Source organism: Vipera berus (genome assembly GCF_964194415.1).
Source record: "Vipera berus genome assembly, chromosome: 1".
NCBI lineage: Eukaryota > Metazoa > Chordata > Lepidosauria > Squamata > Viperidae > Vipera > Vipera berus.
The window spans coordinates 111,112,904-111,257,082 of NC_138202.1; the positions used below are offsets into that span (position 1 = coordinate 111,112,904).

General features: G+C 39.9%; 3 protein-coding genes across 3 annotated transcripts in view; 1 reads left to right on the forward strand and 2 right to left on the reverse strand.

Annotated features, from left to right (window-relative positions):
- Positions 1–1,038: 1,038 nt before the first annotated feature.
- EPS8L2 (EPS8 signaling adaptor L2) lies at positions 1,039–90,646 on the reverse strand. Its single transcript, XM_081323503.1, has 21 exons — positions 90,424–90,646; positions 61,085–61,148; positions 59,309–59,364; positions 38,779–38,843; positions 35,673–35,834; positions 33,873–34,022; positions 31,508–31,587; positions 28,803–28,939; positions 26,019–26,098; positions 25,513–25,639; positions 23,452–23,540; positions 21,223–21,297; positions 19,908–20,056; positions 17,927–18,053; positions 16,485–16,594; positions 14,680–14,791; positions 13,655–13,771; positions 12,107–12,242; positions 10,650–10,833; positions 8,144–8,276; positions 1,039–3,843 (listed from the first exon to the last, which is right to left on the reverse strand). The coding sequence occupies exons 2-21, from the start codon at positions 61,126–61,128 to the stop codon at positions 3,772–3,774; spliced, it is 2,205 nt and encodes a 734-aa protein (XP_081179629.1). The 5' UTR covers positions 61,129–61,148; positions 90,424–90,646; the 3' UTR covers positions 1,039–3,771.
- Positions 90,647–95,927: 5,281 nt separating this feature from the next.
- Positions 95,928–110,953, reverse strand: TMEM80 (transmembrane protein 80). Its single transcript, XM_081313182.1, has 5 exons — positions 110,905–110,953; positions 105,122–105,138; positions 98,765–98,858; positions 98,571–98,663; positions 95,928–96,573 (listed from the first exon to the last, which is right to left on the reverse strand). Exons 1-5 carry the CDS (start codon positions 110,921–110,923, stop codon positions 96,368–96,370), a joined length of 429 nt encoding a protein of 142 aa, XP_081169308.1. The 5' UTR covers positions 110,924–110,953; the 3' UTR covers positions 95,928–96,367.
- A 580-nt stretch (positions 110,954–111,533) lies between these two features.
- The window catches only part of DEAF1 (DEAF1 transcription factor), a 38,913-nt gene continuing 6,267 nt past the window's right edge, over positions 111,534–144,179 (forward strand). Inside the window, exons 1-10 of the mRNA XM_081313171.1 lie at positions 111,534–111,826; positions 112,686–112,783; positions 121,849–121,978; positions 123,488–123,634; positions 128,247–128,386; positions 130,190–130,255; positions 132,242–132,368; positions 132,951–133,079; positions 137,022–137,153; positions 140,169–140,419. Coding sequence (XP_081169297.1) covers positions 111,544–111,826; positions 112,686–112,783; positions 121,849–121,978; positions 123,488–123,634; positions 128,247–128,386; positions 130,190–130,255; positions 132,242–132,368; positions 132,951–133,079; positions 137,022–137,153; positions 140,169–140,419 — 1,503 coding nt within the window. The 5' untranslated portion in view covers positions 111,534–111,543. The remainder of the gene's footprint in view (positions 111,827–112,685; positions 112,784–121,848; positions 121,979–123,487; positions 123,635–128,246; positions 128,387–130,189; positions 130,256–132,241; positions 132,369–132,950; positions 133,080–137,021; positions 137,154–140,168; positions 140,420–144,179) is intronic.

Genomic DNA, 144,179 nt, shown 5'->3' on the forward strand with positions numbered 1-144,179 from the left:
TGAAATCATGCAAATTGTGCAATAAATGAAGCATAGGTACAGTTAAGCAAAGCATTAACATCTCCATTTATATTTTACATAAGGATACATTTTAAAATTAATATTTTCAACCAACTTGCCATTTCATTTATAGTACATATAGACAATTCAGCAACACTAATGAAAGCATCTTTGGTTAGCCATATCTTCAGAGATAAGTATATACTCGATTTGATATGCTTCAAATACTTCCAAATAAATCAAGACAAAGATTAGTTTCTCTACCACAGTTTTCTGGGGCTGATGATGCAATTAGGATTGTGGTTGCTCCATTAATGTAATATAAGAGAGTCTTGCAACTACATCTGCCAGAGTATGTCTGGCGGTCCTTCTCCAATGCCAGAGACGAAAGTGATTGCTCCAAATAGGAGAAAAATCAGTCTCCCATACTTCCTATTGACTACTCCAGAAAAGTATTATTTATATTCGAATGCCTTCATGTAGAGAAAAGTCAAACATGCCAGGACGGGCTGTGGATTTAGAGGATCCAAACCCCTTCTGTTCTGACATATCAGTGGAAAATAAGAGCCACAGAAATTATTTCTCTTCAGTTAAGAGAAAAGATGTTTCCAGAATTGTAAAAAGTCAAATGAAAGATGGGATAATGTCACTTCAGTCCTACCACATACGTACTGGTAGGCAATACACTTGGGAAAAAGTAGCTTTTTTACTTTGATTTCTTCCTCTCTCCTGGAATTGTTCCTTAATGGTGATAATCATGTATATTTAGTGAATTTAAATCTACAGTTATTAATGTACATTTAAAAGTGAAAACATCGCCATTTATTAGTTCTCAATATCTATATTAATTTCTTTGGCTTTATTATTAATATTCCATATGATAAGCAGATAGTTAATTTTGCCTGCTCTATATCTGGTTTATAAGTAAGTGCATCTGCTGCTTCTTATATATTTGTCAGCTTCATATATAATATATATTTTTTCTGATTTTAAAGTGAGATTAAATTATCTCTGCACCGCTACCTTTAAAATACTTAATGTGAGCATATTTTTATTTTGCAATATCTCCACAAAAGCTTTTTGTTTCACCTTTGTTAAGAACCTTGTCTACATAGTTATGTACAGATAAGCCATTGTGGCTAATGTACAAATAATAGTAGATAGAGGAACATCAAGCAACAAAGTATGCATTCTTTAAAGTCTTGGTTTTGCAGATTTTTCCAGACATGCAGAATAATACACATTTGTTGGAATAAGTGATATATACCAGACACAGTCCATGTTTACCAGTTTCTTCAAGATTTATATATTTTCAGACCCAAAATGTATGCAAATGAAGTTTTAGCAGCTAATGTCATATATACTGATTTGCAGTTTGAATGGAGTTGTGTTTACCAACACTGACTATAGCAATTGTCGTCAGTCTGTAGTCCCACTTCAACTGCATATTTTTTTAATTTTGAGTAAGTAGCTTTCCACTGAGGGTGTAAGCAGCCAATTACATAATTTACACAGAAAAAAAAAGCAGCTGAGAATCATGACTGGTTTTGGATTTTGGCTTATGCCTAAGCAGAGGACACTTTGCAAAAGGATAGGGGACATAGCAGCACCTAAACCTTCGTATGAACCTACTGAAAACTTAGCCACCAAATATAAGTTTTGAACCAACATGTTCTGGAATTTAAAAATTATAAAAAGATAATTAACGGTGTCTTGAGCACATAAGGTGCCATGTGCATATAGCTCCATATAGCTCACAAATTTAGCTTTTATGAAAGTTTATATTCATTAGAGGATTTCCTGAAATCAAAATAAATTGTCTCATGCACCACATACTGGGTATCCTTCCGCAGATTAAATAGTTTGAATGGATTTGGAATGTTAACAATCCCATCAGATTGGAATTATATGTTGGATTTTTCCTTGTATTTTGATTAAACATTATTAATTGGGTGATCCTAAAGCTTCCTATGAGTCAAAGAGCGCCCAAACAAAAAAAGGCTAATTTTGACCTATCTCTAGGATTAAAAAGATTAAGAAAAAGATCCTAAGGCCATGCCAATCAGCAAAAGTGATTATATTTATTTGGCTTTCAGTCTACCTTTTCCTTGAAGAAATTGCCATGTTACTGAGAATAGTTCCAGCCCTTCATTTTGAAGTTTGGTCTGAATACAGGTTAGTGATAATGGATTAAAACAAAGAAACACACATTGATTTCTAAATGGTATTTCTTTGGATTACTCCCTTGGAAGAGTATTTGGGAGACTTCTTGAATTTCCCTCTGGAGTGGAGAGCTTTAATCTTGGCCAACCTCTGTAAAAAATGTGAAAGATGGCTTGTTAACACCTGAAGTCCAGTGTTGGGTGAAATGGAAGCAGGGAACATCCTGAAAACATGCAGGCTTTGTGGGGGGGGGGGGGCGCCTGACATGCCTGAAACCTAATCTTGATCTACATCAATTTTGCAGATGGTGGAGAACAATTGCCTCCCTTTGGCTTAAAAGAGAGCAGGCATAAAAGAAAATGGGTCCGGGGAAGAGAAACAAATGAAATGTTCTTCTCTCGTCCACCTTGCTGAAGAGAGAACAGATCTGTACTTGCAGATCTGCCAGAGAATCCACTGTCAGAGCCATCTGAGTATACTTCCCGTTAGGCTCTGGTTCTAAACACATGAATAAATATGTACAGGCTTGGACCGTAGAACTCCAGGTATTTTCCTTATACTAATAAATGAGAAATATGTTTTTTATAGACGTGGCTATGGGACAGTTCCATTATGCACTCTTTTATATGCCTTGACATTTTTTTCCCTACAAGACAATATGAATATTGTAACTACATTTGCTGTTGAAATATCAGGGATGCCTCATGCGATCACTTCAGGATCAGAATAATGGTATGTGGGGTCAAGCCTGGGCAAGAGCTGAGCATTCAAGTTGATTCAAGTCTTGGGTGTGGCTGTGCACACGTGTGTGTATGTCTCTGTGTGTCTGTCTGCAAAGTCCATACAAAAACATATACAAAGAAAGGAGTGTTCTTGCAAGCAAAGAATGCTATCACTTTCAGTATGAATGAAGCAGCTAATCAATCTGGCATTGGATAAACCTGACTTACTACAGTGCAAAGACCCTTTTTGGTTGCATGGATTTTTTTTTAAAGCAGCTGGTGGGGGAATAGCTGTAGGAAAAAAAACAGGCAAACTTAAACATCTTGGCTGCTAATGATAAGCTTTTGTATGTAACAAAAGTGATGCAGAAGATTCCCCACTACATGCTGGACACAGATTGTACTGAGTTGCATACAAAACTAGCAGAAAATTTAGAAGCATGCAGGCTTCAAAGCACATGGCTTTGCTGGCTTATGACTAATGGTATTTCCAGCCAGTTCTGGATGCATTGATGGGCCACAGAGAAAACGTGCTGCATAGATTGACTGGGTTGTTTTGCTTCAATCCAACCTTTGCTTAGAGCAGAATTTTGGTCGTCCTCATGCTCTGAAATCATAGACGTAACATCATGTATAAAATATAGCAATATAAAAATATAATACTTCATTCAATACTACAGCTTCTTTCCCAATGCATTGTCAAATTAGTGAGGGAGTTTAGTGTCCCCTTTGTCAACACTGCTGAAGGAACAGTTGGTCTGAATGGCAATGTACATTGATAGTCCCAACAGTCTGACTTGTAGACGTACTCCGTTCTATTCTTCCTCTTTTCCCTTTTTCGTGCAAGTAAAGATATATGAGTAGAGTTGAAATAAACCAAAATAACTTAAATAGAAGAATCAATCCTCTCTTGGCGTTGCTTCATGATTTGCTCAAGTTCTGACTTCTCTCTATTTTTCTGTAAGACAAAAAAAGACAATGAATTTTATTTTTAAAAAAATTACATAAGACAAATCACTTTAGCAATTTAGCATTTTCAAGAGTGAGTTCACCGCTATGGTTTCTTCTCTCAGATTTCTCAGAAGCAATTTGAGATGACCTGCAATTTTCTTCTCTTGTGAGCAAGAGAATCTTCCAATTTTAAACAAAGAATTATTGTCATGCTCTGATTTGGCAGAGATTCAAAGCTATGTCCTGAGCTGCTGCAGTTCCTACAGAAACTAAAATCTTACTCCTGTTTCTGCAAAAATGAAATAAATGTTGCACCCAACCACTGCAAAACCTTGATTCAAGGTGAGCATTTGTCTAAAAGTACACACACATATAATATCCTGGTGGATCCTATGAAGGAGAACTAAGAAAGGTGCAAGCCGTATTATTACTTAAAAGTTAGACCTGCAGTTTTATTACAGAATTTTTTTTATTGATTTGACAATCCATGACAAAAGCATATGAACTATAAGAACTGCATATATAGAAAGTCAATAATTGAGATTCAAAATAAACATAAAGGGAAAATAAATTATCAGGATCACTAGACAACTAAATATCTAGCAGAAATAACCATTGCAACAATTTAGCAGCCCACCTGGAGAAAATTTGTAATCTGTCAATTAAGATGAGGAAAATAATTTCCCCCTTTGATTAGCTTGGTTGTAATTAAGAGAGGTGCTATTAATTCAGCACTATGACATATAAAAAGGCATTGCCAGGGGATATATAAAATTGTTTCCTCTAATAAACTTGGACAAAGTTGCTTTTGCAGAGAAATCTGTAATCTTTTTCCTAACAAGTGGCAATTTTAGGCAAAGGTAAGGGATCTTTTGTGGGCCAGGCAAAGAATGCTTGCTAATCCTTTTAGCGTAAGAGAGCACAAGCCTGCAAAATATGTTGTTGGAGGATGGTTTAATCCTGTAAAATGACACTGCTGAGGAGCCGCTGTTTCAATTCCAACTAAGTTCTCTGAGCCAAACAAAATAAAGACCAGATAGGCCAGAGCCTTTCACAACAATTCCAGTCTTTTGTGTGAACATGTAGTTATCCTGGAAAAAAAAACCTGGAGTGCTATCAAAGAAGCGTAAATTGGTCCAATATTTCAACCAGTGGTTTCATTTGGTCTCCAAAGAAATTAGCTTAAATTCTACTCTCAGCATGGGGTATGATAAAACAATGAGTTACTTGAAGCAAAGATGTAAGAAATTTGGATTTGATTATCTTCATGGAGCTGGTACAAGAGAGTAACATCCACGCATCATACAGTAGATGATTAATGAACTTTGCTCTGAAACTCTTAATGGCACTACACATACTTATTATCTTAATAATAAGTGTGCTGCAGCTACCAAAAAAGCCAACACAGTGCTAGGCTGCATCAACAGAGCGATAGAATCAAGATCACGTGAAGTATTAATACCACTTTACAGTGCCTTGGTAAGGCCACACTTGGAATACTGCATCCAGTTTTGGTCACCATGATGTAAAAAAAGATGTAAAAAAAATGCTGAGACTCTAGAAAGAGTGCAAAGAAGAGCAACAAAGATGATTGGGGGACTGGAGGCTAAAACATATAAGGAACGGTTGCTGGAATTGGGTATGTCTAGTTTAATGAAGAGAAGGACGAGGGGGGACATGATAGCAGTGTTCCAATATCTCAGGTGTTGCCACAGAGAAGAGGGAGTCAAGTGATTCTCCAAAGTGCCGGAAGGCAGGACAAGAAGCAATGAGTGGAAACTAACCAAAGAGAGAAGCAACCTAGAACTAAGGAGAAATTTCCTGACAGAACAATTAATCAGTGGAACAACCTGCCTCCAGAAGCTGTGAATGCTCCAACACTGGAAATTTTTAAGAAGAGACTGAACAGCTATTTGTCTGAAACGGTATAGGGTTTCCTGCCTGAGCAGGGGGTTGGACTAGATCAGGGCTTTTCAACCTTTTCACCATTTGTACCACTTTTAGGATATGGCAATATTCAAGTACCACCAGTTGCCCTAGCAAGGTGTCAAAAACTTGATGACCAATAAAAGGGAAAAAAGTGATAAAGTACAGGTAGTCCTCAACTTACAACAGTTTGCTTAGTGACTGTTCAAAGTTACAATGGCACTGAAAAAAGTGACTTATGGCCATTTTTCACACTTATGACTGTTGCAGCATCCCAGGGTCAATCTACATTTAGATTCTTGGCAACTGATTCATATTTTTTATGGTCACAATGTCCCAGGATCATGCGATCCCCTTTTGCAACCTTCTGACAAACAAAGTCAATGGAGAAACCAGATTCACCTCTCCTTTTATATCTTCTCTTCTCTCCTCCCTTCTTTTATATCCTCTCTTCTCTTCCCTTTTTATCTCTTCTCTCCCTTCTTATATCCTCTTCCCTTCCCTTCTTTTGTATCCTTTTCTCCCTTCTTATATGATCTTCTCTTCCCTTCTTATGTATCCTTCTCTTCCCTTTTTTATATGCTCTCTTCTCTCCTCCTTTATATCCTCTTCCCTTCTTTTATATCCTCTCTTCTCTTCCCCACCTTTTATGTCCTCTCTTCTCTTTATATCTTCTCTTCTATCCCCCCTCCTCCTTTTCTATTCCATGCACCTCTAGCTGATTCCTCTCAAGGCCGCGCTTCTCCATCTCTCTTTTGCAGCCCCCTTCTCTTCCCCCCCCGTTGTCTTTTTTCACTCTCCCTCTCCTGCCGAAACCTCGTTTAATAGCCTCTCCTCTCTCCCCGCTCCTTTTCTGTTTGCGCCGGAAGCACTGATCCCGGGGCTTCTGTCTCGCCCCCCCCATAGCCCTGCAGAAGTGCCCACCGATCCTGGGACTTCTGTCTTGCCCCCATAGCCCTGCAGAAGTGCGCGCCGATCCTGGGGCTTCTGGCTCAATCCTATAGCCCCGCAGAAGAGTGCGCAGATCCTGGGTTCCTGCCCCATCCCCATAGCCCTGCAGAAGCGTGCACCAATCCTGGGGCTTCTATCTAGCCCTCATAGCCCTACAGAAGTGCATGCCGATCCTGAGCTTCTGCCCAGCCCACATAGCCCTGCAGAAGTGCTCGCCGATCCTGGGGCTTCTGTCTCGCCCCAATAGCCCTGCAGAAGCGTGCGCTGATCCTGGGCTCCTGCCTAGCCCTCATAGCCCTGCAGAAGCACCTATCAGCTGTAACTGTGCACACCAATCCTGAGGCTTCTGCTGAGCCCCGACAGCCCTGCAGCTCCAGCTGTCTCTGCCTCAGACTTGTGCGGTGCTGCCGCTGCTTCAACGTATTCCCCTCCCCCGCTACACTTGTCTAGGATGGTCACGTACCACCTGCCAGGTGCAAAGTGGTAACCACACGTACCACTGTTTGAAAAGCCCTGGATTAGATGACCGCCAAAGTTCCTTCCATCATCATTATCATCATCATTATTATTATTGGCAAAATGAAGGATGGTATTTGAAAGTTTTGGGGCTCTGCAGGTTAGCCGTTCCTTGTTTTGTTCCAGCTTATCAAGGCTTGGAAGGAGACATTTAGGTATCCAAATGCTCATCTGATTAATGTTAATTTTCCATGAAGAGTGGTGCGTAACAATTAATTTGGAGAAAATGACTAGTTTTAAACACAATGCATCTGAGCTGGAAATAATTGACTTAGCTATTGAACACTGTTGAGATCATGGGATCATAAAGGTCCAGAGCTGCTTTCAAAGTGGCACAGAGCCTTGGGGGGAAAGGCCTACTAAAGTTTAAAAAAAGGGGGGGGAACCAGAATAAAATATAGGGATTATTGTTACATTACTTTTATTAACCCTATAAAAATGCATTTCATTTAGAAGATATATTCAGTTCTTAAAGGTTACAAATTAATTTCTGCTCTGGCTGAAAGTATATAAACAATAAACTACCTCAATGGTCCTCAACTATTTCTCCACCACAGATGCCTTTTAAAGACCTTTTGTGGCCACAGACCATGGCCACGGGACCTCCAAAACTTATGGTAACTCAAGATTTAAATCATAACATTTCTTCAAACCTTTGTAGATCCCCTGTGATGACATCATGGACCTTCAGGGGTCCATGGACCACAGGTTGAGAACCACTGAACTATCTTATTACCACAGCAGTAAAACCTACTAGTCCATCTGTAACACTTTAAAGCAGCATCTTTTCCCAGGATCTTGAGATTTCCCTCAAAGTATTAACAGTCTTAAAAGATTAGGACTACAGTACGTTACTACCCATCCTTTAAATTATGGATGTGATCATCAAAGGGTTGCTATTTTAGGAACCTTACCTCAAGAAAAGACTTTCGCACTGTGATTTTGCTAAATACCCGGGCACCTTCTTCTCCGCATACTTTTTTCAATTCTTCTTTGTTCAAGGAGAAAAGCTGTGCTCCTGTCAGTATGCCAAGATGCTCCACGGTTCTAAAAAAAGTTAAGGAAGAAGCACTATTTAAATATGTACAAGGCCTTAGACATTTGACACTTTTCATAGGCCAACAGTTTCTGAGGGAGGAAGGTATCCTAAATTTACAGAAGATTGCAATTAGTTCTGTATCCTTGACAACTGCTTCAAAGGTTTCTAAAAAGATGCCATGATCTCTTCACTGGGAAAGATCTGCATTCAGTCTTCATGAAATATAAGAAATTTGAAAAGTGGATCAGTTTCTTAAAATTGAAGTGGAATTGGAACTATAAACTAAACTAAACTAAACTAAACTAAACACTAAACATTAAACAGCACTAACCCTAAACCTAAACTACAATAATACATTTTTTAAACCTCTTTCAGAACTGGCTGTTTCTGCCCACTCCTCCTCTACCATTCTGCACAAGTATAAAAGATCCTTTACTGACATACATAAGTAGTGGACAAACTACTCAAAAGACCTAATCATCCCTGTCATAGTTATGTAAACTTTAATCTAGGAGCAGTTATGAGGATAACAGAACAGCCACCTGATATGCTTTAGCTAGGAAAGAACTAAGCACAATAAAACTATCCCTCAGTGATCTGCAGATAGTTTTTACATTATGATTCCCTGGAAATCCTGCACTAATCAGTAGAACATCCAAATGTTTCGTTGTAAGTAGGGATTATTCTGGCTATTCTAAATTAAAAGTATATTTATATAATGCCCTTTACAGAAGAAAGTTCCCTTAAAACTGAAGAAGATGGTGTGCCCAGCAGCAGTAACACACTTTTTTAAAAACAACAACAACACACATTTGCATCTCCAGATGTCTTTACAATTATTCCTTAACATCTTTCTCAGGAGGGTAAACTTTAAGCACTGATTATATGTGCTAGTCCCCTGAGGGTAAGCAATATTATGCAGACCACAGAAAAGGAGCTAAGAACTAGCAAGCACCTCAGAAAAAGCAAAGGAAATACAAGTAAAATTACACAAACACCCTTCATCATACCTCTCTTTATCATTTGGTTCCTACAAATCTACTACAGGTTTCCTACACTGGTTTTCATTTATTTAAATGAAATCAGGATCACATCAACTTTTTCAGCCTTTCTCTTCCTCTCAATCCAATTACTCTTCCTTCATCTATTCCATTGGCTTCGTAATTTGATCCTGGAAGGTCATACTATCTATATAGGATCAAATCACCTCAATGTACTTTCTTCATGCTAGTCATCTAACTTTGTATTCCATCCACATTCGTTAAATTCCATATAATCCTGAGCTCATCACTTGTTTTATCACACACATTCCATCTCACCACATTCAGCTTAACTTTTATATTTATCCTGACATATCCAGACTTCACTGTCAAATAAAAAAGTTAGCAGAAACACACACATATGCACAGCTATAGTCACTTCTTTTGACAAACGTTCTTTTTAATAGGATACATACTGCCCATCCATTTCCTAGTCTTTGAGAAACATTTAACTATGGTAGCTGCCAAACACAACATTTGTGGTCTTCAATATAGTTATATCCAGATCTATAGCCCTGTTGCATCAAGACACGTTAAAAGATCTGTGGGTAGCTCTGCACTGCAAGTCAGTATAATTATTGCCTGGTATGTGCAAGTGAAACGTGTCTCCTCTGAATTAGAAACAGGAACAACAAAGCTGCTCCATGAAAAGAAAAGAGCCAAAATCCAGTTGTGCAATATCATTATTAGGACCAACTAAAAAGTCAGAATGTGCGCAAACTTTTCTATTTTTTAGATATCGTCAGGCTAAAAGAAAGGAAAAAAGTAGGGTGGACTTTATGTCTGCACTGTTTCCATCCTGTGTCACCTCAAGGCAAGATCTTACTGACAGCTGAGTTTTATTGGGGGCTCAATCAGGGCTTCATTATCCCTGTAATCTAATACCTCATGGCAAACCGTGATAATTTGGGAGATATTTTTTTTCTCTTTTCCTTCCTCATCTCTTGGTTTTAAAGAATCTGAGAGGATGCTGGCTCATTGTTATGACATTTAACTTACCCTGTTAAAAATGTTGACAATATTTAAATTTTTGATCTTTTAAATTTTGTTTCAAGAGCTAAGGAAGATTTGAGGGACATATAATATGAAATGCAAATATGTTTTTATGCGTTTTCTCCTGTCCTCTGTTACGGAAGAAACCTAACCTAACCTTTTTTTCAATCCTGCTATCCCCATCACTTCACATTATCTGAAACGAAAATGAATCTGTTGCCCTGTAGATGCATTAGACTTACTTCCATTATTATCCTTAGCCTACAGCTACAGGGAAGGGAAGGGAGAATTGCAAGAAATTAAGGAAGAAAGCATCTGGGGAAGCGTTGAAAAAGAAGAGCCACTAACCCTTTGCTGAATGAATTTGCTTCCAGCCAAACTCTGACTTCCTCAGCATTGGATTCAAAGGTTAAGGGCACAAGAACCTGCTGGGACTTCTCTATTCTGAAATTCCTTTGAGGTTGCTGGATTTTTATATTGGTGATCTTTTTCAGCAATTCATCATTGACCTCGTCCATGTGATGGATTAATTCTAAAAAAAAAGAAATTGAGGAAAAATTATGCAAGTTCAGAACAGGCATCAGGGCTATCAATCATTTCAGTCAATTTTTGTTACGGAAAGTCTCTCCCTCAATTATTTGATTATATTTAAGTTATATATAAAAGCACATTTAAAGATGTTTGTTTCCAGCTACAGGTAGTCTTCGACTTACAATCATTCATTTAGTGACTATTCAAAGTTACAACGGCACTGGAAAAAAAGTGACTTATGACTGTTTTTCACACTTATGACCACTACAGCATTGCCATGCTCATTTGATCAAACTTCAGTCACTGGGCAACTTGCATGTATTTATGTCGGTTTGACTGTCCTGGGGACATCTGATCACCTTTTGCGACTTTCTGATCATCAAAGTCAATGGGGAGCCAGATTCACTTAACAATTGTGTTACTGACTGATTCACTTAACAACTGTGGCAAGAAAGGTCATAAAATGGGGGAAAACTCGCTTAACAACTGTCTCTCTTAGCAACATGAACTTTGGTCTCAATTGTCCTAAATGGAGGGCACAGCCCAAAATTTTCTTCCAAAGAGAAGTGTGCTCTTAAGTCTCTTCCAGGCAACTTGCATTTCCCATGAAAACCTTTAAAGTTAATTGTCAACCACTGAATCTAAAAGCATCAAATTGAAATCTTATTTTATACTTACTGTATGTATTTGGGAGTAAGCCTTCAAAGTGATTGGAATATATTTCCAGGTAGAAATACAGCACATTGAATTTTATTCCACGTGCATTAAATTTGCAAGCCTACTATTGAGAACATTAAAATATGGCAGAGAAATAGATGAACTGTCCTTCCTACCTTGGGAACAAGTAACTACAGCAGACATGTCAAACTCGCGACATCACGTGACGTCACGCAATGTATCGGGAGAGTTTTGCCATTGCCAATTGGGTGGGTGCGGCTTCCGGAGGACGCGTCCGGCCCTCGGGCCAGCAATTTGACACCCCTGATACTACAGCATGAAGATAATTCAAAGCAAAATATAATACCAAGAGGTATTACAAGGCGATGGATTGTCCACCAGTAATGCTATGAGATCATTTCAATGAAGATTCGAGATTGAGATGGCTTCTCGAGATTGCTTCATTATTTATTTAAGATCAGTTCTTAGTTCAAAGGTTCTTGGTACTGATCTTTCAACTGATATGAGTCAAAAGATCAGTAATTTTTGGCCAGTGTAATAATGTACCTTTCTTTTAAAATGTTAATTATATGAGTTCAGACTGCATGGGTACTTACGTTCTTTGGCTTCTGAAGAATTGTGGGCTGCCATTTCACTTCCCCATTTTTCTCCAGCATAGCTAGGAGGTAACTTATGGGAAGGGCTGGAAGATCCAGATGCTCTTGGACTCAGGTCTCGGTATTTCTGATTACCCTACAAAATGTCCAATGCGTAAAATCAGATTTCTATTATCATTCATTCTTTATTGCTTGATAAGAATAGTTAACTGATGTAAATCCTTGATTTATTGTTTTGTCCAATTATAAAATTCCTACCATTGTTCTGAGTTTATTAGAGATAAAGCTGCTTAGGACATCTGCTTTTACTGGCATTTGGCTGAGATTTTGACATGCTGGAACATTATGAACATTATGATGGAGATTAATATCCATGTATATAGGCAGATATCTCTGTGGATAACAGAACAGTGTCTTTGATTCTCTACGAAAATGTATCATTAAGGACCTCCACAGAAATGAGTACTTCTTTCAGTATAGATAGTCCTCGACATACAACAGTTCGCTTAGTGACCGAAGTTACAACGGTACTGAAAAAAGTGACTTATGACCATTTTTCACACTTATGACCATTGCAGCATCCCCAGGGTCACGTGATTTACATTTGGATGCTTGACAACTGACTCACATTTATGATGGTTGCAATGTTCTGGGGGCCATGTGATCACCTTTTACAACATTCTGACAAATGAAGTCAATGGGGAAACCAGATTCATTTCACAACCGTGTTACTAATTCAACAACTGCAGTGATTCACTTAACTGTGGCAAGAAAAGTTGTAAAGTGGGGCAAAATATGTCTTTTAACAAATTTCTCACTTAGCAGCATAAATTTTGGGCTCGATTGTGGTTGTAAGTTGAGGACTACCTGTAAGTATGGTTTGTTTTATTGTATGTGACCCAAAATCATATTTGTGAGATGGGTGGCTATATAAATAGAATTTATTTATTTACTGAATTAATAGTCTGCGCCATTGCACAAAACTCATGCTTTTTGTGCCCAGGTGGCATCCTAATTCTTTAGGAAAATTTTTATCCTTTAAAACTACTTTTGTAAAGAATATTCACCAGGAACTGTGTCTGATATATTGGCACACAGCTACCTAATGAAATATAACGTGGTGCAATTAGAAGATTGCATTATTAATCTTCCCTCAGACTTGAAGGGTTAGAAGGTCAATTTAGGGTCAATGAGTATTTTTGCCTGCCCTAGCTCACAGGATTGTTTTGAGGAGAAAGGGAGGGAGGAAGAGACATATCTATGCCATTCCGCTGTTGTTTTAATAAAGAAAGAGAATTGTTAAAGAAAGACAATTATGAAGAGGGAGTGTGTGTGAGTATGAGAGGGAGGGAGGGGGAGGGAGAGGGGGAGAGGGAGGGGCAGGGAGAGGAGAGAGAGAGAGAGTGTGTGTGTAAAATATGATTTCTTTGTTGTTAAGAAAAATTAATAGCCAGAATCACTTAGGGAAGCATATCTACCAAAGTCACCTATGCAATTTTGTATTTATTTTAAAGAACTACGGTTTCTAATTTAAGAGCTAAATCAGACCTGCACCATTGCTGCAAAATCCTCCGGGGACACCAGATCTAAGATATTATATGGAACATAACCAGCCTGTCCACTTCGGTTTTTCAGCTTCCACCACTGTTTGTTATCTTCCAACACCTGTGAATAAAAAAACCAAAACAATTTATCCGCTATGAAAGATTACATTCTATGGTTTGTTTAAACATCTCCACTGGAATCTTTACCTTACAGGTAGACTTACTTGACTTACAACCATTCATTAGCAACTGACTTAGGACTATGCCCTCCCATTGACAACCATTGTAGGATCCCTACAGTCATGTGATCACACTTGGCAATCAGCATGCATTTATAATGTTCGCAGCATCTTGAGTCATGTGATCATCATTTGCAACTTTCCCAGCTGGCTTCTGACCAACAAAATGAATGGGGAAGGCTGGATTTGCTTAATAACCATGTGATTCACTTCTCTACAGCGATTGCACTTGGCAAAAAAAGATCACAAAATCAGGCACAATTCACTTAACACCCGCCTTACTTAGTGATGGAAATTTTGGACGTAATTCGAGGACTATCCGTATATTCCTTGCACAATTAAACCAATAAGTCGCTCTACATTCTTGAGCACACAGTTATTTCTGTTCTGTAAATACCCTGGCATATTTTTCCCTGCCAAGAATATGTCATCATGTTCAGACAATTTACAGAAAAACTTTACTAGCAAACAACTGAATTTCCAGCCTATCTTGTTTCTTAATCTTCTTTCCCCAAGGTCGAGTGCCTCCTGCCCCCTTGCCCATTTGGCTTTGAGAATGACTATAGTCAACTCGAAAGCTTCCGCACAGGTGCCTTCTCCATCGCACACCAGTTAGTGCTGCACAGCATTGAAGTGCAGCTTTCCTTCTCCCTCCTCCCTGCCCTGAAATATCTCATGTGGAATATTGGTTGTGGAAGGTTGAAGGATCCTTTCAAAGCTCGTGTGATCACGCCTGCCTCTTGCCTCCCTTTTCCAGGCACTTGCAAGGATCTGGGGTTCGTTCTTTTACCTCCAGAATTTCATCTTTCAGCACGGACAGTTCAGTTGCATTTCGAGCAGTGAAATCATAAAGAATTTTGGCGTATCTCTTTGACTGAGCCATCCCTTGCGCCTCAAAATTCCTGCAAGAAAGATATTGTAGAGGGAGAGCCAGGTTAGTTTATTGTGGCCAAAAAAAAAATGTTGGCAGCACGTTTCTCAATTAACCAATGTCTAGTCAGAATTCAATTCACATTTTAACAAAATTGGTTAGTTGAAAAGGATGACAATGCCTGCTGACTTTATTTTTTTTTTTTGCAAGAAAGATATAATAGCACTATCACATTGCTAGTCAGAGTGACTCACGGCCTAATTTAAAATACCATATTGAAGTTAAATGATGCACCAGTATATTTTTGTCAGCTTTCTTTATTAGCTCATGTGCTTATATAGTTCCTGCAAAAAATTAAACTACACATTATATCAACAAAATAAAGTAATTAAACAAAGTCTGCCTGTAAAAGTAACTAAAACAATAATCCTTCGGAACATAGTTTTAATTCATATTACAAAATACTTTTTCTTAAGCAAGCCAGGCCTTGGACAAGACATTGTAAGATAATAACTGCAACCTCAGTTCTGCCAAGAGTTGAGATGAAATTTGGCAGCATACGAATGTGTGAAATATCAAACTAAGTTAACAAGTAGAAGACAGCAGCTGGATTCCCTGTTTCCCTCTTTGTATTACATTGGAATAGATAAAAGAGAAAATATTAGCTTTCATGGATTGAGGTTTGAAACCAAGACGGGGAACAGCATTTAACCAGGAGAAAAGGTAGTAATCTTTTCCAGAAGTGCCTCCCAACATGAGAAACACAGGGAGGCACAAATAGGAAAAGGAGAACAATGTTTAAGTGGGTGTAAAGAGAATCAGTCACTTGAAAGAATGGTGGAGACTAGGAGAATGGTTTCATTGGATCAGTGACATTGAAATCTGTTCAAGAATACTATGAATTACTCTGAATCCTACTGTGAAGGCCACTTGTCATCGTATATTCATTTATGCTAACAATATTATTAATATTTTTTCTTCATCCGTATAAATGTCATTTTGATATAGTACTAAACATGGATATTTAAGCCTATTTAAGATGTTAAGATCACACGTTTATTGGGTATTCTGAACTTTCCCTTCCTTCCTTCCTTCCTTCCTTCCTTCCTTCCTTCCTTCCTTCCTTCCTTCCTTCCTTCCTTCCTTCCTTCCTTCCTTCCTTCCTCCCTCCCTCTCTCCCTTTCTCTCTCTCCTGCTTTTGATATTTTCTCTGGTTTCTTCGTTAGTTTTTAAAACTATGTAATCCTTTTTGTCTTGTTTCATGTCTTCAGTTAAAAAGATAAAGAGAAAAAAAAACACTTGAGGGCAATTATGTCAGACTTCCACAGTTACACAGTTAAACCCCACTAAGGCTTTTGTGTACAATCTGAGGTCCCAGGGTGGCTGCAATCACTCAAATTATTAGCTACATACTTCATAGAATCCCAGCATGATTACCATTGAATTGTTTAATATGACAGAAAAAGAAAACTATTCAAGAGTACGGTAATCACATTAAATTAACTTCATTTAAATAAAATACTAAATTAAATTAAGTGTACAGTAGTTTTTGCCCTGGTGTCATCCAATTGCAGGAATGCAGCTCCCAGCTTGGCCCTCAACCTAAAGTTGTGTTATTTCTGAAAAGACAGATCCCCACCTTAATAAAGTGGGAGAAAAAAATGGTGTGACATCAGTCGCTCACATTTTTTAATCCCACAAATAAAACAATGAAAGGAAAATACCTATGGACATGTTGAGTAACATGCTGAGCAAAGGCGTCTGCTCCTTGCTTTTGGTCTGAAGTCTGGACTGGCTTCAAGTGACGATTGGGACACCCATTGGATGATGACAGCTTCCAAGGAGGAGAGGAGGAGGAGAAAGAGACCAGAATATTATTAATAAGGGAAATGCACATGCCCCAAAGAAAGTTCCTCATTTTTAATCAATCAAAATCATAATATGAAAGGTACTTTCACTAATATCAGTTTCCAGGAGATCATACACACACATGTATAAATAAAAAACTATCATTCCTATTGCATGAACAAGGTATTAAATGAAGTGGTATTAAATCATGTTATCAGTTTGAAACTAGCTAGAACCTCTGTGGTTTCTAACCATGGATGTAGGCTTCGGTTTTGACTAAAAGGAGGAGAGGAGGCGGTAGTTTCTAAGAACTACCTATGGACAGATATCAGACACAAAATGAGTGAGGAAGAGAGAAATACTTCTGGAGCAACTAAAATCTCATTCCCTTCCCCATTCCGCACATATTAAAAAAATCAGTATCTCCCCCTCCCCCGAAATATGTCAAAGATCTGTCTGTCAAAAATCCCCAAGCAGATTGATTTACATCCTGGTTAATTCAATGAGGAGCAGAGGGGGGACACTGAAATAGCTCAAGTTAATTTCATCCTGGTTTCTTGCTTGGGCTGCTGTGCTCTTGAAATTTGCATAGGTCTGCAGATTTGAAACAATGCAAATCAATCTTCACTGCCTTTTAAAGTGGTATGAGCAAGGTAACTTGGATTTGGTCATATACAAAAATATCTAAGTGGTTATTATAAAGAAGGTTGGTTATCTTTCCCTTTTATGGGTGGGAGAGTAGAACGTTATGTTAGCTGAAGCCCAGCCATTGGGAGGTGAAATGAGGCAAGATTTTCACCAGCAGAAAAACAGATACTCGTAACGTTTTGAGAATTTCACTGCTGGAAACAAAAATGTTTTTTTTTCTGGTTTGGCAAGTCACAAATAAATCAGTTCAGTTGCTATACATAACAATGACATGGGAATGCAAAGATGCAGATTGATTCTGGAACAGTGCAAATAAATCACACGAGTGTGCCTCGAGAGTGCTTAGCTAGATCCCTGCAAGTTAGCTAAGTATCAAAAATGTTCAACATGCTTTGAATGATCAAGTCACCTTCCTAATTTTTTTTTAAAAAAAAATTAATATGAACCATTCATAGATTTATCTATCTACTTCAACAACAGTATTGTATTTGGCTCACAATTTGAGTAAATAAAGTTAAAAAGGAAGGAAGGAAGGAAGGAAGGAAGGAAGGAAGGAAGGAAGGAGGGAGGGAGGGAGGGAGGGAGGGAGGAAGGAAGGAAGGAAGGAAGGAAGGAAGGAAGGAAGGAAGGAAGGAAGGAAGGAAGGAAGGGACTTTAGTCCGCAAAGTACCTCTTCTTGCAGATGGCCAATATCCATTTCCCATGGAGCCCCACGAAAGATTTCCAGGGGTGGCTCCCATCCGTTGTGAAACTTTGGAACATATCTTGGGATGTTGGCATCTCTTGGCCATTCAGGTCTTGGAACACATATTAAAAATAAGCTTATTTTATAGGGAGCAAGAACATATGATACCCTTTCCCATTTTAGACTAGGATTATTATATCTCAAAGCTGAGCATATTTTTGGAAAATCAGCATTCTGATTGCTTAGCTCACATACAAATGCTATCAATGAGCTTACAAAGCTAGACACAAAACAACCATTGCTCATACCAGTAGCATTCTATTTTCTGTCTGTAGTCCACAAGTGCTTTTGGTATCTCTATGGTTTTAAATTCATGAAGAGAGAAACTAGTGGGGAAGAAATGCCAATGTGTGCTCCATTGCTAAAACTATGGGCCTCACTTTCTAAATCGGGGAAATCTTTTCTTCCACATTATTGTTGTTCAGATGGCATTTTAGGGAATTTTGCCTTTCACCAACTTCAGCCAAGGAAGACATGAGACTTCCTCTGGGCACCATGATGAGCTGATGTCCTGCTAGTAACAGGATCACATTTGCAAGGAGAATCATGGCTAAATGCAGGATCCAGGTGGCAAAATTTCTGGAGGGAGGGGAGATTGTTGAGATTATCCGCATGACTCTGATCAACCACTCCTTGTGAGTATAGCATGGAAACCACTGTTTTGCACTTGGCTTATGAGTTGAATACCTAGGACCCAGCGTTCCATCCAACTCACCCTCGCAACAGAGCTTTCTATGGACATTGAGCTTAACTGGGCCTTATTTCCTAATCACTTTTTGGATATATTATTTTTGTACTGTACTGGAGAGATTAAGACTCTTTGGACCAGCAATATTTAGCTCTATTCATCAGATGACTTCACTTCTCTTTGGAGGAAAATAATATAAATTTGATTTTAAAAGTCTTTGAAATATTGTTTTGGTTTTGTTATATGCCACCCAAAGTTACTTGTGAGATGGGTGACCATACAAATTACATAAATAAAAATGAATACATGCACATTTTTTCCAATTATGCATTAAAAGTCTATTTCGAATATGGATTTTGGAAAGTTAACAACGGATTAAGGGTCCACAGAAATTTTGGAATATTTCTCTGCCAAACATTTTGATAAAATAGGTAAACGTTGATGAGATGGACAGAGGATGTTGTAATGATAATAGGTAAACGTTGATGAGATGGACAGAGGATGTTGTAATGATGCTAGAGAACAAGTTGCAACAGATAATTTTGAAATTATTTTGAAGGGGGACTTAATTACGATAAGAACCAAGAAGAATATAGAGGAAGATATGGAGATACAAATGGAACTGATGGATGACATATTCACTAAAGGATATATGTAACTTTTGAACCAGGAAATGGACTTCAATAACTTTTTCTTACTAGACATACAAAAAAACTCTATTAAGGTCTTGTAGGATTCTATTGGAGGAGACAAACAAAAGGACAAATATTATTTATTGGATATATAAAAGAAATCTGCTAAAGTTCTGAAAGAATTGCAGTTCCAACAAAAATAGAAAACTAGCTCTGGGACTCTTTTTGAAGGGACTAAAAATGAGATTCTTAAAAACTTAGGGAAGTTTACAAAACTAGCTTATTCACCCAGAACTAAAAGAGAAAAAAAATGTATCTGGTTTCCCTTACTGGAGTTTTGCTGGCAAATAACAATCAAAGAATTTGGATTTTGGTTTTTATTTACAAGATGAGCTACAGAACGATTGGTGGGATGATGGGGAAAGTTAATCCCTTTTTTCTTTTTTCACACTTTTTTCTATTTGTATTTTACTGTTTGTATTTTTAATAGTTTGTATTTGCTTTTGAGTTTATTGTTTTCAATCATAAAATTGGTCTGGAAGAATCCTTCTCTGGGTTCCTCTTTTGCTTGGCTTTATTTACATACCTTGACCTTGTCCAAGTCTCTCCTAAGGATTCCCACAATGCCATTTCCTTTGGTGTTAGATGGCCTTTCAGGAAATCTGTAGTATCCTTTGAAAGAAGTGGATTGAGGACAGATCTTGCAAATTCAGGGCCTCCACAGCTGTTAACAATCTGGATTACAAACAAGAAATCACAAATGAGAATTTCCAATAATCTTACATGGGTAAAGCGTTTGGAAGATAAATTTTTAGGCCTTTACAGGTAGTTCTTGACTTAAGACCATAATTCAGCCCAACATTTCTGTTGCTAAGCAAGACAAACAGATTAAGTGAATTTGCCCCCATTTTATGACCACAATTGTTAAATGAATCCCTACGGTTGTTAAGTGAATCTGGATTCCCCATTGACTGCTTGGCAAAAGGCGATCACATGACCCCGGGACAATGCAACTGTCATAAATATGAGTCAGTTGCTAAGCATTTGGATTTTTATCACATGACCATGATGGGGATGCTGCAACAGTTGTGTGAAAAATGGTCATAAGTCACTTTTTTCCAGTGTTGTAACTTTGAACAGTCACTAAATGAACTGTTGTAAGTCAAGGACTACCTGTACTGTATAAGTGTCAAGATTTTGTATCTATCCCAGACTACCATTAAAGATACCTTCCTATTACAGGACTTGACAACTACATATTTTGTTATTTTTTTCCATCATTGCCGTTAATAATGAATGACTATGACTGGATTGTGATTCCCCCAAATGTTTTGCAACAATTCATGTTATACTTTAAGGTATTGTTAAGAGTCCTACTTTTGCTGGGAAAAACTAAGTCAGCTACTTTTTGGAAATTGTAAAAATCTCTGCATCTATCACAAATTTATTTTTTTTAAGAAAGAGCATTCTGGTTTTTTTGTTTTTTTTTTTGGTGTTATGTAAAATAGTCATGTGCTTGTCCAGAGTAAGAAATTCATGAGTTGACTCATTAGATATGATAGCTTTGCTATTTCCATACAAAGATATTTTGGGGAAACTGAAATAAATCCTCTCTATTTGCCATGAGCTTTTCAAGCTCCCAGGTTAACTCCTTGGAATATTGCAAATCAGTCCCTAATATGGAATAGATGAATATTTAAACAGGCTAGAAAAATGTAATATGCGTCAAAAATCTGCATATTGCTGGTTTTAGTTCTACTTCTCAAACCTACTTCCAGATATTGCATGCATGCAATATGGCCAGTTAGAATTCAGGGAATCAGAGGTCAACATATCTGGATGCCAGTAGATGAGAAACTCTGGATTAAAATTCATTGAATAAGGGAGAATGTAATTTATACCAGTTCCAGTGGTCCAAACAGGAAATGGACTAATTCTGAAGCACTTGGATTCTGAATATGTTTTTTCAGTTTGGCCTGTGAAGAGAAGAAAAACAAGTTAAATCTAAATCTATTTTATAACTGTTTGAAAATAAAATGCAAACAGCAAAAATGTTTAGCAACTCCAAGAAATGCCCAAGAAAATATCCAGCATATTTCAATATCCAGATGCTGTAAACTATTTCTCTCTAAAGTAACATAAATCATGTATCCAGGTTCTTCTACAAAGTCAAATTAGGCACTGTATTATGACTGTACCTTATTCCCATGATCAGGTGGGCAGTTGGCTCTTGGCATTAGATCAACTATTGCAGGAATTACTAAGGGCTAGATTAAGTTGATCCCACTTAATCCAGAAGAGTTCTTTTGAGGTTTTTAAGGAACATACAATTGTATCGTTAGTCAAACATTATGCTTTATTAGCAAGAGCTTGTTTAAATTATACAATGGGTTTGTTTTAATGCAACTGCATTAATTGCAGTCCGCTGGGCAGGCCAAGCTTGAATCTTCTGCAATGTAGCATCTGACAGAGGCTAAATTATAAAGGAAACCCCAGGAAAGGGATTTATAAGAATGGTAAATGTGGTTATTGATATGGAAGAAAAACATATCCATTCTTTTTAGTGGTAAGGATTTGCTACCTTATTGCTATTTTCACAACAAGGGTCAAACAATAGATAGAAGCAACTTGGCAACTGCTTGTAGCCTTGACACTTCTCCCATCCTGCAAGAATCAGCATAACATTATTGCACAGTGTCACTTTCCGTGATATGGGTAATCATATACATTTAATTAATAGATAAACAAATATAGTAAAATCATTCATCCATTTGTCTATCTACTCATCTACTTGTGGGTTATTTCCTCCGAGTGGGCAAGACGTTTTACAAAGCACTCCTCCACCCACCTCCTTTTCCCACATAACATCCTTGTGAGGTAGGGCTTGTTAAGAAAGAAGGGATTTCTAGGACTGAAGGTAAATTTGAACCTGCCTTGCCAAGTTCCATACCAATGCCTGAACCGTCATATCATACTACCTCTTATATGACACACTTGTTAAGGCAGCCTCAAGACTTGCACTGGTACCGAACTAGCCTATTAACCCTGTTCTGCCAGCAATGCAACATTTGCCAAAAAGGTAATGACGTTGCACACGATCCCCGTGAAGATATGCTTACTCGGTTTTGTACAGTTTTCACCTCTCTGAGTTCATTTTTAGACAAATGCTGCAGAGGGGAAAGCTTTTTTCCCCTCAAGTATAACAAGAACACACTGTCAGAAAAATCTTGGAAAGGGTTCATGCATTTTTTTCTTCTGTATTACAGTCCAATGTATCTGCTAAACAGCATAGTTAAGTATTTCAACAATGAACATGCAGCATAAATAGTTTTCAAACCAATAAATAGAACTCTCATTGTCAGTAGTTAGCACTTGGCTGGGAATGATGTGAATTGTAATCCAACACATCTAAGAGCTCAGGGTTTGGCAAGGCTGCGGTAGAGACACTGAGAACAATCAGTTTGAGGATCACCATTTTGGACTTGAGCTATCTATCCAGAACAAACTAGATCTTCTTACAAATAGCCCAGTTTTTTATAAAGGTTTTAGGGTTCACATTTAAGAATTTGACTGCATGATTGATGGGAGAAAGTTTAAAAATTTTCTCTACAAACAATTGTTGTATTCAGAATTTCTGCTTCTCGCTTTTCATGGACAAGTAGAAGTAGAAATTAGACTTCATTATATGACATGATATGTAACATGTATACAAGTTAATCCAATTACCAGTGCAAAAGAGTATTTGTCCTACATGCTGATATTTTGTGAAGGGGTATTTTTGGATCTTCCTATAATACTACTCTTGACAGTCACAGTCTCCAGCAATCATTTTCCAGTAGTAAGTGTACGTATAGTGTCTCTTTTAGGATAATACTCAATGCATCTTATGAAATGGGTGACATAATGCTTGAATTTGTTACTTTTTAAAGTGTCAGCTGCAATACATCACCATGTGCTTTTTTTTTTGCAACTTTGTAAAATTGTTTACTACCTACTCAGATTCTGAGCTCTTTGGCTATACAAACATAATACTTGGTTGATTCCCAATAACAGCATGAGGCAAGCAAATAAGCCATTACCTATCCAATTGAGACAAGAGAAAATTATACACAATACCCTTTGCTTCTTACCAGGAGATTTAGTGCCAGCTTGATTTTCTGAAAGCAGTCAAGAAACTCAGTTTCATGTGGAGGTTTGGCGCGCAGAGTCAAAACTCCCTCTTTAGACCAAAAGATAATAAACAATTTTTTTTAAAAAAGTCACTCCTATGCATAAAGAAACATTAATGGGGAAACAGCTCTTTGTGACATGCTGACCACAAAATCTACATTCCTTGAGGGCACTTTGTGTTTGAAATACCAGTCTCACCCAACTGGATGCCCTTCAGTGCAATGGGCTGTAACTTCCATCATTCCATAGCCAGCACAGCCAGTGGGGATGGCCAGAAGACATGTTATCTGTCAATGGCAGGATCTGAAGTCGTATATGTTTAGAGTCTCCATATGAGAAAAGGTGGAAGCAGTCTACAAAGAAACAGCCACCTAACTCTATCAAGCATAGTTAAAAGCTACCTCTATAAACACTGGTGGTCAAAATACCACTATATTTTTCCTTCATGTTCCAGGCCGATCAGAAACAGAACTATGTGGGTTGGGGGTTGCTTGGTTCTCGACGGCCTTATAGACAAAACTAAATATTGTCCCGGTCACTTGGAGAACACTGAGAGATGGATTTTTCTCATTGGAGACATTTGAGGTCTGTAACAATGCCTTTTATTACATCTCTATGCGCTTTGGTTATTGTTTCCTAATTAAAAGGTCATCACTGTTTATTCTACGGGAAGAAATGAATCATTGCACTTGGACCCAAGGTCACAATGGTGGTGGTGGTGGGGAAACAGGCCCATCCCGACCCCAAATGGCCAGTGTTCCTACCCTCTGCCTCAAAACCTAAAATGACAAAACTAAGAAACAGCTAGAAGTAAAAAAGAGGAGTCTTATTTATCTTGGTCCAGTGGCTTTATTTTTGAACAGGAGGAGAGAAATGGAGCAAGGAAAGAGGTGAATGGGTTTCAGAACTGGCTTGGAAGTCAGTATTTGAACTGGATCCTTCAAGCCTGATGGGATAGGGTATATATGAAGTAGGCATCAGTTAACCGTACTAACTTAATAATAATAAACTACATCAGGTGGTGCAATGGAATCATCATTAAAAAGCAAACGTGGCTCTTGAAAGAGTCCTTGAGACTGATGTTTGTTGCTTCTTTCACTTCCTTGATGTGCATAAACAAAGTAAACATGAAATCTCATTTTCCATTCAGCTAAGATTTTCAGAAAAAAACCCCATACTTGCGTTTATTTTGTTTAAAAGTTGCTAGGGCCGCCAAGGCAAAACAGAATTATTGAGGAGTGGCTGGGTGCTTCTAGCCCCTGGACTGTGTGCCTATTTGCTTATAAATTATTTGTAAAATAATTTATTGTCCAATTCCACAAAGGAAGGCCTCAAGAAAATTGACAAGGAATAACAAAGCCACAAAGCAACTAAAAATGAAATCTACTCTACTATTGACCCATCTGTTATGGGTCCTCTCTCTTAAGGAGGTGCATCCAATGGGGCCAAGAAGCAAAATCTTCTCAGTGATGGCTCCCTCCTTGTGAAACATCATCCTTACAGAGATACGTTTGGCCCCCACTTTGACATTCTTTTCCAAGGGGCCCTGAAGACATGTTCTACCAGCAGGCTTGGGGACCCAAAAGTGATTTGGAGTGGCTGATCTGATTGTTGTCACTAGGGGAATAAGTTTTGGGTTGGGTTTTGTACTGAGGTTTTATCTTTGTAAGCCACCCAGAGTCATCGTGAGAGAGTTGGGAAGTCATATAACTTTTTAAACAAAGGCAGCCCTTATGCCATTATCACCCCTAAGCAGAACCAAAACACGTTCAAGTCGTTCTGGAAATTAAGGAAAAAAACTGCACAGGGTGAGCTAAGTCAAAGTAGAAAGGCTGCCCCATAGGCCACTATCCCTTTATCTCACGTACATTTTTCCAAACCTGTGTCATGCCGTTTTGGATATAAACTAAGGATGCTTTCTTATCCCTTTTGAAGGAGAAAACCCCCTGAATCTAACACTACACCGTCTAAAGAGTGTTTTATTCAGTTTCTCCTACAGCCAATAATTTAGCTGTTGATACCTGCTGGCCCTTTCTTCTTGTTCTTCTTTCCCTTCTTCCTTTGGTTCAGTTGCCTGAATGCTTCTGCTGCTTTCTGAAGCTTGGCAACGAAAAGCTCAATATCATCGAGGGTGCAATTCAATATTTGCTGCAAACACACAAATGAGAGAACTTAAAGCAAAACCAACAGCCAGAAGCAATCCATGTTCACATGAACTTACTCTGCATCTCCCTGATTAAGAGTCAAAATGATCATTGCAGCTTTAATCATGAGCATTCAGTGTGATCAACAAGTACATTTTGATTTAAATAATCACCACTAGGAAATTGGGGCCGCCTCCAGGCAAGGTGCAGAGAAATACTTGGACAAATGCGTCTTTTCCCTGCTGTGTTCTTATTTACATTTCAAAAAAACATTTTCTTTGGAAACATATGGACAATCGACAATTGTTATTAAAATGGATTTTATCATCAAGTGGTTACTTCATCTTCTTCCATATATACATTTTTTAATTACTATCACTAACCGTTTCTTTTTCAATCTTCTGTGCTAAAACTGCACGAGACTCCTCATAATCCTGAGAGCTACTACTTCGTCGATCATATTCTGTCAAAAAATACAAAAAACAAATATCATCAATGGAAAGAAGTCAAAACAGGAGTGGAATTAAATTATTTGGTTAAAAACATTCCCTGTATCAAGCTATCCTATTTCTTTGATGTGAATATTAAGGATATGGATACCGTATATCGATTGTGTCAAAGGAAATAGAAGGAGTGATTTGGGAACTAAAAGTATTTATTAAAAACTCAGTAGGTGGAAACATCCCACATTAATTTATTTTGCTGCTCTGGATGTAACAACCATGCATCTAAGAAAATTGGCAGAACTTCATCAATTTGCCTAATTCCACATTCTGTTTTTCAGAAAGAGCTGTGTGGGCCTCATGCCAAGGATTTGTCAGATAAGAGCTGCAGTGAAATTGTTCTTGAACACAACCCCCATAAGCCTTTAAAATGTGTCCTTTTTTAGCCATCCCTGCAGCAAAACTGAGTTTGACTTGTTTTCAAACAGTCTTTTTGGGAAGAAAAGAATCAGAGTACCAAGTTTTGAAAGTAAATACACTGTAGTACTCGCCTACTGTATATCTAACACAGTCCAGAATCCAGGTGTTCTCAACTGATAAGTTCATCTGACATTACAAAATGTCTCTACAAACATTGTTTTAAATCATCTTGCAATATACAGATATACATTGAGGTGGGAAGCTGGCTGATAGTCAAGTTCAACTTTTGGGATACATGAATGATTAATCGTAATGCAAATGCATAACTTGCTTTAAAAAGCATACACAAAGGACATCTCCCTTTATGGATATTATTTCTCTTTTGCAAAACTAAATTTTAAAATAGGACTATAGTTCTCAGGATCAAGGTATAGCTCTGTTAAAAAGTCCAAACAAAAAAATCCACAGAGTTTAAAGCATCTTAAACCTTCAATTAAACACGTTTTTTCAGTGTCAAGATGACACGTAGGTTATAGTTCCTTGTGCTTGAGGGCATCAAGGCAGGAAAAGCTGCCATGTTCAATAAAAGTTCCCTTCAGAGAAAAACTCAAGCTTTGTCATTTTTGACTCTCTGAAGAAAATCAGCAGATGAAGCTTTTCTCTGTGTTCTATCACCAGATTGGCTAAAAGTTTATCTCTTAGTGTGCTATCTTATCATGAAATTATAAAGTTGCAACAATCTCCCATAATTAAAAAAGGCAGCGGCTCTGTTCTGGTCCTTCTGGTTTCTTCAGCAGGAAATCTGCATGCCCACCCATTTTGCATAAATTGCTGTAAAGTAGCAGACAGGTTAGCATCCTTTATTTCTTCTTGCAATGCTTGTGCTCTTGATGGAGCTACAGCACCCTTTTTCGCTTAGCTTTGGGCATGGGAATTAGCTGCTAATTCCCATGCCAAAAATCTCTGCTGTTCTTTGAAAAACCCAACATATGCAGGGAGAGGTTCTTTTTGCTGTAATCAGTCCCATCATCCACTGCCTCCTACTCACTGGGGCAAATACATTCTTGTGCTGTTCCCCAGGAGAAGGCAATGGATTGGAGGAGAAAAAGAAACTAGGACTTTGTGATTGCTGGAGGAACCAATGATCAGAGAGGGAGAGTCCCTAGACCAGGGGTAGGCAACCTCGGCTCTTTTATGACTCATGGACTTCAACTCCCAGAATCCCTGAGTCAGCATAGCTATGCTGACTCAGGGATTCTGGGAGTTGAAGTCCATGAGTCATAAAAGAGCCGAGGTTGCCTACCCCTGCCCTAGACAAACACCTGAAAATGTTAGAAAATTAGTATCAGTTAATCAGTAGCTAGTACCAGCTGGAAGTGTGCACAAGGTTTGTTAGATGGAAAATAGACTATGGATTGAGTTCGTAGCTCTAAATTCAGCAATAGATTTCTGGTTGATTTGTAACAGACTGGCAAGAATCTCTAACACCCTAATTGTTTAATAGCAACAGCACCAAAGACTCCTACGTCACCTCTGTTCTGATCAGCAAGAATCAAGTCAATTCTGAGGGCCTATCTATTTTTGTACATATGCAGCTTTTTGCATGAGGTTCCAGTAAAAGCCCAAGGGTTCTATTAAAAGCAGAAATGTTGCAAAGTTGAAGCCTGCCGTCCCCATCTATTGATGCACAATCCACCTGCCGTCACCTTTTTAAATCTGTTATTCTGTGGGACTACTGTTCCCAGAACTAAAGAGGTTTTGAAGACGTTGAAGGAGGAGGCTCTGGTACAGTGAAGACATTTAGGTATAATTCAGACTGTTCAAAGGCCAAGGGAAAGGGGATTTAAGCATGCCATATCATATGGTAATATTCATAAATGCCTCGTTTCCTTGAGCCTTTAAGACATGCCTTGATTTTTCCATTGGCCTTGTTAGTGTGGCAATGAGAGGCTCCTGCAAATGCTGCCAGAACTGGCCCTCAGGTCCAGTTGCTTGGCTTGGTGCTCAGTCTGAAGTGCTCAGGGATGTGGTGGAATGTAGTCTGGATTCCCAGGAGGGAGGGGCTGCATTCTAGAGGTCAAAGAGGCAGCAAAGCATGGAAAGTTTGCTTGGGAGAAAAAGGGTTAAGAAGGCTCCTCCCTAGCAATTCTCATAGTGATGCCAAGAATCAATAAACTCATTTATTTTGGCAAGATTTTTTTTCCCCCTGTAGCTGAGGAGCAATAAAGGAAACCACTCAGAAATAATTCCACTTTGAATTTTTTGGTTCTTGGGGCCTGACAGAGCAGTGACTATTCCTGTTACCTGACTGGGAAGGAGGGGCCACACGATACTGGTTGTTCTTTTGGAAGCCTCTGCTTTCATCCTGGAAAGGGATCGGTGCAGGCCCTTGAGGTGGGGGAAGGATGGATTGCCTCTGCTTGATCTTCTCTTGGTTCACTCTGCAGAAGGAAAATAGGAATGGTTTTGATAACTAAAAGATGTACTATTCACTCAAATGGCAGGAAGAGAGCAAACGAATTTGAGCCTGTGTTTATTAATTTGGGTTTTATTGGATTAAGAGCAATGTTTAATTATGGAGGGGGAGGAGTACAAAACATTTCCTATTATAGACATCAATTATGGATGACCTAACAGTGCAAAGCCTTTCACTCACATCCACTATGCAGATTAAGCTGATCTGCATATCTTGATCATTGTAGAAATCCTACTAAATTCAGCTAGATTGAACGCTAAATAAACAAGTGTGCATAAAACCACCATTCTACTTTGCTTCTCTCAGTAAGCAAGGAGTCAGTAGAGGTATCAGTTGAACATTTTCTTCAGATACTTCTCGGGTTTCTATAAAGTTCCACAGGCACAACGACATACTTGCTCCCTTGCTGAGAGGGACATTTTTATCTTCCTTTTGCCCAGGCTTAGTACTTTTGTTTTTACATTGTTTATTATTGTGGCTTTTACATGTTTATCTATTTTTATTGGCTGTTTTGTTATTGTAGTGCACCCTCCCTTTTGGGGGAGATGGGCAGCTATATAAATTGGATAAATAAATACTTTCAAGATTATCTCTGATTTATGTAAAATTTCTAAGCACGATCAGTCCTTTTACATCCTGTGGTTGTTTGTTTTCCCCCCTGCTCGCCAAGGGTCATGAAATGCACACAGCAGCTCTATGGACAATAGAGACCAGTATGGATGAATGTTTTTTTAATGACCAAGCCTTCTAGGTACTGAGAAACAGCAAACTAGTGGGCATCATAAGGCATAAGTCCAATTGATGAGAACTTTCAGGTAAATTTCCACAGCAACTAGGACATGACGCTTTTGTACAAATTCAAAATCCGTTCCAGATTTATCTTATTTATTTTTATCCCACCTTTATTATTTTCTTTTATAAATAACTCAAGGTGGCAAACATAGCCAATGTTCCTTCCTCTATTTTCCTCACAACAATAATTCTGTGGGGGTGGTACTGAGAGAGAGTGTGCGCAATGGGCCCAAGGTCACCCAGCTGGCTTTCATGCCTGAAGGGAACTCACAGATTCTGGTTTCTAGTCTGGTGCCTTTAACCACTAGACCAGGGGTAGGCAACCTCGGCTCTTTTATGACTCGTGGAATTCTGGGAGTTGAAGTCCACGAGTCATAAAAGAGCCGAGGTTGCCTACCCCTGCACTAGACCAAACTGGTTCACATCTCTGTCTGATCTCATAGCATCAGTTGGTTTGGGAACCTGAGTCAATTTATTTCTAGCTCTGTGGTAGTTTATTTGAAGTCAGAGCATTGGTGATTTTTTCCTGAACTTGTGGCTCTGCAGAGTTTGTGGTTGATTTCATTTTCACTGATGAAAAGAAATGCATCATCTTGTCTTCTGGAACCAAAGAGGCCACTGTTTTCTCTCACCAACTTACCTAGCATACCATTTACCTTCCTACTACTTGCCTTGTTCCCAATAATTACCTACAAGCATTGCACTGCGGTTAATATGTAATCAAGATTGCAAGTAGGAGGATAAAATGCCTGATTATAAAGTTGCTGACATACTAGCATTTCACCATCAGGGAAAAAAAAAAGCAAGGGCCTTTTAAACGTGCAATAGTTGTCAGCTGTGGAGCCAATTAAGTATCTCCTCAAAGCAGCTGCTTTGACATGTTTGTTAAAATGGCTGAATAAATGGACACATTGTGCACTGAAAAGGTAGTAGTGGTTTCTTCTATTTCTCTTTTATATGAAATGGGAAAGAGGGGATTGAGTAACCCCAGTGCAACAACTGTTCCAGACAAGGCTCCAACTGGATAGTATCCTTCGGTGAATTGGAAGGGAGATGGATGAACATGGATGGACTCATATTATTGGTATACAATCCCCACATTTCGAGGTTCAAATTATTTCTATGGGAACTGAAGGTAGTATGCAACTATCTCTAATCCTAGCAACTTTATAATATTTTTTTTCATTTGCAAATGCATTAAGCAGGGCTCCATCTGTGCCCTATTAAGTTCCAGCAAGATATATTTAGGCACTTGCACAAAGTCACTGCTTTCATTTCCCAGTCCTAGAAACTGATTCACAGTGATCTGCGATTAGTCTCCAGCTGTTGAAAAAAAATCCTGAACAATGAAATTTAGCAGAATGGTTTCTGAACAATTGTGCTGAAATGTGATAGCATTAAGAAGTGAATTTCCACTTGTCTTTTTTGGCTATTTCCTCTCTGTTACTGAAACCTGTCTGAAAGACTCTCATCCAATTCTCATTCATTAGATTTGGGTTTCAGGACGTCTTTCTTCCTGAGAGAAAGAGCAATTTTGCTGCCAGAGATAATTCTATCCTCCATTTTCATGGGAAATGGGTAAAATTCCTCAAGGTTTTGCTACTCAAAGTGAGCTCCCACCACTCATTTTCAAACTGCAACAACTCAAATTTGGAGAGGAAACTTGCAACCCCGCCATAGTCCAAGAAATGCATTCTCTGGGCTCCCTGCTAGAGTTTGTCCATGTACAGAAGCCACTTACTTGAGGGTCTGTGGCCGTATCTTCTTTCCAAACTTATGGTCAGCTAGTGCACTTTCTATGTCCTCATGAACCATCTCTGCCTAAAACACAGAATCAGAAATAGATTGGGGAAGGAAAGATGCAATGGAAAAACGCAGACAACCTGTTTTGACAGGCAAGCATTAATCGACTGCCCTAAACCTAGATTTTGTTGGTGATGAATCCCTTCAGTTTAAAAACAAAGTGCGAAAGGAAATATACAGGCGCAGGGCATCAAGGGATTATTTTATGGGGCTGTGGAATTTCACAGAGAGCTTATTCAGATTTGAAGCAAAGGTCTCCTTCAATCCTCAAGTACAGCTACGTTCTGGGAAGTTTCAAAATGCAGCCAACAAATATATTGCTGTGTGAATCATGGAGGGTGTTTTGCTGCTGTGTAAACGCATCCTCTTTTAAGGGGAGCTTTGCAAAACCCTCCCATTGCTGAAAACAGTTCCTTGCTTGCATTTGTTTTGGCAGAGAACTCCAATGTGGAGCTTCTGCTGACATGGAACTCTTGGTAGGGCTTCATCCTCCCTTCTCCAAGCCATGAGATAATTTTGAAAGGTTAAATATTCAGGGGGGGGTTTCCCAAAAGAAGGGGAAGTTGAAGGGGACCCAGACATCCAGGTATCCGGACCAGTGGCGTAGCGTGGGTTGTCAGCACCCGGGGCAAGGCAAGTAATTTGCGCCCCCTAACCCGTGAAAATACTGATGTAATTAAAGTAAAATGCATCTAATGCGCCCCCCCAATGTTGTGCCCGGTGCGGCCGCCCCCCCCTGCACCCCCCACACTACGCCACTGATCCGGACACCCTCATGTATAATTTCAAAACGACTGATGTTTTCCCCCCAGTTAACTTATAAGGTAAAGAAAAAGACTCACAAGGCATCCTGTTACATAAATCAATTGTTCATGGAGTTTCTACCACAGATAGACCTCTATCAACAGAAATTACAATGCTGGCATGAACTAGGCCAGGGGTAGGTAACCTTGGCTCTTTTATGATTCGTGGACTTCAACTCCCAGAATTCATGAGCCAGCCATTCTGGCTCAGGAATTCTGGGAGTTGAAGTCCATGAGTCATAGAAGAACCAAGGTTGCCTCCCCTGAACTAGGTTCATAACCACCAAGTGTTTGTTGTGACTACTCCTAGATTAACTAACCAACCAACAACCAAGGGCACTTCCATGTAAGGTCTTCAGGCCAGTTCAGAATCAGCTTCAGACTTGTCAAGCTAATGATACTATGTCCAGGAATTGAGGTATTACTAGCTCAGTTGCAGTGTACTGCAGTAAGTGTACAAGATTCCATGCTTGAAGCCTTGATGCTCTGAACAGCTGCTGTCCTTTTGGCAGGCAATCTTGCTTCATGTAGTTCCTGGATCCTTTCTCTCCCCTTCCCGCCTCCCCCCAGCTGCAGTAGCCTCATTCTCAGGATTTCAGGGACAACATCAATGAAAACGTTCAGAAGTTGGCTTCAAGCTGCTCTGAGGAATTAGTGAGTAGAATGTGATGGTGTTGGCCAAGACATCCGTCCAGAAAATGGCCACTACTTGATCCCATCCCTGTATCATTCATCATCTACCATGCACGCTCCCCAAAGGAAATTAATCAGTGTGGATGATGCATAAAGTAGCAGAGGATTCTGCACTCAGAATCAGAAAAGGACCACAGCCATCTTACAAAATGACCTCAAAACCATGTCCAGTTATTTCTATTTACCTCAAAGAATCACACAGCAAAAAGCACCAAATACAGCCCCACAGTCTTCAGGCAATGGTTCTTGATCATCCCAAGTTCTAGGCCAGCATGTAGTTGCCACTGCAAGCAGAGTTCTGCCCACGTGCCACAGAATTGCCTCTCTCTAGGAATATCTAGGTCCCTTTTCTGAAATCTTGCTATCTATTTTAACCGGGGAAGTGTGCCTTTCCCATAGCTGCCCCTAACTTGTGGGACGCCCTCCCCTCAGCAAACTGGAAAACTCTGCACTTTTAGTCTTCTGGATGGCCATCAAGGCTTTGCTTTTTATCCAGGTACTGGGATAATGTGAGGCTGTTTTGGGTTGGTTGTTGGGGCATCCCAAGGGAATGACTGAGGCGCCAAGTTGTGTTTTATGGTTTTTATAGCTCAGGATTTAATTGCTTTTGTGAGCTTCCCAGAGTTGTGTTTTAAGATGGACAGCCATATAAATCTTAAAAATAATAAAATAATAAAATAAAATTTAAAAACTCCGAGATCTGGAACAACCTTTCATTCGGCGGATTGGTTGGGACTGTAACTCTACCGAGTTCCCTTAAGCCCATTTAGCTCCCTCGTCAAAAAGGACCGAAGAACTACCACTTACCTCCACTTCATCACAGTTAAAGAAGTGAATGTCAGGTTTGTGCTGTTCGGAGTCTTGACACACCAGCAGGAGGATGGAGGGATATCGCATCTGATTCAGGACAGTCTGGCAGTGCTGGACTGTTGGCAGAAGGAAATCTTCAAGCTCTTCCTGAAAAACAACACCAAAGAGAATGTGCTCCAAATATACAGGAAGGGATGGTCAACTAGAGGCTGCATTTGCACATTGAAATGGCTCTTTCCAAAAGGAGACCACGAACACAGGACCGTTTTGAGTTGCCCCTAGGACTTTAAATCCATTAGCAGCTACGTTCTCAGCGTCAGAGTGGCAAAGCTATTGCTGACGCACATTATTCAGCAGGGACTGAAAGAAAGGCAGCGTAACTATTGGCACTTGTGATAAATTGGGACATGTTGAAAAAAGCTGATGACGGTACATAACTCTTTTGTAACCATCTGTTTATATCTTGCCTTAATAATGGATTCTCTCAATGCCAACCAGAAAAATTACCCGTAACCCCTCAGAGGTAGTTCTTTCAGTTTATACATTTGACTAAGAGTGGATTGTGAGCATTATTTATTCAAATAAAATCCCTCTGGGCTTTCTAAAAGGTAGGCATGACTCTTCGTATTTAGTTTAACTTGACAGAAGTTCAGTATTTTTATTCTGAGCACTACTATAGAGTTTCTTCATTTCTGATTTGGAAAATAACGGTCTGTTGTGGAAATTAGTTTCATTCACACATCATATGTGCTATATCATATGATGTCATATCTGTGAGGACATGCTGGCCACATGACTTTAGAATCTCTTCAGACAGCTCTGGCTGAACAGGCCTTGAAGCGGAGATGAGCACCGCCCCCCGCCCTCATAGTCAGCAATGAGGAGCAGAGTAAAATCTCCAGGACTCCTTACCTTACATATCAAGTACCATACCTTACCATAACTAGACCTAGTTTGTAATAAGATAGTCATATTTTTTAAATCTGCTCCAAATTTCTTTTCCTATAATTTTTCTTAGGGATAGAAGCATGTGCAAAAGACAAAAACAAATCACGGTGATGCAGATGATCACAAATAAACCATGCTTCCCCACTCATACATCATGTAAACCACAATTGCAATTGACAAGACATTTATTATCTCCAAAGAAAACATGGTTTGTTTACCTGTCTTGTTTGCACCTAATGCTAACCCAGTAACAAATAAATCACTCTGTGGCTAAGTGCAATCTGAAGGCCAGGTCTTTACCATTTTGATGCCCCTGTAAATGCATTTATCTCATTAGATTAGATCCATCCACAATATGGGAAATATAGTCCAACCAACATGGAGGGTGCTAGATCAGGGAAGGCTGCCTTGTGTTATTATGTTTCTATTTACCAGCACAGCTCCTAATCAAGACCATTTATTCTAAATGTAATGTGAATAACCTCTCTTGTCCAACACCCAATGGTTTGGCAGAACAGAAAGCATTTCCATTAAAGTGCAATTCATCACTCTGCTCAGTCAGCTTGATTAGATCAGTCCTATCCTACTGGAATAGAGGCACACAGAGAACAAGGTGCTTGCTATGCACGTAGGCTATGCACGTAGAAATTGGGCAGAGTGTTGACTTTTTGTTATGGTTGGTTTGAGCATGAATTCCATCCAGTTTAATATTCTTGGAGAAGCCTGTGGCAATTTATCAACCCATTGAGGAAATAATATGCAACACGTTTATGTAAATCTTAAATATTCTAATGTACATTTGGCATTTTGCCTCCCCATCACCCTCCAAAAGAGGTTGTTTCTGCTCACCTGAGTTCCACAATCCAACAGTCGAATAGATTTGTCGTTCACCTGCAGCAGCATTTCCTGGGCCCAGATCTTCTCTTTGGAGTTCAGCTGTTTGAGCTTCCTGACAGCATCTTCCACTGTTACAATGGCCTCACTTTTATCCATGATGAAGGTAGCCAGGTGCTGGAAAGAGGGGGGGGGGAAACACCCCATAAGGTCAAACAGGGGTGATAAACAATTTAACTCCAGAGCTTGATTGCATTCATGGAGTACATGCGGGTTCATAGAGACAGCTAACTCCGGTTTTTGCAAGTGATAACAGCAGAAATAACATTTTTTTGAATTTGATTTATTAGATTTTTTTATCCCACCTTTCTTACTTTAGAGGTAAGTCAAGATGGCCAACATGCCTAATACTCCTTCCTTCTCCTATTTTCCCCACAAGAACAACCCTGGGGTGGGGGTGGGGGCTGAAAGAGAGAGAAATGGTCCAAGGCCACCCAGCTGGCTTTCAGGGCTTAGATAGGCTAGAATTCACAGTCTCCTGGTTTCTATCCCGGTGTCTTAACACTAAACCAAACTAGCTCTCTGATTTTGGCTCTCCCCCCAATTCTATGATGCAAATACTGCCAGTGTATATAAAAAAAATCACTGCTATAGATTTGATGGTTTTGTTTATCAACAGGCTCTCAATCTTGCTTTATAGAAGATATTTTGCAAAAGAGCTATGTGAACTGACAAGGACCTGCAGCCAAATTCTAGGTCCTGTTTTGAAGAACTGTTAAGTACTATATATTTGAACACACATGGCAGTTCTTAGTTAGTTCTCTCTCCCAAGTGCAGAGTCCTTTAGAGTAGGCATTCAGCTTTCTGGAAGCGATAAAAAAACAAAAAAAAACAGCCAGGCATGATTGGACTTGTAATCGTTTGACCTCTGCTCAAAACCTGTTGTCCTAGTTTGAAGGGGGAAAAGCCCTACTTGGCTCAACACCCTCCAACAGTTTGCTTTCTAGATGTGAGGATTTGCATAAATGGGCTATTTTTGTGCAGGCCCTACTGATAATAATGCCAGGAGCAAGCAGCATTGTTGTCAAACAGTGCAATCAAACACACTGGAAGGGAGGCTTTTTCCTAATCTCCATCTGCCTGCTGTTGTCGACTGATGAAAAGAAGGTGTTTCTTCCTTGGCTCAGGAAAAATCGCACAGTCAGTGGTGGGATTCAAATATGTGAACAACTGGTTCTCTGTGTGGATGCCGCTCCATTCTGGGCTACCCGTTCTGCTGAACTGGTGCGAACTGGCTGAATCCCACCACTGCGCACAATGCTCTCACTCTGGCTTTATCATCCAGCAGAGGGAAGTGTAAAGACCCTTCAAAATTACATTCATCCATTAATCCATTCTCCTAGAAAACTCAGTTAGATCATAATACTAGCAAACTTCTTAGATTAGAAGTTTGACCAGTGTGGACCTTCTTATGCTGGTGCTGCACTTGACCTCCTTCTTATAATCCAGCAAGCGAGACACACGTTCACTTAATTTTGCACTTTGCTGGCTTGAAAAAAAACACCTCAACGGTATTGTATCTTTTGACAACACTTGCTGCTGCCAGGGTAAGTTGAATTCCCCACTCATACTTGCCAAATTCTGTCCATCTGAAAAGGAGCTGTAAGATTTTTTTTTCCTGGGAGGTTGAAAACCTTTTTTAGCTTCCTCAATCTCTTTTTGAAAGCAAAGCTAAGAAACCGGGTTGGTTAATAAGTTTGGGCCACGTTTGCAACTGGAGAATTGGCAAAAGACGTGGCAGCTTTTTTCCTTTAATTCCCTCACTGCTGCAAAGGACCTATTCCCACTGAGGCTTTGCAATGGAGGAGGACGTGCTAAAATGGCACTTCAACTGGTAAAGCATCAGAGAGACCTGGACCTTTACTCTGGCAATAACATGGGCATTTTGGTAGCCCTTGGAGGAATGATTTGCAAGCATCAAAATTGCTTCCAGGCTTGAAATGCTCTAGTATGGTGTTTCTCAAATTTGGCAACTTTAAAGTTGTGTGGACCTCAACTCCCGGAATTCCCTAGCCAGCATGCAACAAAACTTTTGCTAAGAAGTGTAGAATTATAGAAACTGTATCTACATTGATATGTGACCACTCTAATGAAGACGAATCTACTTATGAGGACTTGGTGTACTGCCAATCATATTTTCTTTGATTAGAGTTCAGGATGAAAGATCACTTTATGCCTGAACAAACATGAGAAGGAGAAACATATATTCTGGGTACTGAAAGATCAAAGGCCTCACTCCTGTGGAAATGACCACAGTCATCTTATTGCTTATTTCCAAAAGGAATCACCAGAAATTAAGTTCTATGCACAGTTCCAACTTCAGCCTTCTGAGAGCTGAAATACCTTAAATATGGCACAAATGAAGATTTGCTTATTTTAGACAAAGTTGCATTTGAATATGTAATCCCAGCCTTTTATAGGAAGCCCACAGCATGCATGCAGTCACAATGAACATGCAACTGGAAAGCACTATTCCTCATGCTGGCCCTCCGTTCATCCATCCACTGAATGAACCAAGGCTACACCAGCAGCAGGGAATCTGGCTTTTGGCCTGTTGGGACCAGCAGAGTCTTCACCTCCAACCCAATGCTTTCCATTTATCTACCCATCAAGAGCAATTCTCTTTTACAAAGGCACCAATACAAGTTTTACTTTTAAATTTATTTTTAAAAAGCCTCACTGGTGCACTGGGAACTATTTCTAAATGATGGGAACATAGGTGGCATGGGGGAAAATCTAGCTTTTCCCTTTTTAAGAACTGATTTAAACCAGCTACCTCTCACCCCCCCCCATTAGTAATCTTGCAGGGAAAAGTGGGGGGAATTAAGCAAATGGAAGGATTTTTCACTGCCGCCTTCTTTTGCTTGCTCACAGTGAACCTGCTAAGCTGCCAGGGCCGTATTATTAGTGTTAACTTTAAAGAATTTATTTGTTTTCTTTATTAGATTTATTAGCTGACCATCTCCCTCCTGTGATTTATTCCTGTTGTGATCGCAGTTGTACAAGGAGATGGTTTATTGATTCAGTTCTGTTATCCACTGCTAAGTAGTTTTCAACTCACCTGGACATGGTATTGAGATGTTTCGTGCATGATGATGTTTGAGTTGGAGTATTTCTTCCTTTGTTCTGTGGGAGAAAAAAAAAGATAACAATTGATCCAGGACTTGGCTACCTTTTAGACTGCTTTCTTCCAAAAATGATTCTAGTGTTATCCCAGCAGAATGACAGCAACATTATAGCATGTATGAGTATTATTTATTTATTTTTATTTATTTTATTTTAATCCCATTTATATCCCGCCCTTCTCCAAAGACTCAGGGCGGCTTACAATCTAAGCACAAATTAAATGTGCTTAGCAATTTAGTTACATAAGTTCCAAAGCAGGTATTTTCTTAGCAAACATAGTCTGACTTCTTCATTATCCTGAAAGACAGAGAGGCTATCACTCAATGCCAAAGACAATTTCCCCTCTTTGGCTCTTTTAAAGAGTCCTGATACAGTTTTCCCATACTTAGTGCTCACTAGATGTGGTAAGAATGTAACTCTCACATCCTCTCCTTCAACGTAGAACCATCACATTCTGATAGCAGACATTCAGTATGAGAATATTGATTGGGGAATTCTAAGAATTGAAGTTCAAAGATCAGAGACTATCTAATTAATGAATTTTAAAAATTCATTTTTGGAGATGAAATGAGAGGGGAGGGGAGGGAGAAGGAGAGGTGAGAGGAGAGGAGAGAAGAGGATCCTACACATGTGGAAGGGAAACATAGAAGACTAAGCTTTGATTTCAGGCCAATAAGATTCTACTGGCCAATGCTACATATCAAAAATTCAAAATCAGCCATCCACAAATGTTTATTTATTTATTGTTTAAAAACTGCCATTCAACCATAAGAAATGTTACACATAGAACATTATACATATTGCAAAAACCACTTGAATATTATATAACAATAAAATTACAAATTACTTAGCATTAAACACATTTTCCATCAATCAACCAACCAGTTAGTTTTAAAAACAATTTTTTAAAATACCTGGTGAAAAAGAAACATTGTTATTTGGTGTCATATAAAAGCAAAGTCAGTGCTCATCCATTGCCTGCGGAGCTGTGGATGGCCCCCGACCTTCGGTCCTTTTGCCGTGACCTGAAGACATGGATGTTTCAACAATCGGGCCTGGACTGACTATGGTTTTAAATTTGGTTTTATGGGGTTAAATTACTATGTATTGAACATATCTACTGTTTACTTCTTTTTTAATTTTTGTATTTTCATGTTCTTTTTTAGTTTTTATTGTTGTGAGCCGCCCTGAATCCTTAGGGAGAAGGGCGGCATATAAATATAATAAATCAAATCAAATCAAATCATCTTCCTAGAAAGGGCATTTAAAAGTTGGGACACCATCACCAAGATGTATTATGGAATTGCATAATTGCATAATTGGAATTATAAAAGCATTGTCAGTGATGCTTTGGGGAATAGAGCCTTTTCTGAAAAACTAATACAGAAGTAAGATTATATCACTGGTGCTTTTTTCTAATATTTCAGCTCCAGTCCATTTTAGGACTTTATAGGTTGAATTAGGAGGATTCTGTTACTGTAGTTTTATATTAGAGTAGAATTAGTTCATCTGATCAAGTTTCTGGTCTGGTCTACCTGGGAAAGCTAACATCAATCTTGCAAATCTGCTGTCTCTTTTTTTTTTTAACTTGAGAAGTTAAGAAGGCTCCTTTCTGAGTTTCTTTTCTCATTATGCAACTGTGTACTATGCCCTCTCTTATCTGATTGTTCCCTAGATAGCATCTCTCCCCTCCACACACACACAAACACCCAAGGTCATTCCCACATTTCATTGCAATTCTTCACTTCCGGTGATATGAACAGTATACTTTTATTGATGCAGCCTAAAATGACAATCACTTTTTTTTTCATAGTCACATTTTTAAAAACAGAATGGACAACCATTTGTCTGAAATGGTGTAGGGTTTCCTGCTTGAGCATGGGGTTGGACTAGAAGACCTCCAAGGTCCCTTCCAACTCTTGTTATTCTGTTATTCTACTGACTCGTTCTCAGTTTTTAATCACTACTATTCCAAAATCTTTTTGCATTACTACAGTTAGCATGTCAGGTGTAATAACTGTGCAATTTACATTTGTTTTGTAAATAAAGAACTCTGCATTTGCCTCTGTTAAATGTCATTCCATTACTTTTGCAGAAAAGGCACTAGATGTGAAAAGGTTTTGCTTAAGAAATAACTTACAGCTTCCTGCTAAAAATAATCTGGTTTACTGCTTCCTTTGGGTCATTTCCACACTATTTTTATGTTTTAGTTTAAAAGGCGTCTAGCTAAATATTGTTTTCACTCCTATTGATTTGAATATTGAGGCCCGTAGTATCTTCTTCCAGCTGATCAATACCAGAGTGCAAAAACTGGCATTGAAGCATTCCCTATTTTAAGTTCATGTTGTGTTATTTCTTTCTGCTCAATAACCCGAGCAGCTGTGATAAGGACAGGCTGCAAGCCACCAAGTTCTATCCCTTATATATATATATTATACATGCATATATAGAAGATAAAGGTAAAGGTAAAGGTTCCCCCGCACATGTGTGCTAGTCGTTTCCGACTCTAGGGGCCGGTGCTCATCTCCGTTTCAAAGCCGAAGAGCCAGCGCTTGTCCGAGGACGTCTCTGTGGTCATGTGGCCGGCATGACTAGACGCCAAAGGCGCATGGAACGCTGTTACCTTCCCACCGTAGTGGTCCCTATTTTTCTACTTGCATTTTTACGTGCTTTCGAACTGCCAGGTTGGCAGAAGCTGGGACGAGTAACAGGCGCTCACTCTGCTACGCGGCACTCGGGATTCGACCCGCCAAACTGCCAACCTTCTGATCGACAAGCTCAGCGTCCTAACCCACTGAACCACCGCGTCCCTTATATAGAAGATAGAAATACTTTATTGGCCAAATGTGACTAGACCCACAAGGAATTCCGGTGCAGAAGCTCTCAGTGTACATGCAAAACAACAAAATAATAATCATAGTAACAAAATAATAATCATAATAACGATATTAATAAGAGAAGGTAGTGGAACAGATGAGAAGATAATAATAATACAGCCATCTACATAAGTAAATATACCTATACATAAGATAGTACTGTGGGAATTAAGCGTTCAGCAGAGTGATGACATGTGTCTAGTTCAGGGGTAGGCAACCTCGGCTCTTTTATGACTCATGGACTTCAACTCCCAGAATTCCTGAGCCACCATAGCTGGCTGAGGAATTCTGGGAGTTGAAGTCCATGAGTCATAAAAGAGCCGAGGTTGCCTACCCCTGGTCTAGTTGGCATGCAATGCCCTATAGCAGGGAGGAGTTGAAACAGTTTATGTCCAGGATGTGAGGGATCTGTAGATATTTCAATATAAGTACTAGAAAAATATGTGAAGTACAATGATTGGCCCATAACAGAAGGAAAAAAAGAGCAGGGGATATTCTCATTCTTTCTTAAGATTTCTATTTCCCAAAACAGATGAGAAAAAAAAACAATAATAAGGAGCAGCAACTGTTTCTCTTATTGTTCTGAAGAGCTTTCTGCTTTCTTGCTTTCTCCAAAATACAAAATAAATAAAAGCTCCAGGGGAAAAATAAACATGCTCGTGGGCATCCTTCTTGCCAGTTGGCATGGGACACCCTTGTCCTGACAAACCTGAAAAGAGATTCATAGATGTCTGCGTGAGAAATCTACTTGACAATGATTATATAAACTTGCAAATAAGATGTTGTTTAGTCGTCTGTGTTGAATAAGAGACATCCAGATGACCAGACTGGAGAGACTTACAACATTCTTTTCTTCTCCAGCTACATCTGGCTGATTTAGTCATCAGTAAGCTGGAAATAATTTACAATAATTTAATAATAATATGTATGAATTAATTTGATGGGTTATCGTAACAGGTTAGAAAATATTATTTTGGTATGCTTTTCTAAAGTTTAAAAACATCCTGTGCTTTGTACAACCTAAATATGCAAAATGCAACTAAAAAAATAGATGAAAAGCACAAGCAAGAATAAAATGATTGCTAAGAGACTAAAGACAAAACATACTATAAAAGAATCCCAGGGAAATAATGTTACTGACATAAATAGGAAAGTTATGTACTGTACATCAGGGCTGTACAGTACACCTGTGATACATTGGCACCTGGCAGGTGGTAATAATAATAATAATAATAATAATAATAATAATAATAATAACAACAACAACAACAACAACAACAACAACAACAATAACAATAACAATAACAATAACAATAATAATAATAATAATAATAATAATAATAATAATAATAATAATAATAATAATAATAATAATAACAATAATAGTTTAATTTCTATACCGCCCTTCTCCCGAAGGACTCAGGGCGGTGTACAGGGCAATAAATACAATAAAAAATACAGTATACAAAAGTTAAGATAGAATTAAATATTAAGCCCAATTACAATAAAATTAATTAAAATTAATATTAAAATTCCCAAACCCGTCAGACCAGGCCAGCTGATTCAAATAAATAAGTTTTTAGATCACGGCGGAAAGAGCAAAGGTCAGGAGCCGTCCGGAGCTCAACCGGTAAACAGTTCCAAAGGTCTGGCGCGCCCACAGAGAACGCCCTCCCCCTGGGGGTCGTCATTCGACACTCTCTGACCGACGGCACCCTGAGGAGGCCCTCTCTGTGGGAGCGCACTGGACAAAGGGAAGTTGATGCCGGCAGCAGGTGCTCCCGTAAGTAAACCGGACCCATGCCATTTAGAGCTTTATAGGTCATCACCAGCACCTTGAATCTCACCCGGAGGGCAACCGGAAGCCAATGCAGCTCACGGAGTAGAGGTGTTACATGGGAGTATCGGGAGACCCCCAACACCACTCGCGCGGCTGCATTCTGCACCAGCTGAAGCCTCCGAGTGGTCCTCAAGGGCAGCCCCATGTAGAGAGCATTGCAGTAGTCTAAACGAGAGGTCACAAGCGCATGAGTGACCGTACGCAAGGCATCCCGGTCCAGATAGGGCCGCAACTGGCGCACCAGGCGAACCTGGGCAAAGGCCCCCCTAGTCACAGCTCCTATATGATCTTCCAAGGAGAGCTGTGAATCTAGGAGGACACCCAAGTTGTGAGCCCTATCTACGGGGGGTAATAGCTCACCCCCCATACTTAGAGGTGGAATAATGTGAATTTCCCGAGATGCCGACACGCACAACCACTCAGTCTTGTCGGGATTGAGCCGAAGCCTGTTCCTCCCCATCCAGACCCTAACCGCCTCCAGGCAACGGGACATCACATCGAGGGCATCACTGGGGTGGTTTGGGGTGGAGATGAAGAGCTGGGTATCATCAGCATACTGATGATACCCAACCCCCAAACCACGAATGAGCTCACCCAGTGGCTTCATATAGATGTTGAACAGGAGAGGCGAGACGACCGACTCCTGAGGAACTCCACAAACGAGAGGCCTCGAGGCCGACCTCTGCCCTCCTGCCAACACCGATTGCGAACGTTGCAGGAGGTAGGAGAACCACTGCAAGACAGTGCCTCCCACTCCCAACCCCCAGAGATGCTGCAGTAAGATATTTATTTATTTATTTATTTATTTATTTATTTATTTATTTATTTATTTAATTTATTTAATTTATTTATTTATTTATTTAATTTATATACCGCCCTTCTCCCGAAGGACTCAGGGCGGTGAACAGGGCAATACATGTTAAAAGACAAAATACAAAAATTAAAAGAGATTAAACAAAATGCCCACAGCTCTTACAATAGGTTAAAACACATTAAAAGTAATAAAAAACCCAACCCATCCCATCAGGCCAGGCCAGCTTGTTCGAAGAGATACGTCTTTAGATCACGCCGGAAGGAGCGCAGGTCGGGCGCCATCCGGAGCTCAACCGGAAGATGGTTCCATAAATCCGGCGCGCCCACAGAGAACGCCCTCCCCCTGGGGGCCACCAGTCGGCATTCTTTGACCGGTGGCACCCTGAGGAGGCCCTCTCTGTGGGAGCGTACTGGGCGGAGAGAAGTTGATGCTGGCTGCACGTGCTCCCCAAGGTATTCCAGACCCATGCCATGTAGGGCTTTGTAGGTCAATACCAGCACCTTGAACCTCACCAAGACACCAACAACCCCTGTCCCGAGTCCGCCAGAGATCATTCACCAGCGCGACCAATGCCGTCTCCGTGCTGTACCCAGGCCTGAAGCCCGATTGGTACGGGTCCAGATAATCAGTTTCCTCCAGGAACAAAGGGAGCTGATGCGCCACCACGCTCTCAACAACCTTCGCAAGAAAGCAAAGGTTGGAGACCGGACGATAGTTGTTTAAAACAGCTGGGTCCAGGGCAGGCTTCTTGAGGAGGGGTCTCACCACCGCCTCCTTCAAGGCGGTGGGAAAAATACCCTCACTCAAAGAAGCAGTTATCACTGCCTGGAGCCAGCCTCATGTCCCCTCCCAAGCTGCATAGACCAGCCAGGAGGGGCACGGGTCCAATAAACACGTGGTGGACCTCAGCTTCCCCATGATCCTGTCCACATCTTCCAGAGTCACAGGATCGAACTCCTCCCAGATAACATCAACAAGACCACCCATGTCCTCACCGTCAGACTCTGTATGCGACCATCCTAGAAAAGTGGTAGTGGGGGAGGGGAATGAGCTGAACCGGTGGTAGCACCGCACAAGCCTGAGCAAGAGATGGCTGGAGCTGCAGGGCTGTCAGGGCTCAGCGGAAGTGCTAGGATCAGCGCCAGGCTCCAGCTGGAGCTCGGCGCTCATCCTGGCACTTCTGCTGAGCCCAGAAGAAGCACCAATCAGCTGGAATGTTGCAGCATCTCCAGGGTCTTTTGATTTACATTCAGATGCTTGGCAACTGATTCATATTTATGATGGTCACAGTGTCCCAGGGTCATGTGAAGTGACTAAAACCTGCTGCAACCACCCAGAAGATGGGGGAGGGGGAATAAAACCAAACTTCCCCCCACCCCACCCCCGCTGCCAATCCTCAACAGAAATGCTCACAACAATGAAAACCTCGGACAGGAGAAAGAGTGCCACCCAGCGGGCAGGCAGGTTTCTTGCTCGGCTGTGGCTTGGGGGGCACTTTTTTCAGTGCCATTGTGACTTCAGACAGTCACTAAGCAAACTGTTGTAAGTTGAGGACTACCTGTACTTCATCAATTTTTTTTTTGGTCATCAAGTTTTTGACACCTTGCTAGGTGACTGGTGGTACTCGGATGTTCCCATATCCTAAAAGTGGTACAAGGTTGAAAAGCCCTGCTGTACATCATAATATGACAGCCAGAGTGTTAAGGGAGTAAAAAGCTGGAATATTAGCACAACAGAAGACAAACAAAAAGAATATTTATACTCAGCAATTCCTCCTGGAAGGAATGATGTTTAAAAAAATATTCTGGTTTTATAGAACAACCAGGTGGTTTCATGAAAGAGTTTAAGTAGGTTGAGTGGATTTAGCCAATTCAATTGCCCAAATCTTGATCTGAGCCAGCCAGGTGAAGATCCAAATAACTATATACTAGCTAACTATAAACAAGCAACATTTGAGCTAGCATTCTGAATATAAATATGGGATTAAGAAAAGTAAAGTCTTTGCTCTTCAAAGGAAAATGTTTAAAAAAATCTTATTTGGTGTAAGATTCCCTCAGATCATGTATAAAGAAGTCTTTGAATTCCAAATTGTTAATTTAAATTTAATATTCATTCAAGGAATCTGATATTGAAATGTTTCTTTTTCAATATTTGTTATTGAAAAAATAAAAAATTAAGACATAATTCACACAAAATGGCAAGGATAAGGAGGTGAGCAGAAATTCCTTGATCTTTAAGGGCACAAAACACCTACTTAAGTAACAAAGATGGAAGAAGAGGTTTTGGGGCTCAGGAGGTGGGGGAGAGGCTACAATTCAGCCAAGACAATTCTGCATCTAGTTTTTTGTTTCCATTGTTTATAACTGAATAATGTGGCATGCAATTAGAGACATGGGAAGGAAATGACAGATTCTCCTCTCTTTGCTATCCATCACTGAAATAATAGCAAGTCACATATAGTAAGTCATTGTGATACAAGAGGCCTATGTTTCTAGATCCAAGATAAGTCTATAAAGAGGGGTTAGTCAGAAAAGGTCTTCAGAACAGGACAAAGATTTGTTGTCCGTGTCTTGTTCTGAAGAGGTCTGTATAAATCCTACACTTGTGAAGAAGGGGATGGAGCAAGTTCTCCCCCACAAAAGATAAGTCAGGCCCTAAGGAAAACTTCCATTACAGTGATATTCTTTGTTTCCTTCATTAACTGCAGGTCAGTCTTCCTTTCCTGAGCTTTTGGAGGACACAATTTCTGGCATCATAAGTCTATTCTGTCACATTATGTGCTACTGCTCAGCATAAAGAATGAAGACTCACCAATGCTCCACTTTTCTATCTTTCTGACAATCAAGTCAGCTTACAACAGTAAACCCAAACAGAAAAATGTAAGCAGCATCAATATAATTCAAGTTCAAATAAGAATCAAGCATTCAAGTACATTCATTAGGAATAAAAATCTTGGTAGCAAGCATGTGCTTTTATCAGCTTTTACAGGGCCAAATGCTCTCTCTAGGACAGGGGTGGACAACTCAACCTGTGTACTTCAACTCCTGAGTAAGCCATGCTCCAAGTCCACAGATTCTAACTGGCTCAGGAATTCTGGGAGATGAAGTCCACAGATCATAAAGGGGTCATAATTGCCCACCCCTGCTCTAGGAAGTGCTTTCCACCTCCTAGGAGCCATACCTTCTTCCCTTTCTATACCTCCAGAGAAGTATGGCTCCCAGGAGGTAGAAGGTGGGGTATCTTCAGAAGGGACTTCTCTGCTAATCAAGGGGGATTAACCAAGCGACTTTAGGAGATTCCACAGATCATCTGAACTTAAGCCATTTAAGGGGCAAAACAAATGAATCCTTATTGTTGTGGTCCAAAAGCAATTTACATACTGGTTTAAAGACTGAACTAAGACTGCAATAGGGCAAGACCAGCATAGAGCAAACTAGAACACAACTACTAAAAGTGAAAATATAAAAGTATATAGAAGAGGGAAAAATACAATTAAAGCAATTAAAAATAGTCAAGGGCTTAAAATCCTGAACCATGAAATAGCTAAAATTAGCCCTGAATCTGCGGAAGGGTGGTCACTAATAAATACAAAGAGCAATCTAATTTAAAAATAGAGATTAGCATTCAGAGGTTGAAAATTGGAGTTAAACATTTGGGGAATAAACAGAGCTGTTTCAAATCATCTGGGTACATCATTCCAGACTTCAGCTTTGGATATGCCCCTTTGGCAACCCAGAGATCATTGTAGAATCTAAGTATAATGACATGGAGTATCACAGGCTGAGTTTTTGCTGAAGCAGATGCTACCACATTTTTACTCCAACAAAATAGTATTCTGGTCAAAGAAACTTAGACTATAGAGCATATTACATTTGATGTTTACCTGGCAGGCCACCAGCAACTGGAGACAAACCTTACATGCCTAGAAAAACACTACAATCTCACAAGAAGCCTAGCTATTCAGTCTTATGAATCACATTCATTGAAAGAAAGAAAAAAGGGAATTGCCTTACAGAATATCAAACTGGATGTGTGTACTGTGTAACACACTGTTTGTCAATAAATTCATTAGAGTGGATTCTTGCTGACTGCGTCCTGAAACTAATTTCTTCAATATAGAAGGAATGTGCAGCTTTTTGGGCCCTATAAATTTCACAAATTTCTGCCACCTTCTTTGTCAACTGAGAAGTCCATTACAAACAAAGCAGGGTAAGTCTACACATGCTGTAGTGCAAAATATCTCAGAAGATAGCCTATAGCAGTTGTGACCCATCTAGGTCTCCCATGCCAGACAGGGTCAGACATTGAATGAATCAACATTCAGTCTGACTGAAGGATGCTTTCTTTAGCCTGTAAAGAGCACTCTTTAATGTAAAAAGAGCACTCAACCCCCTGCCTTTCTGCTGGAGAGAAAAAAGGGTTTTGTTCATTTAACTTCAAGCCACAATTTGGGTAGGGAAGCTTGGGGGGGGGGGAGAGAACATTTATTGCTTTTCTAAAACTCAGAATTATGCTTCTTATTTACGATAGTCTGAAAAAAAATATCCAGAAAAAGCAAAGCCAACAGGAATTATTTGCTGCAAGGATCCTTGGTCTCTAAAGCACTGGTAAATATTTAGCGATAAATCAGTGAATAGATCTTTTGATTCACTTTGAAGTGTGCACAGTACTTAAAATCATTACTGTCTCAACAATTTTTTTGTCTCTAATGCTTATTTTATATACATAGGATTTCTGTATGTCATGTAAGTTTTCCTCTAAATTAGAAGCATATCAATATTATCTACTCAGAACCTTTATCTTCCTTTTATTATAAATATTTATATTCCTTTGTAGTTTTCTTTTGAAGATCCTTTTAAAAATCACTGCCTGTAGTTTTGAGTAGTCCTATATTTTATGCCTTTGCTACAGAATGTTTTACATATGACTACTTAAAAGTTAAAATGGCCTTCTAATATTCTCTCCTTTCTTCTTAAATTAATCTAACATTAATTTAAATTTAAGTCTGACAGATGTGGTGAGATAAGAACAATTTCTCCTTCAAATAATTTATATGTGGGCCCTATGATATGAATAGTAAGAGTTAAGTTGACAGTGGCTACTTAGAGGTAAGCCTGGCTGAATTTACCTCTTTAAAGATAACTGATAGTAGGACTGATAGTAGGACTGGATTGTAAAGTATAGGTAGTCCTCGACTTACTACCATTCATTTAATGACCATTCAAAGTTACAAATGCAGCTTTTCTTTGCTTTTAATATTCCTGTGGTCTTTTTCCCCACACATTCAAAGCAATACGCTTTGGATTTAATAGAATCTTAGAAAACCAATTTCTTGCCTGTCAGCCCATTAAGCACGTGACTGGAATTTACAGTGTATAGTTAGTACAATAAAGGATTTAACCAGTAATTTGGTAAACATGGCCTTCAGCAAACATTCAACCAATATCTAGGGGTAACATTGGAATGAAAGTAAATAAGTACTTAAATGATGGGTCAGTGAAGAAAATGAAGTTTCGCACATATGCCATACTCAGCTATAGATGTACAATTTAAGCAGCCTCATGTTTATTAATATTAGCACTTTAGAAATTATAGTTAATGCAATCTTTTTATTAATACTGGAAAAATACCACTGTATCCAAATAAAATAACGTATTATTTGTACCTTATAATAATACAATGTTTTTTAAAAAGAGATTTGGTAAATCAAACACTTCTTATTGCCCTGTATCAAGAATTGTGCATTTGCCGGTTTTTCCTTTCCTTTCCAATTAAGAAGAAATTGGCTGACAGAGAGAAACTAGTCTCTTGTAAAAATAAAATAAAAGTCTGAAAACCACAAAAGACTGCCACATCAAATGTACAACAACATATAACATTCACATTTTAAGAGATCATTTACTCTGAGGGTTTGGCTTTCATTATTTCTTCTGGCAGCAAAGCAGAAATACCCGGTAAATGTCATATAAAATTATTATACTATATGTTAAGTATTGACTAAAGGATGTTTATGGAGAAATAATTCTGTTTCTTCCATATCTAAATTTCCTAATATGTGATGGCGTGGTCTGTTATAAGACAAAAGAAGGAAAAAAGAACATAATTCTATGATATTTTTCTTAACTGTGGTAAAGTCCTGTGCCCAAAACCACCATCACTGGTATTTTAAAAACTGATTATTATTATTATTTTTTAAAAAGACAAACTCATTTGCATCACCAACTACCTAAATCAGAGGTGGGGAACTATGGCCCCTTTAGGACTTGTGGACTTCAACTCCCAGAATTCCTGAGCCAGCACGTTCACAAGTCACAAAGGGACCATAGTTCCCCACCCCCGGCTTAAATGAATCAAGGTCTTACGTACAGTACAAATCTTTGGAGAAAGAATACAAACATGTAAGATGCACAACTGCCCAGATGTACCTGAGACACTGCTTGCCAACAGAAATGTGCTTCTCACATGTTTGGTGATAGCAAATCATTATCAGTGGCTACAAACTGTTGCAGCTTTTCTGTTATGGATCCTGTTACAGGACACGCTGGATCAGGTGTTCTTAATTATGACATGTACTGTTTTATTAGCACAAGTTCAGAGAGAAGGAAGGGAAATTAGGACACCAGAGAAAGCTATATTTAATTACTCTTATAATGCAAGTACCCAACCTAATTGTAATTACACACCTTAAAGCTTTTCAAATGTTACATAAGTGAGGCAAGTGGAATGATGCAAAAGCAAAGAAGAGCAAATACATTATATATTATATATATTATTCATTAAACTTTAAGGATGAAGCATTGAGGAAATGTTATTAGCCACTATTATACAAATATCTCATACACTCCCAGTTTTAGACTAGGCTTACTTCTAATCATACCCTTGCTCTGTGAAAAAGTCAAAATTTGTCTTGAATTATGTTTAGAACCACAATAGCTGGGCTATAACAATTCAGACAATCACCACCAAAACTCATAGAATGGATTCAGATGTAGGTATCATAGATAATATTTGGGAAACAGGAAATATCCTGAGAAAATTCAGCACAAAATTTTACATATATTACCTGAGAAGCAAATTTATTTCAGCAGTAACTCCTTTGTTCAGTGCCTGATCATGGATGTAGTACTATGTCAAAATGTGTTTGATCTGGAGTAGCATGTTGTATCAAGTTAATCTTAGTAGTTTGGAAGCCCTAACATTGAGTGTGAATCTAGGCAACATGGCTTATTCACTGTAGAAGGAAGTCTTACATCAGGGTAAGTTTCAGGTAAGAGAAATACAACTTGTAGAAAGAATACAAGTCATGCCGGCCACATGACCACGGAGACGTCCTCGGACAAGCGCTGGCTCTTCGGCTTTGAAACGGAGATGAGCACCGGCCTCTAGAGTCAGAAACGACTAGCACGCATGCGCGGGGGAACCTTTACCTTTACACACTTGAAGCCAGCTGAAGCAGCTCACTTGGCAAGCCACTATTAAGACCCTAGTGATGATGATATGGTGATCACACACACTATGATTTCAGTGAAAATTGCCTTATATTCTGTAATGACTACACAAATAGCAGTCCGTTGCTTTCTTGATACTGGGCTGGCAGGCCTCTCAGCCAAATTCCTTTCCATCATGTTTAATGTTTACCTTGAATTTTGTGTAAAGTGCCTGCATTCCTTTGTTTATTAGCTAATGTGATAAAGCAAGCAAAGAAAGCAAACACTGATGCAGCCAACACTTCCTCCTTCTTGAGAGAAGTCTCCATGTGATGAAAACACCACATCAACGATAGCGTGTCAAAACATGCAACTTCAACCGCAAGCATTTGTACAGCGCTTTCTAGAGTAAGAATGTTTTATGAACATTATTCTTGTAACTAGTCTTGGGTAAATCAGCGCTATTTTTCATATTGCAGACAGGAAAACTGAAAAGAGCATATTGTGGCAGAGATATGATTTCACTTGGGAACTTCCCCTCCTAGTCTCAGTCTTCCTGGCATCCTGAAATTTCAAACGTTGCAAGTTTCCTTGTTTTTCCCTAGTAACACTGAAACAAATGTTTTGCTTTTCCTGCAGTGCAAGTTGTAAAGCTGGTTAAGGAATCACAACAGACCTCCAACTGTGAAGTTCTTGGTGCGAAGCTTGGTTGTGTGCCTGCAGACATTTCATAACTCAGCTAGGTAACGTTGCCTCCTTTCGTAATGAAACATTTGCAAGTAAACAACCAAAAGCAGCAAGAATTCGACAGTTCAACAGATACTGAGCTACAGCTTCTTTTCTATTGGAGCATGTCAATTTGTAACAAGAGTAGCATAGGTTGGCACAATGATTGTGCAAGCATGGAACAGTAGAGTATTGCTCAAAGCTGTGATTTGGCTACTATTTGGTGGGCAATTTAATTACTAGTATATATTAGGGACGCGGTGGCTCAGTGGGTTAGGACGCTGAGCTTGTTGATCAGAAGGTTGGCAGTTTGGCGGGTCGAATCCCGAGTGCCGTGTAACAGAGTGAGCGCCTGTTACTCGTCCCAGCTTCTGTCAACCTAGCAGTTTGAAAGCACGTAAAAATGCAAGTAGGAAAATAGGGACCACCACGGTGGGAAGGTAACAGCGTTCCGTGCGCCTTTGGCGTCTAGTCATGTCGGCCACATGACCACGGAGACGTCCTCGGACAAGCGCTGGCTCTTCAGCTTTGAAACGGAGATGAGCACCGGCCCCTAGAGTCGGAAACGACTAGCACGCATGTGCGGGGGAACCTTTACCTTTACCTACCTTGAAAATCAACTTTTAGAATAGGACTGCAGCTGGCCAAATAAAACTCAACAAGAACAGCATGCTATTACAACTATAAGATTATGCAGGGTGCCACATTCTTAGGTATGGCTTCATTCCTGCAAAACAGGAGACATAACTCTTGATACCTTACACAAAGGCACCCAAACCTCTGTAATGGAGCTCTTTCTGCTCTCTGAGCTTGGTTGTTTGCTTGCAAATGTTTCATTGCCCAACTAGAAGCACGATGGATCACGAGGTTAGGACGCTGAGCTGATTATGGACAGGCTTGCGTTCAAGACCCAGTTGCTGCCATGGGAGGGGTGAGCTCCTGTCACACATTCCAGCTCCTGCCAAACCAGCAGTTCGCAAATGGGTGACTGCAAGTAGATAAACGGGTACCACTTCAGTGGGCAATTTAATGGAGATGTGAAAGGAGCCCCCAACTGGGCATTCTTCCAGGCAACAATGATGTCACCGTTCATTCCTTCCAGCCTGGAAGGGCTTCGGCGCTCCTGACATGACTGTAGTAGTAGTATTAGTATTACCCAATTGGGTGATGTTGCCTAGTTGAGTGATGAAATATCTGCAAGCACACAACCAAGCTTAGCAACAAGAACTTCACAGTTGGACATCTGTTGCGATTCCACATTAAATTTACAATTTGCACTGCAGGAAAAGCAAAAATGATGTTATGGTGTTACTGGGGGAAAACATGGAAATTTGCAACATTTAGAATATAATAATTCAAATACTTGCAACCTGAAGAGGGCATGACATAATAGTAATTGTATTAATTCACAATTACAGATGTCAGACGAGTATAAAAGCAAAAATGTGGGTTTGTCCAAGGGAATGAATGTCTAATAACCGAGAATGAGAACAATTTAAAGGGAGGATTGTGTTTCTAAAATTCACATCCAGGCCTATTTGCTATGGCCTCTTTCACTAAGTGATATATTAGCAATGATAAGCAAGCAGCAACATTATTTTTAATGCTTTCAGACAATTACTTTTCCTCTTTGCATTCATTTTCAACCAAATACAAAATTAGGAGAAATAAATCTAGGATTTACATTATTCTCTTGCGAAAATGGTGTGGAAGAAAAAAACAACATTAAACAAGATTAGGGAGCCAAATGCTGTATCAGAAAAGAGCTGAGACTCATTTGATGCTGTTATCTACAATGGGGGGAAAAATTGAAAGGAGAAACTGAAATAGTAATACTGCCTTGGAATAAACAGTAGAGTTTGTTTATTTGATTATTTATATTCTACCTTTATTATTTTTACAAATAACCCAAGGTGACGAACATATCCAACACACCTTCCTCCTCCTATTTTCCTCACAACAACAACCCTGTAAGGTAGGTTGGGATGAGAGAGTGACTGGACCAAGATCACCCAGCAGGCTTTTGTAGCTAAGGTGCAACTTGAACTCACAGTCTCTTGTTTTTTAGCCTGATACTTTAACTGCTAGACTAAACTGGCTCAATTTAAAATTGTTCAAGGAAAAGGGGAAGGAGATCTGAACAGATCCATTCAATTAAATTTACTCTACTGAGTCTTCTCAGAGAACATGCAGGAGTGCACACACACACACACACACTAATAGAAGAACAAGAGAATCCTGTAATACTAGACTGTTGTTGTCATATAATATATGTGGGTATACGCATAATTCTGTATTTATTTATTTTTGTCATATTTATGCAGTGTATATTGGAGGTAGTGACCCTTTGAGAGCTGAATGCAACGAAATTTCATTTTAATGTATGCCAATTAGTGTACATTCAAAGTGCCAATAAAGTTAAAATTATTAAAGTTATTAAATACCTTAAAGACTACCAACCCAGCTTTTTGCGGTTTAAGATCTCCTTTTCCTTCCCTATGCAAAATTACTTCTGTGAAAAGCATTTTCATTGCAACCACAAGAGTTCATCTGCTCCTTTCATTTATCTTAAAAGATAAATACAATGCCAAATGCTAACAATTAAGACAGATTACTAAACAAGCATCTTCACAGGCTTCTTCAACAAGCTATTAGAAATGAGTTCTTTCTGAGTTCACCTAACTCAAGGAGTGTTTGCTGTTGCTTCAGAAAAAGGAACAGTTTGTCCAGTCTGTTCTCGGTAGCCATAGCCATCCACGCCTACAATTTTTTGTACCTATCCGTGGTCACATGGTTTCATTTATGGAAATAAAGCCTATGGAGATATTAAACAAATCTTGGTTTTAAATGCTAAGGTTATAAAAATGTCTGACTAGCTGGTAGACAAATTCCTATGTGCTTGAGAGCTGGACTAGCTAACATTCCATGATTTGGGGGCCTCCACAGATTCTCAGGAAGCTACTTAAAATTCTCAGGAAGTTACTAAAATCCATAGCCAGACACACTTTTCTCTCTATTGCCGAGACAAAAAAGTTCATTATTTCAAAGTACGGAAAAGTAAGTGCATTCAGAAAAGATCTCTTGTGATCTTGACTAAACACATGGGCAATAACTCCTGGCTTCATACTATGTATGTATGTATGTATGTATGTATGTATGTATGTATGTATTTATTTATTTATTTATTTTAATTCCATTTATATCCCGCCCTTCTCCGAAGACTCAGGGCGGCTTACAAGCTTAGCCTATTAGTGTACTGTTTCTGTATCCAACTCATTCTTGAATTACATATAATTTCTTATGACAAGTGACATGCCTTGAATATTCCATCATCGCTTGGCAACTATTAGCAATATTACATGAACATTCTTAGAGGACTGGCATCCAATTCGCAATGGATATTTTCAGTTCTATGAGCAGCAAGACAAATGGTAGCACCTCACCATTATTCTTTATGCCACGTTTCTCTAACGTTAGGCCTTTAGGATGCATTGCATGGCTACTGCCACAGCCCAAAACTATGTTATGAGAGTTGAAAGCCAATGTAACCAAAGGACAGCGTTGTGAAGAAGATCCTAGTTTGCTAAAAGATATCATCATTCCACCTTTCTGTCCACAAACACAGGGACAAAGTATGCCTAATACTTCCTTATTTTATGTTGTAAAATACTAATAGCTAATAGGGAATGGGTCCATTTTCAGGCTTCTATCCAGACAGTGAATTCTTTGAATTAAAGCATCTCAAAGAAAATGATCTCACCACATCTTTCTATTAATTTTTCTTTATCTTGGAGGGCTGATTGGTATTTTAGGGTAGATTTCACACTGCTAATTTTGTGTGCCAGCAGTTATAACATCCCGTTTTAAGACTTCTGCAACAGTACGGCCATACTGAGCATGCTTCGGGTTTTTTTTCTTTGTGTGATTTCTGCTACAAAAGTCATAAGGAGAAAGAAGGGAGAAGGGCTAGCAAATGGCTTTCTGTTTGGCATCCCTAGATGTGAGGACCGTTGTGTAAAGTTAATTGATTATTTGCTATTAAGTCATTTTAACTCTCAGCAACCAGACAGATAGATTTCCTCTGTGATAATTAATGCCTAATCTGGTCTTCCAGATCTTCCAAACTGCCACCGTAACTGAGCCCATCCACCTTGCTACTGGTTGATCTTCTCTTTCTTTCAACCTTTCCCAACATTATAGACGTCTCAAGAGAGTTGGTCTTCACATAATGTGTCCAAAGTAATATAATTTGAACTTGGTTGTTTGTGCCTCAAGTGAGAACTTCGGATTGATTCGCTTGATGGTCCATTTGTATGAGCAATAGCATCTAATGTCATAGCAAGCGCATCACCTGATAAGGTTCTGGGCGCCACTTTGACCACGAGGATTGACTGTATCTCCAAATGGAATCTCCAGAATGGAATGGATTGCTTACATATAAAAATAAATCCAGAGATCTGGACTTATCCCCCTTCTAGAAGAATCCAAAAGGCAAAACAATCAGGAGGTACAATACTACTACTTTAGCCTTGCTAAAAATTTACTTTAAGTTCAGGGAAGGGGGAGGGATATTGCTAATATGACAGAAAAAGCAACATTGGGCTTCTCGTACAAACTTCTAGTTATTCTGAAATATTTCTCCCCAGACTTAAACTTGCCAATAATATAATGGATTTCCCTTCAATGCCCTTTCATGTTGGTTCAAAACAGAAGCCAGTAAGCAGAGAAGTCACTTTATTTATTCATGGTCTACATTAACATTTATTCAGCTGGCAGCTGTGTACTGAATGAAGCAGAAACCTGAGATCTGCCTGCTGGATCTCTAAGCCTACGGATCTTTCAGCAAGTAGGTGGAGAATCTTTTAGAATATGGGGCTTAACACATGAGACGTTTGGGTGTTCGTTGCCAAAGGCAAAGAGCACTTGGTACCCTAATGACCTCAAGGGAAGACAAGGAACATTTGTGGCAGGCAAAGGAAATTCATTCATTTGTGCAAATAGGAAGAAGGGTCATTCATCGGCTCCTGTTACTACTATGGGAGCAGCTACTGAAGAGGTGTGTTATTATATTTCTACATCCTGAAGTGAACTTCAATAAATAGCCATGAAGCTTCTGAGACCATACTTAATTAGCAAGTTCGATGCAGTAGAGGTGAATTTTGAATCGGGAGACTCCTGATTCACAACTGAGTCTCTTGGGGCTCATCTACAGAGCAACAGCTATATGTTTTCCTCCCATCCTTGAGGCGGGAGGACAATATGCCAACAATATGTTCTCTCCACAGCCTATCTTTCATTGCACCTTAGCAATGAGCTGGCAGTGTCTACATATAGTTCAGTGCAAGGTAATTTTAGGACAGTTGGTGTGCTTTCCATCAAACATGTGCCACCAGCAAACGATACACAGAAGAAAACACCACAAGAGAGACTAGAGGATGCGAAGAGAGGGAAGATTAAGTTTGTGCATTACACACGCTAGAAGAATCCATCAAATTCCTGCAACCCGTGCATGTGGGGAGAGAGTTGAAAGTGCCAGATGTCAGGCACTAAAAGCCAGACTGGGTTGATAGAACAGAGATACAAATTGCTGCAATGAAAAAGGTTGGAAACATTTGCCTAGTTGCCCCAGCAAAAGACATGCTCCTGCAGAAGCAAAAGTAAGGAGTCTACTTATAAAGCCTGGTCAGACCAACTATCTGGAAGAAATTCAGTCTTACAAACTATACCAGGAGAAGTATATTAGCAGTGGGCTAATGCCTCCTTAAGTAACACCAGCTGCCTGCAATTATTGCAGGTTCGCATCCCACCAGGCTCAAGGTTGACTCAGTCTTCCATCCTTCCGAGGTAGGTAAAATGAGGACCCAGATTGTTGGGGGCAATTAAGCTGACTTTGTAATAATGCCACTTGGGGGGGGGGGGCGAAAGCCCTAATAAGCAGGCATATACATAGAATGAAGGCTATTGCTAAGCACATTAATTTGTCCTTTAAAATTGTAAGCCGCCCTGAGTCTTCGAAGAAGGGCGGGATATAAATGGGATTAAAAATAAAAAAAAGTCTGGCCATACTAACTCTCAACACAAGATCTGCTTAGAAAACCTTAAGAATTCATGGCACACTTTCTCCAAGAACCGCCCCCTAGAAGGCTAACACTTGCAAATTATTAGTTTTTTACATATTTAAAAAGTTTGATTAAACTAATTTTCTGGAAACTCTTTTTTATAATTCTTGTTGCTGTACATGACAGATTAAATTAGTCTTCTGCTACATGGTGTTGTTTTCCAGGCATCCTGCAACCAACAGAATTCCTAGCAAGCAAAGAGGCTTATACCAAATAAATCACAGATAGTTACATTAACTGCTTGCACTAGCAGGAGGAGCCAAGTGAGAGTGGCTGAACTGCACTTCATTCTGGAGAGCAGTACAAACTGCTCATTAACCTAGTGTACACATAGCAATGCAATATAAGTTTAATATAAGAATGTTATATTATTCCTTAAATTTCCCTGAGTTTCAGAAATAGTCATTGATGATTAGAGATTTTTAGAGATGGTTGTTCTTACTAGCCTGACCTTTGCAGTCCTGTGGATTAGGGGTTAATTGGCTGAATGACCCCATATCGAAAATAGAAAGGCAATTTTCTTCAAACAGTCAATAATTTTCTTTAAAATGCCAACAAATGGTCATTTTTCATCATTTTGTAAGTTACCTCTTGTTAGATACAAAGTTGGATCTAACCTTCCATCCTTGAACAAGCTTTATTAAGCATGAAATATGGACTTACCATATAAATCTTTTGCACTCATTTTGCCAGCACCATCTCCTTTACCCATGCTGCCACTGGAAAAAGAGAAAGCAGTAAGATGAAACAAGGGTACTTTAATTTGTCTTTGAGAAAATTCACCATTTGTTTCCACTGTGCTGATGACAGTTTAACTTCCTGCGCGGGAAAACAGGACATAGAATCCTAAGCAAGTTTTGGCGGCAAAGTCCTCCATTTTTTGCATATCATGAGATTAAAAACAGCATTTTTGATTTTTCTTTCCCGATTCTCACTCCTCAGATTGTAATTTGCTGGTTTCAAATAGAGCAAAGACTCTGCAACAGATCTGGCTCTTTGTCACTTACTATGTACTCATAGTTACCAACCTTTTTTAATGTTATTATAATGTATTTTCTATTTTTGTTTGCTTTTATTGTACACTGCCTAGAGTCAGGAATCAGGCGCTGTCTAAATTGAATACCTTACATTAAATTCCCTGCTGATGTCATAGTAAAAGAATAAAAGGGAACAAACAAGCCATTTCTCTTCAGGAGCTGTAATCCCTAAAGTGACATAAATCAGCCATAGTCTGGTTTCAGGCTACAGGACTTGCTGTGTCTTTCACTAGAGCCTCGAAGTCCCCATCCTGAACCTGAACCTGAAAAGAGGTCAAGGCATGTCTTCTGCAATTTAAGAACTCAGGACATGAAATAATACATTTAAGTTACAGGAAAGCAGATTGGATATTATATATATATATAAAATCCCAACAGAGTAGTTAACACTGGAACCAATTACTTAGAGAAGCACTGCACTCCCTTTTAGTGGATGAGTTGAAGCAGAGGCTAGGCCAGCATCGCTGGCTCAGGAATTCTTTTATTCCATGAGTCATAAAAGAGCCAAGGTTGTCTACCCCTGGGCTAGGCTGTCCTATGTGGGTATATTTTAATCTGGATTCCTCCACTGAATGGGGTGTTGACTATATTTATTTATTTGCTGCCCATCTCGCAGTCAAGGCTACTAAATGGTTCCTTCCAAATCTATGGTTCTACATACAAGAACTATTGAGGGGTTTGTATGCCAGAAGTGAATGGAGATTGCACTCCTTCCACACAGAATCCAATGCTCTCCACTCTCACACAAAGAGTTCCTCTCAGGAGAATGAAACATGTGCCACAAATAACATGACTTGCATAAGAATTTGTGTCAGTCGTCAGAAACAGGATTTGTGTCACAAATAATAATCATTTTGGCAGACATTTTGTTTCCTACAAATCCCATATTTAATTGTAAAATTTTAGAGCAGTGGTCTCCAAACTCTGAGCCACGGACCAGTAGCGGACCATGGCCCATTGGGGCTACGCAAGTGGCAGGTGAGCACAGGAAGTTTTATTTGTGCATGTGTGAGATTAGGTTGTGCACACTCAACCATCCCTTCCCCACCCCCCTGCCACCATTACTGCCAGTCTGTGGACCGAAAAAGGTTGGGAACACTGTTTTAGGGGACAGAAAAACAATTGAGTTGTTCCTATCATTATACAATGGGAATTAGAAATATAAACTGCACATAATCCAGAGACCCAGCAGGGGATTTCATGTCTACCCAATCTAGCCAGAAATTAAAAAGTAGAAATATTATTTACACAAGACACAATTCTACTTTTCAGCATCTGCAAACTTGCCCTCTACATATCCTCAGTGTACTTATGGTGACAATCCAGATTGTAGAACTCTGAACCTCTCCAGTTGCTTTCTCCTTCCCCCACAGTTTGTTTGTTTAAACATTAGATTCCTTACTTTGCAGAGCCAGGGTGGCTGCTTGTGGATCCTTTCTGGCTCATACTGCTTTCAGGATATTCACCTGCAACAGAACAACATGGATTACTTAAGAGGCTACCATGCTTACATTGTAATCATTGATTTGCTTAGTCATATAGCTTTTACCAAACAAATTATAACAGTGTAGTTGCAACGGGCTGGCAAAGGGATCAGGATGGTGCTCAGTCTAGACCAGGGGTAGGCAACCTTGGCTCTTTTATGACTCGTGGACTTCAACTCCCAGAATTCCTGAGCCAGCTCAGGAATTCTGGGAGTTGAAGTCCACGAGTCATAAAAGAGCCAAGGTTGCCTACCCCTGGTCTAGACTATGGTCACCATAAGACCTTCTCCCTTATGGTACCATTGTAGCCCTGTTGATTGCAAAAGGGAACATATTGTTCTTTCAAAGAAGGTGCCCACTGGGGGATTTAAAAGTGGAAAGGAAGATGAATTGCTAGGTTCACTGAGAGCAATGATTTAACAGGGCATCATCTATTCCTGTATTCAAAAAAGATTGAGGGGACCATGCTAACAATGGGCCAAGCAGGAAGTGTGGATCTGCCTGTAGACTTCCTCCACGCTCTAAGAAGCTCCTTCACAACAGCCTTGTGATCCTCTTGGGGATGCGGTGCATCTTTGATTAACCCTCTTTGCTGAGTGGTGAAGACTGATTTCTGCTTTTAATGTGTCTCTTGGGGCAGTTTTTTAAATTGCTGATCATTTCAATTCATTTTTAATATCCTTGGTTTTAACGAAATACCTTTTTATCCTGAACTGCCAAGAGATTGAATAGCCAGTAATGCATCAAATTTAATCCAACAAACCAACCAATAAATATACATTTAAATTAAATACATAACTGAATAACCGATTTGGAAGACGTTCAGTTGCAGATAAAATGCAAGCTAAAATTAATTTGCATATTGTACTACATTAAAACCCTCCTAACATTCAGAGTGTAAAAAAAATCAAAACTAGCTAATCTGTAATTTATGCCAAAGCCAGATGTTAAACTACCGCCGCCTGCAAAATACAACCAATGTCACTTTTAGAAGCTTATTAATGAATTCAGATTTGAGGGGGAAAAATTTCATGTTGGATTCAGTTAATTATTCCTTTTTAAAAAAACCCTACCCGAAACAATTTTTAAGCCATAAATATCAAATATGTTTTGAAATGCTGGATATCTTCTAGAGGTAAATCAGTTCACAACACAAATTAATACAGTAACATATAATATAAAGGAAAGTATATTCCAAAAAACCCAAAGCCCCCATTCTTTCTACTTTTAGAATTTCTTTCTGACGGAATAGAAACTATCACCTGCAAATTCTTCAGGGTGGCCATTTATATATATATATATATATATATATATATATATATATATATATATATATATATATATATATATATATATATATATATATATATATATATATATATATATATATATATATATATATATATATATATATATATATATATATATATATAAAAATGATCTCCTTATCATTACAATGAAACCTATTTTTAAAGCATAAACTCCTGATTTACAGTGGGATAGAAGAGTGTTGAATTTTTAAAAATCCTGTTTGCTTTTGATTGTGTGTGTGAGACATTCTCTTTCTCCTAAAGTTCCATATTTTATCTCTATCTTTCCTTAACTACCCGTATCAATCTATTTTTATGATCTGTGTCATAGTTCTTCCGAATCTCCATGTGGGTCTTTGTGTTCAGACTGTTTGCAGCTCTTCAGCTTTTCATCTCCCTCCTTTCCTTCCTTTTTTAATTCACTCTATTCTCAATGAAGGAGAATATTTGCAGCTCAGGGTTAAAATGAGGGGTCCGTGGTGCTCTCTGAACTAGACTATTTTCTTGCAGACATTTCATTAGCCTAACTAGGCAACATCATCAGTGCTACTAGTTTGGGTAATGAACCGTCTGCCAGAAAACAGTCTAGCTCAGGGAGCACCAAGGGACTACTCCCTCTATTCTTCCCATCATTCTTTTTTTAAAAAAATCTTATTTTCTTTCCGATACTTATCATTTCCTGGAGTGAATTAAGTCCTTGTCATTGTTTGAATAGGTCTGAGATGGTGTGTTTACTGTTCACTGGATATGCTAATTCCTTTTATCGGAATGCAGTTAAATAAAATATCTCAAACATTTTTATTAAAGGTTGGGGAGGAAGCACATATTAATAATTCCCAGAAGAGGTTAATCTTGCCCATCAACCATGTCAAAAACCTGCCTGGCCAGAATAACTACTATTCATAGAACAGTAAACTTTTCAATTTTTTAAAGCAGCTTTTGAACATTTTTGTTGTTAATTGGAATAGGACTCTCTCTGCACTGGTTCATGACATCTTCTGTACAGGCTCTTTGATGGACTATTTGCAAATGGCTATTGATTTTTCTTCAGCCCTCATATTTCTGCCTTAAAAGAAATACATGGGGGATATTTCAAAACTTTACTGTAGTGAAACTCTTTAAATTATCTGGCTGAAATTTTGTAGGCTAATATATCACTGTTTTTTTTCCCTTCCCATTCTGCCAAAAATTGAAGCAGACATCATACCATTCCATTACAATTTATAATTATTTACCAAATCTCAGTTCTCAAAATAATGCACATGGAATATTGTTAGAGTCTGAATTTCAAATGCAAACCAAATCTGAAACAGAAATCAAATCTTACCTAGTACTAATAACCCTACTTATTCATATTTTATCTATGTGTATCTATAAACACAAAGTAAAATCACAGTAATAAGTGACAATAAAAAAACTGAATCAGTTCAGGATTTTATTTATTTTTCTTGACTTACTCAAAGAGGAGGCACTAAACCTCAAAATAAACTAGAACAACTTTCGGTTGCATTGCAATGACTAACATAAAGAAGATCTGAAAAAACAAGACTATTCTTAATACCAAATACAGAATAGTCAAAGCTATAGTTTTCCTATAAATTATATATATTTGTGACAGATGGACAATAAAAAGCAGAAGAAAACTAAACTCCTTATGAGCTTGAAAACAGGTACTATGTACAGCTTGGAGAACAAAAGTAAACGATCAAGCACATTTTAGATTGCATCAATCCAGACTGGAATATAAGCTGCTTTATTTTGGTCATATCATGTAATCAAATTCATCAAAAGATCAATCATGCTTGGAATGGTTGAAGATGCTAAAAAACAAGGCTAGTAAAGAATATGTTGGATTGATGCCATCAAGCAAAATACAGGTTTAAACTTGAAAACATTAAACAAAGTTGTAAAACATGAGAAAGAATGGAGGCAGCCAATATATTAAGTCTCTGAAAGTTGGATGTGGGTGAACAGACAGAAGACAGCAAAACACAGAATAAACCACAAATGCTCGCTCCCCATACAAATCTTATTGTATATTAATGGGTTTAGATAAGATAGATTAATTGGTTTAGACAGCATTATTGCATCGTATTTGCCTTTCTCTTTGTTTTTATTTCACAAATCTATTTGATGCATGGGACACAGTTGCTTCACACTATAAAATGAAGCATAGTTGCTAACATGAATTAGTAAACTAGTTCTCTCTTTTACTTTTACAACTGAATAACCTTTCCTACAACATTTCCCTTCAAAGCTACCCATTTCCAGACATCTCAGTCGGTCATACTGTGTGGCATCCTTTGCAGTGAGGGACATATAGGAGACAAATTGCATCGTGTTTTGGATTGCTTTATTTACACACAATGAATTTCCAATCTTTGAATCTCTTCCTACTGGAAATTGTATACAGCATATGTGTAGAAAATTGTAACTAAAAAAATATTGTGCAAAAGATTGGCTGTAGCTGCCTAATAAATAAACTGCACATGATATTAAAATCCATTGAATGGGAAATGGTAACCCACACGAAGACTTTCTTTTTCAAAATTAACTAGCCATTACAATGCTAGTGGAAACTTTAACTGATCTATTGTATGAGATTCAAATATATTTGGTTATACAAAAGTTCGGAAGCATACTTTGTTTTTAACTGATACACACATACCTTGTAGCTAGCATACATTTTGAAAAAATGTTCCCTTCTATCTGTGGAAGATGGGAGGAACTTCTAAAATACTAGCTGAAGCTGGAAATGTCTGTTTCTGAGAAAAGCAGCTACTGATAAGGTTGTATTCCCTATCTCTTATCCATCTTACTTGGTTAGGTGGGCCCATGTTTAAAGACAGGAGGCTGCTGCTACCACGGTAATCTGATCCTTAGAAAGCACCACATTTATTTACTGAAAACAGTGGTCTTTCACTTGCCATTGTTGGGTATACACAGACATTTAGTTAATTTATACAAAATCCACCATTCAGGGAAATATTTATGTGACCTTAGAGCAGACACGTCAAACTCACGATGTCATGTGACGTCGTGCAACGTATCGGGACTGTTTTGCCATTGCCAGCAATGGGGTGGGCGCGGCTTCCGCGTGATGCATCTGGCCCGCGGGCTGGCAGTTTGACATCCCTGCCTTAGAGCAACAAAAAGGAACTTGCATATCATTCAAACAAAGAGGGTGGGTTTGTTACAAACCAAAAACTGGTAGAACTTGATCTTGAACAAGAATAGTTCACATTCCTGACATTTTGCAGAAATTAAATATAATGGAGTTCACAAGATTAATCTAAAGTAACCTGCAAGTCAGATACAATGGGTGTGCCACAAAAAAAACCTAAGCATGGTGGAAGACATCATATCGGCAATAAAGAAATGATAATAAACAACCTTATTAAAGGCACTTCCTGTTATTTTTAATCCCTTTCAAAACCTTTGCCATCTGGCAGCTATATTAGCTGGGAAATATGGTTTAGTAATGGAACACAACTGAGGGCGCACCAAATTTGGAAAAGGTGCAGTAACCATAAATAAGCAAATAAGAAAACCTCAACAGGATCTCTTCAAGCGCTTCTCCTTGCAGCAATAATTATAAGTTCCCGGGAAACTGAAAAGTAACATGCCATGGAACCATTCTTGTTTAATATTTGTCCCCAGCTAGTAGTTCCTGGAAGATATTCTCTGCAATTCTGGATTTGCCAACAAATGCAATGGTATGTAGAACGGCCTTAGGACACTGGGCGAAGAGATGCTGCCTAGGAAACGGTCATATAAGAGGTAGTGTAGCTCACAGCTGCATAGTGGGCAGAGCAAGAAGCTCAGGAGGGACCCTCCCTTAGTTATGGGGCTGTAAAGGTGATGCTGGGAGAATTGTACTTTCAGACTTGCAAGACTCTGTTAATGTGGCTTTACGATAATAAAATAAAATAATCTTATTGCACTGTGTTACCTGCCTGCTTTACCTAGTAAGGCTGACATCAATCGGCTGCAAGAAATTATAGGGATGCCAATCCTGTTGTTTGTTTCTTTGTTTTCCCAAGAGTGGGATGCTGTAAGGTTATTTGCTACTTGGTTTAGAATGCTGCGTCTTAATGATGTATTTAAAACATACCCAAATATCTTTAATATCATTAATAGATTAGACTTATTCTATCAGACAAAATTCAAAGAACAAGTATAAATTGGGCTTCCCTTGTTTCTTTCGCCAGTATGCTCAGTCATATGGCGTTCATGAATGGATGCAGCATGTCCTTCACAAATGAAGACAGAAAGCCAGCAAGATCTCTTCCATATGGCCAGAGTTTCTCTTTGCAAAACAGTTGATAGCTGATCCACAGTTCAGCAGCGGACCTTGACACGTGGCAGAAACCAATTAGGTGACCAACAGGAGAACACACTAACTGGCATCAGATAGCTTCCTTATCCATGTCCAATGAGTCATGATTCCATGTTGCAAGAAAGAGGATACTTGGTGATTCTAAAGAACCTAAGCAATTGCTATGAAGTACAGTTGCCAAACAAAAAGTGCTTTTACTCTGCTGAATTTTGGGCCATGTCCAGCCACAGGGATGAAAGCTGTGGGGAGGAGAGAGGGCCAATGAGGTGAGACATAAGGTGAGGTGAGAATTCTCACCAAAGGGAAAAACAGGCTGCCTCACAGCTTGACGGGGCATTCGTTGTTTTTGGCTGCAAAGTAGCTCCAGGATGTTTCTCTTGCACTGCAGCTGATGAAGAAGTAAACAGACTCATCTGCCAGAAGAAGCACCAACGTGGGATGATGAGAGGAGAGCAGAAATTCTGTACATGGAGTTGCCCTGAGTTGGTGTTTAGTCGAGCAAAAAGTAAACTCATATAGTCCAGCAAGCCAAACAAACAAAAACTGAAAATTGCTCCTTTTCAAACATTTAATTTGAAAAGGATGTATTTTTGACAGCACATCCCAAGACACACACCTATCCAATGGTAAGGCTTTGCATTTTAATAACGTTTACTTGAAAACAAGTGTTTATAAAAAAAATAGATACTGAATTTGGTAGATGGCAATTACTTTTGCAATGTAATCAGATACTACCAGATGCATTTTAATTCAATCAGACTTACACCAAATGAATACAAGATTGTAGCCCATAAGCGAAGCTCAGTAAGAACTCCATTCAAGTTTCATAAGCAACCTGGGTTAGGACGCTGAGCTTGTCGATTAGAAGGTCGGCAGTTTGGCGGGTCGAATCCCGAGTGCCGCGTAGCAGAGTGAGCGCCTGCTACTCGTCCTAGCTTCTGCCAACCTAGCAGTTCGAAAGCACGTAAAAAATGCAAGTAGAAAAATAGGGACCACTACGGTGGGAAGGTAACAGCGTTCCGTGCGCCTTTGGCGTCTAGTCATGCCGGCCACATGACCACGGAGACGTCCTCGGATGAGCGCTGGCTCTTCGGCTTTGAAACGGAGATGAGCACCAGCCCCTAGAGTCGGAAACGACTAGCACGCATGTGCGGGGGAACCTTTACCTTTACTAATTCTCATATTGCAGGATCCAATTTGAGAGAAGTTCCCTGAAGATAGACTTCAGCACAAATCCAAAAGCTCAGAAACAAAACCTGTGGTCCCGATGAATGACCCAGATTGGATCCTGCAACATTATCCTGGGACACGAATATATTCGCCTTCATTCGGTCCTTCCACCAACAGAAAGAGTCATTCATTCACTGAAGGGAATCACTTTTCAGAAACTGACTATGAAGTACTTTTTGATTCCTGCAAGCAAGGCTTAGTTTCCAAGGAAGAAAATGGAGAGTTGTACCTTCTCATGAGTTTGGTAATTCAGCGCTATAAAGGAGAGCAGTCTAAAAAAGGAAGTACCTTATATTGGTAAATATTGTTTTTTTTGGAAGGCTGTTGTAGAAAAAGTACACAAACATCTTCATATAAAAGCTCACTGTAACTCTCTGGGATGAAAGGGTTTTATTGAAGAAATACCTAACGGAAATTGTGCTATAGCATTCATTATTGCTTTTGGCTTTGGAAAAAAACATGTTTCCCAGTCTGGCTGAAAATAAAGCAAAGAGAGCTAAGAAAAATAATTTCATATTTTTTCCTCATACCCAATTTAATATGGATTTGAATACTGGATTTTATTTAAGAATTACAAATGAGGGAAAGAAATGGAGTAAAAAAGTAAAAAAGAAAAACAAAACTTTTCTTCAGTTGACCTAAAAACCCAAAACGCATTTGGCTTCTTCTTGATAGCCATTATCACAACATTAATCATACATTATTGCTGCTACTTAAAAAAAAATACTAGGTTTGTTCAGTGAATCCTATTTTCACCCATACTCATTGGGTTTGCACACATAATCAAATTTAAATTCAGAATTTCTTGGAGAATTCCTAACCCTATGAATTTGAAATTTGTTGCTGTAGGTGAATAATTTTAACACCAGGAAGTATGCTAATTAAATAGGTATGCAGAAAAATTCCTTGCAGAACAACTGTTAAGTATTTATTCAAAAATGTCCTATACTGCAACACCCCCCAACCTTTTGGGCACCAGGGACTAATTCTGTGGAGAAAGGTTTTTCTGCAGACCAAGATGGGGGTGGGGGCGCATGGTTTTGTGTACTGCCTGCATCCCACAGATGGGGCTTCGCTTGTTTACATGGCCTGGTTGTTCGCATGTTGTGGACTACTGTCTGTCCACGGACCAGGGCTTGGAGACCCCTGGTATACTGTACTGCCTGAGACTTAGCCACTGAATGTAAGCATTTGTAATTTCAGGATCATTTTGTAAGAGCTTGCCCCACTGCTAAATTAAAATGTTATCTATCCATCTTAGTAGAAAATGGCTAGTCTCTATTTTCCATTTATATTCTCTATTTTGGCTTTCGGCCAAAACTTTGTGCCCCAATTTCCCATACACAGGGCAGATAAGCCAAGCAATTGGAGAAATCCTCTGGCTTTGGTGTCTTCCCACCTTCTGAATAACACTTCCCACCTTCTGAATAATGGCCTGAAGGAAATGATCTACCAGTCAGGACAATGATGGAGGAGGGGATAAGTTTCAACAGGTGGCTGACAGGCCTCTCCTTTGACCCTGTGTGGATGAAAGCAGGAAAGCATATCTGTCAAAACTGGAAAGTGGTGTCATCAACTGAAAGAACCAGTTCCCTCAGCTGTCTGGAGGGCTGGTCTTGATAGCAGGTACTTGATACTTCCAGAACAGTGTTAAACCTATATAAAAGCAAGCTTGCTGCTAGCTTTGGAGAAAACAACTCCTCTGCTTGAGTTTCCTTTTTCTTAGGTAAAGGTAAAGGTTCCCCCACACATGCGTGCTAGTTGTTTCCAACTCTAGGGGCCAGTGCTCATCTCCGTTTCAAAGCCGAAGAGCCAGCACTTGTCCGAGGACGTCTCCGTGGTCATGTGGCCGGCATGACTAGACGCCAAAGGCGCACAGAACGCTGTTACCTTCCCACCAGAGTGGTCCCTATTTTTCTACTTGCATTTTTACGTGCTTTCGAACTGCTAGGTTGGCAGAAGCTGGGACGAGTAACAGGGGCTCACTCTGTTACACGGCACTCGGGATTCGACCTACCAAACTGCCGACCTTCTGTTTGACAAGCTTAGTGTCCTAACCCACTGAGCCACCACGTCCCTCTCCTTTTTCTTAGCCACTCAATTATCAGGTGGACTGAAGGATGCTGCTAAGAACTGATACAGCTGGCAGCTCTACCTAGCTCTTTCCATCCAGAAGGCAAAAAAAGAATGGCAGCAGGCAAAAAGGCCCAGGATCCAAGGAGAAGGATAGTGCCATCACTCCATCACATCAACCTAAAGTGGCAATAGAACCAATCTGCTCTACCCTTTATGGGCCATCTGACTGGGCCACCATCAGAACAGTGGGTGAAACATATTGGATTTTAAGCACTGCTATGCACTGCTGTCAGTTTTAGAGGAAATATCACTACAAACCTCAAATAGCTAAAGTTGACTTAAGCTTGTCTCACTGATGGGATAAGGATGAGGTGAAACCAACATCATGGACTCAGCTAAAGTAAAAAAGTTGTCAAGACATGCTCTTACTATAATTAGATGCAAGAGTGGGAAGGCACTTAATATTTTTTCTCTTTATTCTCCAGTCGTGACCCATGAGCTTTATCCAAATGGTCTACAGAAAGATTAGAGCTCATCATACTGGGCTAAACATATGACATATTAGGTCTAATAATATTTTGCTCTACTGGGCAGGCTCAGCAATCACATTTGAAATAGATGATTATAGTTGAATCTCTAACTCCCTCAATATTTTCATATAATAGATATTTTGAAAAAGGTCTCAGAACTAAAACTAGCCCACAAGCTCGGAGAATGAACCTTCACCCTCATCCTACACCCGAGCTACAGGTATTCGCCACTATTGCAAATTAAAACTTTTTTCACTTAAGCAAAGAAAGACAATCAAATACTAGCTGTAGAGAACAGTGCAGAATTTATTATGCCTGACTGTAATATGGGTAAGTCCAATTGTTTTTATATGTGAATATATGTGAATATTTTATATGTGAATATATGTGAATATTTTATATGTGAATATTCAACTTTATGTCTACACATTGCAAAATTAAATGTACTTCTGAGGGAAATGTTAAAAGAAATTTAGGAGGAAAAAGCTGCCTTGAAGCTGCAAAGAATAGAAAGAATCTGAAGAATCTGTAGTCCTTCACCTAGAAGAAAAGTCCTCAAATGCCCTTTCTCAACTGGTAAAAACAGCAAATCAATTTGAATATATAGAATTTAGTTCCTTCATATCATTAGGCCCATCCCTCTTTCCATGTTTGTGTAACTAGAAAAAGAGTTCTTGGGGAGTGACTGTGGTGCATTCCATGTTGCTAATTCTGAAGTTTGGTTAACTCTCATCCAACCACACCTCAGTCTAAACCAGTGTTTCTCCTACTGGCTGAGAAATTCTGGAAGTTGAAGTTCACATATCCTAGCCCTGCTAAGGCTGAGAGACCCTCTCTAAGGATACACCTTGGATTCCAAGGCTAATTCTATAGCAATCAGTAAACAGTTAGGCACCACAATGCTCACAGTAACAGAGAAACTCCACACAAAAAGCACGCAAAACATTTATTTAGACAAAACACCAATTAAAAGGGTGAACCTCTCGTTAACAAGAATGAAGGTATCACAAATGAAATCTCACAAATGATGCTCGGGGAACCGGGGGGGGGGAGAGGCAGGTGTAACACAAGCGAAGAAAGAGTTTACTGTACTGCAGATGCAAACATGCATTAAAAAGGAAATTAATGCAGACGAATATTCTTGAGTTATGACCATCTTGCTGAGCACTCAAGCAATGTACTACAGTCAGCACATTCCTGGTCTCCTAGTTTTCATGGAATGATTTTAAGCTATTCAAGCTTTATATTTACATAAAACAATTTGAGGAGCTATCCTTGCTGTACAATGTTATATTACTTGAGTTACTGCAGGTACTTTAGCTAATTTGTTTAAAAAAATAAACCTGGTCACTGTGTGAATGAAAATATTACCTTTGGTGGTAGCTTTATCTCTATCCTTGCTAAGTTTATAAATATTAATGAAAAGTTGTATGTGTTTCCTTGTAGTCATAAAGGCATTCATTTTTTTGGACTGTCATCACTAATTTCCCAAATTACATGTCAAACTTCTATCAGAGAGTATAGTTACTCTACAAGGAGTATAGCAATTTCACATAGCATGTGAAATTGTAGGGTATTTTTCCTTCCAGGAAAATATTTTGTTTCTAGGACCAGGAAATGTATATTGTATACTGTGCACCGTATACTGTAATGGGAAAGCTACAACCCCTTTTCAACTGACATTTTCTGACAGATTTTTAATGATGATCTGGCAAAAAGTCACAATAGTTTGCTGTTTGAAATATAATTATATTTTGACAAACTGCTTTTTCAGAGGAAATACAAAAAAATAATAAAGTCTATTTTGCTTTATCAAACAGCATTGTCAGGAAAACAATCACATAAAAGCCCTTGGAATCTTCTCTTTTGGAGGGCTTTTTTCTCTAGACTGTTGTAAAATTGTGATTGATCATTTGCAAAACCATTTGCCTGGAAGTGGGTTCTAAGTTAGGGAAGAAAAGGGAAGGGTAACAAGATTTGTCCCGACTCCAGAGCAAAAGATACAATTTGCTTTTATTCTGTTCACACACTCTTTCATCACTAGCCAATTTCTCCTTTCTTAGCTTTCTTCTACCTGTACAAATTAATGGAGGGGAGGGGGTTCAGCTGCAACATTATTTCCCAAGCTGGTATCTTCCAAATGATTTGATTTGAACTTACAGTACAGTACTTAACATCTCTGGGCAATGTGGATCTGCTGACTGAGGGCGATAGAAATTGTTGTGCAGATCCTGGATGAAGATTGGTCTGAGCAATTCATAATGCAGCATCAAATTTCTGTCATAATAGTTGAAACCATAATAGCAAATCACACTTTTTTAAAAAAAAAAATTACAAGATTGCTCGGTAGTCTCTTCCAGATTTATTGAAGAAACTCCAACAATGCTTGGAGCACCAAACTTTTATCACTGTGTCATCTTCCTGTCTCCTGAATGCAAAGCCCCTGAATTTTACTTGTTTCAAAGTACATCTTTCTTTAAAAAAAATGGCTTAGTTACATTAATTGAGACAACTGATACCACAGTGGCATAAAATTAGAGTATAGCAGGCTTCTCAGTGGAAAAGCTTTTATTGCTGTAAATCTGCTTTAAAGTTGAATTTGCTACACATTTTTTTAAAAAGTTCCAAAACTGTTAAATAGAATATTTATTGCTTTTGTCCCGAAACTAGACATTTATTTTAGATATTGGACACAAAATGATCTCCTGGTCTTTCCAGCAAAAAATAGCTCTGTTTATCACAAGTTTTCATTTCCACAACAGAAATTAATGCAAAGGTGTACAACTTCTATCAGCCTCAAGAGTACCTTCTGTGCCATCCTAACAGCTGTACGCCAAAAGTGATAATGTTCTTACCATACAGCATAAAACATTATTTATGGCACAGTGTGATGCAGGGACCTTGCCAACTATGCTTTATTCAGCAAACTATGATTAAAAACAATGATTTATTGGGACATGCAAACCAGGTTATCAACAAGCAATGGGAAAAAATATTTGACATACAGTTCAGTACATCTAAAATTCATAAGATACATGTTTACGAGGCAATGCTTTTTTCCTTCCTTTTTTTTCATAAAATAACCTGAAAAAGGGAATTTAATCAAAAAGTAAAAAGGAGAGGAAAATTTTCATGTGCAATAGAAAAATATTTTAAACTACAGCATTTTGGAAATCAATATATGTTCAAAGTATATTTAAAGAGAGACATCATATTATATGGTAATGCAACCAGCAAAATGAAATCTTTCAGTTTAATAATAATATACACTCAGTGCCAAACTAGGCTAAGTATAGCTTTACCCATTCTTTCCTAATATGAAGAAAGTATGTCCACAATTCTTTGCAAAAGCCACATTGACTGGGAAACTCCAGGAAGTGAAGTCTACACCTTTGAGGATATCCATGTTAGGGAAAGCTACTGTTACACATCCCACATTCCTAGTCTGGTCATTTGAAGAAGGATTTTTCAAAATCAGGCTGAGCTTTTTAAATCTTTTGCCCCCAGAGGTTTTCCTCTTCTTCATGCATTTTAATGGACACCCTTTAAAAAGGAAGCACAAAACATTCACATATCACTTGCCAAAGCAAAACAGAAGTATGATAACCCTTGTTCTAAGCCATAACCAGAGAAAAACCTAGGAGCTCATGCAAAGGAAGAGTGAGGCCTGGGAAGTTTTTTTAAAAAAATATATGAAACATGCAGTCAGGCTGGAATAACCCACCCAGAGAAGTCACAGAAACATTTAATGACTATTAAACATTGTTTTTTTTTAAAAGAAGGGTGTAGTTGTATCTAGCCTCACTTCCTTGCTTCCCCACCCACAGCCTTTGGTGGTACTGTGCAGCTCCTGGAAAAGAAAAAGAAATGGTATGGTGTGTAAATTTCCGGTCTTTTAAACTGAAGGGACAGAGATTGTGTTAGAAACAATGAACTTATGTGTGTCTAGTAGCCTAAATATAAATAAACACTGCCAAATTTGCAAGAGTGAAAAAGTAGAAAACTGCCTCTCTCTCTCTCTCTCTCTCTTTTTTTTTTTGCTATAATCAAGGCCATCGATATCCCTCAGAAATGTAGGATTGTCCCGCGGAACCTTGTCGAACCTTTAAAAATATATAATTTTTAATCTGTCAGCAAAGTATTAAATAAATGACAAGCATAATTATGTATAATCACACATATATTACAATTATATTTCAGTTTCATTTAATGTAAATCAAATCAAGTTTCATTTATGAGGTACAGTCCACAGCATACTTCTCAAAGGTCAAGCGTCTAGAAAAAAGATTCGTTCCTCTCATTAAGTTGAATCATATTTTTTTAATCCAGAAACAGAAGCAGCGTGTATTCCTGTAAGGACTTTTTCATCTACAAAGAGATCTTTCTTTTCTCCTTAAGATCCCTTCTGTAAGGTAAACTGCCCCTGTTAAAATAAAAACTGTTTGTGGAAATCACACAAAAACTAGGAGCCATGTTATTATCTGTTCCTAACAAATATTTTACCTTTCATCAAAGACATTAGTCAGATTTAACTAAGTCAATTATAATGAAGAACATGTGAGGAATTCCTTCCGCTCATTTGGGTTGATAAAAACATTCGGTATTGTGAGAATTTCTGGATGGTCTCACTGAATAGTTGCCCAGGATCAGGAATTCACTATCAAGGGCCAATCGTGAGATATTCATTTCCCATAGATAAACTGGTAACACTAAAACAACAAGAAAAAACCCTACTCAAAACTAAGTACAGGCGGGGGATAGGTCTGTGATGCAAAACATAGGAACATCTTCTGAATCTGCAATATTCTACTCATTCCACAGAAGACAAACTCGAAAACCTAGACACAGGAGATGGCAGTCTAAGCCAGGGCTTTTCAACCAGTGGTATGGGTACCACCTGTGATACATTGGCACCTGGCAGGTGGGACGCGACCATCCTAGAAAAGTGGTAGCAGGGGAGGGGAATGAGCTGAACCGGTGGCAGCACCGCACAAGCCTGAGCGAGAGATGGCTGGTGCTGCAGGGCTGTCAGGGCTCAGAGAAAGCGCCAGGATCAGCGCTTCTTCAGGGCTGTCAGGGCTCAGTGGAAGTGCCAGGATCAGCGCCAGGCTCCAGCTGGAGCTCGGCGCTGATCCTGGTGCTTCTGTTGAGCCCAGAAGCGCCGATCAGCTGGAATCTTGCAGCATCTCCAGGGTCTTGTGATTTACATTCAGATGTTTGGCAACTGATTCATATTTATGACGGTCACAGTGTCCCAGGGTCATGTGAAGTGACCAAAACCTGCTGCAACCACCCAGCAGACGGGGGGAATAAAAACCACAGTCCTGCTTGGCTGTAGCTTGGGGGGCACTTTTTTCAGTGCCACTGTAACTTCGAACAGTCACTAAGCGAACTGTTGTAAGTCGAGGACTACCTGTACTTCATCACTTTTTTCCTTTTTTTTTTTTGGTCATCAAGTTTTTGACACCTTGCTAGGCGACTGGTGGTACTTGGATGTTGCCATATCCTAAAAGTGTTACAATGGGTGAAAAGGTTGAAAAGCCCTGGTCTAAGCCCCAAAACGTCACTATATGTTAAAAATGCCCATCTCCCAGAAGGCAAGCTGGTGGTGCTCAAAGGAGCACATAAGTTCAGGAGAAACAACTTATCCATAGCTAAAGCAAGCAAGCAAAAATCTGTAGCCATCTCTTTACCAGACCTTTTTCCCAGTATCTAGTGCCTATCAAATTAGAATAAAGACGCTAACATACATATCCTCAAAGGCAAGTGCAAACATTCTCAAAGACAAGCTTGTTACTGTAGTTTACGCCTCGGAAAATAATATTCTCTTCCGTTTCTTCTCCACCCTCACTCCTTGCTTGCTAGGCCTTCAGTTTATGTTTATTTTAATTTTAATTTAATTTTAATTTAATTTATTAATATTTCTATACCGCCCTTCTCCCGGAGGACTCAGGGCGGTGTACAGGGCAAGAATAAAACACAGAAATTTACAAAAACTAAAAGATAATTAAATGCATGCCCGATTAAAATACAATTGATACATAGTAAAAACCCCAATAAAAATGATAAAAAACCCCCACCAATCCCCCCTCAGGCCAGGCCGGCTTGCTCGAACAAGTATGTTTTCAGATCGCGGCGATTTTCCCCATCAGGCTGAATAGTCTTTAACATGAAGCCCTGCAGCCAGTCATAAATTTTATTTTTTGTAAACTAGTCTGCTGCTTATGCAGGGCATACAGAGATTTTAGGAAACTAAAATCAGTTTGAAAGCTGCACTTTTTCTTTTACAATGCTGGCCTCCCTCTTTCAAAAGAAAGCCGTTGCATATTACATAATCTGGCAAAGCCTAATTTTATTACACTAATGGCTCAAAGATGTAAGCATTAGTTATTTATATTTATACTAATAGCTGTGTATTTAATATCCAATTAACAATTATAATATTAATGTCCCTTTCATAGACATTCAGTTTATGGAGGATTTTCAAGCCACTGATGGAAAGAGAAAGGAAGCAGAGTCGTTCATTATTCTTTTGTTTACATTTTCTCCCTAAATTTAAGAACATTTTTTTTCACAGGACTAAAGTGTCTGCAAAGAGAGAAAACATTATTAAATGTGATGTGGTTCTCCTTGGCGGGGAGATTCAGCAAAAGGAATTGTATTTATAAGACATTCCCACAGGAAAAGAAAGATGGTGAGCCACTGCATTCATAGATGGGGAACAATGGTCCATTTATGACTTGTGGACTTCAACATGGCTGACTCAGGAATTCTGGGAGTTGAAGTCCACAAATCATAAAAGGGCCATAGTTCCCCAACTGTGCTCTAGACCACGGTTGTCAAACTCGCCGCCTCACATGACATGTCATGATTTTTTTTCGCATTGTCAGATGGGTGCAGCCTCCACATGATGAAACCGGCCCGCAGGCTGGCAGTTTGACATCCCTGCTCTAGACCATACCTTTGCCTTATCAGGGAACTCAACCGCATCAGGTGCTCTATGCCACAGTTCTTTACAGAGGATCCTAATTTTAATCTCTGACCTCTCCAGGTAATACTGACAAAACATTTGCCTAAAGAGCAGTTGCCAATCAAAACCAGCAGAACTGAACTAGGTGGTCCAATGCTTTTAGCTTGGTATATAAAAGGTGAAGTCTGTTTCTAAGTTAACATCTGGTGGCTAGACACACCCATCAGTGTGAGGTGCCAGAAACCAGGAGCCAGGATACAGTTCAGAAAGCACTGTGAGTTTATTCTATTCAACCTATACACAAAAATCTGATTTACTGATGGTCAAGGCAAATTGATGGTAGGTAAAAGTCAATAGACTTCAAGTGGGGCTGGCTTTGGTATCTTGAGAGTGTAGGTACTCCAGACTCCATATGCATTTATACTCTCCCTCAGGTTCAGCCTGGTCCTCTCCTATAATTGGTTTTCTATTACACAGTACCTGAAGATCTGAATTTCAGGAACATGGGTTCAGGTTTGGGTTTAATGCCAAAATAAACAAGTTAGTCTTCCGAACTCTAAAGAGAGTGGGTGCTTTTGGGAGATGTGAAAATACAATTTAAAAAGATATTCAATTTCTTATATTTTAAAATCCTAAAAACTAAAAGTTACATATTTTAGAAGTTATCAAAATATTTTACTTATTATCTTCACAATAACAATTAAAATGGAATGTAAGACACCAAACATTAAGCAGCAATACTTACAAATTCTGTCCTTAAGTCAAACAAATATTTAATTGCCCTGAATCTCTAGGCTAGGGGTGTCAAACTGCCAGCCCATGGGCTGGATGCGTCACGACAAAACCGCGCCCACCCCATTGCCGGCAATGGGGAAAAAGCTCCGATACGTCACGTGATGTCGCTAGTTTGACATGCCTGTTCTAGTCTTTCAATTTCAACTGGTGGGAATTGAATTTCACTGTAGTTACATAATGATAACCAGATGTCCTGGCCAAGTAAAAACAATCCATGGGTGGAGACTTGGATTGCACAGGAGGATCACCTCTGGACTACCATAATGTCACAAGTTAAAACATCAGAAAGCAGAAGCCTTTAGGCAGTTTGTTTGGGTTTTGTTAAATTGTATATCATGAGCCAACAAACTAGATTCCTCCTATATGTGCCAAGCTAATCCCCTACAGCAAGGTTGTCACTTGTTAGGTTTTAACAGCTACTGCTTGATAAGAGCTCAATATTACGAACTGCTCAATAAGAGCTCAATATTACAATCTGCCCCAAATTCTGAATAGGAACAACACTGTGCAAACGAGATGGTGAAGCCAGAGATACACACGGTAACAGCCTTGCAGAATTTGCAGATGCATTTCTCAACTATTCTCTTTATGATGTTACTTCAACAATTATTTTTATCACATTTAATTTCTTCACAACCTGCTTCAGTTGGAAAACTGGAATCCTGTGGAATTATGGATTTCAACAGGTCCAGTCGGCACAGCCTATGGAGAGGACTCCTGAGAACTGAAATTCAATGTCATCTGGGTCTGTACTGGCAGATCATAGCTTTCTCATCCTTGAACTAAAGTTTTTAATTAAGAAGCAAATGTGGCTTGGTCTCCCTCTTCTGATGTTGAGAACATGAAGTGAAAATAATTGTATTCCCAGGGCAATTACAATTAAAATTCTATTCATAGGACAATTGCAGTTCCCACTAGGGGAATATATAGGTATCACTAAGCATGACCATCATTCTTCAGAACATTGTTATAGGACCCAGCTGTGTTATCAGACTGCTTGTTTTTGAACAGCATACAGAATTACAAGGAAAATATAAATGTAAATCATTCATATAACAAACTGTCACATCAAATGAATATACAGATCATCCTCACGAATATACAGATTCCTTCCAAGTAATCTTTTTAGTAACAATACGAACGTGGTTTACCACTTTCAGGATGTATTTTTGACTTCCAAACTAGTCTAATTAGTACCTTCAGGGATAAATATAGCTCTGGAATTTTTGACGAGCTGTCCCTGAAATACTAACAGTTGCTTAGCTTTTTCAGAAAAACTCTGACAGCTAGCACCCCCAAACTTTTAGAGTACTAAATGGGAGAACAATGAACTAGTTACCATGCTTCTTAGTTTCTACAGATTATTGAGCTTGGCATCAAGAGCAAGAGAAAAATGCTAATGATTATTTGCCAGGTATGTTATGTGATTTCTACTTAGCAGTCGGTGAAAAGTGCCTTCATCTCCAAACTGAACACTAGAACTTATTTCATAGGCAATGAAAGGATAATAATATTCTGATTTGATTTCACAGGTAAGCATTGTATAAATCTAGAAGGCATTTCCCTTAAGATGTGTTTGCTCTATTGAATTTCCATGAATAATGCTCCTAAAATTAATCTTGTCTAATTACTGCAGAAAACTGGCAACGTTTGATTTTTCAGTCTTTACATATTTTTGCATAGCAAGCGTTAATTTGGCTAATGCCAGCCAAACCGATCATCACAAACACCCTAATCCTTTGTTTTTGATCAGTGTGGCCCTTATATTAAGATGATGAGCAAGAAGGGAAGTACCGGTATGTCTGGTACATCCCATTCTCACTCTCTCTGGATGTGATGCTTAATCCTGTACAAAGGCCACTTTCTCATGGGCTTCATTAAATTCTGACTGCAATCCTATATTCCAATCTCTACCTTCCTGGGAGAAGGCCTACAACATTGTAGTCAATATGAAGTACTGTTTGCCCAAGGGATAAGAATCATTTCAGATCAGAAATACACGAAAGGAATAGAATAGGGAAAGACAACTGTCCTCTCCTAAATATATTAGTCAAAGCATGCATGTACCGTAAAAACAAATGATTCAGTGTTATTATATAAAAGGCCATATTTTATAATTAACTCTATAGAGAAAAATGCGTTCATAACGGATACCAGGATTATGATCAATTCTGCAGACATGTAGCATTTTGCACTTCAGGAACAGAACTTGTGAATTGCTGTCCTCGAGGTCCATCTAACCCAGATTCAACTTGAGGCATAAAAACAAGTCCCAGGGTCTACAAATCCCCTCCCCCCACAGCTTTCCCCCCCAAACACTAAATGTGTTGGAGAGCACCATAGGAGTGGTTGATTTCACATCTGCAGGAGTCTGGGTGGGAAAAGGGGTGGAAAGGTGAACTTAGGCAATCTTGAACAGATATACAGTATGTCTCTTGTCCTCCTTTTCTTTCATACTCTGCTACTTTGATACATTTGAATCAGCACATGTTTGAAATGGAACTTTAACAAATGGAATTTAACCAATTCCAAAGGTTAAAAGTGAATGTTTAATGGAATCTCAACAAATGAGATATTTGTTTCTAGACAGATCAGTTCAGCTTCTGTGTAAGTAGTGATAAGAGTACATTTAGTGGCAATGCAACACATTTAGAGATTGTGAGAATAAAAAATTCCAGCCATTTAGTTTTTTGGAATGGAACTGACCTACTGTACATCTTCGTTAGCTGCTTTACCTCTTCAATCCTCACTAGCTCAAGGTTGACTCAGCCTTCCATCCTTCTGAGGTCGGTAAAATGAGACTCAGATTGTTGGGGGGGGCAATATGCTGACTCTATAAACCACTTAAAGAGGGCTGTAAAGCACTATGAAGTCTAATTGTTACTGCTATTGCTATTCTAACATCTCATTCAACTCACAAATGCTTCATTTTATATATGTACTACCACTCTTAGGGACGCGGTGGCTCAGTGGGTTAGGACGCTGAGCTTGTCGATCAGAAGTTCAGCAGTTTGGTGGGTCGAATCCTGAGTGCCGCGTAACAGAGTGAGCGCCTGTTACTTGTCCCAGCTTCTGCCAACCTAGCAGTTCGAAAGCACGTAAAAATGCAAGTAGAAAAATAGGGACCACTCCGGTGGGAAGGTAACAGTGTTCCGTGCGCCTTTGGCGTCTAGTCATGCCGCCCACATGACCATGGAGACTTCCTCGGACAAGCGCTGGCTCTTCGGCTTTGAAACAGAGATGAGCACCAGCCCCTAGAGTCGGAAATGACTAGCACGCATGTGCGAGGAAACCTTTACCTTTACCTTTTATCCACAATTACTAAGACAAAATCTGCTGTAACTCCAGACTTCCACTTTTGAGGAAAATCATGGGAGAAATTATTTGATTTTTAACTTCCCAGAGTCAAGCTGAGACTGCTGAAGTTCTAGCTAGCAATACCTAATTGCATCAGCTCATAGGAAACCTTTATGGCTGCCTGAGTCAAAGCAGCATAAGAAGAGTTCTGAGACTGAGCATAAATAATTACAGGATGGGTGGAGTGACCAAGGCAGACTCCAAAAATGCAAGAAAACTATCATTTGGAAGAATGTGTGACATACATCATTAATTTTGGTGGCAGCACAGAACAGGTGATAGCTTTTTTAAACAAATATGCACCATTCAGTTTTCTAAATTCATCCAAATTTATACAACCCAGTCCGATGTGACAACTTGAAGTGCACAGGTTTTTCCTTTTCTGATTTTCTCAACAGTAGAGTGTCATCATATTGTCTCTGGCAGGTATGTGTTCAAGAAAAATCCAAAAAATTGACAAACAGTCATAGCTTCATGTTTAAATCCAGAATAAATCAGGGTTTTCTCTAGATACGGTTTGTGGCATATGCCATTATGTTTAGGCTCACATATTTGCCTAACCATAAAACTGATCGAAACAACACTGAATTTTATGACTAGACATAAACATTATACAATGTTGCAATATGTTTAATTATGATTTATTAGCAGGTTGTAGAAACTCGGCACCATGACTTAACTGTTACAATTTATGCCTTAACATATTATACTATCTATACACTATGGGTTTATTCAGTAATACTTAATTCATGACTTTAATGCAATATATGACTCCAATTAATGAAATTTCTTTAAATAGAGGAGTGCACTATAAAAATCTGTTTGGAAGCAAAACATTTGGGATGTTCTATCTTCTATGCTTGAATAATACATAGATCGCTATGCATAATTAGAGTGTAAATTTCATGACTTTTCTTATCCAAAAGGCTTCCCTTGTGATAATTATGCTAGGTAGAAAGCTGCCAGGAAATTACATAATTCAGGCTTGTAGTAACATGATTCATTGTAATTAATTTACATTAGTGCAAATGAGCCCACTCATTTTGGGCACAGAACCCTTGGCATGACACAAGCACTCCACCCTATGTCCACAAGACAGATCCCCAAGGCACAAGGATCCACTAAGTTAATGAGTGATACTCTTGATCATTTATTTTTCACTATCTTCAACCAGAGTTTCAATACACAATGCCAATAGCCTTTATGTTTACATACTGTAAATGGCAATGGAAGTAACAATTAATCTCAGTAAGCCAACAAAACACAGAGATTGCAAGAATTACAGTATTCCTTGCTTAAAACTTCTATCTGACATAAAGCAAGATATGCTTGCATTACAAAACCAACAAGTTCCAATTTCTGCATGACAACTCCTGTATAGGTAGGTCCTTTGTGTGAATTACATTCTTAACATCTTTAAAATATCCTTCAGTCATCTCTGTGATTCATTCTTTACACAGGACAAGGAGTTAGTGCAGACAACCAGCTTTTCCTGTTCGGCTGATTGATCTTTGTATAGGCTGTGTGTCACATGCTATAAAAATTTAGGAGGCTTGCCTTCTCTTGTCGCCCTGGCAACTAACCTCAGCTATCAAGAACTCTCCAGTTATGCCAATAGGTGGCCTTTGATCTCAAAGTCAGGCTATCATCTTGCCATCCTGCACAGAACTTGAGTAAATGTGAATATGAGCTCAAGGGGCAGTCTTCCCCACCCTGGTACCTTCCAGTTGACCTAACTACAACTCCTATCAGCTCTGACTGAATGCCTGGGCATTTTACAGCCACCTAGGCCACATCCAGCTCTTTGGCTGTCCCTGTCTGGCCTGCGTGGGGTCAATCAGAAATTAGAAACCAATGTAAATAAGATGTAGCATGTATTCTTATCAGTAGCAGCTAATCAAAACCATACAATGCTTTTGAGTGATAAAATTAATATTGAGTAGAATTATGTTCAGACAATTGGTCAGGCCCTCCAGAACAGTCCCAGTTTATCATGAAAATTGTGAAAATTAGGTTTATTGTGAAAATTAATTACCCACCCCTGCCATTGCCCAACTATCCTCACTCTGAGGGGAGTGTTCATTTTTGAATATTTATCTGTAACAGCTTCACACAGTAAGAAAAAAAGCCTGCAACAGAATAAAAGAGCTTGTTGTGATCAGAGTGACCTGCCTTGTATAAAACAATAAGCCGTAAACCATGGTTTACATGCCACAATTACAGGTTTCTCACAGTTACTAAGCCCATCAAATAAAATGCATTAGGGTTAGGACTTGATAAGGGTTTGAGAAGCTCCAGACACTGAAAAACATTTCAAACTGAGTTACTATAGCTTTCTTTTTGTTCAATTTCAAGTATAGGATTTGATGCTAGTCTAATATTATTAGGACTTGTATGATCAACACCAAACCCATAATAATTGCTCTCCCAGTCTTTGAAGACTTTATTATTCTTTGCAAGTTTATTGCCTTTAAAATTGGATCAGAACTTAGTTTTGATAGGCGCTGTTGTCCCTGCAGCACAGGAATATCTAATGATCCAGCCAAGAAAGAAGTACAGTTATTCTACTTTCTCAATAGCTATTAATCAACTGACCTGTCTGAAGCCTGTCACTCACAATGCACCTCATCTCTATTTAACTAGAGAAACTGTTAGACCAGAGAAGGCTGACTTGGGCAGTATGTCTCTCATCCATTGGCTTGCCTTGTCTTCTTTCTAAACTATGAATTTTAATGATCTGGCTTGGCCAATCCACTCCTTTTATTCACCCAGCAAAGAATTCCACCCTGAATAAGATAAATTTGCCAATTGACAATGTCTTCTCCTGAACAGGCCAATAATGGAGATTTAATATATAGAAAGCTATTATCAAAATTTTCATGACACAGAGCTCAAGCATTGATATCTACCAAATGCAGCCCTGCAATAGGTTAAAGCTCAAGTCCAAAGATAGGAATTCCTGCAAATACATGGTCTTTGTTTACTGCTTCCAATTGCAGCTTCCCATTGGGGACAATGTAAAAAACCCATGCAATCTTTTAGAACCAGACTCATGTTTGGCAGAATTATCAAAATTTAGTTTGTCTCAGAGACAATTCTGAGAGCACTAAGGCCCTCACGTTCAACTTTGAGCTACAAATATTATCTTCTTTTGGTACAAATTTAGTTCCCTAACTTCTACATGAGAACCAGTTTGGTGTGGTGGTTAAGGCAACAGTGTAGAAATCAGAAGACCATGAGTTCTTGTCCTAATTTGGTTATGAAGCCAGTTGAGTGGCATTGGGCCTGTCACTCTTTCTCAGCCCAGGGGCAATGGTAAACCACTTCCAAAAAAGGCTTGTCAAGAACTGTAGGGACTACCTCAGGCAATTGTTAGGAATTAAAAACTGATGGGAAGGCAGAGACACAGTCCCCAAATCCTTCTCTATAGCTCCAGACCAGGAAATTCAGCAAATGATGGTCAGATTGTCAAAACAAAGGAATGGACAAGTTCACTGAAATCCAAAAGTTTGGCTTCATTGCTCATGTGGCCGTGAGACTGAACAGAATCAGAAGCTGCAAGTTCAAAGAATATACTTCCCTTCCTACTTTTTCTTTTCACCGTGTGCTACTCATCTACCTCAATCCTTTTATTTCTTTTGGTTTCCAGGTTTCTCATGAACAATTTAATTCAGACATGTCAAACTCGCAACGTCATGTGCCATTGCGCAATGTATCGGCACTGTTTTGCCATTGCCGGCAATGGGGTGGGCGTGGCTTCTGCGTGATGCGTCCGGCCCAGGGGGCGGCACTTTGACACCCTTGATTTAATTGGAGCAATTTTACTCTTTGTAAAAGCCACTGGGCTTAGTTTAATTGAACCAGACCAGACCAAGTTCACAAATATAGGTAAAGGTAAAGGTAAAGGTTCCCCCGCACATGCGTGCTAGTCGTTTCCGACTCTAGGGGCCGGTGCTCATCTCCGTTTCAAAGCCGAAGAGCCAGCGCTTGTCCGAGGACGTCTCCGTGGTCATGTGGCCGGCATGACTAGACGCCAAAGGCGCACGGAATGCTGTTACCTTCCCACCGGAGTGGTCCCTATTTTTCTACTTGCATTTTTACGTGCTTTCGAACTGCTAGGTTGGCAGAAGCTGGGACGAGTAACAGGCGCTCACTCTGTTACGCAGCACTCGGGATTCGACCCGCCAAACTGCCGACCTTCCGATCGACAAGCTCAGCGTCCTAACCCACTGATATACACTAAACCAAAATATGATTTGCTTGACTTGGGCTTGATTTGCATAAACTCAACTATTATGGGTTGTAAACCAGGATTGTGGTTTAGCACATGTGAGACCAGCCAACTGTGGCTTACACTGCAAACTAAAGTATATATCAGATCTGGTATACTTCAGAAACCTATCCAACTTGGACAGAAAATATTGACAACCTCAAATGCTCAGTAGAACTGCTTTCCTCTGTTTGGGCTCTGACAAGTTTTTCTGGTTTGGCAAATGTTCTCCAGAAGAGAAGCTGCTGGACGCCCTAGAAGTCTTATACATGTTATGGCTTGTGGTAGTAAGAGAGCTGTTCATAACATGATTCTACTGTATTTGTTTCTGTTGTGGGAACAACATTCCTTTTTCAACCTAATAATAATAACTCGGATAAAGTCTGAAGCCCTGATGCATTTCAAATAAACACTGCAAACCCAGTGATAAGATAGCACCAGTTGCTATTGGTTCTATAGCTTTGCCACAATTGTGCTTATTGTGCTTGTCTCTGGGCAAATATCTCAGGGCACCAATAAAGCAGCCCGCACTGGTGATACCCAATCAGGTTTTACAGCCGTAAATATAAATTACATATGCTACAAAGGGGGCAAGGAGAAGGGCCAGCAAACTATCCATCTTCTTATTATATCATTTCAGGTCCATTTAAATCTAGTTTCAAACCTGCAACCAGTATCCTATTCTGTGCTGGTTATGATTTGAACAGTATCTGAAAGGAGTCCAAAGGGTGCTTATTGTTTTACAATAATGTCCAGGCACTAGACATAATATATATGTAGATTTTAGTTAGTGCTAGTGTTTTCTTTTTTCATCACTTTTTCTGCCTTTCTTCTTATTGCAGAATATCCACCAAAGAAGTGGGGGGGGGGAAAATTATTTATTTATTACTGAATAAGCCACTGTTGGCAAGATTCACACAGCTCTCCAAAATCAAAAGAGCAGTGCTAAGGACCACCTTCTTTGTAGGTGTGGGTAAAAGTATGTGCAGTTTATCCCTGGAAAAGTAGACGTTTTCCATCTTTTCATCAGTGCTAACTACTTTTTATCTCAGGGTCAGAAAAAATGAGGCCACCAACGTTCGTTGACCTGACGTGGTTATAGATCAGACATTTTCAGGTCAATTTAAGAGTACTTACCGGTATATTGATTGTTAAACCTGTTTGAAAATAAGCTTAGCTTTAGGCCTGTTGCTCCATGTTGTGATCAGAGTTACAGATATATAATATCAGAAAAATGGGTGGATTGACCACTGAAGGGGAAGAAAGGTAAAGTGAAGGAAACAATATTGCTCACATAGTTTTGTCTGCTCATTTGGTGAGCAGCCCTGAGAAGCACTATCAGCAATGTAGTTGGATCCCTGATAGTTTACTGTAAGTTCACTGCTAGATTGCAAGCTTGCACTGCTCTGAATGATGGACTAGGAGCCTTCTGTTGGGAGTACTGTAAGAATACCAAGCCATAGCAAGACAACATAATTCCACTTCTGCAGCAAGATGGAGACATATCAAAACATGCAAATATCACAGAACAGATTGGCAGGTATATAACAACAGACAGGCAGTGGCATTACTCATTCCACATGAATTCACTGAAATTCCATTCTCCAGAAGTATTTTAATATGTTGCTGTCATAAACCACAAATGTACTTGAAGTTTTCTTAAAACTGCAACTCAGAGTCATAGCATTGAAGTAGTAATGCCATTTCAAAAAAATTATATAGATATCAAAGCTGTAAAACAAAACTGAATAAGAGCTCACCTTTATAAATATCCATGAATAATTATTTGAAATATTAATCAGTATTTGTGATTTATTAGTAGTTATTGCTTTTTAAAAATAATTTATTATTTTGTTAGGCTATGAACAAATCTCTGTTTATTGTCTGCCTGCCTGCCTAAATATTTATTTCCTATAGAGGTACTGCCTGTAGAAAATGTTGTTCAATTCCTATCTCTGCTGGACCTTAACAGGCCAAGTTTCTGCTACATGGATGTATTTTTTTCTAATTTTAGGTACCGTACTATTAAATGTTATGTAACTTCATATATTATCGCATTCTGTATAAAATTTAAATGTATCTTCACATTTTTGTAATTTTAGACACAACCTCTTTTATAGCCTAGATGTATAGTGTTCTTTTTGGATTTTACACAGTGGTTCTACAGTAGCCAGTTTGTATTATAGATGTATTTTAATTTTATCTCAAGTTTAATTTATTTGTTTCTTGAGATAGATTTATATGTGTTCAGAAATCACTCATGGACATATTTGTTCTGGTCTTTCAATGCAATAAACTGACTGACTGAATTCTTATCTCACTTTGGCTCTTTGCAGAAATCCTAGAAAGGCACTGCACACTTATTTTATAGAGGAAGTCCTAATGTTAAGAAGTTGTAATTTCTAGAAGTCCTTTAAAACAGAGCAAGGGTTTGAACACAAGTTTATACAGGTTTCCTCCCTTCTTTCAACTGGGCTGAGCTGTCTGTCTGACTGTATTTTAATCCAATGCTGGATCTGAACAATCCTCATGACTTGGCGGTTCATGCTGATATCAGGGTGGAGACTTGCTATGGGGCTCAGCTGATAAACACTGTTCCAGAAACTTACAGTGTTTTATCACTGACTGGAATCCTATTGAGTATGACTGCATAATTTCTTTTCAACATAACAAACTATTTTAAAACTATCTGAAGACCATTATTTAAAATCATCGTGAAGTGGAATGAAAAGCTGGATTATGCTTTTGCATCCATCAGGTGCAAAAGGGGTGTAAGGATATTAAAGTAACATGAGAAATGCTTTCAAATGAATTTTTATATTGCCACAATTACAGTTGGAACAAGGACCAATCAAGGATGTGGATCTCTTTTGATACCTTCCAATTGTGCTAAAATAAGCTGCCGTTTTTGTATCCCACCATATAATTCTGGCCTTTAGTAAACTTTAGTAAAACAACATACAAAGAAGTCATAGAAAATCAGCTCTGCTATATTATGGTATTAGAAAATGAATCAGCCCTGAGTTTGTTTTCATTTTGCTTAATACACAGACCATCTCGAACCCTTTCTTATATTTTTCCACAGTAATGTTAATATATTCCAACCTCTTGTTTCATAACAGATCCTTTTAACCAAAAATAGCAATTAAGCGGGACTTCTAAATAGGCCATTCTTTTCTCTAGACAGTCAAAGAATTGAATCAGGTTAATGCTGTAACTTGAACATTCTGATATGCTTAATGTTTGTTTACTTGGCAGCATACTCACAAAAAAATATAGGGTGACATTTAGAAAATTCAGATACTCAGAATGCTTAGACATTTCAGATCATAAATTTTGAAATTTAGTTATGTTTTTGAATACAGAGATACAGAGTAGTTTGATTGTTTATGGTTTGATAAAAGTCAGGCAACGTTTTACTTCTCCTTTTTGTACCTGGCCCGAAATATCCATATCCATGTGATTTGTTAACAGCATCCCTGTGTATACATGGTATGACTTCAATAAAGTGCTTAATGAGCAACCTGTCAAGGCTAAGATCATAATTTGTAAAAATATCCTGCTCTTTCATATGACATTTTATCTAATTCCAAGGTCCAAAAGGCACAATAGTACTATGCCCTCACTGTAAGCTTGTAATTTGTGGGTGAGAAAAGAAAACTCTATTATTTATGCTTCTAGCCAGCTAAATATTCAATACGGACGAGAGATCCTGCTGTTAAACCTTATATCAAATTATTCTAATTAAAGTCAAGGAACAATTATGGCCAAGTGCTCTATTTGATGATATAGTGATTAATTCCCAGGATTTCATATCAGAAAATATTTAAGAAAGCTTTCCTCTACTGTAATGGGGGAGGGGAGGGGGGGGGAGAGGCATCAATATCTCTTGCAGTATTTGCTACTGAAATGCATACACCACCGTCGCCACCCAGGCAAAGGATGACTGCGAAGTTCAGAAAAACGGGTTTCATAAAACTCAGCTTCTCCTCTTGTTACGAACGGGATACTAGAAGGTCATTTTTGATTAAAAAGTCCGACCAGACTGGTAGAAATCCCAACTGATCCATGTTGGGCAAAGCTTTAGAGTGGTATTAAAAACTGAAAATAAAACCTCGAGGTTTCCCTCTCCGATAGCAGAGCGTTCCCATGCTGAGGAAATTTGCTGTCCCGGATCTTTAGCATTATAAGGCAGGGATGCGTTATTATGGCACACCGACGGCGCTGAGAAAACGCTGCCCTTTCCCCCCGTTTTCTATACCGAACTTCCTCCAAGGCTGAGTTTCGGCTGCAGCCCTCCCTTTTCCAGGTAAGCAGAGCGCGAAACGGTCTTCCGAGAGTTTCTCCCCGTTTGTTTGGGGAGGCAACCACGGTACTCACCTCCGTTGGATCAGGCAGGCGGACCTTCCTGCTTCGCCGGTCCTTATATAACACTTTCCCCGCTCGAGATTCCCCCCCCCCCCCCGGTCCTCTTCACTCGGCCCAGAGTCCTGCCATGGCTCAGCCCTCTTTCCTGGGAAAAAAAGCAGGGTTGCCGTCGCCGCCGTCCTTTTCTTTTTTTTTTTCCCCGGCGCCGCTGGCTTCTCTTTTCTCCGCGTCCGGACGAAAGAGCTTCGCCGCGAGCAGGTGGAAAGGAGGCGGCTTTCTTCGCTCGGCGAGGGAAAGAGGCGGGGTGGCGCCGGCGGTGGAGGAGGAGGAGTTGCCGCGGCCGCAGCCACAGGTTACTCCATTTCCCTATCAGGCCCGGCCTGGGATCTCTGCTGACCCCTGGCGCGGCGCTGCCGAGTGCCGGCTTGGCCTCCGCTTTGGAGTCCCGTTTTATTCCCCCGCGTTTGCGGGGAGGGGAGCGATTCCTTCTCTGCGCTCCCCTTGCTTGCCCTTCTTGGGAAACTTTTTCACGCGGGAGGAAAAGTGAGCGCTCTCTCTCTCTCTCTCTCTCTCTCTGTGTGTGTGTGTGTGTGTGTGTGTGTGTGTGTGTGTGTCTCCCCCCTCCCCAGACCTTCCTTGCTATCCTAAGAAGCCGTCACCACCACCCCGCTAGCCCCGGCTGGAAACGCTGCCGCGAGCCCCAGGCTGCTGCTGCTGCTGCTGCTGCCGCTGCCGTGAAAGGCGGCTCCCGGGCTGGAGGGCGGCGTGCCGAGGCTGCTCCCGAGGGGGCATCGTTTTCCAGCCTTGCCGCGGATCCTGGGCTCCCCGGGGCTCGTTGCGCCGCTTAGGCCTGGCGGTGTGGAGCCTCTGCCTAGCAAGGGCCCGAGTCGAGGAGGGAGGAGGAGTGCTCCTGCAGAGCCCGGTGTGGTTCTGATGGAAGCGGGTGGGGGGGGGGGGAAGGCTGCCTTTCAGCACAGCGGGCCTTGGCCTGGACCGGAGTTGGAGGCGGTGGAGAAAGTTACAGCCCAAGTCTAGGCATGTTTACTGAGAAGGAGGCGGGCTAAAGTTGACGCCGTTAATTTCTCCCAAGAAGCGGCCTTGCTTTTGCCAGTTTTTGTTGTTGTTAGTTGCGAAGTCGTGTCCGACCCATCGCGACCCCATGGACAACGTTCCTCCAGGCCTTCCTGTCCTCTACCATCTTCTGGAGTCCATCTAAGCTCACGCCTACTGCTTCAGTGACTCCATCCAGCCACCTCATTCTCTGTCGTCCCCTTCTTCTCTTGCCCTCAATCTTTCCCAGCATTAGGCTCTTCTCCAGTGAGTCCTTCCTTCTCATTAGGTGGCCAAAGTATTTGAGTTTTAGCTTCAGGATCTGGCCTTCTAAAGAGCAGTCAGCCTTGAAGTCCAAGGAACTCACAGGAGTCTTCTCCAGCACCATAGTTCAAAGGCTTCAATTCTTTGGCGCTCAGCCTTTCTTATGGTCCAGCTTTCACTGCCATACATTGCAACTGGGAAGACCAGTTTAATACTGTATAATAAATAGCTGAGCGGACGCCGTGCAGAGTCAACTTCGTTACGGTTATGTTCAGATGGGAGATGTGTAGGGAGACCAGGTTCTAGATTAAATTCTACTGGGAAGTCAGAGAAACGTCAGTATTGGTGTCAAGAAAACACGAAGTCACCAGGAGTTAAATTCAGAGTGACTTCATTTTTAAGTGGCCTGCCAGCTGTTGATCATCGTCTACCTATCACAAGGAAGAGGTGAGCTGGAGGGCTCCCTCTGCACTTCCTTAACATTATCCACCATGCATGTTTAGTAGACTGGAAACCCCGTATGGACCTTTTGTGTGAAACAGAAAAAGATGAATTTATGATTTATAATTTGGATTAGACAGGACAGACTACAGAAAGATAAGAGTTGTATTGTAGCCATAGAATGAGAGGTAAATTTATGAAGACCGCAATTTGTTTGAAAGACTAAACAGACCAACAGAAAATGGCACATTCCACATTTATTTAGTTCCTGCCACTGACAGGAGGTGGTAAACAATAGTGAATAAACACCAACGCACTGCTTATTTATGATTAAGCATCTTAATCTGTAGAGGAGTTTGCATCAATCCTTGTTTGTTCTGATTTGCAATACTTCTCCAAATTCAAGGATGAAAAAAAGTTTTCTCCAATTTGTCATGTACAAAGGTGCTGTGGTTTGAAATTGAAGTATTGTACATATATCTTTTTTGGGGACAGTGCTATATGGTGCTGCTTTTCCTGGATGATGGGAGCATTGTAAAACTGCCATATGACAGAGCCTGACTGCTAGCAATGACATGTGCCCTTCTTCACTAAGCAGCAATTTGCTCTTGCAAACTAGAAACCAATTTGATTTTCATTATATATGCTGTTCTCTAATAAGTTACAGTATGCTGTTCCAGGAAAGAAAGAAGGAAGGAAGTTAATTAAATGACTTCAAAGACTGTGATATGCAAATGGATGTCAAAGTGCCTTATCATGGCTTCTTGATACCTATAGCAGTATGAATTGTTCCTGCATTCCCCCCCCAATCTTTTTAATTTGCAAGGGGAGAGTGACTGTGCTCAGAACATGTTAAATTGACAGTTTTCTCAAGGGTGCAATAATAGATCCAGAGTGACATACAAGAGACCCACATGATTTCAGTGCATGAAGGAATTTGAAGACTGTGGGAAAAGAAATGCTTATTCGATATAGTGCCCAGAGTATACTTTGGGGATTTACAATCCAACTCATGCAGTGGAGACTCTGAAAGAAGGACCTGAAAACTTTTAATTCTAGGCATACAAATTCTTACTTACTCTTCCAGAATCAGATTACTGGATAGAACAGATTTATTTACATTAATATATAATGTCATACAGTAGATGAATCAATTTGCAATATCCTCATTTTAAAATGCATCTAATAAGAGGTGGAAGAGCTATAGTTGGCAGATTCCCAGTTCTAGAATAAGCTTGTGTTTATTGCATTATCTATGATCTGAAGACAGAAATTGTGTCTTTTGTAGGCTGATTTGTGTGTGGTCTGATCCTATTTTCTGCACATTAAGACTTTTCAAAGCCCACAGAACACATTACTGAGGTGAAGAGTGTCCTCCCTTAAGTTGCCTTAACCACCTATAACTTACTATGTTGTGGACAGAAATTTGCTTACTGCGTCTTATGAAATCTAGTACTTTGTTCTGATTTAATTCCCTTAATTTTGTTTGGTTTGGAAGTAGCAAAAAAGTGCAAAACAACATAGCTTTATCTGTATAGGACATCTTATGTTTTTTCCCTTTAAAGCAAAAATTAAAATTAACGTAATGATAGTAAAACCTAATTGTGTGTAGAATAAGGTTTTTTCCTTGAAGCAAACACCACCCAAAGGAAGATTTTGACATCTGAAAAACACATGCTTCTTTATTTTTAATGCAGCTTTAATTTAAACTTGCTTATCCTGTTCCAGAAGGGCTAGGCTTTTTAATTAGACACTTAAAAATGTTAAGTGTATTTAGCAATTATTGTGACTTCACCATGACAATTCATGTTCATACACACAAATAACAGGTGAACATAGCATAAAAATATTTGGGTAATCTATTCCATGGCTCAGTTAAAATTATTTAAGGCTACAGTATTTCACTTTGATACAGGAAAGCACCACTAATATGCTTAGCAATGTAAATCATTTTTTCCCAATCTGATATTACAGTTTTCACATTTGGCTGGGAATTGCAGTTCCAAAATATCTGAAGGGTACTAGGTTGCCTTAAAATATTTATGAAATGTTCAGTACGTCTATTTGATAATATTATATATGCCCTTTGCATTAATTTTGAGCTATTAAGATACTGCTTTCTTTTATACAGATTATATAAAAAGAATTGACAGTTCAGCAACATCCATCTGTAAAACATTTGGTGCATCAGTAGGAACAGTATTAATACTAGTATATACTATATAAACAACCTGTGAATTTATAAGTAATAGTTCTCAATTTTTTACCTACTGTTGCCTGTCATATGCATCAAGTTCTTCCCAGAATGTAGCATGTCATAATATATTTGTGTAGTATATATCTGGATCCAAACAGTGTGGCTTTTTTACAATTAACAGACATTTTGTCAATGCATAGATTTTCTGAGTGTTGTCCAAGACTTTTTGGTAACATACACTTAGTTTGCCAATAAGCATGGGGACCAACATAACCAGTTTATGCTATAATATTTCAAGTTCAATTTTCAGATCTTGATACTTTGTGATCTTCAGTTCTTTTGTCTTCTATCTTACTATCCCCTGATATTGCCACATCAATTATCTACACTTTCTTCTTTAACTACAGTTAAATCTGATGTGTTACGACCAAGATTATCAGTTTGTCTTTGCAAAACCCACATTTTAACCTGCTCACTTTCAAATATTTTTCCACTCTATATTTCCATCTATTTTTCATTACTGGCACATTATAATTTTTACAAATGTGCCAGTGAATCATTTTGGTGACTGTCTTATGTTGTTGTTTATATTTTGTGCAATCTTCCTATCAAAAAAAAGTGGGTAGATTTTGGATCCACCTATTCCGAGAGTGTTCTGAGAATTGCATTCAGCCTTAATTTGCTAGGCTCTAACCTCTAAAGCAGGGGTCTTCAAACTTGGCCCTTTTATGACTTGTGGACTTCAACTCCCAAAATTCCTCAGCCAGCCATGCTGGCTGAGGAATTCTGGGAGTTGAAGTCCACAAGTCATAAAAGGGCCAAGTTTGAAGACCCCTGCTCTAAAGGGTATGCATGGGAGTAACTCAGTCTCTCTTAAATGTAGGGAAGTAAACACATATATTGTACTAATCATTTTAAAATGAATTTGAGTAATCAATAGATCAAATTAGCAATCAAGTCAATGTTTTCATGATAGTAAATGATAATGAAAAATACTTACATAGACATGCACTTGAACATATGCCAAAATTCACTGAGAGTCACAAATCACAATTGTTGGGTTGGTAGGTGTAATATAAAATTATCTATTATTTCTCTTTTGCTTGTTTCCAAAGTTTGGCTCATTCTGATTTAATCAGCACTCACTCTAATTAATTGAACATTCCTGCTGCATTGTTCTGAAATGTCAGAAATAATTATGTTAGGTGTTCTCCACAATAATCTTCACAAAATTTTGAACACTCTATCTCTATCCTAATACATGGAGACAAGGCACTTCCAGAGGGTCAGCCCTACAAACATGATAAATCTCTGCAATCAGATTTTAAATAATTCAAGGTATTTAAAGCTATAGGACTCACTAAACCCTAAGCTTGACATTTTTCTTTCCTAATCACAGCTATGCCTTTTGTGCAATGCTCCATTATCTATAAGAACTCCATAATATTTAGCATAGAAAAATGGACTTAATCTACATTTAGTTACCATTCTGTTTTCAGAAGAACAACAATAGTCATATATTATATGTACAATCTCTGAAATATTTATTTAAAAAGATGCAAAAATATGTAGTAGTTTGGGGAGAAAAAAAGTAATATCAGATCTCTATATGGTATCTGCTTTTGAAAAAAGCACAACACAAGTATTTACAAAAGACAACTGGAATGTTGCAAATTAACATACATAAAGATCAAAGGTAAAACAATTCATATTATACACATTTCCTAGAAAATTCAATTTGACCTGTGTATTTAAAGAGATATTTTCCCCTTGAAAAACAGCTTATTTGCCACAAACTTGCCAACTTCAATTGAAGCACAGGTCATTACGGTACATATGCTATGCTGAAAATGGGGCAGCTGAACCTATTTTACCAATGTCTCGTGCAACTTTGGTATGTCACAAGGAACAGAATTGTCAGAACATCTCCTTCGTGTAATTTTTAAACATCGCTTCCATTGAAAGGAAACACAAAAAATCCATGTATACAAGCATCAACATGATTTAGCTGACAAAGGCAGCAATTGCTATGATTTGTAGAATTCCTCCAAGTCCATATGCAACAAGTAGCACCACATTAATAATGACATCTGCTCTCAGGATATATGTTTGCCACACTAGAAAGTAGACTGACAGAAGTACAGTGGCAACAGTGATTCCAAGACAGATCCCAAGGGGAGCTTCCTCTTCTGTCAAGTTGCCTTTAGTACCTAATAGGGGAAAAAAGAGAGACATACATGTACTTGATGGCATTTATGAGTCTGTTAGACTAGGGGTCCCCAACCCACGGTCTGTGGACTGGCACCAGTCTGCGGCCTGCCAGTAATTGGTCCGTGCAAACAAGTGAAGCCCCATCTGCGGGATGCAGGTAGCATGCAAAACCACACACCCCTCTGGTCCATGGAAAAACCTCTCTCCTCAGAACCGGTCCCTGGTGCCCAAAGGATTGGGAGCCGTTGTGTTAGACAATAACAGTAGAACTCCAAAACTGAACAGTAATTTAATTTATAGAGGGGGAAAATCACTTATAATGCAGTCTTAAATACAAACTGAATCTTAATGACATTAAAATTATTAAAGACAAAACATCTGGCTAGATTTAAAGCTTTCATACTGCTGGAATACTCTGCTAACCTTCTTGTGACTGGAGATGTGTTTGTTGTTTATTTGTTCATTAATTCATTTGTTCATTCAATTTCTTTCGCTGCCCATCTCAGTTCAATTGATTTTGGGCAGTTTTTCCTTCAATAGCTGTACTAGCATGTAATGCTAAGAAGATAGAGGTGATCTGGCTACATATTTAGACAGGTGTTAAGAGAGAGCAGAAGGAACAATTGTGATTCATTTTTCTCTTCTTCCTGGCCAGGCTCATTGCCAAAGAAAAACCCGTTAGTCTATTGGATACCAGCTCCTTGTAAGCTGCGTAGCTATTATCCTTTATGTAGCAGCATGTTATGAACGATGTTTGTGTGTAACGATCCAGTCTAGAACGCTACAGGAGAAACTCTTGAATACAGGTAGTCCTTGACTTAAGTAAATCTCTGCAGTTGTTAAGTTAGTAACCCAGTTGTTAAGTGAATCTGGCTTCCCTGTTGACTTTGCTTGTCTGAAGGTTGCAAAAGGTGATCACTTGACCGCAGGACACACTGCAGTTGTCATTACAGACCAGGTGCCAAGCGTCCAAATTTTGATCACTGACCATGGGGATGCTGCAATGGTTGCAAGTGTGAAAAATGGTCATAAGTCACTGTTTTCAGTGCTGTTGTAACTTTGGTCACTAAATCAGTTAGGATAGAGTTGGAAGGGACCTTGGAGCTCTAGTCCAACCCCCCTGCTCAAGCAGGAAACCCTATACTATTTCAGACAGGTGTCTGTCCAGTCTTTCCTTAAAAACCTCCAATGATGAAGGACCCACAATATCCGAAGGCAAGCTGTTCCATTGGTTAATTGTCCTAACTGTTAGGAAGTTTCTCCTTAATTCCAGGTTGCTTCTCTCCTTGATTAATTTCCATCCATTGTTTCTTGTCTTCTGGCGCTTTGGAAAATAAGCTGACCGCCCCCCCCCCACTTGAATGAACGAACGAATGATGAATGAATGGTTACATATTGAGGACTACCTATAAAGTTAAATTTCATAATAGTGGCAAGTACCCTGCTTATTCTAAAGAAGAAGATAATTTATGCTGTACAATTTATACTATGGATTCTTAAACTGCTGATACAGAACTGGAGTCTCGCAGTGGCCTTTTATACAACAAAGAGGCAGACAGACACACTAGCACAATTCCATTTTAAAGCACTTTTGACTATTCAAGCAGTTTGAAGAATCTCTCTCCAACCCCCAAAAATATGTTCTTCCTTTGTCACGTTTTCTTCTTCTCTAGTGGCCTAGAATACTGCAGTAACAATAGTTTTCATTTTCCAATAGTTACAGTTTTTAAAATAGAAATTTAATATGGAGTAAGTCCCACTGAACTCTGAGCCAATATGCACAAAACAGTTGAATTGGCCAGTGAAAAATCTTATTTTTATATTAGAGTAACATCTCATTTGCACTTTCCACCCAAATAAATTGACCAGTCTTTTAATGTTTAACAGTAAAAGTATTTAAAAGGCTTATCAGATAATTGGCTAGTTGTCTTGAATTGCACAGTTGGAGTCATATTTTTACGAACAAATAGGTGATTGTAAATAACGTAATGCTTACCAAAGTACAAGCGGATAGCTTCAAGAAGTGCCATAAAGAACAGCAATACGAGATCAAGAGTCAAAAATCTATATGGATAAGTGAAAACGTGACCTGACAGTAGGTAAAATATAAAATATATAAAATATAAAATCAAGTTAGTTTGTATCATGTATCAGCACAACCATCTTTGAACTATATGTTAAACAACTTACTTTTATAAATAATCATTAGAAGCGCTGCTAAAAAATAAAATATATAATAAATTCCATCTAAAAAGAAAAGGATCTGTAGGGGAACAGATGACAGCTAGCAGGTTCTGTCAAGGAAAATTATTTATCATATTTTTCATATTTTATGTTGGATCATAATTCTGTGTTTTATGTACTGTAAAATTGACATTCAGTAGTTTAAACTGTAGTTAAATCAGTAGTCCATTTCCAAAGATTGATAATAAACTTAGACTTTGATATGAATAGCAAAGTGAATGAACTGCACTTCAGTTGATTAGGAGTCACAGGTAATTCAACTACACCCCATTTCAGTAAGCAGTCTTTAAAAAATGGTCTTTTTGAGGAGTGGCTGCTTCCAGAGTAGATCTAGTGTTCCTGTTGAATCACCATTGAGTGATTCCAAAGTTATGTTTCAGAATACTTCAAAATATTACATTTCCTTTTAATCCAGTCATGATTTTGTTTCCTGCCTGCAATATGAAATTGTTTCAACTAGAGACTGAATTGGGAAATTCTGAATAAATGTTATGTGCTTGGTTACTGGGCATATACAGCAAACTGGTTCAGAAGCCATATTAAGCCACAATTTTCCTTAAGCATGATTTAATAAATCATAATTAGCAGTATCACATCATGAGAAAGGCAGGGCTAGATGAATCAAAAGTTGGAATTAAGATTGCCAGGAGAAATATTAACGGCCTAAGATATGCAGGTGATACCACTCTAATGGCAGAAAGTGAAGAACTAAAGAGCCTCTTGTTGCAGGTGAAGAAGGAGAGTGCAAAACCTGGGTTGAAATTTAACTAAGAAAACCAAGATCATGGCATCCGGCCCTCCCAATCCCTGGCAAATAGATGGGGAAGAAATGGAGGTAGTGACAGATTTTATTTTCCTGGGCTCCAAGATCACTGCAGATGGGGACTGTATCCAAGAAATTAAAAGATGCTTGCTCCTCGGGAGGAAAGCCATGGCAAATCTAGACAGCACACTAAAAAGCAGAGACATCACCCTGTCAACAAAAGTGCGTATAGTCAAGGCTATAGTCTTCCCAGTTGCAATGTAAGGCAGTGAAAGTTGGACCATAAAAAAGGCTGAACGCCAAAGAATTGAGGCTTTTGAACTCTGGTGCTGGAGAAGACTCCTGCAAGTCCCTTGGACTGCAAGGCGATCAAACCGGTCAGTCCTAGAGGAGATCAACCCTGACTGCTCTTTAGAAGGCCAGATCCTGAAGCTAAAACTCAAATACTTTGGCCACCTAATGAGAAGGAAGGACTCACTGGAGAAGAGCCTAATGCTGGGAAAGATTGAGGGCAATAGAAGAATGGGACGACAGAGAATGAGATGGATGGATGGAGTCACTGAAGCAGTAGGCGTGAGCTTAAATGGACTCCAGAAGATGGTAGAGGACAGGAAGGCCTGGAGGAACATTGTCCGTAGGGTCGCGATGGATCAGATACGACTTCGCAGCTAACAACAACAACAACAATTAGCAGTATTTGTGCAATACATTAAGCTATAAACTATAGTTTACAATCACAGTGGCTGAGGTTAGAAAAGTTAAAACCAAATTAAACCAATTTTTTTAAATCCCATTTATATCCCGCCCTTCTCCGAAGACTCAGGGTGGCTTACAATCTAAGCACAAATCAATGTGCTTAGCAATAGCCTTCATTCTATGTATATGCCTGCTTATTAGGGCTTTCAGCCCCCCCCATGCGGCATTATTACAAAGTCAGCTTATTGCCCCCAACAATCTGGGTCCTCATTTTACCTACCTCGGAAGGATGGAAGGCTGAGTCAACCTTGAGCCTGGTGGGATGCGAACCTGCATCATATGGTATCGTGAATAAGGTCAGAAAATCAGCTAATGGTCTATTTAGCTGTGCCACTGTAATCTATTTCAGGTTACTAACCCACATATAAGAGTCCACTAATTACGTACTCTATTAATAGCCAATAAAATGCCATTCTCTGATCCCATATAGAGAAGTATTCAAGTTAGGAAACATATTCCTCCACTTCAAATCAGAATGCAAATTAGCAAGCTTGTTTCCAAAAAATACATGCTTTTTTGAAATCTAAAAATCAAGAAATCTAACCTTTTCCTTAGTATTCCTGCTGCGTCCAGTTCCTCATCTTAATTCTACCCTATTGGTCAGTATCAGGTTAAAGCTAGCTAATCTTCCTGCATCTTCTGTGCATTAAAGAAGAAAGTTGTACATATCAGGAATTTTTAGGCCATGTTTGGCAGATTTTGACTCCTGACAGATGTCGGTGTAATTAAAGCTCTCTATCTTTATGAATGCTTGCTTCTTTGAAAAATCTGCAATTTTCTGTTGAAAATTACCTACATTTTCTTAGCAAGATAGATGATCGAAACCAACGAGAGTACTGCTTTTATTTGTTTGTTTAGTTAGTCCCAGGTCCTATTTTATGGCACTATCAAATTCATTCCTTGTTTTCTAAGCACAGGTGAGTATATACAAATAAATAAATAAATAAATAAATTTTATAGTAACATAGAGTGCAAGTCTCCTCCCTTTCTATTGCTTATATTCCATTTGAATTCTGCTCTTCAGTTTCTGTCTTTCAGGTATGGTAGCAATTCCATCAGATTCCTGTTACCCCTGTTAAATTATATTTGATTTTCTGTACAAATTGTTCAAGCTCATCTTATTTACTTCTTACACTGTGAACATTAGTAGGTAGACGATGAGTGTCATGATCTTTATGAAACATTGCTCTGATTTTTCAGCAAGGCCCCATTTCAGCACTATTCCCACATTTCATAGTGCACGAGTCTTTATTTGGGATCCTTCAGTTTCCAACTTCCATGGGATTCAGGTTAAAACCCTCTTAATAAAAAGTCTAGGATTCTTTTATCTTACACTCTTTTTAATAGTCCTTGAGAGATGCAGTTCCTCTTGTGCCAGCAGGCTATTGTAATTCAGAAGAAAATCCTAGAATTATATCATTTGCATAATCAGTAATTGACTTTTCTTTTTAGTTCTCATTTGTGAATTGGATAGATGGATAAGAATACTACTTGAGCCTCTAAAAGGTCTTCGCTTTCCTTCTAAGAATTTTAGTCTGCATGTAATACATGTAATGTATCCTTTGTCTCCACTTGTGTTAGCAGGAACAGATGCCTGCAAGGTGACTTGATAAGTCTTAGAAGTTGTCATGTCATTAATCCTTGCTTGTAGCAGAGAACAATTTCGGGAGAAATTTACTTTAACTCTTTGAGGTGAATCACCATTTACTGTGCCTTGTCTTTTTGTTTTGTTTGAGCATATAGGTGCATCCCTTCTATCCTTTACGAATATGCTACACTAGCTCACTCTCTATTCTCCTATTTTAAATGTTTGGAACCATTTTTTATCTGCAAAGGTTTGAGATTTTCTTTTTCTGAACTTCAGAGACATAGACAAGGGAGGCACTGCATGACCAGTATGATCTTTTGAGGGATTCCTCAAAAATGGGTAGCCCGATGAAATGTTATTTTCTGACATGTTTGCTGTCAGCGGTTGAATTTACAGACCATCACACTTTTAATGCCCATATAGAATGTATGGGCTTCTGGAAGTATCCAGGTTCTGGGATTCAGCAGTTCTAGAAGCACTATTAAAATGGGATATTTTAATTAATTAAATTTAATTAATATTTCCCTTAGGCTTTTCCCAAGCAGACATACAAATGTTATCTCATCACCCAGATTCGGGTTAAATCCCTAGAAGGATGGAGTGGCTATGGGTCTTAATCTTCTGTATCTAGCGACTGTCCATTTATGAATTTGTATGCAATCATACACCTCCACCCCCATACTGAGCCAGTACAAAATTTGGGTGATTCTCCTAGATTTGCCACTCCTGCTTGAATAGCAGGATGGAAACAGCGATCAGAACAGCCTTTGAACAATTGTATTTTTTCCTGCATGCATTACGTAGTCACGCATGTCCTTGTTACCCGACAGTTGGCTGCTGCAATTTGCCATATGCAGGGCTGCCTTTCAAAAGCAATGAAAGCTTAAACAGGTTCAGCACACAGTTATCCAGATAGTTGGGGGAACATTTAAATTAATCCATATAATGCCTCTATTCTTTTTCCTGCATTGACACTAGTCAGTTTCTGGACTCAATACAGTATGCTAGTTCAGAGTATTTCAGAGATTCTAGTATTTCAGCTAGTATTTCAGAGATTCTTCTAGAAATCTCTTCCATCTAGTAAGCTTAAGGACAGAAGACTTGAGGGCGTCATCGTCAATTGAATTCAATTTGTAGAGATCTTGTGGTCAGATCTTCTCAGTATTAGCTCTCTTCTTGTAGAAGAATTTGCCTTGTATATATGGACCATCACCTCCCACCTGTTTCCATGGAGCCGTGAAAACATGGCCATGTGACAGAACACTTGGTGTAGTTGTTAAGCATCTCCGAGTGGATGGCATTACTGTTGTAATTTGGCATAGTTTATAATTTTCTTTTTATGTAGTATATTGTTCAAAACAGTTTGAAATGGAGTGCCATAAAAATCCCAATAAGAAATACTGTTACTATGTAAAAAAAAATACCAAACATGTTCAAGTTAATTATGCATATTCATATTTATCAGAATAAATATTGTCCTGCATAGGACTATCTACTACCAACTATTTTGGAGAGTCCAGATGCTATATTCAAATTTACACAAACCTATAAATTATAATGCAAAGGGACGCGGTGGCTCAGTGGGTTAGGACGCTGAGCTTGTCGATCAGAAGGTCGGCAGTTTGGCGGGTCGAATCCCGAGTGCCGCGTAGCAGAGTGAGCGCCTGTTACTCGTCCCAGCTTCTGCCAACCTAGCAGTTCGAAAGCACGTAAAAATGCAAGTAGAAAAATAGGGACCACTACGGTGGGAAGGTAACAGCGTTCCGTGCGCCTTTGGCATCTAGTCATGCCGGCCACATGACCACGGAGACATCCTCGGACAAGTGCTGGCTCTTTGGCTTTGAAACGGAGATGAGCACCGGCCCCTAGAGTTAGAAACGACTAGCACGCATGTGTGGGGGAACCTTTACCTTTTATAAATTATAATAATATTTTTATCGTACATTTTTTATATATAACTTAAGGCTGGGAACATATCTAATACATCTACCTCCTATTTCCCCACAACAGTCCTGAGAATGGGTTGGGCTGAATGACTGGCCCAAAGTCACCCAGCCAGCTTTCATGCTAAGGGTAAACATAGAACTCGCTGTCTCCGGGTTTCTAAGCCAGCACCTTAACTATTACACCAAACTGCCTCTCTGTTAGCATTATAAGTGAAAAGCACACGTTTGGTAGTTTTTATTTGCTCTTTAATTTTATAAATCTACAGTAGAATGCTAAATCTGGCAAGCAGCCTTTTAAAAATAGCAAGTTAAATTGGTATGATTTTTCGTACATTTGAGATAGTTTTGCACTGGAAAAATATTTGCAGTACTCTTGCTAGAACATGTAAATTGCTGAAAGCCAAACTTTTCTTGGGGAAAATGAAGCCAACCACACCCACTTAGATTTGAAAGGATTTTGTGCATTATTGTTTGTTATGTAGATATTAATTTTGCTTCTATTTTACTTAAAGCATAATCCCTTTTCAATTGGAGATTTTAAAACCTACTGATAACAGATGTATTTCAGTTTACAGAGTGGATGAGGAATGAAAATGAAAATGAGTTTGCTATAGAAGAGATAGCTAAAGATTATGTCTCAAATGCTTTTGGAGGGATTTTTTTCTGCAATTGCATTACTTGTGTCTTGCAGTTGCCCCCTTTAAATATTATTAGTCTATGTATTTCATTTTTTGGTTTCTCAGTATACAAGTTAATTATATCTTAATGCCTACATCAATAATATGGTCAAGCCGCCCTGAGTCTTCGGAGAAGGGCGGGATATAAATGGAATTAAAATAAATAAATAAATAAATAAATAAATAAATAAATTTGCATACCATCTCCTTAAACAGTCAGACTTTGGAAATAAAACTTATTAGAGGATAATGACATAGTCATAGAGCAACATTTTTCATATTTGTCAGTTTATGGAAATGATCACATCAACGACCATCATGGGATTCATGTGGATTGTAGTAGATGGTTTCCCAAGGCTACTTGGGGAAGATCAGATGAACATAAGATACTAGAAGAATACTTAACAGTCTCCCTCATTTATATGTGAGAAACGTATCCACCATTATTCATTTTCATAAACGGAACTATCATAACTTCTAAGAAGATACCAACATTATCTGAAGCACATTTGAAAATCATTGGTATGATTAATTAAATTTTAGTTGGTTTTCAGAATAAAAGAAAAAGGATACAACAGATGATGATCTTCCTGTATACAAGACAAAAATAAAATTATTTCAAAAGATAAACCTTTAAGGTGAAAAAAATTACAAAAACTAGTGTGCAGAAATTCTTTTAGTTATTTTGAGAAAGAAATATTGTCCCACAATAATCAGCTATATAAGTCAGAACATGGCACAACTTGTTTCAATGCTGCGGTACCCCAACACCCTTTGATAATGCCTTAATTCAAAATTATTTAACAGAATTTTCTGCGGGTTTTTGGTTTAGAGGTCTAATCCTAAAAATATTATTAAATAAACTTATGAAACTATTAGGCAGCTTTATTTCTGGAATGAATTATTCAGATTTAAGTAGTTAAAATATAGTCCAAAACTCTGATCAGAAAAAGAAGAAAAAATGAACTATGCAAAATAACAGGAACTTATGAATTTTAGGACTTATCCTTGTTCATGCTTTATAGGGAGTGCCAGAAACATGTGACCAGCTTCATTGCTTATTGAGAATCTTCAGGTACGGATGGCTAGATATTATTCTAAGTGGTTCAAGCTATCGACAGGTAATCCTTGCCTTACAGCCACAATTTAGCCCAAAATTTATGTTGCTCAGTGAAACATTTGTTATGTGAGTTTTATCCCATTTTACAACTGACCTTGCCACAATTATCTGCTGGATAAAATTGCTCGGATCCGAAACGGCCTGGACTCCAACTGGGCTGAGTTGGAAGAACAAGGCATGGACAGTCTTGTCGACATCATCTGGGAGGAATTTGATCCTGTGACTCCTAAGGAAGTGGACAGGATTATGAGGAGGTTGAGCTCCTCCACATGCTTACTGGACCCGTGCCCTTCCTGGCTGGCATATGCAGCTCGAGAGGGGACACGAGGCTGGTTCCTGGCGGTCATCTCCGCTTCTCTGAGGGAGGGTCACTTCCCCACCGCCTTGAAGGAGGCGGTGGTGAGGCCTCTCCTCAAGAAGCCCACCTTGGACCCATCCTCATTGAACAACTTTCGTCCAGTCTCCAATCTTCGCTTCCTTGCGAAGGTTGTTGAGAGCGTGGTGGCGCACCAACTCCCTCAGATCCTGGATGAAGCGGTTTATCTAGACCCGTACCAATCGGGCTTCAGGCCGGGCTACAGCACGGAGACGGCATTGGTCGCTCTGATAAATGATCTCTGGAGAGCCCGGGACAGGGGCCATTCCTCTGTCCTAGTCTTATTAGACCTCTCGGCGGCTTTCGATACCATCGACCATGGTATCTTGCTGCGACGCCTCAGGGGACTGGGAGTGGGAGGCACGGTTCTGCGTTGGTTCTCCTCCTTTCTCCAGGGTCGCTCGCAGTCGGTGTTGGCAGGGGGACAGAGGTCGACCCCGAGGCCTCTCGCTTGCGGAGTCCCTCAGGGGTCGGTCCTCTCGCCTCTCCTGTTCAACATCTACATGAAACCGCTGGGCGAGATCATTCGCAGCTTTGGAGTAGGGTACCATCAGTATGCTGATGACACCCAGCTTTTCATCTCAACTCCAAACAACATCAGTGATGCCCTCGACGTGATGTCTCGCTGCCTGAAAGCGGTCCGGGAATGGATGGGGAGGAACAGGCTTCAACTGAACCCGGACAAGACTGAATGGCTGTACGTACCGGCAAGCCAGGATACTCAGAACATCCCATCCCTTAACATCGGGGACAAGTTACTACCCCCTGTTGATAGGGCCCGCAACCTGGGTGTCCTCCTTGACTCGCAGCTCTCCCTGGAAGATCACATAGGAGCTGTGACCAAGGGGGCCTTCTCCCGGGTTCGACTAGTTCGCCAATTACGGCCTTATCTGGACCTGGATGCCTTACGTACAGTCACCCATGCTCTTGTGACCTCTCGCCTAGACTACTGTAACGCTCTCTACTTGGGGCTGCCCTTGAGATCCACTCGGAAGCTTCAACTGGTGCAAAGTGCAGCGGCACGGACACTCTTGGGAGCCTCCCGATACTCCCATATCACACCTCTCCTCCGTGCACTGCACTGGCTTCCAGTTGCCTTCCGTGTGAAGTTCAAGGTGCTAACAATGACTTACAAAGCCCTACATGGCATGGGTCCGGACTACCTACGGGAGCACCTTCTGCCAATGTCAGCACCCCACCGTCCTGTGCGCTCCCACAGAGAGGGCCTCCTCAGGGTGCCACCGCTCAAGGAATGTCGGCTGGTGGCCCCCAGGGGGAGGGCAATCTCAGTGGGTGCGCCAGCCCTCTGGAACAGCTTACCAACCGAAATCCGGATGGCCCCCGACCTCCGCACCTTCCGGCGCGAATTAAAAACTTATCTGTTCCAGCAGTCTGGCCTGGCCTGATAGCTCTAATCTGGGGTCCCAGCTTGTATTTTACTATTGTTTGTTTTCACTATTGTTCATTCTGTATGCCTACCTATTCTGTACACCGCCCCGAGTCCCTCGGGAGAAGGGCGGTTTATAAAAACAAATAAATAAATAAATAAATAAATTGTTAAGTGAATCACTGCAGTTGTTAAATTAGTACGGTTGTTAAATGTATCTGGCTTCCCCACTGACTTCGCTTGACAGGACACAAAAGATGATCACATGACCCTGAGACACTGCAACCGTCATAAATATGAGTCAGTTGCCAAGCATCTGATCATGGAGATGGTGCAGTAGTCACAAGTATGAAAAATGGTCATGAGTCACTTTTTTCAGTTCTGCTGTAAGTTCGAACAGTCACTAAATGAACTGTTGTAAGTCGAGGACTACCTGTATTGAGAACTGAACTTAGTCTATTACAGCGGTCTCCAACCTTTGCGGCCTTGCGTGCGCGCTCTGGCCAGCCCCTCACATGGTCCAATACCAAATAGGCCACACCTGGTAATCGGCCACAGCCCAGGGGGTTGGCGATCCTAGTCTATTACACTGATGACTATAAAGAATGCATTAACTTTAGGAGTTATCCAAGTCCTCTCATTCAGCAATTACAGGGATATCTAGATATGCTATCAGACTGGTATATACAGTCTGTTCCCTCCAGAACAGAGATACAAATGTTGCACCCCCATATATAAGTTTATACATGACCTCTTTTTACATAACTCTTTTCAATGGGGAGGGAATTTCTCTTTTTACAGTGTATATCCAGTGTAGTATTTTCCCCTGTAGATATATATACATAATATAGCATCTGTATCTTTCTGCTCAGAGCTGAAGGGAAGGTAGACTACATAGTGTACAACTCTTGAGAGCTTTATTCAAATGTATTTTATATTTCATAGAGTACCTCTGTTTCCCTCTAGTGAAATAACCATGAAATGATTTTTTTTAGTTTGCTAATAATTTCAGCCCAAGTGCAAGATTAAGGTGCAAATTTCACTTTTTGGTGGTTAACTCTGATAGTTTAACAACAGTTAGTTAAAAGTGATAGCCAGTCAATATTTTTTTTTATTTTTTAATTCCATTTTGAATTTAATTCCATATTGAATTAGAGAAACATAAGACCATAGATTGGAAGAGGTCATGACCTCCAATTCCTTCCCCAGTACAGGAATCCAAATGGAAGCATCTCTGCAGAATAACTTTCTAACATCTATTACACGGGTGTCAAACTTGAGCATGTCACATGACGTATCATGACATTTTTTGCCCTTGTGGAGCTGGGGTGGGCGTAGCCTCTGCGTGACGCATCTGGCCTGCAGGCCGCCAGTTTGACATTCCTGGTCTATTAGAATAAAAATAAAAGGTAAGCCTTTCTAACTCCACTATTGTCAAAGTACTCTTATTCTCAGAAACTCTTTTTCCCTCCTCTAATATTCATTTGCAATCTGCCTTTCTCTAAAATCCATTATTCCGCATTCTGCCCTCTAGAATGAAAGAAAATAAGTGTTGCTGATAGTATATGTTATCTTTTCAGGTATTTGAAAGTACTGTAACATCGTTCAGCTATCTTTTCTCAAGGCCAGACTTCCCCAGCACTTTGATTCTTGTGCTAAGATTTAGTTTCTAGTTCTGTTTGTCCTTGTTACCCTTTCTGAACCTGCTCCAAATTCTCTATATTCTTCTTAAAAATAGACTTCAATATACAAGATGGGATTTGACTAAAGTGGAACAGTGAGTGTCTGTAAAATATTAAAGCCTGCAATATACTAGAAAATGGATATTTAAGCATTTGACAAATATTCTCTCCAGATGACAATATTACTGCCTTTCGGTTGCCTTCTATAAAAGATAACATCTTTGTTAGATCACAGGAAATCTCTCATTAGCATAGTATAGCATTCTACAGTATTGTAATCATACTGGAAGAAAACAAATCTTCATAAATATGGCGCCTAAAAGAATCTGAATGAAAGATAGGATATAGGTAAATTAAAAACATATATGAATATTATTAACTGTAGTTCAACTAATGCTGAATTATTTAGGGCATGAGTCAGTGATTACTGAGGTAGGTAAAATGAGGACCCAGATTGTTGGGGGCAATTAAGCTGACTTTGTAATAATGCCGCTTGGGGTGTGTGTGAAAGCCCTAATAAGCAGGCATATTTATTTTATTTATTTATTTTATTATATTTATATACTGCCCTTTCCCGAAGGACTCAGGGCGGTTTACAGGGTGATTAAAACAAAAAATACAAAAGTTAAAAACAGATTAAAAAAAATTATATCCGTCCCTGAACAAATAAAACCCCAGTTAAAATTAAAATTAAAATTCTCAGCCTGGGCCAGAGAGCTCGAAGAGCCAGGTCTTCAGGTCCCGGCGGAACGAACGGAGGTCGGGGGCAGTCCTAAGCTCCATGGGCAGCTGGTTCCAAAGGGCAGGCGCACCCACTGAGAAGGCCCTATCCCTGGGTGTTGTCCGCCGGCAGTCTCTTACCGGCGGTACCCTGAGAAGACCCTCCCTGTGGGAGCGCACTGGACGAAGGGAATGAAGGCTACTGCTAAGCTTGTAAGCCGCCCTGAGTCTTCGGAGAAGAGCGGGATATAAATGGAATTAAAATTTAAAAAAAATTACAGGGACTGATAATTCCATCACTAAGCAGCATGGTCATTATGTGTGATGCCATCTGACTGTGTCTTTCAACTTCCTGCCTGCTTTCCCATTGTTTGCTTGTCAGAAGCCGCTAGTGAAGGTCATATGCGGCAATCACATAACCGTGGGGTGGGGTGAGGGGCTCGGCAACAGCCTCAATTTTGAAGACAGGTTGTAAGTCTCAGTTTTCAGCACCATCGTAAATTCCAACAGTCACCAAATGGCCAGTAAGTGAGCACCACTGTAATTTCCATAGATGACACTGTCACAATGCCACAGAAATAAACCAGGCAGCTAATATGTGCCTGGGCTGTTACACGACTGTAACAGTTACATGACTGTATTCTCCACGAGGAATCCCCCTTCGTCGCTTCCTAGTATACGAATAGTTTACCTATAGAAACTACAAAGACCGATATGGTGGGACGCCGTTCAATCCTGCAATATCAGCTTGCCATCACTAGTTTTTATTTATCATTGCACGGATAATTACTAATTATGACAACATAAGCAGTTAAAAAAATGTCAATAAAGGTTATCTTATTGACTTAGAAGCAACTTCTCTTTAAAGAAACAGAACTTGCTTGAAAGCCAACTAGACAACTGTTTCACTGTTGTAAAGGTAACCCATTTGCAACCAGGCTAGACTGCAACCTAATGACCAACAAGATATCGCCAACGGTATTCAGGATTCCTCCAAGCCTCCCTTTTTCTCGTCTTAACTCGGTTCTCAAAACTTGAAGCAACGTTTTGAGTCAAAGCAACTCCGCTCACCTTGCCTGACGGCCGCCATACTCTCTCACCTCCCCAATCCCTCCCCTCCCCAATTCCTCCAGCATCCCGACAACCCTTGCGCACTCTCCTAAGGGCTCCATGGGCGGATTGCCGTTCGGCGTCTTTCGCGCAAGCGGAACTCCACGATCGCCTTTATTGTTCGCGTCCTCGGAGATATTCGGGCCCCCTCGGACACCGCCGGTGGGTCCGGATTGTGAGAGGGAGGATTCACGAAGCCTTCGCTCTTCTTCGGACCTTTGCTTCCCATCTCGGTTCGGTCATAGCCGGAAAGACTCGGCCCTCTTCGGCAACGGCCGTAGCTCGACGAGTAACCGCCACCTATTCGGGTACTTTCGCGAGCTTCCGATCCCGCTCTAGCCGCCTCAACAGGAACTTTCGGTAGATCGGGAGAAGTCGGCTCCGATCGGGATCCCTCGGGCGAGACCGAAGCGGGTTGCAGGACGGGTTCGGGAATACCCGTCATCGACGATACTCGGATAAGTTCGGAAGCGGCTTTGGGCCGTTCGTTTCCATATTCGGGATTCTTAAAAGAGATCGGGCGAGATCGGAGAATAACTCTCATTCGGACGAGTTCGGCTAACTTCGCGGGATAAATCCCCCCTCCCTAAGTGTCTTCGGATGGAGGACTCGGACTCGGCTGCGAAGCAACTAGGTTTAGCCGAAGCGGCCGCGGTAGCTGCTGCTGCTGCAGTGGCTGCAGCAGCGGCAGCTGCTGCAGCCGCAGAAGAATCCGAGCAGCAGCATGAACATCGAGGACAGGTGCCCGGTTCGGAGGCGGAGCCACAAGAGGAAGAGGAGGTGACGGCTGTCACCGTAATGGCGGCAGATGCCGAACACATTGAGATGGGAGCCGAATCCCTGCCGAGTGCGGACGAGGCTGCTGCAGCAGCTGCCTTTGCAGGTCGGCGCGCATGCGTACAAGCACGCCACCCGCCAGTCATTGAGCTCGGGTCGTGACTAGGTAGTCTGGGGATCGTTCGCTTGTGTGAATGGTCCGTCACGCGAGAGCTACTTTCAAGCGTCTTTCCTTTACTGGAAACGTTTGGATGTTCTTGACTACCACTGGTATCCCATCATGAGAGTATATACATACATGTGTGCATCATCCATGATGTCAAGAAAGCGCAGAAAGTGTCACCTTCTCGTCTGCATTATTTTAGTTGTGCCGTTTCTTATCCCTGCCAGGACTGTGATGTGATCATTCTCGATGGTCAGGCAAAAATCTAGCATTTCTCCGTCGTAGTGTGTTTCATCAGAGCAACATGACCTGTTGATTTTTTTGATATCTACATCTGAGTTAGAAATTTAGTTGCGGTTTTTGATGAAAAAAAAACCCAGTTACTGTAGCTTTGCCCATTTGTATTTTAAGATGTGGTAACAAAAGGTATTGACTGATTAAAATTTCTAAGAGCAATATCAGACAGATTAAATACAACACACTGAAACCTTACCCAATAATTATTGAACTCTACAAAAATCAGCTAAAATAAGATAGTCAGATTCTAAACGGGCATGGATTCCTTTTCTCCCTTAACATTTGGCTATCTTGCACATAATCCTTGAGAGCTCTGTTAAAGTCAGTATTTGTATAAATACTGGAAATCAATAGATAGATAATGAAAATTGTACCCTCAGGAGAGAATCAATATGAAGATATTCTATAAACGTCTTATTTAACAGAACATGTGCATATTTGCTTCTTGAATTTTGGTAGTTCTGAAGGAAGATATCACAGCAAATATTTGGATCATGTTTTACAGAAGTAACCACAGTAACAGTAGCCAATGTGGGTGCCTCTGCAGACAATGTATTCACTACCTCTGTGGCAAATGCAGCATCAATATCAGGACATGTATTGGTAAGATCAGGTTTACTTAATTTTACAATATTTATCTTTGCATAGTCAGTATTTCTTTTGTGGTAGAAAGTATCTATTGTAAATGTGTGTTGTAGCTATGAAGGTTCATTATGTAATCAAATTGCACAGATTTGTATTAGCAAAGTTTGTATTGGGGATGAGCAGAATAACTATGACTGGATTTGCACAACACAGTAGGCTATCAGTTACTTAGATTGGCTAGTGTATTGTATGAACCCAGGCAAATATTTAATTTAATTAATCACAGTTAAACCTGAATTAACATTATTATGTTGGGGTTCCGGAATCAGAGATGACACAGGTTCAGGAGCTAAGTTGCTTTATTGAGGAACATGGCTGAACTGGGGAACAAAGGATTTCAGCTCTCATTTGTACCTGGCCAGGTAACTGCCGGGCCAATGGGTTAAAATCCAAGCATCCTGCCGGCTGGTCAGCCAATCCCTTTAAATCCGGCTCTCCTGCCGAATGCTGTCTCCTTGTTCTGGCTTCCCGCCGAACACTGTTCCTGCTTGCTGTTCCTGTGCGGAGCTGTCCAGCTCCACGCCTCCTTAATTCACTGACCCACACATGTATGCAAAACCTGCATACACTACACCCCTTCCCCCATGGTGGGAACACACCCTTGTTCCCATTTACTTCTTTCCCCGACCCCACACTATCAACACAATTTACCCACAACCCCCTACCCCCCCCTCAAGTACGAACATAATCTGAGAGGTAGGCTGGAGGCCTGTGGGCTCGGCCAGACCGCCTAGGGCACAGGTCTGCAACCCGCGGCTCCAGAGCCGCATGCGGCTCTTTCAGCCATCTCTTGCGGCTCCCAGTCCTCTGACATGTGCAGTCCAAAAAAAAAAGTGGGACTAAAAAAGTTCAATCAATCAATTCAAATATGCAGGGTAGGTGCATATCTCGCCTTGGCTTCACTCTTCAGTCAAACCCTGTTCTGCGCATGCACGCATGTACGCCCATGCGCACACATTTTTTGCGGCTCCCAGTTTTTCCTTTTGTGAGGGAACCGGTTCCGAGTGGCTCTTTCACTGTTTCAGGTTGCTGACCCCTGGCCTAGGGGGATCCCCCCCCCACAGGCTTGATGTTGTCCTTTGAGTTTATGATTTTTTGGTTATGCTCCCCCCCCCCCCGGTGCTGGTGAAGAAGATGATGGGTTTTCAGGTGTGATTGCCCCTGGGTTATGTGGCCTCCTTTGACTGGCCCCAGGTGTTGTCATTCCCTCACTCTGATACAGCTGTTGATGAGGTCGGAGCAGTTCCAACCCCTCTGAGTTGGGAACTATTTCCCTGTTTACTGTGTCTCTTTGGTCACTCAGAATCACTTCAGGTTGGAGTGAGGCCTCTTGCCCATTATTGGCTGGGCCCCTCTCAGGTGCTCGACGCCTGAGTTGGACAACATGTCTCCTCCACTGTAAACCCCCCTCCACCCTAACGATGTAAGATACTGGTCCGGTCCGCTCTACTACTTCCCCTTGCACCCATGTATTCCCGGAGCTATAGTTCCTAGCCCAGATGAGGTCCCCCATTGTAAATTCTCTGGGAACCTTTGGGTGTTCCACATCTGCTGCCACTCTGGGTGTAATCTGTCAAGAGTGGTTATGAGACGCCTTCCCCAACGAAGTTCAGCTGGGCTCTTCCCAGTTGTGGTTCAGGGAGTGGTGTGTTGGTGCAACAGGAATTTAGCCAAACGTTGTTTCCAATTTCCATGGATGATGCGTTTCAATGCGTCCTTTGTGGTGCGCACTGCCCGTTCAGCCAAGCCATTACTGGAGGGGTGGAAGGGAGACGAGGTGACGTGTCTAATCCCATTGGTCTTCAAAAATGCCTGGAATTCCGAGGAGGTAAATTGTGGACCGTTATGAGAGACCAATACATCAGGAAGGCTGTGAGTGGCAAAGAGTCCCATGAGCGCCTGGACAGTCCCTGATGTGGTCAAGATACTGACTGGCACCACCTCTAACCATTTGGAGTGGCTGTCTACTACTATCAAGAATGATTGGTTGTGCAGGGGGCCTGCGTAGTCAATGTGTATCCGGGACCAAGGTGTGTGTGTCTCCTCCCACTTGTGGACAGGGGCATGTGGCTGTGGTGGCCGAGATTTTTGGCACATGTAACAGCCAGCTACTTGTTCTTCAATATCCTTGTCAAGGCCCGGCCACCACAGATAGCTCCTTGCCAATGCCTTCATCCGTACGACCCCTGGATGCCCCTCGTGTAGTGAGTGGATGACTCTGTCTCTCAATGTTTGTGGTATGATGACCCTGCATCCCCACAATAGGCAACCCTTGTGTGAGGATAACTCGTGTCTTCTTGTGAAAAATGCTGTGAATTCAGGCCCTGGTGATTTGTCTTGCCACCCTGTGTTAACCCACGTCTGTATCCTACTCAAAATCCTATCCCTTGTTGTTTCTGCTGCGATGTCTCGGGCACTGAGAGGACATTCTGGCAGATCTTGAATAGCTAATATTTGGGCTGCTGGTGCTGGATCTGGTTCTGTGTGTTTTTTTTAATCCTATTTATATCCTGCCCTTCTCCGAAGACTCAGGGCGGCTTACAATTTAAAGCACAAATCAATGTGCTTAGCAATAGCCTTCATTCTATGTATATGCCTGCTTATTAGGGCTTTCGCCGCACCCCCCAAGCGGCATTATTACAAAGTGTTGTTAAGAGGAAGTCTGCTTAACCCATCTGCATGGCCCATTTCCTTGCCCGGCTTGTGTACTAGTTTACAAGAGTAAGCCGAAAGGAAGATGGACCAACGGAGCATTCTGGTTGACAAGATCTGTGGGGTTTGCTTATCTGTGGTAAACAGACCTAGCAAAGGTTTATGGTCTGTAAAAATGGTGAAATTCCTCCCACACAAATAATCATGGAATTTTTTTACTCCAGCAACTATTGCCAGGGCTTCCTTGTCTATCTGTGCGTAGTTCCGCTCGGCTGCTGACAAGGTCCTGGAGTAATATGCAATGGGAATTTGTCTGCCATCCTCCTCTAGGTGGCTCAACACAGCCCCCACTCCATAAGGAGAAGCATCGCAAGCAATGCAAATTGGTTTATTTTCTATGAAGTGGGTGATGGTGGCGTTGCTTGCCAACAGGTTTTTTAGAGATTGGAAACTGGTGTCGTGTGCTTTGGTCCAGTTCCATGTTGATTTCTTATCTAATAGCCTATGCAAGGGTTCAGCAATTGAAGCCTTGTGGGGTAGGAAAGCGTGATAGAAATTAAGTAACCCCAGGAAAGCTTGCAGCTCTGCTTTGTTTTTTGGTGTGGGGGCCTCTTTGATTGCTTTCACCTTAGATGCTGCAGGGTGAACCCCCCCAGCGTCAATCCTGAACCCCAAGAATTCTGCCTCAGGCACTCCAATGCAGCACCTCTGTTTCTTAAGCTTAAGGCCAGCAGCACGAAATCTACCCAGAACAGCCTGCAGTTGTTCTGCCAAAACCTCCTCTGAGTCCCCTGCTATGAGGACGTCATCGAAATACGGGCAGACGCCCGGTATGCCCTTAAGTGTTCGTTTCATCACCTCCTGGAAGATGCCTGAAGCCACACTGACTCCGAACTGCAACCGGTCTACCCAGAACGCCCCCTTGTGGGTGACTATTGTTTGCACAGCGGCAGTCTCTGGGTTGACCAGGAGCTGTAAATAAGCCTGAGCGAGATCCAGCTTGGCGAAAATGGCCCCTCCCTGGAGTGATGCTAGGATGCTGCTAACTGTGGGTACTGGGTATGCGTGGGGGTTCAACAATTTATTGATTGTGCATTTATAATCAGCGCAGATCCTGACGTCACCATTTGCCTTGAGCAGGGTGACAATTGGGGTCTCCCACTCTGCCCCCTCTACCGGGTGCAGAACCCCCTGCACAACTAGCTTGTCGAGTTCCCGCTCAATTTTATGTTTAAGGGCGAACGGTACTCTCCTGGGCTTAATTCTGATTGGTTGAACGTTGGGGTTCAATTTGAATGCAATCGGTGGGCCTGTGTATTTTCCTAGCGTTCCATCGAATACGTCTGCAAATGCCTTGCACACAGATTCGATGCTGGGCATCTGAGTCTGTGTCTGGTGAATTCCAACGATGTGGATTCCCAGTGCTTTGAACCAGCTTAACCCTAACAAGCTGGTTCTCTGTCCCTTGACCACTAGGACGTCCAAGGGCCCCTGTAACCCCCTGTACCTCACAGAGAAAGTGGCCTTCCTCCGGACTTGTATCGGGGTATTCTGGAAATCAGTAAGGGTAATTGCTAGATGGCCTCAAGGGAACCCGCTGGCTGCTCCGACTGCAAATGAGCTTATAAGTCTCATGTGAAATGACTGAGACTGCAGAGCCTGAGTCCAGCTCCATTTTACATGGAACCCCTTGGAGGTACACCTCTAGCTTAATTTTGGGGGTGAGGGATTGAGAACCCCCCGTGTTACAAACCGCCCATCTGCTCTTGGTATAGCTGATAGGCACTCTGCGCTTCGGATCTCCAGTACCTGCCGGCAGGTGAGTTTCAGCATCCACCTCATGTAGCGCGTCTCTGCTCCGGCTTCGGCAGACGGACGCGATGTGTCCCGTCTTGCCGCACGCTCAGCATTTGGCTCCCCGGAATTTGCAGGTAGAACGGTGATGGTTCCCCCCACAACCGGCACATTTCTGTCGGGACATGCAGCCTTTGCACCCAGAGCATCTCTTGTCCTGGCTGTTGGCGGTTGGTGTTGTTGATGCTGGTCGTTGTCCTTTTGTGCTTCCGCGCCGTCCGGACGGATGGGAGGTTGTAGATGAACCACGTCTACTTTGGCCGCTAGTTCGTCCTTGCTGGTTCCTTCTGCCCCATGCGTCTGATGGATGGTGTTTCCCTGGCTGCTGCGGCTGGCGTCGGACGTCTCTGGCTTCTCAGCTAGCTCCCAGGCCAATACCTCTTGTTGTACCGTCTTGAGGGTTAGACCCGGTCTGACCAGCAGCTTTTGTCTCAATTTTCGGTCTCTGAGCCCACAAACGATTCGGTCTCCTCTCTAAGTCGTTGAAGTTGCATAGGTGAGCCACCTGCCTGACTGCAGCCATGAATGCAGACCCTGACTCCCCCGGCCGCTGGTTCCTTTTTTCGAATTCGAACGTCCATGCCACTTCCGACATGCGGGTTAAAATGCTGATTTAATTTGTCCATAAGGTCATCATACTTCACCGCCCTGATGGCTGTGGGCACGCACAGGCCCACGGCTAATTGATAAATGTCCTTCCCACATGTGCTGAGCAGGGTGGCCGCCTTGATCCTGTCCTCAGTAATATTATTGGCAGTGAAGTAAAATTCTAGCTGCCCCACGAATGCCTCCCACTCTTCGGGATGAGCATTATTAAAAGTGGGGGCTACACTGACCAGCGCCGTGGGGGCTTGACCGACCTGGACCATGGGAGCTGGACCCGCCTGAGCCATTTGAGCCTGACCATCTTGGGATATCTCGTGCGTTCCTTCCGTTCTGTTCCGATGCAAGTGGTGATTTTCCAGTCAGTTGGGATTCCTACCACCCTTCAGAACAAAATCCCACCTTCGTCGCCAGTTATTATGTTGGGGTTCCAGAATCAGAGATGACACAGGTTCAGGAGCTAAGTTGCTTTATTGAGGAACATGGCCGAACTAGGGAACAAAGGATTTCAGCTCTCATTTATACCTGGCCAGGTAACTGCCTGGCCAATGGGTTAAAATCCAAGCATCCTGCCAGCTGGTCAGCCAATCCCTTTAAAGCCGGCTCTCCCGCCAAATGCTGTCTCCTTGTTCTGGCTTCCCGCCGAACGCTGTTCCTGCTTGCTGTTCCTGCGCGGAGCTGTCCAGCTCCACGCCTCCTTAATTCACTGACCCACACATGTATGCAAAACCTGCATACACTACAAACATCTGGTGACATTTTCTTTATTTTTTAAACAAGTTTTATTGGTTTTCTAGTTAAAATCTACATATTTAGAAAGCATCATGGTGACTGGGTAATCAGAGATTCAGTAACAGAGTTTTCAATACATAATTCAGGTTACATTATCAAAACATCCTTCTCAATTTCCCTTAACATTTCATACAACCAGTTTAAACTAATAAATTTCTAGAAATAGCATGGTCAGTTAAAAAATGTGTCAATTCAATTTCATTGAGATATATCTATGTCCTGTTATTAAATTTTACCTAATTTTGATTTTAATTAATATTATTCAAATTTAGCCTTTAACTTCCCAAATAATATTCACAACCCAAGTTTCCCTTATTTCATTACACCAAAAACTATAGCATCTAACATGTACACAGTGGCTGAGTAGCTATGTTCTACCTAATAAACAATAACCTTAAGGACCAACAACAAACTATGGGAAAACTTAATACTCAACTTTTGACTTCAGAAGTATACTATGTGCAAGATAGTGATGCTAACATAGAGGACATGGAAGATCAACAAAGACAGTTTCCTGAAAGCCTGGATAGCCAAGCACTAATTACAAAACTGGGTAAGACTACTTAAAGCAGATGAACCCAGACGGAAGAGGAATCCAGACTGAACTGAAGATAAGTTTTTTAGAGCAAATACAGAGACTAGAACTAACAGGGCAACAACATGATTACAAATGATTTGGTTTTTGTGGATCACTGATGGCTAGATGGCCTCCTTCGATTCAAATAATATGTATTGGAACGAAGGGAGACCTATCTGGCAATTTAAAGGCCTTGGTCTGGAAACCTGATTGGCAAAAAAAGAAAGCCAGAGTTAGATTTAAAAAGTCAGTTTTCAGAGAACCATTAAAGCCTATCCTTTTAGTAATCAGTGATCTATCAGGATCTAAAATAGAAAATGTTTATGAGATAGAACTAGAATGTGTTTATGTATCTATTAGGCTTATTTTAGACATTATAATTTGTGCACTGACATAATGGAAATTTGGTTTATGGATCCCATGTTTGATGTTAAAAGACGTTTGATTATTCTATTTAAGAATTAAGACTTAGCTAAAATTTAAAACAGAATCTGGTTGTGTATAAATAGCTGTAGATTGATAAACATAGATTGTGGTCCTGTCAGTAACGTGTGATGTATTAGGATGTGAAACAGACATTTTCTTCTTTATTGTTGTTTGCTCACAGAGACATTCTTTCACTCACTCATGCCCTAGTCATCTCCCACATTGACTATTATAATGCGCTCTACATAGGGTTACCCTTGAAAATGATCCAGAAGCTACGCTCGTATATGATGCGGTGGCATGAGCAGCTTTAGGCACTCCTAGAGTTGTGCAAGTAACATCTCTGCTGTGTGAGTGGCATTGGATGCTAGTTTGCTGCTGGGTCCAACTCAAGATATTGGTTATCACATTTAAAGCTCTTCATGGCATGGGACCATATTACCTAAGGAACAGTCTTATCCCTATTTTAATGACCCTTCCCACCTATTTAGGCAGGGACAGTATGTTGCCTACCTCATCAATCAATTTCAACTGATGGGGTCTAGGAAGAGAACCTTCTGTGTAGTTGCCCTTCCCCTGGAGGTGAGGTGGGGCCCTGCTCTCTCGGCCTTCTAGAAGAGCATCAAAACCTGGCTCCGCCAACTGGCATGGGATTCTAACAGCGGCATGCAACTTGGGGATGGCTGGTGGCTTGAAGCATCCTTGCTCCCTCTGCCCTTTTAACTTTTCTGCTACAGTATTCACTTGTTTATTGTTTTTGTTCTAATTCTGTTTTTTTAACTACATTGTTTTATATCATTGTGCAATTTCATTTGTAAACCATCCAGAGTCACGAAGGTGAGATGGGCAGTGTGGAAATTTGATTAATTAATTAAATAAATACCGGCTCTCCAGTTAAATGGAGCCAAATTCCAGCTGTGTCCCTTAAAAGGGAGCCGCACCTAATTGCTAATAAATGTATAAAACAGGGGTCTTCAAACTTGGCCCTTTTATGACTTGTGGACTTCAGCTCCCAGAATTCCTCAGCCAGCATGCCTGGCTGAGGAATTCTGGGAGTTGAAGTCCACAAGTCATAAAAGGGCCAGGTTTGAAGACCCCTGGTATAAAACCTCCTTAATGTTATGTTATAATTCTTGTTGTACATCTAGTTTTGCTGATACCATTAGCTTCATTGGGTCCCTTTCCTCTGGCTAACACAGAACAAAAGGTTAGTTAACGTAGAGGTTGTATTTTGTACTGTCAGGGTCTAGATTACTAAATCTCCCGAGGCAAGGAGGTTTTATACTGATTAAGTATAAAATGCCATAGGCATGACTAAAATAATAATAATAAATAGAGCTTGCAGTAATGTAAGGAATATCTTCAGACTTTAAATGAGTTCAAGGCATTGAAACCACATATATCAGTTTTGATTAAACTCATGTCTGTTGTCTCTGAGAAATGCTATAAAACTGGTGAAGTGCCAGCTGACTGGAGAAAGGCAATTATCTTTATTTTCAAAAGGGGAATAAAAGGAAGACAGAACCACACACCAGTCAGTCTGGCATTTACCGGTAGTATCTGGGAAGATTTGAAAGTGAACCATAATGCAACCAATCTATAAGCATTTTGAAAACTGAATATTCGAAGTCAGCTTGGCTTTATGAACAAATCTTGCCAGAGTAACCTTATTTCATTTTTTATCAGAAAATGTATTTAATAGATCACGGGAGTATTGCAAATACATCTAAGCTTGAGAAAAGTATGTATGTGGTACTGTAAGTTTAGATTAATTAATATGTCTAAAGTGTATTTGCAGTTGTCCTCATAACTATACCCAGACAGTGTTCCTTAATGGTTCCTTATAAAATTGAAGTAATACATCAAACAGGGTGCTATAGCTATTAATCATATGCCCAATATTCATTTTTTTAATCAAGGAAGGAGAAAACAGAGTCTTAGTCTCCATACAGTTGGATGTGGAAGATAGGGATTTGACTGCTCCTCTTACACTCTTCAGTATATGCAACTTGATATTTCCATGGGAATTTATTAGGAATCCTTACATATTACGAAACATAAAAATCTAATCCTTTCAATAAGTTATACTAGCTAAAGTTTTGTTAAATTTCTTTTACAGTCTGGAAGAACAGCTCTTCAGATTGGGGACAGCCTAAATGCTGAAAAGGCCACTCTGATTGTGGTTCACACAGATGGCACCATTGTGGAGAGTGCAGGTCTGAAGGGGCCATCTGCACCTCTTACTACAGGTAAAAGTGAGCTGGGGGACCTTTTTAAAATGTCATATAGCAATACAGTATAAATTTATAACAGGTTTTTTTTCCAACACTTCATAAGCAAACTAATATTTGGTTAGCAGAATGTCTTGTTTTTCATTCCATCCCTTCTCAAAGTTGCTTGAGTGGGAAAGGAGGGTCCTATAATCCAAATGACCTACAGCAGCCAAGATAGCCAAACTACATCTAGTACCAATGAGAAGCTAGTCATTTTTTTATAATTAATTCTAAAATTCTATAGTAAAAGTTAATACTTCAAATTTAGTTCAACCCTTAGTCTGTTTTTAACTTTCTCAAATCAAAATCTTGTTTAGCTTGTTGCTGTTTATTTCAAATTCTTTTAAGTTCTTAAGCTTGTAATTAATTTTTCTTTTGTTCAGAATGTATGTTAAACTTACCTGGCAACTTTTCAATTTTGTTGTTTTGAAGATCTCTTATGGCTTTAAGATGATTAATAGGCAATTTCTGAAAGTGATTAGAAAGTAAAGCTTGCAGACTTAGTGTCCTTTAAAAGGTTATGTCACAGTTGGCGAGCAATCTCTGAGGGAGATGCGTGGTTAAGAAATATAAAAATGTAAATGAAAAACTTGGGTAATATATCTCCTGGCACTCAAACCCACAGAAGACCACACTCCTGTGATCTCCTCATGAGAATCAGCTATCTGGGCTGATCAGTATTTTTTTCCCTTTTATGGACCCATTAAGACACAAAAACATCTTACTTATTCATTAGCCATTGCAGTGTGGAGGGATATGCAAACTCAGGCCACTTTGTATATTATAGAAGCACTGCATTTCAGTCACTGCCCCCCTCTTCTGGAATAGTATCTCTCTGACATGCAATTCGCCTCCTCCCACCTGGTCTTTAGGAATTTAATGATAACTTGGCTGTTTTGTCAAGCCAGGGAGGCTGGATCATTATGACAGTCCTTCCAGGTAATGGGTTATTTGTTGTTTATTTTGAATACATCTCCCACTTTTATGTAATTGTAATATATAGTGTTGTTTTTAATTTGTTTTATATTTATTTTTAATCCCAATTACATACTGGGAAATTGTATGGTGTTCAGGTTGGTTAATTGGAGTAGTCCATAAGCCCTGTAAGTAAATAAATAAAGAAGTAAGCATCCTGTGTTGCTTCAGTAATAGCTGAGGTATGGAGATGACACGGAACTTACAAGATGCAGTTATTTCCTGTATCAGTGCTATTGTTTCCTGAGAGGAATAATAAAAGTAAGGCAGGTAATGACAATGAAAATCCTTTCTACATGGATTCCGTATTTCAAAAATTAGAGAACTGATCCATCGTTTAGAGGGGATTTAATATTCATTTTTCTTCTTTTGACTATTGAAAGAATAAATTGTTCTCTTTTTTTAAATTGACTACCTATCATTTTGAGGATCACGGTTTTGGCTTTCTAAAGGAAATGCAGGAATGGAAACTGTATATTAAGACTTTGTTACCTTTCCTTTAATTTGAAGGATCTCAGTCCCCCCCTACTCAATTAACATCTGGTCAAGAAAAAGGTGGGACAAAATATAACTGGGACCCTTCAGTGTATGATAATGAACTACCTGTGCGATGTCGAAATATCAGCGGGATATTATACAAAAACCGACTTGGTTCAGGTGAGGAATTTCATCCTATATTTTTCTGATCTCTGTCTCAAGAGTTATGACAGAGTCTGTTTTTAATTTGGTAGCAGTGCAAATGTGGAATATAACTTAAGGAGAATTCCTTGCCTATATTCACTGTTCTCCTGTCCTCCAAAATTCCATCCAGATAACATCTTGGTCTGTTCTGAGAGTGAAGGGAGGAAATATTATCTTGGGTACAAGTCATTGCATGCCATCTAAATGATAGCTATTTGCCCACTTCAGTATGATATGATACCTGTTCCATATCAAATTTGTTATGTATCCAGGTGAAGAGAACACATACACGCTTACATAGCAGTCACCACCAGGGGGCGTTGAACTGTAACTGTTTTGGCGGGAACCCAGTTTCGGCAGGAAACAGAGGTTCAAACCGATTGGCCGGCTGCTCACCTGGCCAGGTATAAAAGGAGGGCAGGTAACCCCTATTCCCCAGTACAGTCACTTCCACCGAATAAAGATCTGCCATGCTGTACTCATCGTCTCGGCATCCTTCCTGCTCTCCAGAACCCACTACACAACAAAATTCATTCATAAAAGCAGGCCAAACTATTAACATAGTTAGCAATTAAAAGTGGATGAATTGCCCAGAAGAAATTCTTCCCTAGACTTCATGTTATTCACCTCAGTGTTGTGGTTAGCTGTGAATGGGAAGAGAACGAAAATGGACACTTGCATTGTCATGAAAGTGAATGCTCCCTTTTGTGAAACCATTAAGAGTGTTTATATTGGAGACCAGAGACAGATAAGATCGACTAGGAGATTAAGACCTAGATATAATTTAAAAGGATGGAGGAGACTGGGATACTATCAATAAATATTAATGGTTTAAACTCCCTCTCAAAAAGGAGAAATTTTTTTACACGTTTACAAAAATTAAACACGGATATAATTTGTCTTCAAGAAACGCATATTAAGAGGCAACATATTAAAATTCTAGAGCAACCAAAAATTGGCAAACTTTTCTTTGCATTGGCATCTCAAAAGAAAAGAGGAGTAGCTTTCTTTAATCAAAGAAAAGATGACTCCCAAACAAATCTACGCCGATGAAGAGGGGAGAATCTCAATGGTGGAAATTATGATGGACCAAAAGTGGATATTAATGATTGGAATATATACACCGAATGACAAACAAGAACAATTTTATCTTGAACTCCACAAGAAAATATTAGATCTAAACTACCAAAACTTCTGTATAATGGAAGATTTTAACGCAATAGTGGATGGAACTTTGGACTATAAAAGTGCTAAGCAAGGAAGGAAAGGAGGAAATCTGTTACCTAGAGCATTTTCAAAAATGATAGATTTCAGCATTTTAGATATATGGCGAGAGAAAAACCCAGAGAAATTACGATATACATTTTACTCAAGTAGACACAAATCATGGTCAAAAACTGACATGATATGGATTTTGTTGGACCTGAAATAGATGATTCAAGAGGCAGAAATTGAAACTAATGACTGGGCACACCACAATCCAATAAAAATGACTTGGAAAGGAATTAAGAAGAAACCTAGATGGTCTCTAAACAAATCAATATTGAAGAAAAAAGAATTTCTACAACTAGCGACAAAAGGAAATGGAATTTTTCTTCAAAATAAACAAGAAGGAAGAAACATCACTCCAAAATGTTTGCTAAAGCATACTATAGAGGCCTGGCTATAACTTATATTGCTAAGAAGAATAAAGAAAAGAAACAACTACAATTAACTTTGAGGGAGGAACTTAGAAACCTAGAATCAGATCTACAAATAGGTCCAGATAAATGGAAATAATAAAGCATAAACTAAACCTAGCTGAGATGGAATCAATGGCTCAGCAGATTAAACGGGCCAAACAGAACTTCTTTGAAAATGCTAATAAACCAGAAAGATGGTAGCATATAGACTGAAAAAAGGAAAAGAACAGAAAATGATAAAGAAACTACAAGATACAAAAGGAGAAATACAGTTTCAAAATGATGCAATGAAAAAAATTGTTAAAGAATATTATGAGACACTTTACAAGGCAAAGGAAGTCTCTAAGGAAGAAATATAGCGGTATTTAAAAAAAGCAAACCTACCAAAAGTCCCCCAGAGTATTCGCAAAAAAAAGATAAGACTCCGGGGCCAGATGGACTACCTGCAGATTTTTACACTGCGTTGCAAGATGTCAACTCCAATCTTGAAAGATCTCTGCAATGAAATTCTCCTGGAAACCAAAATACCAAAGACATGGACTGAAGCAAATGTTACCTTAATACCCAAAGAAGATACAGACTTGACACATATAAAAAATTATAGACCACCATCATTATTAAACGTAGATTATAAAATCTTCACTTTGATAATGGCAGAAAGAACTAAGAAATTTTTGAGTGAATTGATACATACAGACCAAAATGGTTTTTTTTTACCAAAAAGACACATAAAAAATAACTTAAGAACAATTTTGGATGTTTTAGAGTACTATGAAGCCCATCCAGGGAAACAGGTGGCGTTGATATTTCTTGATGCACAAAAAGCATTTGATAATCTAAATTGGCAATTTATGTTTCAGCAACTCGGGGAAAACTTTATGAATGCAATTCATGCAATTTATGATAAACAGACTGCCAGAATAATTGTAAATGGAGACTATACAGAAAATTTCAGTATCAAAAAGGGCACAAGACAGGGATGTCTCCTATCCCCACTATTATTCATATTAACCTTGGAAGTACTGAATAGAAATATTAGATAAGACTTTGAGATTAAAGGATTAGAGATTAAGGGTGAAAAATACAAATTGCAAGCATTTGTGGATGACTTGGTTTTTATATTAGAAGAACCTTTGGAAACAAGCATGAAATTGTTGGATACAATAGAACAATATGGAGATTCGCAGGCTTGATAATAAATAGAAAAAAGACTAAAGTTTTGACAAAGAACTTAACAGAAAAACAGAAAACGTAACTTATAAGAAAAATCTTCAAATAGTTAAAAAAGTTAAGTATTTGGGAATTTATCTAACAGCAAGGTGTATAACAGTAAAAGAGGATAACTATATAAAGTTATTAAAACAAATAAAATGTATTTAGTAAAGTCGAAAAATATCCAACTGTCAATGATGGGGAGAATAGCTACAATTAAAATGAATATTTTACCAAAATTACTTTTTCTATTTCAAACCATCCCGGTAAAATTAGAAAAAGCTTTCTTTGATGAACTAAATACTACAATATTGAAATTTATTTGGCAAGGAAAAAAGCATGAATCAAAGTGAAAATGCTGCAGGACAGTAGAGAAAGGGGAGGATTTGGACTCCCAGATTGGAAGTTATATTACCATGCAGCTATTTTAACATGGATCAAAGAATGGATAACACTTAGAAATAAAAGACTATTATACCTGGAGGGGCATGACTTACAGATTGGCTGGCATGCCTTCTTATGGTATGGGTAGAACAAAGCACATAGATACTTCCAGAACCACGCTATAAGAAATGCCCTTCTCTTAAAATGGGAAAAAATAAAAGAAAAAAATTATATTAAGATACCTGAATGGCTCTCAGCAATGGAAGCCTTTGCTTACCCAAATTTGATTAACTATGAGAAACTTGTAACATATAAAGACTTATTGGACAATGAAGAAAAATTGAAATCTAGACAAGATCTACAGCAACAAGGTATTAACCTAGCATGGTGGCCATACCTACAAATTCAAACAATATATGAAAAAGATGTGAAAATAACGGCGTTTTACAAGGAACAGACAGAACTAGATCTTATATTGTTAAAAACAAATGAAAAGCTGATCAAAAAGACTTGGTACTTACTACCATATATCTGGTGGACATGTCCTAAAGCTAAAAGATTTTGGTTTAAGATACATTTATGGTTGGAGAAGATGATTAAAAAACAAATAGAATTTAAACCAGAATTGTTCTTGCTAGGATGATAGGTCCTAACTATGACAAGGAGAGCGGATTATTAACAGCAGCGAGAATTATCTATGCCCAATACTGGAAAAATGAAAATTTACTGACTGAAGAAGTATTAATAAAGAAAATACTAGATTGTGGAGAAATGGATAGATTAACTTTAGAGATTAATGAGAAAGAGGATTCAGTTTACTATAGAACTTGGACTAAATTTTATCAATGGCTAGATAACCGAATTAGAGAGAAAGGAAGGTGATACGTATTTTTGAATGTATTCTAGTAAGAAAAATATTATGGATTGAAAACTTAATATTTTTATTATAATTTACTATATTTATTATTGCTATCAATCATTAACTCTAATATTCTCATTTATATATATGTACCCAGACGATATGCTGTTTGCCAAACATTGAATGTTATCGGGGGAAACCCCAATCCCTATCCCAACCTTCCCTGTATTCTAACCCCAATCCCCACCCCTCCTTTTTCCTTCCCATCCTTATAAAAGCCAATAAAAACCTTTTTAAAAAAAGAGTGTTTATATTGGGAAGGCATTTTTTAGTGGGAAGGGAACTATTAGTCTGCAGTTTGTGGGGAAAGCTTTTTGCAGATTCCCCTGAGCCTCATTTGTGTAGAACAATTATTAAGCAGGAGTTGTTTCTTTGTTTTATCCTGTACTAGGTGGTCGAGGTCGTTGTATTAAGCAAGGGGACAACTGGTACAGCCCCACTGAATTTGAAGCTATGGCTGGAAGGGCCAGTAGCAAAGACTGGAAAAGAAGCATTCGCTATGCTGGGAGGCCAATACAGTGCCTTATTCATGTGAGATTCCTTAGCATCTTTTTCTTCCTACTGTCATATATGCCAAAATAAACGCTACTGAATTCAGTGGGATTGATTCCTAAATAAACAAACATGGATTATGACATTTGAAAGAGTTTCATCATGTGCTGTATTTGTACTTACGTTTATACCAGGGGTCCCCCCAGCCCTGGTCCACATGTGGGCCAGTACTGGGCCGCGGCATGCTAGCAACTGGTCCGCAAATACAAGGAAAGCCCCATCCACAGGATGCAGGCAGCACACAAAGCCACGGCCCCTCCGGTCCGCGGAAAAACCTTTCTCCACGGTGCCCAAAAGGTTGGGGGCCTCTGGTTGATGCAACGTATTTCTTGAAAATGGAGGAGACCTCCAGCGAGGTCTTACCTAGGATAAAAATTACCAGAAAATATATGTGGGAGTCGGGGAAAATTACCAGAAAATATATGTGGGAGTCGGGGAAAATTACCAGGAAATATATGTGGGAGTCGGGGAACCTTTTGTAAGACACCCTTTGTGCATACCTAAATATCCGGCATGTTATTCCCTTACTGGGTAAGCAACATTATACAAAGCACAGGAAAAGAGAAGGAATTAATAAGCAATATATTGAAAATGGAAGATGAGAGGTTGGGGGGGAAAGAAAATCTAACCAGTTTCTGGTAGTAGCCACCTTTCATCGTTCTTTTCACCACACAGTCATATTTCATGACATCATTTCACAAATTCCCTTTACTTTAGACAGCTCCCTATTTGCGTTATTTGTGGTCCTGCAGCATCTGGAGAGTGTATGCTGTAAAGAAGCATGACAGTGGTGGGCTCAGAGGTGAGGGGACAGGACCGCAGGATAGGATACTAGATTGGTTGGTGTACTTTAAAGCAGTGTGACAACCAAGCTCTCAATGCTTGGAGAACTAGGAAGGGCTTCCTTGTATTAATGCTGGACGGGTGACAGTTTTTCCAACCTAAGATTGCTCTGTCCCGGTTTTAATATTTTTTTATTTATTTATTTATTTATTTATTTATTTATTTATTTATTTATTTATTTATTTATTTATTTATTTAAATTTATATGCTGCCCTTCTCCCTGAGGACTCAGGGCGGCTCACAACAATAAAAATTAAAAAACATAGGAAGAAAAATTGTCAAAAAAATTAAACAATAAATACAATAATTACGTGACAATTTAAAAACCCGATAAAACCTAATTTAAAAACCGTAGTCAGTCCAGACCCGCTTGTTGGAACAACCAAGTCTTCAGGTCACGGCGGAAGGACCGAAGGTCAGGGGTCATCCGCAGCTCCGGGGGTAATTTGTTCCAGAGGGTCGGCGCGCCCACAGAGAAGGGTCTCCCCCTGGGGGTCACCAGCTGGCATTGTTAAAGTTTGTTATAAGATTAAAATACAAACTGAAACAAAAGTCAGGTGAGATGAAGAAGGAAAAGAAAGAAGAGAGCTTCAAAGAGAAAGGGGGGGGAAAAGTAGTGACTTTCAACTTTCTTCAACGCAGTATAATGCATAAAAGTTACAGCATTAACTTTTTGCTTTACATGTCAAATTGTTTCTGTGACAACAAAGTCCATCTGGTCATCAAACACCTAAGCTCAAATTTTCGTTGTTTTAAAGTCCAAAAGCAATTTCCAAGTAGCAACGAAACAACATAGATTCTTCCTCTTTCGTTAAAACTTTTGCCATCCCCACCAAACTTTCTCGTCTTTACTATCCATTCTTCCCTGATGGGCATTGGTGCGTCTTGCCATCTTTGTCCACGTAAGATTCCTAATACTGCTCTTTTCCATCAATGCAGGACGGAATACTAAATCCCCATGCAGCCTCATGCACTTGCGCTGCCTGTTGTGATGACATGAGTCTGGTGAGTCTACAGCTGCTGCTTGGATTACTTGATGATGTGCTGAACTTCTAGGTGCCGGTTATCCCACAGAGATGATTTATAAATACTGTGGGCTGAAAGGTCCTTTGCTGGACAGGGAAAGGCAGCAAGGAAACCAATGGGTCCTGTCACCGTTCCCGACTGAGATCCTCCTCTAATTATTGCAGTAGCAGGCTTTTAGGTAAAACAAATTATTACCGAGACTTACTTAGTTCTGGTAGTAGATTATTAACAATAAACATCCATGTATTTAAAATCTGTGGCGTTTACCTAAGTGTTTGTGGTATGGTGAGAGGCACTCAGAAATGAGCATTCCCTATGACAGGCATGTCAAACTCGCGACGTCACGTGACGTCTCGCGACTTTCCCCCCATTGCCGGCAATGGAGAGGGCGCGGTTTCGTCGTGATGCATCCGGCCCGCGGGCCAGCAGTTTGACATGCCTGCCCTATGAGAACTTCCCTTCTCTTGGGACCGTTTTTACTTTCCTCCCCACCGCCTCCCCAACAAGCCCCTCCATGAGATTGGCTCCTTCCCTTGCTACATTTTGGAGTTTATTGGAAATCTGGTTACTCTGCAGAGCCTTTGGGGACTCGGGAGTAAAACAAAATTACCTTTGGAGTAGGAAGAGAGATTGTCGCAATGGGTACTGGGAATTCTGTTACAACGTTATCGGACGTGGGATTTTCTCTGCTTATGTTATTTTGTGATTAGATGGATTAGATTTATTTATTAACTTTTTAAGCATCCCAATAATCAATTTATAGTCGGTTTACAATGAAAAAGCACAATTCGAATGTAAACTTATCAAGTGAATCAAATAAACAGTCAAAATAAAGGCACCTACGAACTAGGCAGCAGCAAAGCAGTTACCAAAATCTAAAACTATATGATTTAAACTGCAGTCTAAAGATACTGGGGAAATTGGGGGGGGGGAAAGTCTTCATCTGGCACCAAAATGAGGTCACTGCGGGTGCCACTTGAGCCTCTCTGGGAACGACATTCCAAAACAGAGAAAGGCATCTCACCCCATTATTATTGGACAGTTTTTTCTGATTGAAGTGGCATAGAAGTGCTAGCAATAAATAAATAAATATTTGGCCTGATTTTTTTAGGTTATTAGTGTGAAGGTTACCAGGTACGGGCAGGCAGGAATCTCAAGAGAGAGTTGACTCCACTTTCTCTTAAAAGGAAAAAGTTACTCTTTCAGTAAAGCGTACATTTCCCCCATCCAGATGTATTCCAGATCTGCCAAACTGTATTTCTTGTCAATCGTAACCAGTCAGCTTATAGCATTTTATATTATACTGAACTGCAGTAGCTATCAGACCCAGAGCAAGCAGTGTGGGAAATTGTAGTCCACCACACTTGAAAGCAGCTCATTGGCAAAAAGTCAGAGTCGGTACATGAAAAACTACTCTGAGAGAAATAGTGGGCCCTTCAACTTCTCAGATTTCACTCACGTTGGCGATCCTTTAAAGAATGTGTCATCTGACGTGAAATGAAAATAATTTGGAGTACGTTACCAGAGCCGTCCTTTTATTTGAATTAAAAATAGCATATTATTTGAATTGAAATGTTCAATGGGTTATTCAATATGTTATTCTATAACGTTCAATATATTGAACGTTGCTGAAGTTTCTCACGGACGACAGCAGTAGCAGCTGAGCATCGATCTGTCTGTTCATATGATTTATAAGGAAAGGATTTCATGTTTATCAGAACTGTGGATGTAAGAAGATAGGGCTGAGCGGCTTTGCCCTGGGATGCTTTGTGTGCAATATAGAAATCTTTTAGATCCTGTGTTCAATTCGTCGTGTCAAGAAAGCAGTTTTGTTTTCTTTGGTGAAGCAATTTATACAGGGTTTAGATGATATCAACTAGCAGAAAACAAACAAACAAACATTAGCTCTATCTCCAGAAAGACCTACGGCCCTATTCTGACCTTGGTTGCTTTCTTTTTATCAAGAGTGGTCCTGTAAGACTGTTTGTCCCCTATAAAAGAAGAAAAAAAGAGAACGAATTGCCTACAACTCCAGTGAAGAAGGATTCCCCCAAAAACATCACCTTGCTTCCTGGAACCGCTGCCACCACATGTAAGGGTTCCCTGCGATATTCACAAATGAATCCCAACGGTCGTCTGACATTTAGCGTTGTTTTTAAAATGACCCCCCAAAAAAATTCCGTTTCAAAAACAATTAAATATTCAACGATCACTTTGTAAGAAACAGCCTTCCCTCCTTTTCGTCTTCGTCATGTTAGTATAAATTGCAAAACCAACTTTTACCCTTTTGGCACCCTTAATCCTTATTTGGTCTTTATTTACTAACTGGCGGTTCTAATGGGAGTAATAACATCAAGGAAATATTTGCAAGTGTTACTTAAAAGTCTTATCCTCTGTATTTAATTTTAATGTTTGCTTTCCATCTTAATCAAATGTGTTCCTTTTTCGCCCTGAGCTGTCTTTTCAGTCTGTTGAACTGGGAAGCTTTTAGCCTTATTAATTTGGCTTGTTCCGTTTCTTTCACTAAGGGAAGTATGATTGTTTTGGGAAAGTTATCTCTAGAAGCTCGGTGGGGTGTTAATGCTGATTAGAAACAAAACTTGGGGACATCCCTTGATCACTGAGTACTAGCGCTCTACTTAATTCTGAAAATATTTTCATTCATTTTTTTTAGTCACTGTGACTCCTTCAGGACAGATTACGACTTCTGGGACATTGACCTTTGATCGTACAGCAGCCGTGGAGGCCACGGCTATTATCTCAGAAAGTCCATCCCAAGGTGATGTTTTCACTGGTACCACTGGTGAGTAAGACAAAGCCACACACCCATACGTAATCGGGATACTTCTTTAAAGGAGGAATTGGGCAGTGATGAAAGAAGACAGAAAACTTGATTAATGGCAGAAACAGAAAATTCGTATCAGTGAGTTCAGTGGGATTTATTCTCACGATACAGGTGTACAAGATTGCAATGTAAAACCATTGCTTCAATCAATGCCCCAGCCTCAGGAATGAATCACAGATTATGGCATGCTGGCTGAGGAATTCTGGGAGTTGAAGTCCACAAGTCATAAAAGGGCCAAGTTTGAAGGCCCCCTGATTTAAGCTATTGAGCCCAACCCTCTGTTCAAGGCAGGACTCTACATCGACAATTCAGAGAGAAGGTTCTGCAGTTCTGCTTGAGACACATCTAAGGAAGGAGAGTCCCCAAACCTCTGTAGGTAACTGATGCTCCCACGGTCAGGAAGTTTTCCCCAAGATTTAGTTGGAGCCTGCCTTTCTGTAGCTGAAATCTGTCCTTTGCCTCCCTTATATACAGCAACAGAGAACATGCCTTAGCTTTCTTCTGATACCCTTTTCACTTCTTGAAGAATGCTTACTCCTTCCTCTTTTTCCCAAGCCTGAATAACATCATATTCTTCATTCTCTCGTTATAAGACTTAGCTTTTGAACATCCACAGAGCCCTTGTCTGAACTTATTCTAGTTTTCTGAAATCTTATTAAAGTATTTTGCTTGTTCAGAGCTCACCCTAGAAGTGGGGTCTGAACAACAACAACAAAAAAGGGATGGATTCCTTCCCACGATTTGGAAATTATATGAGATTGCAATTTGCCTTCTCCCCCCCCCCCCCAACTACCTCACATTGCTAACCTATGTTCAGTTTGTAACAATCTACTAGAGTTAGTCCTCAACTTATGACCACAATTGAGATGAGAATTTCTATTGCTAAGCAAATGGGTTGTGCCTGATTTTACTACCTTTTTTTGCTGCGATTGTTAAGTGAATCACTACAGTTTCCCCTATTATTTCATATTTCACTCAGCTTCCCCTATTATTTTGCTTGTCAAAAGCTAGCTAGGAAAGTCACCGGTGGCAGTCAAATGACTCTAGGATGCTGCAACCATCATAAATACATTGTGGTTGCCAAGTGCCCGAATTTTGATCAAATAATTGTAGAGAGGCTATGATAGTTATAAGTGTGAGGACTGGTTATAAGTCATTTTTCCCCCCGGGGTTGTTGTAATTTTGAATGGTTACTAAATAAATGGTTGTAAATCAAGGGCTACGTGTACTTCAAAATCTGTTTCGCAATTATCATATCCTGCATTTATTTCTGTTTCTTATTTTTTTTAGTTTTGCACGTGCCTTGTAAATTGCAATTTCTTATTTTCAGCCCACTTCTGTGACCCGTCAAGATTGTTTCGGACTTTAGTTCTGAATTTGAGCACGTTAGCTTTTTGCTGTTGTTTACAATTTTATATATTCTGAGCTTTCACTTTCCTGACATCAGGTCTACAATTCTGGGCTACCTGTATGTATCTTCCTTTGTTTTGTCAAACTTTCTATCCAGATCCACTCATCTTAATTTTATTTAAAAATTTTTTTAAGAATTTAAGCATAATGTGATCAACTTTTACCAGTGTTATTGCTGCCTTGGCTCCTTCCTTGGCTGTATCTTGCTGAATAATTAATATCAGGTCAGAGACAGCTGCTTCTCCAGTGCCTTGCTCCACTCACTAAAAGAAAAAAGGTTTTAGTAAGATGTGTCAGGAATTTCCTGGAAGGACCATACTCAATGGAGTTTGACTCTCAAACAGATTTTGAGATAATTAAAGTCCCCCCTCCCTAGTGCTTCATGCTGCTTTGAAAGATTTGCAGTTTGCTTTTGTAGAAAAAGCATCCATATTTTTTCCCCTTGGCTGGACAAGGATAATAGACATTATTATAGTATTGCTTTTATTTGCTTCTTCCATTATTTTAATCTAAGTGCTGTCTAATATCGAGTTCATTTACCTGGATTTCTGAACAGATGTGGATACTCGGAACATAAAGTACTATTCCTTCTCTTTTCATTGTTTCTGTTCCTATTGAATAGGTGGTATTCTTCAGTGGTTTTACTTCTAGAGTGGGAATCATTTACTTCTGTTACACCTATTAAACCCCAGTTGTTTTCCTGCATTAAACATTTCAGTTCATTTTGTTTATTTCTAATACTGTGGGCATTATTATATAGACAACAAAGGCTGTGAACTTGATGGGCCAACGTTCTTCCTGATTTTATTATTGAGTAGTTCAATAGGCACCATTAAGGCTCCACTAAGAATTAATCCTATGTCTTACTTCAGGGTTTAATCTTCTGCCCTCAATGTAAAGTTCTCCCAATCAAGTTTACTCAGCTTTGACTAAGGACTTATTTACAAATTCTTCATGCGGTGCAATCCATCTCAAGTCAGCAGCTTATCGGCCAGATAACAATGGACCTTTGAAGGGGAAAGAATTCAGACCCGGGTCGATAGAGATGCTCTGAACCAGCCAGGCAGCCTCATCTCCAAGAAAAACCTCCTGAGCACTGCTCGCTGAACTTTTATTCACCTCCAACATTACAAAAAACTCCATCAGTCTCATACAACATAGGATACATAGATAATTGGATACATAGTGAGAATTTCTCAGGTGCCTATGAGATCATTACAAAAACAAGATACTAAAGATATATGTGAAAGCTCTATCATTAGCGTTTCCCAAACCTCCCACATGCCAGCCTGCCTGTGAGCCAGGAGAGTATGCTCTTCACTGTAACCCATGTGGAGGCCAATTAAGGGAGTTTGGAAAAGCTGAAGGCTGAGAAACCAAATTCTTGGGAGGCCAAATTCTGGCCGTTCCCACAGACCTTGTCTGTTGATGTTGCTTGCATAGCTCTTCGATAATCTGCAGTATTCTTTTATTTCTCAGTCTTCTTCCGTGGATTGCAAAAATGGATGAAAACACCATCTGTTCTTGAAGCTTCCTTTCTAGATCTTCAGTGTCACTGACAATATATTTCTAGCTGTTCTTGGCAATACCTTTAGCCCTAAATGAAATTGCAGGACAGTGGACTTAATGTGTCCCTAATGTTGTTGTGTCACATGTCTGATTTTGCTCTCGGAAGGTGGTTTAATTCATATGCCAGTTGGTCCAATCGGTATGCATTCATTTCTAGTTTCTCTAACTCCTATGACTCTTTTTATTTTATTGCAGGACACGTTACATCCACTTCATTCTTTGATAATCCACTATCTCCCCCCCTTTTATTGTTGTTGTTGTTCTGCAGTTTGCTACCTTGTCCTGAGAGCAGAGAGACCGCTGCCTCTGTAAATAGCTTGAAGCTGACATCTCTTGTTCCTGGTTGCCACTCTTGTTCACTGGGCTTGCTTCCTTTAGTTCTCTTCCTTGAGCAGAGTTATTTGGCCTAACAGCTGCTGCTGTAATGCCTCCACTCATTAGGACGACCTAATAAATCTTCATCCTCTCATATCAACTGAAACATGATTTCTCATTGGTCTGATTTTCATATTTTCATCTAGGTGTGGGGGGTTTTTTTGGTTGTTGTTGTTACAGGCCAGATGAAAGCAAATAAAGCAAAGAGTCAGAATTGTCTAGACCAGGGGTAGGCAACCTCGGCTCTTTTATGACTCGTGGACTTCAACTCCCAGAATTCCTCAGTCAGCATAGCTGACTCAGGAATTCTGGGAGTTGAAGTCCACGAGTCATAAAAGAGCCGAGGTTGCCTACCCCTGGTCTAGATTAAACAGTAAATGCAGGAACTGGAGCATATTTTGATCTTGTAAGAAACTATCTTTCTGGCTAAACACCTTTTCCAGAACTGTCCTATTTTCCTTAATGCCTCCTTACCTTTTGTGAACTTCCAAGATGTAACATCCAAACCAATTCCTTTAGTGTCTGACTTTAGTCTCTTCTCAACAGTGCAAGATACAAACCTTCAGCCGCAACCTTGTCGGGTCAGTCATCCAGAGCCTCACTATCCAAGTTATCAAGACAGTTGTCAGATCTCAGCATTCCCCGAAGCAGCTTTGCCAACTTCTCACCCCAAAATTGGTAAGACTTCTTTTGTCTCTGAAATAATTCCCGCATTGTTAAATTATATAATTTCAGGATTTTTCTGCCTGGGAGTAAATCCAGTCATATTTCGGAAAAATAGTAAGTCACCTGGGGGATGTGGGTGTGCTTGGGTGCTGCTGATGTCCTCTGCTGACGTCTTCATGTAGGAGGAAAAGAGCGGGAATTACAGGTGGAGGGATGGAAATTCTTGGATATGAAGGCAGCACTGTCAAGGATCCAATCCAAGAGCAATGTTGTGTTAGAACAGTTGTTCTACACAGGCCGGATGCTTGAGGATCTGGAGATTGGAGCCATTATACCCTGGTAGTGGTTGTGTTAAGGCAGTTGCCAGCTCAGGTGCAGATTCAGTAGTTTTCAGCTTCCTCAGGAATGGGGACTTTTAATTTGACTTGCACTGAAAAGTTATGGAGCTCTCTTGAATGAGCAGAACATTGATTCCCTGGGAATATCTAGGTCATAGCTCCTAACCCTCCCAGCCCCCCAGCCCCCCCCCCCAAAAAAAAAATATGGTTCCCTGGTTTAGAGAAGAATTGCTGGCTTAAGAGGAAATGGAAAACTTCACACAGAGGTGCCATGAAGCTATTAGTTATACCATTTTTTGAATTTTTAAGGTTTCCTGCCTGAATATAGTGAGATTTTAAAAGCATTTTGACAAGACAAGGGTACGTTCTTTCATGCAAGAGTGGCGGACTATCACTTGAGGGCTATCTCACCACCCTCCCCATCTATGCCCTTTTGGCCCTCTGCATCCCTCGCTGACATTCACCATCTTCTTGCTCCCGCTTCTGACCCAGCCCGACCCTTTGTGAGGCAGCTGTGGCCGCACAAGGCTTTCTCCCTAGGGTTGTGCACAGCACCTGCCTCGCAAAGAGCCAGGCTGGATGCCTTCTCAGCGACTAAGAGCAAGAAGACGGAGAAGGCCAGGTGGGGTGATGATACGCAGGGCAGCAGGGGCCTTGGAGTACAGGGTGGCGAGAGCAACTGGGAGAGGGCTGGGGGCAGGGCTGCAGTTTTGGACCGTTGGGCCGGCTGGGGCTGGGTTTTGCGATACAGAAGGCTCCTGCAAGGGGTCAAGGAGCCCTTCGCAGTGCAAAGCCAAGCCTTTTGCAGAAGCTCTTAGTGCTCTTTGTGGTGCACTGCTGGACTGGGCTGGTGAACGGCTTCCCAGAAAGCCCATCATCACGGTGCAAAGCCCTTAGCAGTGCAAGCCTGGGCTAGCAGTGCAGTGTAAAGGGGCTTCCTGGAGCTGCAGTTCTGGGATTCCCAGGATATGGCAGTTTTGTGCCATGTTGCTGGGGCAGCTGAGGGCTCTGTGGGCAGCTGCGGCTTTGCCAAGAAGCTCCCAAGCTGCAGTGCATTTTTGCCTTGGCCTCCCTGTGCTTGTGCTGCATCACAGCACACCCACATGTGTGTGTGTGTGGTCTATGCTGGGCCTCCCTCCTCCCTTGCGGCATCCTTGTGTTCCTTATCCAGGACTCCCCCTGCTGCCCATTTAACAACCCTGGAGTTAACACCTGCAGTTATGACAGCAACTGAGACTGTTGCGATTGCTGCTGCTAAACGATGTGGTCACGTGATGTCAAGCTTTGTGACCGAACGGCTTAGCAACAGAAATTCAGTTGTAAGTTAAGATCGTGGACCACGCTCCTGCAGTCCAGAGAGGAAGGACTGCCTCTGGGTCTGCCCCATCTTGCCTCTCAGGTAGCCTCCTGTGCCTGGTAGCCTCCTGTGCCTGGTACTGCCACCTTGGATTCCACCTCAGTCCTAGATCCCGCTGCTACCAGCGCTTGGGAGAAGTGGCGAAAGAAAGAAACATTCTGCGTAGATTCAGTATGTCCCACAAATTTTGACTTTGTGGGAAACTAAAAGAATGGGATTTGTAAAGCTTGAAAAAAAATTCACAGAACATGTGGGGAAGTCTTAAAGTTATGAAGCGTCTGTGTGTTGCTGTGCTCCCTTTCAGGAGCCGGATTTCAGCAGCTCAGGGCAACAGGGCAGGCAGCCTGGAAATTGGCTAGCATCCTAGGCTGATGGTGCTCTGCCCCTTTAAAACTTCTTCCTAGCCAGCCCAGCTGCTCGGCAACCAGCAGGTATAAAAGCTGAGCAGAAAGCCAGCTGTGTGTGTGTGTTGTGGTGGGGGAGTAGTTGGTGTGTTGCTGTTGTTGTGGGAGTGAGAGGGAGGTGGTTTTTATTACTGGTGGAAATAGAGCCACCAGAGGTGGCCTAGGGCTAAGAGACAGAAAAAAAATTCTTTAGCATTAGGGCTCAGAAATTGTATTGGTCTCTAGAACTGGTAGGAGTAGGAGTAGTAGACCTGGGGAAGTGTGTGAGAAAGAACGGAGTACTACCCATTGTGTGCTTGTGTGTGGGGGGGTGCCTATAGTCCAAAGGAACTTGTGCTGATCCTCTGGGGTTTGGGGAGCCCATTGACCTTGGATATAGGTAAAAAGAATCTGTGGCACCCATAAAGCTGGTTTGTGACTTTAAACCAGGGGTCCTGGCTGAGAGAATTCTGGGAGTTGAAGTCCACAAGTCATAAAAGGGCCAAGTTTGAAGACCTCTGCTTTAAACTGGGGATAGGGTCCACTGCAATTGTTATAGTCGGCTTGCTCTATGGTTTGCTTCAGTTCTAAGATTTATTAAAAGTATATACATCCTAGGCCAGGGGTAGGCAACCTCGGCTCTTTTATGACTCATGGAATTCAACTCCCAGAATTCCTGAGTCAGCATAGCTGTATCTGTGTCTTAGTGGGGGTAGCATAGCTGACTCAGGAATTCTGGGAGTTGAAGTCCATGAGTCATAAAAGAGCCAAGGTTGCCTACCCCTGTCCTAGGCTAACCCAGGGTCTTAAGTTTGCTGTCTGGCTCTCTACCACAACCAAATTGAATGGCTGTGGATGACAACTAGGCAGAGGCAAAAGAGGATGGATCTGGCCAACTTTCAGATACAGTTACTGGTGGATCAACCTCAATCTGTCTATCTTTTTTTAGTGTTGACCTCACTTCCTGCCCTGGCAGTGCCACCTGCTACCCCCACTAAGACAATCTCCTCCTCTGTGATGAATGGACTTGAAATGACAGAACAACGGAACTGGCTTTACCTAGAGGAGACTGTCAATTCTCTGCTTAACACAGCTCGGCAGCTGAAGACGCTGATCGAACAAGCCAAGCAGGCCAGCTCTTCCTACAGGGAAGCTGCTGTTTCTCAAGCGAAACTTCAAGCTGATGCGGAAAAGAAAGAGGTAATAAATAGTGTTTCAAGAAATCAACCCATCTCAGCCCCAAATATCTTATAGCCATCTTTTAAAATTACCTATGCTGCTTTAGTAACTGTTAAAAGGAAAGAAGAAAAAAACAACTCCCACCCCAATGCATGACACAGTGACGGTATGGATGTAGTCGTTACTATAGTCTCTTTTAGTGAATTTTTAAAGTGCAACCATATAGTGATTTTGGACTTGGTAGCGTCATTTCTGATCTGCAGTATACATTCTAAAAAAACGGGTTAGATTTCTTCCACTGCATTCCAAGCAACATAACCTAAATGATTGGAGCTGCTGGGATTTATGTTCAACAGAAATATTTTGAGATCTGAGAGAGAGCTTAAAGCAGGGGTCTTCAAACTTGGCCCTTTTATGACTTGTGGACTTCAACTCCCAGAATTCCTCAGCCAGGCATGTTGGCTGAGGAATTCTGGGAGCTGAAGTCCACAAGTCATAAAAGGGCCAAGTTTGAAGACCCCTGGCTTAAAGGGATACCAAAAACTCTTCTAAAATGCATAACAAATGAACATGGAGTACTGCCTATTTATTTATTGATCGATTGATTGTTATATTTTTATTAGTTTTTTTAAGTTTACAATTCATAAATGCTTTTAAACAATATGTTGTCTGGGTCTTAGCCTAGTAACATATAATAAAATCCTAATCTCTACCACTTTTGTCTAGCCATTGGTAAAATACATCCCATATTTAAAAATATTCTGTATCTTCTTTTTCTTTAATCTTCAATGTGAGTCTGTCCATTTCTGCATGTTCCGGTATTTTCTTAATTATGTCATCTTCAGATGGCGTTTCTTCATTTTTCCAATGCTGCGCAAAAACAATTCTTCTTAAATATGTTTTATTGTTATTTAACATAATCACCTTAATATTTGGTAAACAGCGTGTTGTCTGGGTTAGTATTTACAAAGCAATCAGTAATTAATTTCTATAATTCTATAGTCCACAAATGGCTTTGCTTGATTTTCTCTTCTTCCAATAATATTCTCTTTTGCCAATCTTAAATTAATAATTTCTTATTATTGGAATAAATGACAATTATATATAGACATTTTTCTCGTGTCTCTGAAAATAATAATCACATCAATATAAAGCTTCTTTTCTAATTGATCATCTTGATTGCCTCGTCATAGATCCTGTTTACAAAATTCTTATTTAAATTTGTTTTCCCCTTAATATTCAAATTATTCTTACTGCTTCCATCTTCTGTTACCCCACAACAACATCCCCGTGGAGTGGGGTGGGCAGAAAGAGAGGGATTGGCCTGAAGCCATCCAGCCAGCTTTTATGCCTAAGGGAGGACTGGAATTCACAGTCTCCCAATTTCATTAGTTACACTTAAGTATTTAAGTCTTTTTTCTCATACAAATCATCCCAACACTTTTACATTTGTCATATCTTAAAAAAAGGGGGGGGGGAAGCAAAAACAAAAAATTTCTTTTATACAGGTGAAACTTGAAAAATTAGAATATCGTGCAAAAGTTCATTTATCTCAGTAATGCAACTTAAAAGGGGAAACTAATATATGAGATAGACTCATTACATGCAAAGCAAAATAGTTCAAGCCGTGATTTGTCATAATTGTGATGATTATGGCTTACAGCTCATGAAAACCCCAAACCCACAATCTCAGAAAATTAGAATATTACATGCAATCAATAAAACAAGGAGTGTACATAGAACAATATCGGACCTCTGAAAAGTATAAGCATGCATATGTACTCAGTACATGGTTTGGGCCCCTTTTGCAGCAATTAGTGCCTCAATGCAGCGTGGCATGGAAGCTATCAGCCTGTGGCACTGCTGAGGTGTTATGGAAGACCAGGATGCTTCAATAGCGGCCTTCAGCTCTTCTGCATTGTTCGGTCTCATGTCTCATCTTTCTCTTGGCAATGCCCCATAGATTCTCTATGGGGTTCAGGTCAGGCGAGTTTGCTGGCCAATCAAGCACAGTAATCCCACGGTCATTGAACCAGGTTTTGGTGCTTTTGGCAGTGTGGGCAGGTGCCAAGTCCTGCTGGAAAATGAAGTCAGCATCCCCATAAAGCTCGTCTGTGGAAGGAAGCATGAAGTGCTCCAAAATCTCCTGGTAGACGGCTGCGTTGACCCTGGACTTAATGAAGCACAGTGGACCAACACCAGCAGATGACATGGCTCCCCAAATCAACACAGACTGTGGAAACTTCACACTGGACTTCAAGCATCTTGCAGTGTGTGCCTCTCCATTCTTCCTCCAGACTCTGGGTCCTTGGTTTCCAAATGAGATGCAAAAGTTGCTCTCATCAGAAAAGAGGACTTTGGACCACTGAGCAACAGACCAGGTCTGTTTTTCTTTAGCCCAGGTAAGATGCTTCTGACATTGTTTGTTGTTCAGGAGTGGCTTGACAAGAGGAATACGACATTTGAAGCCCATGTCCAGGATCCGTCTCTGTGTGGTGGCTCTTGATGCACTGACTCCAGTCTCAGTCCACTCCTTGTGAAAGTCCCCAACACTTTTGAATGGCCTTTTCCTGACAATCCTCTCCAGGCTGCGGTCATCCCTGCTGCTTGTGCACCTTTTTCTTCCACACTTTTCCCTTCCACATAACTTTCTATTAATGTGCTTTGACACAGCATTTTGGGAACATCCAACTTCTTTTGCAATTATCTTTTGAGGCTTTCCCTCCTTATGGAGGGTGTCAATGATGGTTTTCTGCACAACTGTCAGGTCAGCAGTCTTCCCCATGATTGTGATTCCCACTGAACCAGACTGACAGACCATTTAAAGGCTCAGGAACCCTTTGCAGGTGTTATGGCTTAATTAGCTGATTAAAGTGGGACACTTTGAGCCTAGAATATTGCACCTTTTCACAATATTCTAATTTTCTGAGATTGTGGATTTGGGGTTTTCATGAGCTGTAAGCCATAATCATTACAATTACGACAAATCACAGCTTGAACTATCTTGCTTTGCATGTAATGAGTCTATCTCATATATTAGTTTCCCCTTTTAAGTTGCATTACTGAAATAAATGAACTTTTGCACGATATTCTAATTTTTTGAGTTTCACCTGTATAAACCATCCCAACATTTTTGTATTTCTCATGTCAAAAAACAAAACACAAAAGAAAAAAGAAAGAAAAAAACTGTATTACTTGAGGGATTCATCCCTCTTAAACTAATCTTCATTTCTATCCAAAATCATTCTATTTCTTTAACCATATTCAAACAGATGTTTAATTTTTAAATATTCCCTCTGGTAAGTCCCATCATCTAATTTCTTAATTCTCAAAAAAAAAACCCCGCAAAAACAATTCTTGCTGCTGTTAATACATGTACCATTAAATATACATTTTCTTTCTCATACTTTCCTGAAATTATCCCTAACATAAAAATTTCTGGCTGAAAATCTACATGCTTTCTTACATTTTTTCTAACCAGGTGTGAATCTTTGTCCAAGTACTGCTTATTTATTTGAAGTATTTATATACCATTTGCCAATTAAACATCATCAAAATGATTTATGGTAAATAAGATGAGATAATCTTTATTGTCCTTTTTTTTTTATTGTGGGCACAATGGCGCACATCAAAAATGAAATTTAGTTGCCCGCTCTCAAAGTGAGACACATACATGACACCCACCTAAAACATACTGTATTTTATGTAAAATAAGCTTTTACATAAAACATCCAAATAAAATCAATAAGGTAGAATATAAAATAAGAAATCAAAGCAGTAG

What these genes read in the sequence shown, in the direction of transcription:
- EPS8L2 (XM_081323503.1), bottom strand. Translation starts at nt 61,128, where the DNA reads ATGAGCCAGAAAGGATCCACAAGCAGCCACCCTGGCTCTGCAAA. An exon ending in AGAAGATTGAAAAAGAAACG is followed by an intron (nt 25,640 to 26,018) that starts GTTAGTGATAGT and finishes GTGTGTTTGCAG; the next exon opens with CAAATATTGAATTGCACCCT. An exon ending in ATTTTGCAGCAATGGTGCAG is followed by an intron (nt 12,243 to 13,654) that starts GTCTGATTTAGC and finishes GACATTTTGTAG; the next exon opens with GGTAATCAGAAATACCGAGA.
- TMEM80 (XM_081313182.1), bottom strand. An exon ending in TCTAATGATTATTTATAAAA is followed by an intron (nt 98,664 to 98,764) that starts GTAAGTTGTTTA and finishes ACCTACTGTCAG; the next exon opens with GTCACGTTTTCACTTATCCA. An exon ending in AGCTATCCGCTTGTACTTTG is followed by an intron (nt 96,574 to 98,570) that starts GTAAGCATTACG and finishes TTCCCCTATTAG; the next exon opens with GTACTAAAGGCAACTTGACA.